This window comes from Mercenaria mercenaria, chromosome 1 (assembly GCF_021730395.1).
Source record: "Mercenaria mercenaria strain notata chromosome 1, MADL_Memer_1, whole genome shotgun sequence".
NCBI classification, from domain to species: domain Eukaryota; kingdom Metazoa; phylum Mollusca; class Bivalvia; order Venerida; family Veneridae; genus Mercenaria; species Mercenaria mercenaria.
The window spans coordinates 69,300,617-69,419,153 of NC_069361.1; the positions used below are offsets into that span (position 1 = coordinate 69,300,617).

The 118,537-nt window shown below is 35.2% G+C and overlaps 3 protein-coding genes across 5 annotated transcripts; 2 read left to right on the forward strand and 1 right to left on the reverse strand.

Moving 5' to 3' along the window:
* The first annotated feature begins 39,415 nt into the window (after nt 1-39,415).
* On the forward strand, nt 39,416-51,180 carry LOC123565775 (organic cation/carnitine transporter 2-like). The gene is made up of 7 exons (XM_053552555.1): nt 39,416-39,436; nt 40,085-40,231; nt 41,450-41,637; nt 44,704-44,753; nt 45,088-45,220; nt 46,308-46,380; nt 51,025-51,180. Exons 1-7 carry the CDS (start codon nt 39,416-39,418, stop codon nt 51,178-51,180), a joined length of 768 nt encoding a protein of 255 aa, XP_053408530.1.
* A 2,789-nt stretch (nt 51,181-53,969) lies between these two features.
* LOC123534847 (repetitive organellar protein-like) lies at nt 53,970-65,115 on the forward strand. The gene is made up of 2 exons (XM_045317293.2): nt 53,970-57,179; nt 60,078-65,115. Exons 1-2 carry the CDS (start codon nt 56,243-56,245, stop codon nt 60,143-60,145), a joined length of 1,005 nt encoding a protein of 334 aa, XP_045173228.2. The 5' UTR covers nt 53,970-56,242; the 3' UTR covers nt 60,146-65,115.
* Nucleotides 65,116-65,440: 325 nt separating this feature from the next.
* On the reverse strand, nt 65,441-115,954 carry LOC123534853 (uncharacterized). Of its 3 annotated transcripts, XM_053550197.1 has the most exons (7): nt 115,796-115,952; nt 108,651-108,721; nt 107,464-107,583; nt 94,268-94,392; nt 79,258-80,179; nt 72,988-74,028; nt 65,441-71,267 (listed from the first exon to the last, which is right to left on the reverse strand). In XM_053550197.1, the coding sequence occupies exons 3-7, from the start codon at nt 107,552-107,554 to the stop codon at nt 70,588-70,590; spliced, it is 2,859 nt and encodes a 952-aa protein (XP_053406172.1). In that variant the 5' UTR covers nt 107,555-107,583; nt 108,651-108,721; nt 115,796-115,952; the 3' UTR covers nt 65,441-70,587. The 3 variants fall into 3 exon arrangements, with proteins under 3 accessions (XP_053406172.1, XP_045173241.2, XP_053406175.1); XM_045317306.2 differs by lacking the exon at nt 108,651-108,721 and having other exon boundaries at nt 115,796-115,954; XM_053550200.1 differs by lacking the exons at nt 94,268-94,392; nt 107,464-107,583; nt 108,651-108,721; nt 115,796-115,952 and adding an exon at nt 86,993-87,190.
* Nucleotides 115,955-118,537: the final 2,583 nt, after the last annotated feature.

Sequence of the window (118,537 nt, forward strand, 5' to 3'; positions counted from 1 at the left end):
ATGAGGTGAAAAGAGATGGCAGGTTATGTGTTTCTATTGCCCTTGTTGTCTATTTGTTAAACTTCTTCCATGTCTATTGTTTACAAATAAATAAATCACAGTGGTATACGGAGGTTTAATTCTTGGAAGGTGGCTATTTTGTCTGGACCTTTGTTCTTGCTTCTACCTCTTTTGATCAAGGTCAATCATTGATATTTTCACATTGTTTCATAACTTAAAGCCATGTTGAAATTTCAGTTAAAAGCAAATTCTAGACTGCGATAAGCGTTATCATAAATAAACATTATTGTAATTAATTATATATAAAGAAAATACATATCTCCTGGGACTGGAGACTTACTCAGCTTCTGCAATTCAACTATGGCGGATATGATGTCAAACGTGACATTATTTGTTTGTTTGAACTGAAATTGGTTGAGATTCACTAGGCGGTGGACTTGTTTTATCCGACCTTAAGTGAATAAACTGAACTCTATGTAAATTTAGAAGTTTTCAGCTTTTTAGGGTATCTGATCTTCCAATGACTACACTATCAAAGGTACGTTAAGAAAGAATATTACACTCTAAGATATTGCTGTGAAGTATTACCATAAAATCTGTGAAAAGATCTCAAGTTTGCAAGCACAGAACGCAAGCAGGCACCATAACAGCAGACATGCTTTGACAGAGCCTGTTCATTATATGTACCCCTGCCACACACTATCTCTGGCTTAAGCGGACTTCTATTACAGAAAAAAAAGAATGTTCTCCATGACTGACTCCAGACGACCAGAAAATATAACCCTTGAGTCCATGTACGGGTAGACTTTTTACAGCCGCCACATGGCACTTAAAGCTTGAGAATAAATATCAAAAACAAATGCATTACAAATGTATATATAAGTTAAGTACGATTCGGATACGTCGCAGATTAGTTAGGCGAGTACTTTGTATATTAGGATAAGAATTGTGTCTGTATGCGACGAACTCGGGGCCTTTTGAAGTTTTGAAAGAAATGATGATACTTCTTTACTAGGATAATTTGCATTCATAACAGAATGGAGAAAAAATTCACAGAAAACACTTATTCGTGTCAGCATCGAAGGATCATCGGCGCCATGACAATACATTATATCTGCACACATAGGAGGAAAGGAACTGTGTCATTAGTGTGTATTCCTTGTACTATTGCACATTCTTTGAAGATAAATGTTTTGGTTGATCAGGGTTGTAGAAATCTTGTATTGAATATCTAACAAAAACCGACATTGCTATTACTGTTACTTCGAAGGTAAACTAACTCAAAGGTTTCCTTGTAAAGATTGACATGTACCGTATTTATATTATTGGGATCAAGAATAGCTACGAAGAAGAAAGCGTGTTGTCCAGAAGTCGAAAAATCCAGAAACGTGTGATTGTTAGGGTAAGAATGTTTTTTATTGAACAGAATCTTTAATGAAATTTGAGCCTTTTGGATTTTTTTAAATAGAAAGATGATAGTCTGTGCTATATTATGAGTTAACTTACATCACAATTGACATGCGCACGATAGATAAAAGACTCATTTTCGCAGAAAAAAAGGCTGACATTACTTTATTGGCGTTTAATAATACAACTGCGTATTTCACATATGAAAGTCTACAATTCTTTTGTCATAATGGCATATTCATAGATTGTAGATAAAGTTCTTTTTGTAATCGGTTATCGGTACTATAGAAATCTTGTGATCCTGTTTTGAATACCTAATGAAAATGGCATTTCTATTTACTTAATTGGATAAATCCGTCTTTCAGATGGCACCGATATTGTTGGATGTTGCTAATGTTTTAACTTTGCCTTTTGTTTATTAATAAAAAAAATCATAATGGAAATCCTGAGACTGGGAGATCTTAACATGAAAACGCGTATATAATAAGAATAGACAGACGGTTTAGCATTCCCCTTTATCTATATAGGGGTAACTTCTTCGGGAAGACGATACCAGTTATTAGTCTTTGTACTTGCATTGCAACTTCCTGTCATGTTTTTACTTCATAAAATCGAAATGTTTTTATATGCGCACATATTTTCCCAAATAAAATGCCTTAGTTTCAATGGTTTATGTCAGTGTGTAATGGCCTTTCGGTTGACGTAAGCGGTGTTACCTGCGTAGCATTTTAAGTCACTCCACCTACTTGACCTGTATATAGACATGTGCTGAGCATTTGGACAATATTTGAAGAGATTATCAATGCCATCAAAATCTTTAGATCTTTAGATTCATAGGTATCTTATCCTGTGACCGTCATATACAGTCGGCGATATATGACCGTTTTGTGTCGATTCACCGTAAAACCCAACTCACTCACCCCGTCGTATACATACAAGCGTGATGATAACAAGTCATCAAACCTTCTGTCTTCTCTAATCTGAAAACTTTTAATATAAATAAACATCACCATGTCATCAAGTGAATATCTACTACTTATACAAGCTTGTTGTCAGGGCATGAAACATTAATGTTATTTCCATTAAGAGATTCGCTCCGTGATTTTTAGGTTGAAACCACAAAGTGGTTGAGACCTATAATTACCGTATTCCAGAGCTTGCAAAAATATCAGACTAACCATTTTCACTGAATGACAGATTAATCCGCTGTAAGGTTTTTGCCCGTTTTTTTCGGACTAATCGACAGATATTCTTATTGATATAAACTGTTTTCTGAACATTGTTCTACAGTCGGTTGATATTTTCATACAGATATAAATACAATAAGGTTAAAGAACGCGTCATTTCGTATTAAAATTACGTTTTTAAGTCTTTTGATCCATCGAGCATGGCTAAGTTGAAAAGCGAAAACAGTTCAAAACGTATAATAAAGATTTCTCTAGTTTAGCCTTAATACATAATGCACTCGTCAGTTATAAAAAGCATATGATCTGAATCATTTTTATTAGTTGTATAGGATATAGATCATCATGCGATTCTTTCTATCTGTCCTGATTCGAATGACAAGGGAGATCACTGTGTAGGAGTAAGCTAAATAATAAACTGCTTTATTTAATTTAAAAATAGATTTGCTGTCTGAATTACTTCCCTTTATTCTTATATTATCCTTATTTTTGTACAGCTTTTATAATGACTGATTCATATTATTTATTATTTAACATTTTATTTTATCGTTATAATATTTTTGTAAGATTTATGTAAAATTGAGTCAAAATATTTGTTTAACATTTCCTTTTTATAAATAATTATAACTGCAGTATATTAATTGCTATTATGGTCCACCTTGCCACGGAAAGCTAGACGTTACAAGTTAAGGAAATGGTCGTGTTACATGTGTGTACGTCTGGTTAACTTACATATTGCGTCGATATTTAATGTTACAACCTATTTTAGTACATACAAGATAAATAATTGACATTCCTTGAAAAATTCACATGAAAGTTGTCATTTTGATAAAGGTTAATAAAACAGAGTAAAAGCTACAGGGTTTTTAAAATAGATTATTAAGCAAAATAGAATCAAAGCAGTACATAATGAGAATTTATAGTCGGTTAAAAATATCATCAGAGCTTATGTTACTTGTAATTGTCTTTCCGACTCAATTAATAAATCTTATCTTAGAATATCAAATGTGGGTGTTTGCCTGATGTGAAGTTTCTCGATGTTGGCCTACATATGTGTCCCCGATAAATGAAACTGTTTGATTTATTTTAAGCAAAATTGAATCAAAGCATAGCTAGCGGGCATTTGCGTCTTCTCCCGACGATTTTCATGTGTATAGGTCTTTTTCTTATCTCAAAACTGCATGGAAGTCGAAACAGCAGGGTCTTGGGGTAGATACAGGTCTAGTTTCTAGCTTGGTGGACCCCACTGACTTCTACTGTTGTTTTATCAGGGTCGGTCGTTTGTACAAACATTTTTAACAAAGTAGCGGAGTTTAAAGACAACAACCCATGAATTAAAGAAGTAGGGTTGCAACATTTTTAATGTTTTGGTGTCACGATTACTTAAGTCGTGACATCAGTACGTTTTATTTCTAGGGTCGGCTAAACAAGAAGTTGATTTTGCAGAAATGTGTAGAATTATACAACTCTTGCTCCAAGAACTGTGAAAGTTGGTGTATTATGTGATATCGTGTTAAATTTTGAAAAATAATTAGAATTTTCTACTCTACTCGATACTTTGAACCTAGCTACATAAAAATACTTTTTAAAGTATGTCTTCTAGCTTATAGACTAAGTTAAGAATAAGATTCTTATTTGTCAAAACATTATTGTATATATCTGAAAACTGTGTTTTTGATTTGTGGAAGTCGACAAAATGTCTCTTCTTAATAAGTAGCCTTATTTTTTGATACATAACGATTTGTCAAGAAAACATTCACACAAACATTATATGTACAAAAGACTGGTGAACATAGAAAGTAGTATTGATTAGGTCAAGAATGTGTCTTATTTGTTGTTGCCTGCTGCCAACTGTAGATTTGTTCTTTTGTTTTCGAAACGCTATAACATACTGTAATCCAAAGACCGACACGCAGAGGTACATTCAAGATGGTATACTTGTGTAGCTTTTGAATTCTGAACCTTTCTAGAACAGTTCTCACTTGTAATATTATGCCAATCCTGCTAGAACAAATCATAATTCTCGTTTAATTTATCTATTAAGCCTCACAATTTAGCAACTGTACCAAACAACAAAACTTGAAACCTAGCAAACAGTCATGGGAGGTGAGCAAATTTAAAATCTTGCCGATCTAATTACTTGGAGAATGATCTTAGAGTTTAACTTTTGATTGAGGTGTTGAATGTTTGGAGTTGAACTTTTCTGTGTGTTGTGCCTGCAGTAAGTGCATTCTGATACTGTACGATGTGCATTGCCTGTAGTCTTCTGATTTTACAATATTATTTTCATATCCATCTAATTACGCTTGATAATTCTTTTGATATACTAATTTATCACCACAATTTAGCAATTCTTTGAAATATGCTTGAACTTAAAATTATAGAAAAAAACTTGACATATAGCAAACATAAATAATATTGGAGTTGAACTATTGGAGATCTGGTTACTTAGAGAATAGCGTTTGATACCCTGGTGAGCAGCAGGACCACTGTGACACTTTTGTTTGTTTTATCTTTCTTGAATGATGAGCGCAATTTGGAAACAAGGGAAGCGCATTTATGTACACAATGAGTTTGTAGTTTCTGTTGAACAAACATTGTTTGGAAACGCAAATATGGTATAGGTAGACAGCAGGAAATACAAACTTTACTTTAACTTTACCAAACAGCTTCGACTAACTTTTTAAAACATCAGCAGACATTCTTTTTACAAACAAGCATAAATAAGCTGATATTTGACATGAAAATAGGTTTTACTAGTCGGGAAAAATCTATTTATATGGACTAATTCGAGTAGACCATGGTGGCATATCCGGCGAATAACTACCTTCATGCCTTAAATACCAGGCCCTGTGAAAGTGAAGGTTACATACACACTTCTTACTAGTTCGGCGGACTTCAATATTTTACGATTTTGACATTTCATATAGTCCGATGTTTTATCGAAGTTTTTATAAATTTCCCGGTAGACCTTTCCGCAAAATATCTCGCGGAAGGTTTTACAAGTTCACGGTGGAAGTGACTAAAATGTCATAGGTAAATACCAACAACAGAAAAAGAAAACCTATTTTACACATCCATTGAACATGCTGTCTTACTGAAATTACCAAAGACCTGTCCTCACTTTGAAAGTGAAATTTACATGCATTCGCTTTTGTATCACAACACGAAACTGTCCAATTTTTTTTTTTTTATAAAAAATGATTTTAGACGCAAAGTATTCTCATGGTCGGATTTTATTAAAAAATGCGACCCGTTACTAAGGTATTGTCTGTGTAGTGTGCATATGATTATAATTGATGGGTGTAACCAGCATTTATTGGTTGTGTTAAATTGAAATTTATTTAATTAAGTTATGAGTTCATACAAAAGCGATTTAAAAATCTAGTCTACATGCATTCGGCGGTGTACAAGTGCGTTAAATAATGGCCGCAGTTTTTTTACTAGTGCGTTGTATTGATCATGATATTTAATTAAATTACGCTAGAATAGTCTGTGCTATGTGTAGGGGAAGTAATTCCTGGCGCAGTTTAAATTATGGTATATCACATGTTTGAGAGTTTTCCTACATTACACTTCAATAAAATAAGGGTAAATGTTTGCTATGTAAATGGCTGTCATTCAATTAAACTTGACAAAGGGACATGTTGAACGTCCAAATATTAAAGGGCGCCCTGTGCAAATTTAGTGTTATTGAACTAACTTCTAGGGCTTTTGAGGGGTGTTTGGGTAGAGGTAGTACCCTTGGCGCCTGGCTGCTGCATCCAAAGCATGGACAGGCGACACCTGTCCTCATCCAAACCCTAACTCTCACGTGCTGGCTCCAAGCGCCACACCCTGGGCAACCGCTTCAGCAGGCGGGCTGAACCACGTGAGGGGGTGGTGTGTACACTGCACCACAGGGCGGAGGAACTGCAAGACAGTCAACGGCCAAGGCGGACGTGTCTCTTAGATAGACTCAACGGCTAAGTGTACGGGCCGAAAGCGATCCGCATCATAACCTGTGGGCTTCGGTTGTCGGCCAGGGTTCGGAGAGGAGATGGGCGCCGCTGAACCTTACTAAGCCCACAGAAAGGATATGAAGACGAGGAAGCAATACGACAAGCCGGATCGGTCGAGGCCCGAATCACCTACGGCCGCGCGACCTACTGACTCACTCCAGGGTGGGTGCGACAAGCGGGCTACTGGAGTGAAGACCAGCATCAAGTTGCCGACAGCAGGAACAATAATTGGAACATGGAATGTTCAAACGTTGTATGCCTGTGGCAAGATCTATGAGCTCACCCATGAACTGAGACGGTACCACTGGGATATAATTGGCCTCTGCGACGTCAGATGGACAGGTTTTGGTGAGACCTCCACAGATGAAGGCCACAGGCTCTGGTTCTCAGGGGACGACAAAAAGCACATACACGGCGTAGCTTTCATAGTCAGAAAAGAGATTGTTAGTAGCATTATCAGCTGCACTCCCATATCCAGCAGGATGATATCTATCCGCATATCTGCCAAACCCCACAACATCACTATAGTTCAGGTGTACGCCCCAACTTCAGACCATGATGATGACGATGTAGAAGAATTCTAGAGTTACTGGAGTCAACCATCAAAACGGTTCCGAAGAAAGATATACTTATGATCCAAGGGGACTGGAATGCAAAAGTAGGCCCAGATGCTTATGAGAATTGGAAGGGGACAGTGGGACTTTTTGGCATCAGAACAACAAACGATAGAGGGCTCAGACTGCTAGAATTTGCCAAGAGTCATAACCTTACTCTTGCCAACACACTGCATCCACACAAACTATCCAGAACTGCCATTTGGCATTCGCCGGATGGAAATACTCACAATCAGATAGACTTCATTCTGGTACCACAGCGCTTCAAATCCAGCGTTAACAAAGCAAAGACAAGAACCTTCCCTGGCGCAGACATTGGCAGTGACCATGACCTAGTCTTGGCCAACTTCAAGCTCAAAATGAAGACAAAGAGGTGCCCAAAGAGTTCACGGATATCCTTTGACCTGGAAAAGCTGAAAGACCCAGAAATTGTGAATGCTTTCCAAGCTCATGTAGGCGGGAAGTTTGCTGTCCTGAACGTACTCGAAACGGACATAGACACCCTGGCCAACTTAACAAAGGAAGTTTTGCTGTCAACAGCCCAGGATGTTCTAGGCAAAAAGAGGAGAAAAAATCGCTCTTGGGTCACAAATGAGGTCCTAGACTTGTGTGATGAAAGGAGAAAACTAAAACTAAAGGGGCTGAAGCATACAAGCGAAGCTGCTAGGAAACAATATCAGATTGTTCATAGCAATGTGAGAAAACAAATGAAAGATGCGAAGCAAATGTGGATAGATGACCAGTGTTCTGCTATCGACAACGCCATGGAGAAAGGAAGCAGCAAAGAGGCTTACAACACTCTCAAGGCCATTACCAAGACCAACAAACCCCGGGCAGTAGTCCTCGATGACAAGGATGGCAATCTGTTGACGGACAGTGAGAAAGTCTTGGCAAGATGGACAGAATACTGTGATGGCCTATACAACTTCCCAATCAACCCAGACACCTCTGTACTGGAGGAGACCCAAGCTCCACAAGAAACAATGGAGAGCCCTCGAGTTCTAAAAGCTGAGGTAGAGGCAGCAGTTAGAAACCTGAAGGCAGGAAAATCACCAGGAGTGGACAATATCCCAGCTGAACTTCTGAAGAATGGCGGTGAGAGCACACTTAAGGCCCTAACTGCTTTATGCCAAATGATCTGGGACCAAAAGAAGTGGCCAGAGGAATGGACACAATCACTTGTTATACCCCTGCTAAAGAAAGGGAACCTCCGACAATGCCAAAATTACAGAACAATTAGCCTGATCAGCCACCCTAGCAAGGTCATGCTAAGAGTCATCCTGAACAGACTGCGACCAGTAGCAGAAGCAATTTTGTCAGAGCAGGGAGAAGTACAGTGGAACAGATCTTCAGCTGCAGAGTGATTATTGAGAAGCACATGCAACACCAACGCGATCTGTTCCACAACTTAATCGACTTCAAGAAAGCCTTCGACAGAGTCTGACACGAAGGTCTGTGGAGCGTACTCAGAGGTTTCAATGTGGATGAAGGACTTGTCCAACTCATCCAGGCCCTCTACGAACACTCCAGCAGCGCCGTCACCATGAGTAGACAGATTGGCGACTTTTTCCGCACTACAGTAGGCGTCAGACAAGGCTGTCTTCTCTCCCCTGTTCTATTTAATATCTTCCTAGAAAGAATAATGCAGATTACCCTCCATGACCATGTCCCCTCAATCTCCATCGGTGGCAGGCCCGTCTGTAATCTAATATTTGCCGACGATATAGATCTCATGGGAGGCAGTACCGGGGAGCTGCAAGAACTGACTGACAAATTGGTCTCCAGTGCCAGTGCATTCGGAATGGAAGTCAGCACAGAGAAGTCGAAGGTCATGGTGAACAGCATGAATAACACCCCTGCCAACATCACAATGAATGGAGAGCCATTAGAAGAAGTGAGCAGCTTCAAGTACCTAGGTTCAACCCTGTCCAGCGATGGCACATGCGCAGCAGAACTCCGCATCCGTCTAGAGACAGCAACTGCAGCCATGGCCAGCCTTAAGAGGATATGGAAGAGCAAGATCAGCTTCCAGACCAAGTACAAGCTCTACAAATCACTTGTCTTGTCCACCCTCTTATATGGTTGTGAGACTTGGGTGCTAATGGCAGAAACAGAAAGAAGAATCCAGGCATTCGAGACAAAGTGCATGAGGAAGCTGCTGCGCATCTCTTACACGGAACGGAAAACGAATGAGTTCGTAAGAGATCAAGTCAAGAACCTTGTTGGTCCTCAAGAACCCCTGCTCAGCACCGTTAAGAGGAGGAAGCTCCAGTGGTTTGGCCACATCACAAGACACGATGGCCTCAGCAAAACAATCCTCCAAGGAACGGTGGAAGGAGGGCGCAGACGCGGAAGGCAACGGAAAAGCTGGTCAGACAACATCAAGGAGTGGACATCACTGAAGATGCCTGACCTCCTTACACATGCAGCAGACAGACCAGCCTGGAGAGAATGTCAGCTTCTTCGGCGACAGACTCCCCCCTACGATGAAGACTTCGTCAAGGGACGAGTGAGTGAGTGAGAGTGAACTAACTTCTTACCAGAACCACATGTTTTTCGAAGGTTTCAACCTTTCTGTGCTTTCAGCGCTTTGATTTAATGTTGCGAGAACGAAAAATAAATCACATGTTTTGTGGTGTTAAGTTTTCAAGACGGGAATTATTCTGCATCATGAAACCTGAGAAATGTAACTTAAAATTCAGATGAACTAGCACTTCAACGAAAGATCAATACCGCTGCAGCTTTTTTATGTTCTATTTTATACAACTGGATATTTGTCCGCTAAGCAAAGCAAGGATATTTTCGTAACTAGTTGTGTGCACTTTGTTGGCATTGTTGCCATAATCTGATATAATAGCGTTTAAAACTATGTTTTCTTTCATAAATACTCCGATGAAGACATTTTAAGTATACATTCTTTATAATTTTTGAAATTTGATCATTACTTTTCCAGATTTGACATCTGTAGTTTCAAGTTAAGTGAAACCTGAATAACCTTTTTTCATTCAAATGCATTCTCCTTATCATTTGTGGAGTTCACAATTCTCTCGGAATAAACTTATATATGTATTAACTTTCTTTTACTGTGCATTTAACACGTGAGCCGCGCCATGAGAAAACCAACATAGTGCGTTTGCGACCAGCATGGATCCAGACCAGCCTGCGCATCCGCGCAGTTTGGTCAGGATCCATGCTGTTCGCTTTCAAAGCCTATTGCAGTTAGAGAAACCGTTAGCGAACAACATGTTTTCTTGACCAGACTGCGCGGATGCGCAGGCTAGTCTGGATCCATGCTGGTCGCAATTGCACTATGTTGGTTTTCTCATGGTGCGGCTCATATGACGATTAACAAGGTTTGCATTCTTCTTCTTGTACAAGTTTCATCTTTTGATGCTTCTCCCTTTTCTGATAGGCAGGGGCCAGGGCATACGTGCTTACGACAAATTGGGGCTACCTTTATGTTAGTTAGATATAATAAATACGCTAGAAATAAAAGAGTGGCCTTTGTAATTAAATGACAGCCCAAAACAAATTCCTTATTGTAATATTTTAACGCCTTGTTTCAGTATCTTATCAAAAGATATCATGATTCGAAGTTTATGCCCATAGCAAAGGATAACTAAAACATAACATGTTTTTAAAAATATTAGAAACATTAGAAACATTAGAAACCGGAATGTTGTATTCGAAACTAACTTAACTACTGATACCTACCCTCAGTGTCCTGCTAAGTTAGTAATGGGAACAGAGGCACAAGATGATGTTTTAAAATAAACGATCCTTTACTATCTATGCTTACATTCATTCGTGTGATAGCATTACTGAGACAGAAGTGCATTCTAGACACTGTAGATCCAGACACTCGGTTACAAATCAAAAGCAGATTTAGAGCTGCTTTTATATCATGGAATGTTTCCATCGAACATTTCACAGTAATTACTGATTTAACAAAGATCGGTGTTGAAATATTCCCATGATGCGCAGGTTGGTCTGGATCCATGCTGGTCGCAAATGCACTACGGTATGTTGGTTTTCTTATGATGCGGCTTATATATGCATTGGTACCACCATATCACATTATTGCTTTTTCATACCTAATTATTCAAAGAAATCACACAAATATGACTAAATACTAGGGCCGATTCTTAAATATTCAAGAATCTGTGTGATATAAATTTTCAACAGCTCTAAAACCAGCCGGTTGCTTGATGCGTTAATTAGTCAGAACACAATTGCATCCCGAAAAGTGCATAATCTTGCATACTTTAAATAATATTATCGTAAGCGGGCGCGTGCAACAATAAATAAAATACTTTATAAAATATACCAGTCATGATTGTTTAGAATATATCATATTCTAATATTTTCTGTTCTTTCAAATTTCAAAGCATTAATTTGTTCCTGTAAAAGTCACAAGTGCGGAAGTTAGAAGTACAGACCAAGGTCAGCCTGCATTATGGAAGCCCAGGAGGGACAATTGATTTCCGTACTTCCCATTTCTGACTTCTAACTTTTGCATTTCTCACTTCTAACTTCTTGACTTCCTAATTCCTACTTATAACTTCCGCACTTCTGATTTCTAACTTCCGCACTTCTGATTTCTAACTTCCACACTTCTGACTTCTAACTTCCGCACTTCTGACTTCTAACAGGGGCCATAATTCTTGTAAATGGCAGGATGAAGTTATGTTTCGTACTGTACAGAGCCAGCTTTTGATGGTGAGCAAGTGGTGCAAGTTTTAAAGCAATAGCTTTGATAGTTTAGGGGAAAAGCTGACCTAAATACAAAACCTATAACCAAAAAATCTGAATTTCTAAGTACAAAAGCGACCATAATTCTTGCAAAAAGCAATGTAGAGTTAGTGTAACTTGCTGTTCAGAATCAGTTTTTAACGGCAAATAACTGCTCCAAGTTTTGAAGCAATTATAGTTTAAAAGTTGACCTAAACACAAAACTTAACCGATGAAAGTAGTATAGGCGCCTCTTTGTGTGTAAACAAACGGGCGCCATCTTGGATGACCTAGTTACTATAATTAGTAACTCATTTGCATATAAGAATTCATAATCAGTGCGCGTATGCGGCGGCCATTTTGAATTCTAATGACGTATTTATGAAAATGCTTAGGAATGTCTTGTATACTTATCTAGGGCGTGTTCGCGCACATCGAGGGTCAGCCCTACAGGTCACAATAGCCTAAATAGTTTTCCCTATATATTCTATATAAAACTGACTTTTTTTCAAAGAGCTAGCAAACATAGCTAGACCCATTTCAGAGAACAAATCCTTTCCTCATTTTAAAGAGTTATGATAAAACTGATTTAAAATGAAGAGAAAAGTAGGGGTCATGTATCTTCTAATAGAGATTTCTCTGGTCACATTACTGTAAACTGACATCAAAATCACACTTCTGTGACCCGGAAGTACTACTCATACTAAAATTGAGCTTGATTTCACCGAATACAACCTGCTCTCCCACGTTTCCTACCAAAATGTCAACAATACATCCACAGTGAAATTTAAACAAAAACTAGTCTCAATTTAGACCTCTGTTAAGCGAAACATTAGTATTCAAATACTTGACAGCCATTACGCGACTAGACCAGATGGCTCACACGTTGGTTACTTTTAGTTTAGTTAGGCTCGGAGATAACACGAAAACAAAGCTATACGCATGCGTTATAAAGAAACTCTAGTATAAAAATCATTCGAAAGAAAATGTATAATATAATTACGTACTGCTGACCAGTCATTAAAGCTATACGAGAATACCTGTTTATAAAATGAAATTAAAAGACAAACTATTACCCACTCAACGGATGTAAACCCGTCGATATCCCACGCTAAAATGAACCAACGCTCTTTATCCGTTTAGAATACAGATTAATACCGTCGTTTCTAAACATAAAATAGCCAATCAGAAGGCAGGGAAACGAACCAATAAAACATCTCCAATAAAGTCGTTTTGACCAATGAAAGCGTCGAAATTTTAACCATCGACGCTCAATATTATTAACGAATGACATCGCGAATTCAGAAAGCGAATCGTATATAAGAGAGTGCACAGCCGTCATCCATTGGAATTCATACGGTGACAGGAAAACTTACCGTTAACACTTTCAACCGCGCAGACGAATTCTGCGGGATCAGGCGTTCTCTTCTGCAAATGACAACGGTAAGTCTGCATACTGATCAGAGAATAAACTATTTTAACAGGCTTAAACCCGTTCTATAACGTACAAATACGATGATTTACATAGCGCGATTTATAGCGCATTAATATAATGATTACAATTTCTTTAATAAACCCGATACGAAATACAATAGAAATAATTAACTAAATTATTCATACGACTTACCAGTCCGGATAAATTCGCCTAATGAATCAAGGGTTGAATAGAAATATCGTTTCACTACCAACAGCCAATCGAATGCAATATTTTGACAAGCGGTAACGTTTTTCCAATACGGGTTGAGACACGTATCGCTTACGTCTACTCCACGCTACACATATATTGATTTTAAACAGCGCCGTTAACGCTTATACATAGAAATGATTATACAAAATGTCATGAATTTACCCGATACGAAAATGAAACAGAAATACCTAATTTAATCGTCATACAACTTACCTCCCCGGGATAAATTCGCCTAATGAATCAAATCTTTAGATGGTTGAATAGAAATATCGTTTCACTACCACAGCCAATCGGAATGCAATAATTTGACAAGCGGTTAACGTTTTTCCAATACAGGTTGAGACACGTATCGCTTTACGTCTACTCCGCGCTATATATTTATCGATTTTAAACAGCGCGTTAACGCTTTATACGTAAGTATAGAACTTATTATAGCAAAATGTCTTTAATAAACCCGATACGAAAATGAAATACAAGCACCTAATTTAATCGTTCATACAACATAAACCGTGATGTGCGCTTTACCTGAGATCCTTTAACCGAATGATATTTACCTGTAGAACGGGAGTATATAACACTTCGCTACCTACAATCAATCAGGAAGCAGAATTTTGACAAGCGATAGCGCGTAGTTTTAACATTTGGCCGCATTATTGAGCGCGTTTTATAATTTCAGTGTATAGCTTTTAAATTTACTAACGGAATTAAAAAGCTAGGTTATTGAGTTTATTTATTTCCTCTAACGGTTTTTAATGTGATAATAGAAAGGAATGTTTACTGTTCTTTAATACATAGATAATAACTATTGACACGGCAGTCAATTAAGCACGATGGCTGTCTTCCCTTTTACCTATCTGTTAAAAAACGTAAAGTACAACATTTCTCTATTATGCTTGGAACGGCTTTAGCATGTTTTTGGTATCAAATGAAAGTTTTGACGAGTACTATTGACAAAATGATTTTTTATCACATATCCAAAATGGCAGCGAATGAATTTACGGGCGCAGTAATAAATAGAGCCAAAGCAACGTTCTGATTAGTTAATATAACTTATAGCATTGCTTTGATTTGCTACGATACGGCGCATTTTGATTGGTCGCACAGGATCACACGCATATAAGTCAAAAGTAAATTTTAACCATGACTGAAGGGGTTACGAGTTACTGTATATACCTACACCACCCTCTCCCTCCTCCTCCTCCTCCACACCTCCTCTCCTCCTCTCCTCCTCCTCCTCCTCCACTCCTCCTCCTCCACTCCTCCTCCTCCTCCACTCCTCCTCCTCCTCCTGCACTCCTCCTCCTCCACTCCTCCTTCACTCCTCCTCCTCATCATCCCCACTCGCCCCTCCTCCTCCACTCCTCCTCCTCTCGTCCTCCTCCTCCCCACCCTCCTCCTCCACTTCCTCCTCCTCCTCCACTTCTTTCTCCTCTGCCCCAAGAAAGCGTAAAATGGCAAACAGAATAAAGCAGTGTCTTTTGATAAAAGATACTTACATCGATTCACAAATGCATCAGTGTCCTGTTTGCCATCGTCTTTCTCTAGGATCGACAACATGCGGAGACATCAACGTTATGTCCACGGAAATGACGAAGACACACTGACAGTTTTTTCACCGCCATTACAAGCAGGGGACATCTAAAGAGAGATCACGTTTCAACATCCATTTTCTATGGTCTTTTCAGGACCAAGTGGTAGGGGAAAAACTGAATGGACAAGAAAACGTTATCATCAAATCTTGTAAGACCTCAGCCTCAGCGTATCATATGGTTTTTGACAATGGCAACCATTGTATGATGAACTTCGGCGTGAAATTCCCGGGGTCGAATTTGTACACGGTATTCCAGACTACCTAAACGATTCCCAATATATAAATGTTAATCGAAGGAACCTGCTGGTCTTTGACGACTTGATGACTGAAGCTAAATGCGATCAAAGAATTGCTGATCTCTTTACCAAGGGCAGTCACCACAGGAACATATCTGTCGTATATCTCATCCAAAATTTGTTCCCTCAAGGAAAAAGCTTGTAGAGATATCGCTTTGAATACGCAGTATCTGGTGCTATTTAATAATCCAAATTGACAGACAACAAGTTGCTACATTGGCCAGAAGAATTTACCCTTCGTCTAGTAACATCTTTATGAAACGGTTTGAACGAGCGACATCAAGACCACACGGTTATTTGGTAATAGACTAAAATCGAGCACCCCAGAACAACACCGTTTACGCGAAAACATTTTCGAGGCGATCAATCCAGAAAAGAGAAAACGAACGAATGATGAATATAAACAAGAAGACTATTTCAATGGAGAAGGAAAACTTATCTGACAAAAATGATGACAAGGATAAAGATGAGGGGGAGGATTATGATGACCATGATGATGATGATGATGATGATGATGATAGTGATGACAAACAGAAAATAGAAATAATGTCACAAGCTTTGTAAAGAAACGATCTTTGATCAAGGGACCTCCAGTAAACGTAGAAAAGTTGAGATTATAGAAGAGCGATCAAGGTGCGGTGCACGGTCGTAACAAGCTTTTATTTATTTATTTTTTTTTTTTATGTTGTTTTTTTTTTTTTTTTTGTTGGATTTATCGTCGCACCGACACATGATAGATCATATGGCGACTTTCCAGCTTCAATGGTGGAGGAAGACCCAAGGCGCCCATCCGTGCATTATTTTATTACCAGTTGGCACCTGGGTAGAACCACCAACCTTCCGCTAGCCAGCTGGATGTCTTCCTCACATAAAGAATTCAACACCCCGAGTAGTTACCATTTTTTCTAACACTGTTGATACTTGTATGCCGTGTTAGAATCGAAATAATAAGTTCCCACGTGTGATTTATCGTAGAATAACCCGAGTTTTCCTTCCTATGCGAAACAATATATCACTCAGGCCTACGGTGGGACCGTTGGAAGCATTTTCAGATGGGGGAGGGGCATATATTTAAAATCAGCTAAAATTGACTCGCTGTCAAAAAATTGCTAAGGTAATTACCATAGTGGGTCAAATTATTGGGTACGCACGTTCACATCATATACTGAAAAAGAGGTCATTTGTTAGCAAAGAAATCTAATAATTCCGATTCTGTAAATTTGAAACAAAACAATCAATCTAGTACTATTTCTTTTATTTTAATAAGCCCTGATTAAAAGCAGTAATTAAACCTGCGAGCAAATTTAAGTTAAGATAATTTCCAGACCATTTCGGATACTATTCAAAAGTCACTTTACGAAAGTCCAATAACTATATGTTGATCATGTATTCATGAAAACTGTGGTAGGACTTTAGTACACTGTTTACACATGTAGAGGCTATATATTATCATTTTCAAATTACCCGGAGCGCGCAGCATCCTCGGTGTCACATGTGGTTCGTGGACAGGTCTTTCACTTGGTCTTTTTACGTGATACATGTACTTGAAGAGTGGCCATTGTCTGCTGTGCACTAGGAGTTGTAGTTCTTCTCATACAAATTATATCGTGGGCAATGTTATAAACATGTTACAGACGCTTCAAACACGACCATCACTTCAAAATTTTCTTGCTTTTCTCAAATCACCGACCTTGTATTTTATTAAATCTTTAAATAACTAATTGACTAAATAATTCTTACAAAAAGTAGGCGTATCTCTAAGTACTTTTGTGGTTGAACACTGTATGAGTCAGAAAACAGTTGTAGAAACTATTTATCTATAAATAGGAAATGGCAGACTTAACGCCCTTGCAAAAGTATTATAAACCCTATTCAATCACAACGTACACTCAAGAAAGGATGATCACAAATAACAGATTTAAGCATACATTACTAGTGTATAATTATCCGTTTTTAAATGGTTAAAAGCCTAATAAATCATTTAAAATCTATAACAAATTATCATCATAATATTTGTGAAGCTATTTCATAGGCAAGTTTGAATTTTTATTTTTGAAAAAAAAAGATGGAGAGAGGGAACGAAAGGGAGGAGAAATGACAGCGGGGTGATTTTTTTTCCGGACCTATTGGGGTTTCTTCCCGCCGATTTGTAAAACTTTTTAATCGACCATCAACTAAGGAGTTGGTAACTATATATTACATCTTAGGCAGTACAATTTACTGAATAAAACTGCTTGGAGTATAAATTGGTCTGTGTAAAAATATAACAATGAAGTAACAACGGTCATTTTAAATAGGACACTAAACTTAACGTCATGTTGCTCGCCAGTGATTGTAAAAATCGCCATTCACCAAATGTTTCAACATGATGGTATTATGTTACTTTGCCATTTCTTGAAGAAAAAAAAACAGGTTGATAATGGTATCGCATTCACTGTCGGAAATTTTTTGAGTTATTCAAAATGTTCCCTGTTGCGTTTCTAATAAAGAAAAGTGATTCATTATAACTGTGTAACACCTAATTCAAGCTTGCTTCTTGCATTATAAAATAATAAGAATCTCTCAAAAGGTTCTGAACGGAATCCGATCACCGAAATAACATATTCAGTCTCGGAACAGAAAAATTGTGACATGTTAGTTTTTTATGTCTATGTATATCTGATGAATTGTTTTCTTGGGGCTGTTGCTTACAGACGTTGCTAATCGGAATGAAATAAACAAGGTAAGAACTCATACTTTAAATTAGTAACTATTGAAAACTTTCTACCCTTTATAATCTGTTTTATGATAGTTAAAATAATGTTTTGTCATAAAATGATTATATCAGATTTTACTCGATTATGAGCCTGAAACGCCATTTACAGGGAGTATATATTTAAAACCGCAGTTTCTAACTTTCATATTGAGTATCTGAATGACTATGAATACAAACTAGCCCTTCTACGTTCACTACAAGATACAACTAAGAAAGAGTTGCCGCTGATATTGGTATATTTACGAAGAATGGGAAATGGTAAAAGCTTATCAGTGTATAAACAGCGTAAAGATTATACCTTATAAAAGTAAGCTTGAATGCAAAAGCGCAAAACAGCAATATTAGAACGGTTTGCCACCAAAGTAACGATAAGGTATATAACAACATTTGTGACTGCGCTACGACATGACCGCATTCTTATTGATGAATCCTTTAACAAATTATCAAAATATTTCAGTAATTGAAGTCCTAGGGGCAAATGCAAATGAACAAATGAATACAAGTCAATGTCAATTCAGAAATGTAACTTTGTAAGTTTCTTATAATTAGAACGGCAAATGTCTAGACGTTTTACATAACTTCCTTGTTAGTTCGACAGGAAGAAGAAAACCTTGCATAGATCAAGGTTAAATTTTGTAAGTTTATTATACAGATGTGACTCACAGTGGAAAAAATAAACAGAACTAATGCAAAAATTGACGGACTCAGGTGTTTACAAATCTAAAGTGGCCTGCCGTCCAGACATGAAACTTCCGATTGCAAATATATTTCGATAGACGCTAACGCAGCAACAGCTCAGAAATATCTTATTGATCTTTTGTTATCACAAAGGAAAGTGAGCACAAAAAATATTTTGCTTAAAGTAAAAATAAAGTAAACAGTGGTGCAATTTTCCGTCCACGACCAATTCTTCAACGGTACGGGCACATCACTGTCATAAGTAACAAACTATATGGACTGTGGCTTGATTTAATCTTTAAATAGGCAAAACTGATTACCGCTTTTGCAATCTACTTATTCTGCAGAAACTTCTTCCCGATTCCCAGACGATTTTATGTCTGCTGGTGCAAATATTTGTCCGTAAAGATACATTTGGATTCAAACAACACAGGGCATTTCATTGGTCTGTACGCAATTTCCTGTAATTGAAAGCCATTGATGTTTGGAGTAATTACATTTCATAACATTTACAGAGTCCCAAAATTGTACTTGTTGAGGATTTGAAGCTTTGTGCAGAAGTATGCTTGTTTAACTTTAAGCTTAGGAATTAGAATTCTGCAATGTAAACAGGATTGACTTTCTGACTCGTTCTTCCCTATGGAATAACATATTTCGCTTGCACCAAAATTCAATTTCTAGTTGTAAAACGTCCTCTTAATTTAAATTCAGGAGAATTTCCAGCTGTGATTAGGTCTTTCTTCCGTGAAAATAACACTCCTGAATTGAAGCAAAGAAACATTAGTCGGAATCAAGGTGAATATAAAATATCACATGGACAATTAATTATTTGTTTCATTTTTCTTTAATGACTTATCATACTTAAAACATTGTTTCCCAGCGCACGGCTGTAGCGGAGACAGCAGTTGACTCACAAATGATCTTATCACAAAAATGAATCTTTGTTCAGCTTTGCTGTTAAAAGACGTTGTATGTGTTAGTAAAACTCACAGCCGTATTGTCTTACTGTATCATGTACTAATCAAAACTGTGTACTCGCTAATCTAGGTTTTGCTTTCATTCTTACTTTGTGCAGTTCTGCCTGGTTGACACTTTCATTTAAAAAAAAATCATTTGTCTGGTGAAAGCACTTCAAAACTTAACAATTAATGCATGTAATTTAAATGTGTTTGAGGTCTCACACAATGGATGAAAATGAGAGCTGGCGGGTTATGTTTCTTTTGTTGCTTGCAAATAAATAAATCACAGTGATATACGGAGGTTTAAGTATTGGAACGTGGCTATTTATTGGACCTTTGTCCTTGCTTCTGCCTCTTTTGATGAAGGTAAATCATCGTTTTTTTTCATATTGTTTCATAACTTAAGGCCATATTAAAACGAAGAAGAAAGCGTGTTGTGGTCGAAAAAGCAAGAAACATTCGATTGTCAGGGTAAGAATATTTGATATGTGACAGGCTCTTTAATGAATTTTGAGCCATTTGGAATTTTTAAATAGAAAGATGAAGGTCTGTGCTATTTTATAAGTTACATATGAAAGTCTACAATTCTTTATCATAATGGCATATTCATAGATTGTACATAAAGTTCTTTTTGTAATCTGTAATCAGTACTATAGAAATCTTGTGATCCTGTTTTGAATACCTAATGAAAAATGACATTTCTATTTACTTAATTGGATAAATCCGTCTTTCAGATGGCACCGATATTGTTGGATATTGCTAATGTTTTAACTTTGCCTTTTGTTTATTAATAAAAAAATTCATAATGGAAATCCTGAGATTGGAAGATTTTAACATGAAAACGCGTATATAACCAGAATAGACAGACGGTTTAGCATTCCCCTTTATCTAGGGGTAACTTCTTCGGGAAGACGACGCCAGTTATTAGTCTTTGCACTAGCATTGCAAGTTCCTGTCATGTTTTTACTTCATAAAATTGAAACATTTTTATATGCGCACATATTTCCCCAAAAAAATGCCGTAGTTTCAATGGTTTATGTCGGTGTGTAATGGCCTTTCGGTTGACGTAAGCGGTGTTACCTGCGTAGCATTTTAAGTCACTCCACCTACTTGACCTGTATATAGACATATGCTGAGCATTTGGACAATATTTTAAAAGATTATCAATGCCATCAAAATCTTTAGATATTTTAGACCCATAGGTATCGTATTCTGAGACTGTCATAAACATACAAGCGTGATGATAACAAGTCATCAAAAATTCTGTCTTCTCTAATCTGAAAGCTTAATATAAACAAACATCACCATGTCATCAAGTGAATATAAAGTCCTGCGAATCAAACTTATTGTCAGGGCATGAAACGTTAATGTTATTTCCATTCAAGAGATTCGTTCCCTTGTGAGGAAGCTGTGATTTTTTAATGTTGCAAGAACGAAAAATAAATCGCATGTTTTGTGGTGTTTAGTTTTCAAGACGGGAATTATTGTGCATCATGAAAGCTAAGAAATGTAACTTAAAAGTCTGATGAACTAGCACTTCAACGAAAAATCAACACCGCTAGACCTTTTTTATGTTATATTTTATACAACTGGAATTTGTGTCAAGGATATTTTCGTAACTAGTTGTGTGCGCTTTGTTGGCATTGTTGTCATAGTCTGATATGATAGCGTTTAAAACTATGCATGGTTTCTTTTATTAATACATCGATCAAGACATTTTAAGTATATGTTCTTTATAATTTTTGCAATATGTTCATTACTTTTCCAGATTTGATATCTGTAGTTTCAAGTAAAGTGAAACCTGAATAACTTCTTTTTTTCATTCAAATGCATGATACTTATCATTTAAGCAGTTGACAATTCTCTCAGAATAAACTTACATATGTATTATCTTTCTTTTATTGTACATTTTACATATGACAATGAACAAAAGTTGCATTCTTCTTCTTGTACAACTTTCATCTTTTGATGATTCTCCCTTTTCTGATAGGCAGGGCATACGTACTATGGGGCTACACTAGAAATGAAAAATGATGTTTTAAAATAAACAGTCCTTTGCTTTCTATACTTACTTTCGTTACTGAAGCAGAAGTGCATTCTAGACACTGCAATTCCAGACACTCGATTACAAATCAAAAGCAGATTTATAGCTGCTTTTATATCATGGAATGTTTCCATTGAACATTTCAAAGTAATTACTGATTTAACGAAGATCGTGTTGAAATCTTCCCATCAGGGATATTGACTAGGGAATAAATAGAAACTGGTGTTCGAGTAAGAACCATAAATGAGAGAACTCTAGGTAATAAATACAGATTTCTCTTTATAATCCTGTTAGATTTCTTTCTTTTGACACTGGTCATATACTTTAACTTTAGACCTGACAGAACTGATATTTCTTCAGTTACGAAATTAGATCATTACAAATAATCGTTATTTTGGTCGTCATGTACATATAACATAATTATATACATACTCAACCAAACATTTGCTAACCTCATTAATTCTTTAATTCGTTTACCTCAGTAAAGCAACATTGAACTGTCACAGTTTAATTATTACAGAATTTTAAACCAATCTTGTCGTCAATGCATGAAATATGCATTGTTATTTGATGACGTCTTTATGAGGGAGATTTAACTATGTTGAGAATACAACAAATGAATTATTTATTTTTGGTGGAGAAAGGATTTTAATATTCGAAGAATGAAGTTTATCTGTGGCATAGAATTAGAGAAATAAAAGCTTAATGAATTATTTTAGCAACGCAATCTTTTGAAAAGCACAGAGCTACATGATTGCGTTTTGTTCTTCCGAGAGGATCTTATAGACAGACCATAGGACTAAGGCATATATCATAAAAATATGTGTTGCAAGTAAATTAATGATAACAATGACTACAAGTTAATGACTGCAGGTTATACAGATTTGCTGTACCAGTTTAAAAGAAGATATTATGGTACAGTCACTGTAATCTGTATGTGTCATATTTTCAAACAATGCAGGTTAATTTCATCAAATATGTAAATATGTTCGGTTTTCCGATTTATTTCTGTTTTGAGGTAAAATACTATTAAACAGCTACGGCGAACATGTTAATTAAGTTTCTATTGGCATTACATAACTTACACAAATTTAGGCTGCGTGCGGCGTGCTAATAAACGCTCGTTATTGTCAATTAAATTCTTTGTTTATTATATACCAAAATGTATTTTGCGGCTATTGGAATACCTATCTCTGTTATTTTGGCTTGGGTCACAGGATTCTGTCCTGTACAACTTTGTTACTATTTACAATACTAGTAAGGTAAACAATAGCCTAATATAGTCGAAAAACGCCAGAAAAGTGATATGTAGAGCTATAGACTTATTTTAAAGAATAAAGAAGGAAGTTCTACCATGCATGTGTTTGCAGAAAATAAAAAATAGAGTTAATCTCAACAGCATTTGGATGTAACTTTGATTTACAAAAGCAATGTAGAGAAGTCAGGAACAGATTTCTAGATTAGGAGCTTCAAATTTCAAGCAATGCACTACCTCCCTACAATCCCTAAAATTACTAAAAGCTTTATTATGTAGTCGTATGGTGATCCATGTGATGATATAAATAAATCAAAATGGAAACTATGGAAGCTATAAATACTGTAGCAAATTTCAATTATTTACAGTTTCAAAACCATTTTCTGTGAAGTTCGATTTTAAGTAGATAAATGAAAGTCACGTGTCTCTGAGCGTATCTTAATTTGTACCAAAAACACGCTTGATGGTGTGAAAATGTCTGGAAAATAGATTAAAACATGTGGAGAGACATACTGCCCTAATTTTTCATTTAACCAATCCTATGATGAAGTAAGATTGGTTAATTCGAAAAGGTAGTTCAAAACAACAGTACAAATGCCAACTTGAAGGCATTTTAAGACACCAATAAAGTAACATCTGTCATTTTTGGAGGGAAATGTTACTGTTGTTGTTGTTGTTGTTGTAGTCGTTGTTAAGAAATTTCAATTGAATCAGGAGTTTACAATTATATTATTAGTATTTAAACCGGTTTTTAAATCAAAGTTGTTTTACTGTGATAAAAAGTCCATATTTCTTTTTCCAATCAACAGATTGAATCCACACAGCGAAGATTTAAAATTGAGAGCACGGCAAATTAATTACGTTTTATAGTGGAATTGAAATTTTGTTTTGTATAATTGATTCCAAATTCAGGAAACTGGTGCAAACTACAATAAAATGGTATCTCCTGAAAGAATATGAATATTTTAAGGAAACAAAAAAACTGTAGAAGGAGCGGTTCCTTGGAAAGTTGCTGAAGATTCTGACAGAACAATGCAGAGGTTTTGCAAACGTAAATGTTGCGACTGATATCATTTTCGAATCCATTATTTTATATAATATACTACAAACTTCGCAAAATGGAAACAAGTGCACAATGTCTGAATTAAAGGGCAACTAGAGCGATCCCATAATAAGAGCAGCGATTTTGTTTAATCAAATTAACGTTGTTTCACTCGTATTTGTGTGTCATGTACAAGAGTCTTACAGTTCTACCAGCATTCTACATAAATTGCTGCGAATAACGTACCACTGTAATAAAAAAGCAAACTGATTTATAGCGAGGTAAGTATTATAAATTAAAAAGAGGCGATGTTAAAACATCATATACATTATAATAGGACACGGTATTATAAATCTTGCCTCACGTTAGTTTACACTTAGATTACCCGGAATATAAGGCTGTTCCTTGCCAACATGAAACGATACTCCAATTTAGTATCGTTTCCGTTGTAACAGGTGTAAAAATATGTAGTTGAATACTATAAAATTTATATTTTTAAAGACATAGAAAGGATTTCAAAAACTGTGCATTGTACTGTTTTCTCTATTACAATATCTTATGGATACATGTGCTTTGACGGTTGTACTCGCGGAAATAGGTTAAAAATAGGAGAGCATAGTAATTACTAAATATTTATATATGTCAATGAATTTATAAAAGTGTTATATGATCTGGAATATAAATATAACATATATCTTAGCTGATTACCAAATATTTCTCATGGCATTTGTTTAGAAACGCTCTGGAATGACCTTCGCTCGTGTGATCTCAAACGCGAATCTATACGTCAACCAAGTAAAGAATTTCTTTTAATTGTGTGGAATTTTACAAATATTAAGTAGCTCTAGCACAATTTTTTTTAAATGCATGGTTTATCAATTCAACTTCGCACACATCAAGTGCAAGTCGTTTCTACAGGTTGTTAAGAAGTTGTTCATCCGAATTTAGAAAGGCTTTTAAAATTATTTGGCTCGGAACCTGTGTTTGTAGGCGGTTGTGATATATGCGAAAAAGTGACGAAGATCGTGAAAGCCAAGGATTGTAAAACGTAAAACTTCTGCAGCAAGATTTACTGCTTGGGTTGGAGTCTCATTTCAAGGCAATACAGATATTCGGATTATCAACGAATTGAAAAGCAAACTCGACATCCTACATTGAATGTAGAAAATGTTGTTTAAAACATTTTTTCACAAATTATAGACCCAGTGTTGCATATCATTGTTCGATGAGTTAGACCTATTATATGATATTCAATCAAGACAGTTCAACAAGTCAATCATCAACATAGACATTGGACATTTTTAAACTATATCTTGCACATAATTAAAATGTACTTGTTATTGGATTTTTGAAGCAAACAGTCAGCAAAATCTTTCCGCAAAAGTTTCTATTTGTAGCGGGCCTTCTTTGCGATGTTTGTTCTGAGTGTGTTTGCTGCTTTACTACCGGAAAGTCTGCCCTTCTTTTTAATCTATATGGAGCTTTCTGAGAAACGAATGCAGAAGTGATCTATAAAACCCTGTCATAGCTTAAATTTGTCTGACGGACAAATGGAATAGGCCTAAACTATACCAAACAACTTTTAACAACAATAAAATGAAATAAAGATAATATATTCATAAAAAGTCCAAATTTAGTTGAACACCTCTCGTACTATATGGAGACAGACATTATTCCTGAGCATAGATGTCTTTTGTGAGTTACTATAATCTTATAGATTAATGGTGTATTATTGTTTTCATTGTTCTCGCGAAGTTTCTTCTAAAAATGACACCAGTCTGAAAATCCATATTAATGTTTTTACTTAATGATACAGGAAATACAATTATAACAATATTTATTTTCAGCAAATATACAGCAAACATACATTTGTACACAAATATTATATACTCTTCTCAAATGCGCTCATTTGATTGGTCGAAATTAGTGCACGCTCGGGTCCGCAAAAAGTGATATTGACCTGCAAATGTGCATTTGAGAAGGGCATATAATATAACAATTATAGACTTATGTTTCGGCCAATATGTGTTTTTTACGGACCTATAAAAATGATATTGACCTCGGACTGCGTCCTGCGTCCTCGGACAATATCATTTTGACAGGTCCGTAAAAACACATATTGACCTCAACGTAAGTCAATAACTGTAATATCAAGGACTGAGTAGAAAGCTAAGCTTATTTAGAAACTCGTTCCTTATAGATAGCAGGGATACCTGGTAACTTAGAAAATAAAGTATATATAAACTATGGAAACATGCAAATAAAACATGCATATCAATAATACATTACCAAAGCTAGACAACTCTTTATCTCATTTAGTTGTTTTGAAACGGTAATGTAGTAACTGCATATATTATATGCTCTTCTCAAATGCTCTCATTTGATTGGTCGAAATGGGTGTACGCGCGGGTCCGCAAAAAGCGATATTGACCTGCAAAAGTGATAATGACTGTTGTGATATCACTTTTTCTTATATGTATGATATATGGGCCAGTCAAATGAATTCATTTTAGAAGGGCATATAATATAACAATTATAGAATTACGTTTCTGTCAATAACTGTATAATATTTAAACGTACTAAGAAACAATAAGTAGTCCTTACATTGGTTTGGTTGTCAAACTACACTTATAACTAAGAGATATTTTAGGGAAGAAAGAAGGGTAGAAAGGAGAGTGTGGTAGAGATAGAGATAGAGAAATACAGAGAATGATCTCGTACTCAAGCTAAATTGGTTTATAGGTACAAATTAAGCCTTTGAAATATGGATGCTAGAATATATCATCGCCTGTCGACCATTCCCTAAGCAGTCACGAGCGATATTGTTTTTATAAAGTATTCTATTGTTACAATATGAGGGGATTGTTTTAAGTTTGTGATGTTTTTGTGATGTTCACTCGTTATCAAAATTTTAGACGAGTCCATGTGAGCAACCATACACAATTGCATGGTCATTGGTTATATGCTTTGTTCACAGTGAAAAGAAGCAAAACAATCATATATATATATATGTACACGGCCTTCGTATATGGTTTTAACCGCCCTGATCAGAAGGAATGTCGTCTGTTTGCTGTACCGACCGTATGCTATTCACAAAGCGTTCTGAGAGTATGGCACTGTAGGCTGAAACTATTTCAGTGGTCAAATGGTCTCAAGTAAGGAATAAACCCAAAATGTCGCTGGTACGTGCATTTGCATTGAAATTGAATTGTATCTAAAATTCTAGGAAACAAGATTTACTTCTTTAAGGAGGTCTTAGAAGATCACATCAACGCAGTATTTTCGGGACAGTGGAAGGGACGCTACTGTGATATGTCTAAGTGATATTTGTGTAGCTATCATTGTTTCCCTTTAATAATTCAAAAAATAAACATAACGTCTATGCTGTGGCAACAACCAATTCCTCGGGATTATGCAGATGCAATGACAGGAAGCAAACATAAATATGTTATTCTACACGTTTACGTCTGACGATAGAACGCGCACATATAAAAAAAATGTCATCACAGCACGTTGTTTCCTTGTAACTCTTGATAGCCTGCCCTGTTTTAACAACCCTTAGTAACTACAATAACAAGTTTTATGTCCGAGTTCTCGTAGTACAACTAATTGTTACGGATTTTCGAGGTGTTTTGAAGAAGGCATATTATTTATAAAAATTGAAAATGAAATAGCCAGTGGCGGCACATGTCAAACAACTTACAAACTTATTTAATTAAGTAGTATACACAACATCTATGTTCAACAGTTAATGTGGTTACTGTAACGTCACGTGGACTCTACGTCGATTCAACTGATGGAACAATTGGCCTAACAATATTTTTATAATAATTGAACGGTTGCTTGCTTGCTTTCTTTATTTGTTTGATACCTTGTTGTTGTTGTTGTTGTTAATTGGCACGAATTTCATGACATTCAACACCATCTCAGTTTCGCCTATCCTGATAAGTGACTACTAACGTCTTAATTGTCGCAAATAACATAGAATCAGTAATGAAGGACGAATGACTTAACATTTAATATCGTCCGCAATTAAACCGCCCGGAGGAGCATTCACTTTGCTCGCCGGGGTTCGAACCCGCGTCATCTTGTTAGTATGTCTGTTACCTTCAATGTATATTCAACTATTTGAACGTGATTCATATTTGTTACAATACTAGGGCATTTGTCACGATCTGTTTTTATGAGCATAACATTCTGATTTTGCTAAAACAATGTACTCAGGTAGGAAACACAATCATGTACTATGACGCATATGCAAGAGATGCTCCAGAATTACATGAAATGTTACTACAAACAAAATTGTGAACTGCACAAAATATGCTACTATAAACTGTCTATTTTTTCCTTGAAAATAAATACAACAACAGAAAGGTCAGTTGAGATTGGACAAGTCAATAAATGTATAATATCATGAATAACTATTTTGTTTGATGGGTTTAACGTCGCACCGGAACAATCATGAGTCTTATTACATACTCGTTTCTTCTCCTCGTTTAGTTACAATGGTACCGAAAACGTCAATATTTTTCCATACACTGACGCCTGAATTTTATATCGGGTGCGTGACGTAATTCAGTGTGTGTTGTTGCACTATTTTTTCTATTTAGTTCAGTATTGTCAATCCTATTCAGGCTATTGAACATATTTATGATATTTACATAATATTTATACGTGCAGTTGCGTATGTAATGAAAAGGTTATATCTTTGCATCGGGAAATATGCACTCGTTCTTCAGCGGAAGAATATTGCGCTCCTAAAGTCGCGCAATATTCCCGCTGAAGAACTCGTGCATATTTCCCGATACAAAGCTGAATTGCCCGTCATTTAGATAATAATTATATAAAAATCAAATGTTTGTGAGGTGAGGGTGATTTGTCAATTTTAGTATGGGTGCTTTGTATGTGTGTGTGGTGTACACCAGATGGGATTTATGTATTATCTCGTCGAAAATCTTTAGTTTTTTTTTAATTTTTAAAAATTCATGAGCGGAAATGAATTGTCTACTTCATCTACTCTTGCTTAAACTTTTCATTTTTAAGTAAGAGTTCTGTCAGGTCATGTTATGAGATGTCCATAAAAACAAGTTTTAAGGACGTATGCTAGAATTTGGTGCGAAAATTTTCCCAATAACAGATTTTCTTCAAACTTTGGATATTGAAGGACAATCATCTAAGAAACAAAAAATGCAATAAAAATCATAGGTCACCGGTATCGAAAAAGAGTTATCTGCCCTTGAAAACGGCATTTCCCCCAAAAATGATGTTTTCAGGGCAGATAACTCCTTTTCGATACCGGTGACCTATGTTTTTTATTGCATATTTTTGTTTCTTAGATGATTGTCCTTCAATATCCAAAGTTTAAAGAAATTCTGTTATTGGGAAAATTTTCGCCCATCTCATATACAGGGAATTCTAGCGTACGCCTTTTAAGTTAATGGATTATATCGGTTTCCAATTTTCCTTTATCCTTTTTTGTCCAAATGAAAGATCATATTGGCTAAAGAATATAAGGATCTTTGCTATCTTTGTTTCGAAATTATCTTTCACTCATGTGTCAACAAGTTTCTCACCAGGCGTGCAGTCTTAATGGTTTAAGCTGGTCAGTTTAGATAGATCGAATACATTGTAGGCATAGGAAATAGAGATCAATATAATTGCACCTTACTAATCCTACCAGGTGTTCTGTATTACAAAAGTGATTCTATTGTGACATTTTGATACAAGCAAAACTGTATTATCTGCACTATGAAATACTTACAAGTATTTCATTTTATTATCGGCTTGTTAAATGTTAATTTTTCACCATAAGAAAGTTGACAAAATCATAGGAACCAGGTTTTGAGGCGTAGATCAAATACATACGAATAAATCCTAAATGTTTTTGTTGTGCAAAAAAGTATCATATTGTGTCTTAAACCGCTTTCATTCTCCACTCATTTGTGTAATTGCAAGGAAAGTAAACTAATAGATATCTCTGCTTATATGTACTAGCCCAAGGCAAGAGTTATCATTCTTTGCGGATCACAACTTTAAATTAAATATTTAAAGTTCAGTAATTGATATTAACAAAACTATCATAAATTTCACATTTGTGAAATCATTTCTGGTTATTTCAAGGACTTGGAAATCAATTTCTAGACTTTACTAAATGTGTTTCTATCATTGAAAAATTTAGGGCCTATCTCTATACATTGTGGTAAAATAGACAACATATCATAAAACAAATACAAATTCAATGTCAACATAATAAATGTGAACAGTCAAGTGCAATTGTAGATGGCATAAAATTATTATAATCAATACCAATGATAACACAACAAGAGAGCATAAGGCTTTCTTATTTCCATTGTTGTTCTTAAAATGAAGGACAGTGTAGACGAAATAAGAGCTTGTATAAATCCCTTTAGCAGATGACACAATCCTTTATGCGAAAGTACAGCAACCGGACACATTACAATTTTGCAACTCCTCTTCAATCTGAAATGTTAACAATTATGTCCTCGGCGAAGGAACAAACAAATTGTCAGCTATATTAAATCCTGCGAAATCTTGATCTTTTCTTGAAACCGGAAACAGTAACCGTCAACAGCTCCCAACCCTCTATATATCAAGTGTCAACCACCAACATGACCACAGGCAGTATACGTACCTCTGTGTTCTTCTTGGGAGTGAACAGTGCACAGTGTATTGACTGCAATACTTACAAGACATAAAAGAGAGTCGATATTACGGCCATATGCAGATGTATTGCTGATTATGCAAAAATTAAAACTCTCGACCGTTTTTCCATAGAAGAAGTCCGTTACAAATCATTTATCCAACCATTTGTAGAATTTGTCGAGGTTTTCTACAATATTTGTTCGAATTCAACCAAAAATAAACAAATTACAGAAAGTACGACTCGTGACGCTTAAAGGGACAAAGCGAATTTCACTGGAGAATCCACAAACCGAAATCAGTTAGCAATGGTTATTTGACATAAAATGTAAACGCACTGTATTCTTTATATTTGGAATGCATGCAAATCAAAGTCATTATAAATTCTCATCTTTATTTCCTCGTGACTCTAGTTTCAATCTAGGAAAGTTTAACTCTGAATATATTCATGATATGATTAAGTAATAATGTGTCGCCCTTTTCAAAAAGAAATTCCCGGTTATGACCAAAAGGCCAGAAAAAAAGAAATTTTCTTTGTTCGTTGGATTTTAATTTTGTGGAATGATACATCAACAAAATCTACGATTATTTTTTCCCTACGAATAGAAATGATTTCACATAATATGATCTGTCGCGTAGCATGCACCATGCACCTTTTTGGTTGTCTACAATAACCCCTAGACTGCAAGAGCTTTGTTGTACTTCAGTCCGTTTAGCTTCCTCTTATACACCAGTTTCCGTACAGTGTTCTAATTAAAAGTTTCCTAAATCACTGTATGGTAAGTACACCAGTAGCCGTGTTTTTGGATCTGTCCAATATGGCCTCTCCCGAGCAAAAATGTCAAAAACATCACGTAATTATTGATGTTTTCTACGATTAAACACATATTTTTACAAAAAGATTTATTATGTATTCAGTTTTCATTCTAAGGTTTAAGTTATTCGATATAAAAAGATCAGATTATAAGATTCTTTCACTGGTTGTAGGTGCAGATGGGAATATCCGGCCTCGAGGGTAACTGTTTTGGCGGTAACGAGGCTCCCTGCCGAGTTTCCGCCTAAACAGTTACCCGAGAGCCGGATATTTCTATCTTCACATATACCCAGTGACAGAATCTTTTTCTTGCATAACGATTCCAAGAAATAATAATAAAAATAAAATCAATCGAACGGCTTTCTTTTTAGAACTATTTCTTATAGCAGTGTATTTAAACAAAGCGCGGGAAACCAACGTCCGTAAACAGGAAAGCCGTCATCACGTTTCAAAACAAATGACAACGTTTAGTTCCGGTTTTGTTTTATCAGTTGCAGCGTAACGTTATGAATTTTTGATAAAATAACGTGATTTGAATCGAGAAATATACTATCAGGAACCAATAGGAACTGTAAGGTATTCCGGTTTTTAAATAAAATATAAATTACTACATAAATCGTCTACATATATGTAATTCGTTATACTTCATTTACAGCACGAGAGTCATCTTACACCCCGGGGTGTAAGATGGATTTTTCCAGCACCGGTTAAAATACCGGAAATCCCCATCTGGTATGCAAGAATATTCCATTTTTAATTACTTAGTGATAAAAGCGTACAGATTATGGGAATCAAGAAGCGAAAACGAAACTTTTAAATGATGTAACCAGAACTCCTGCAATTGTATCATCAGACAAATCAGTTAAAAAGAAAGAAGAAACATTTTCTGACATATCTTGTCATCGGTCTCTAAACTGAAAGTACAGTATTTTTGCGAAAAATACCATAGTAAGTCAATCATATGTATCAAGTGTGTAACGGTTTGGATACAAGTAATTGAAAAGCAGTTAACGGATTGGATTTAGTATATTCACCGGTTTGGATAGCAACTTAATTCACATTCCTGCACGAAAAATCAGTATCAAAGTTAATAAAATCATATACAACCACACCTATCTCCTTCATTCATTTCTGGGATATAAGAGGTAACCTCTTTTATGGATTGCATAAAATCTATGGAAAGAAATAAACTGAAGGTCATAAAACTAAATATCTACGATGTGTATAAACGATTAGAAATTAACATTGTACCTAGAGTAATTATTTTTTGGTACTGGTGCATAAAAAAGTGTTACATTGAATAACAAATTTATTTCATGGAATAGTTTCAGAATGAATCACTATATATCCTGATAGTAGGTTAAATAAGTTCTAAAAACAGCGTAAGAATGTTTGAGTGCCAGGCTAGTTACATATCCAAGTTGTTCGTTTTCGAAAGCCTGGGTTCCATCCACCGTCTCAAGGGTGATTTGATTTGAATTCTTTCACAATAAATGTTCATTTGTTTATCATATTCGTCAATTGCTTGTTTAGAAGAGGAATTAGTAAATGCTTAGAAAATAGGTCCAAAATAAACAAAATCGTTTGTTTGCCTTTTTATCTACCAACTTAAAAGCAACCCCTGCACATTAGCTATTTCACTATTCCAAAAGACTACTTGAAGAATACGAAGAGCTATTGCACGCATCCGTTCGTCGACTTCCGCATACTCTTTGTTAACTATTTGTAAGATGTTACATCAGTAATGACTACTGGGAATTTATTGAAACTAAGTTGTTCAATGTGATGATCTGACATGCAATACACTAGTTCCAAAATTCTAGTTTGCTTTTTTTACAAATGTATGACTCTTTTCCCGATGCACTAAATTGAATTTTGTACTTTTTTTGTACGTACGCAGGTATCTCGATAATCAATAGTTAGGAGGATTTAACATGCAAAGTAAGGTTCTGGGAGTCTGACTTTAACTTCATTGCTTCATTGAGCTAACAAATATTGCTGCAGCTTTGGTATGTAAGCAGGTACCTCACATACCACTTTTAAGAATAAATTGATGCTCCAAACAACCGTTTACTCTAATTATCCGACATGCAATGCACAGGCTTGAAGATTATCCTGCTTTTTCAAAATAAATATATATCGCTATTTTGAATTTACTTAGCAAGTTATGGTTAACTTCATGTATGTAAGCAGGTATCTTAGTGTTATTAAGCATCAGAAGAGGGGAAATTTGTATGACTAAAACATACGTCTTACCGAAATTCTTGGCCCTTTTGTACTTGTTTATGTCACTGATTCATTCGGTTAGCTTTTTTTGTGACATGGCATTTGAATAGTCGACTATTATACTTGATATTTGCCCTTTTTCATCGAAATGTATATAAACAGAAATTAGAACAGAAGTCAGTATATAATTAAACAAGCTATAGTGAATCATTTTCCTTTTAAAAAATTTGAAATGTGAGATTGGGAGACAGGAAACAAAGCTTTTAATGTGACCCTACTATTGAACTAACAATCATGCACAATCAACAATAGTATTCTTGCACTTGCCACCTATCTTACTTAGTAATAGGCCTGTGTGTTTAAATTTCCTATCTGAGAAAAGCAGTGTACGCAACCTGGTTAAATGCAAACCAATTATTGCTTACAAGCGACCTACAAATCTTAGTGATATCTTGGTTCACAGTAGCCTGATGTCTTCGGATGTAAATGGTGGTGTTCTTAAATGTAATAGAACACGGTGTTCTCATTGCGCTAATATCACTGAATCTGCACAGTTTACAAGCTCTCAAACTTTAAAAACTTACGATGTTAAACAAAATCTTAACTGCATGTCTGAAAATGTTATCTATTTAATCACATGCAAAAAGTGTAAGTTACAATATGTGGGACAAACACATCAGAAATGTTCTCAAAGAATGAACAGCCATAAATTTGATATCAGACATTTTCCTGATACTCCTACAAATATTTCTGAACATTTCAATTCTGAAAATCACTCTGTTAGTGATTTTTCTTTCATGCCAATCGACTTGGTAAAAAATGACTGGTTTAGGCTCTTGAAAGAGACTCGTTGGATTCATACATTGAATACAGCCTGACCTCATGGCATGAATGCTAAAATATTATTTTAGTCTTTCATTTTTTCACACAGATTCTTCCTAATGTATTTTTGCATATAAGTTAGTTTTCCTTGCCTGTATTAATATTATTTTTGCTTTGCAATTTTTGCAGGGAATAAGTATCTACTTTTGATCCTATACTATATGTGAATATTACGCCAAAATGGGTAACGTCTTTTGACGTCGTCATTGACGTCGTGCTTTCCTGTGACGTCATACTATTTTGTTATTATACTCTGATGAAGTCCAATGGACGAAACATGTTAGTTTTGAAGTAAAAAGTATATTTCTGGAGTTAGTTCTTCGCTTTATCTATTTCTTTAAATTTCCTACAAAGATTAATGGTGCTGACCATTGCTTTTCGTGGCCATTCCTCTCCCACTGGTGTTTTAGATTGGAAAATTTCACTTCTACGCTTGAGAAAAGAAATTATAAAAAGTGAAACATATCCAATAAGAGAAAAACTCGAAAGCCTACAGCAGTGTATGCATAGATGTGTAAATTATTAAACTCTAATAATATATAGACATACAATAACGTATATGTAACATAGAAGAAAGAAACAAACCAACATCTGGACGTCGCAATGGCACTGTCAATAACAAATAAAATATGTATAAAGATCCTTTGGAAGCAAGGAATGCAACCAAGAAGAATAATAGCAGACTCGATTTGATTGAGTCTGTTCATGAGAGATAATGAAATGTGCAACACCTCTCAAGCCCTCTAGCACCGGCCTAAGCGGAACTCTATTACACATATGTTGAATGGACTCCATGATCACAAAATACCAGAAGGTATAACAACACTGAATCCCCCGCTGGGGTATAAACCTGTTAGTACACGCTGAAAGGTGACAAGGTGTAGCAGTCGTGTGTTAGCCCTGTATAGCAAACACTATATATTAAAACTGTCGCTTAACGTATGTCCGGCAGATTATGGAGCTATGCCTTTCACGAGGATGTCCATTCGGGTCATTGCTGAAGCAAATATTACTTGTGAGGTGTGCGTCAATGTGCAGTGAATTTAAGCAAACTTCAGTATGCATTGGTCATTTGCTCTGAGTTTTAACACATTTTTCTGGTCATCAGCAAGGATATGTGTATACTCATTTCAAAATATCTTGAAAAGTCTGGTTTCAAAATTATTAGCAGTAACATCAGTTTGATTAAATACACTAGAAAAAGTAATATCCATACTGATCAACATATGAGTATTTTGTAAGCATATATATTTAATATAATCTAAACCAAATGGTCTGTCGGGAGACTTATTTGAATATGTACCATTGTAAAATATGAAAACATTACTTAGAAACAAACATTATTTTAAAATTAGCGGAAGGCATCCAAACCGGTGTACACTTGTTATCCAAACCGTTACATTCATGTTTGACGACACTATACGTTTTGAGTCCTTTTGAAGCTTAGGTGCTATGTACATATCACATATATAGTACATCTACATCCATTTAGTCCAAATAGTCTGATTTTATAGATAATAAAATGAAATTTTGGAACATCTGACGCGAAAATCGGAACAGTTTCCATGACTGTATAAGATATATTTATGCTAAATATAATTCCGATCGCCATGTCAGTCCGGCGATTACTTTTTTGGACATGACCAATGTTGCTGAACAGATTTTGGTAACGAAACGTAGCAAGACGTATTAAATATCTTTATTACATGAGTACCTATAAATAGTAACAAATTTGTGTTGAAAATTCTCCCATTATCGCATTGCGTCATGCATTATCACATTATCATAATAAGCCCCGGGGCCATTATCGATAATGGCCCTGGCGTTAGCGCGGGAAATTAACGTCTGTAAACAGAAATGACGTCATGGCGTTTCGTGGAGGTAAAACAGCGAATATTTCCGTTTTATTTTATCATCTTGAGCGTAACATCGTGTATTCTTCGTGAAATATCGTATTTTATCCCTAAATTATGCAATAAGCAAGAAAGTACAACTATCCAGGTATTTGATTTTATACAGTAAATAGACTCTTATACAAATAATATAGAAACTGAAAAGCTGAAATTTATTGTGCCAGAAGATGCAAGTATCTACCCATAAAAATGACACAAAAAAACCATTTCTTACTATATTATAGGTAAACATGTAATAAACAGGTAAATACATGGGAGAGCGGTGCCTTTGAGTGATAATGGCCCTGGAAGAAGATAATAACCCTCGGGCTAAAGCCCTCGGGCTATTATCACCTTGCCAGGGCCATTATCACTCAAAGGCACCGCTCTCCCATTTATTAACCTATACGTAATAACTCACATGACCTTCCGTTGTTTTGGGTTTTTTTTTTTGCTTTGAGCGGCCATATTGGACAAATCCAAACACACGGCTACCGTTGTAGTTACCATACAGTGTAAATACATACAACACATCAACATCACAGAATTACTGCGTTTAAATCAGAAAACTTCAATTTATTTGTACACGACATTGCACTCAACGCAATGCTGTTTACGAACACTTTTCCTTAGACTTGTCAGACCATAGATGTATCGGGGAATATATAAATGTTATGGGAAAGCCATTGATACATGTGATATGTTACGGTAGTATTATCAGCTATTAAAGTTTAACGGATATACAGTTTAACCTTTTTATTCCCTTTTTTTCATTTCTTTTTTGCGTACAGGTTGTTAATTTTACTATTGTTGTTCAATTGAAGTGAAATTTTCCTAACATTGAATCAACAATTTTAGATATTTTCATTTAATTTCTCAGGAATCTACATGACAGTTAATTTTAATTCATAGCCTACAACTGTTGAGGGATATAGATGAAAAAGTTCCCCCAGTGTATTATGCTAAATGTACTCACACGTATTAATATATATTATGGGAAAACATATGTTTCAATTTTTCTAGTTTCAATTTTAATTATTGCAAATGTTGACATTTCCCCAACATATATTTTAACAGATATTCCTGAAATAATGAACAAATGAAGGAAAACTATAATGAAACAAAACGGTTAAAGCACGCATATTTCCACCATAGTTCAAGCTGTTACAGAAAATTTTAATTATCGTACAGCATACGGGCCTATATTATATTTATAATGAAATTGAAAGTATCGTGTATATTATGTAATGTATTACAAAGTTTTTTCTGTCTATCAGTCTTAAACATTAAACACACTATAGAGGATATTTAACAAACAATATCTAGGTATGATTATATAAATACATTCTTATATTTTATCAAAACTATATTTAATCGTAAACTTACATAACTCAAAATGGTCTTATACTTTGTTTTTAAGTTTACTTTTGTGGAGCCTGTTAGACAATTCATATTTTAAAACTGGTATTGTGTCCGAATCTGTGGCTCATTGGTAATTCAAATTACCTCGTATTCCTAACATATTCAATATATCAATTTATTTTCATTTATTTTCGCCCGACTGTGGTGAAGGTTTTAGCTTATTTAAATCACTCTTGGGTTAACTTCGATGAAAAAAAAGCAGTGCTGGTGCCATATGAGAAGGCTTGGTTGTGACATACTTGAGAAGAGTCCACAGGTTTCCTTTTCTTTATTTCATTTTCGTTTAATAAAAATCTATTTCATTATTGCCTACTCAAAGATAACCTTGAAAAAGCAATGATGAAATTTTCTTCTTCCCGAGCTTGCATCTTTACGCGAAAAACTGCACATTTACAGCATTTATACCAAACAAGAAACAAGAACTCGTAATTAGTATCTTAACTTGAACGTTTTTTTCCCAAATGCAAATCAAATCTATAAGAATATCCTTTGGAAGTCAAAAATGCAACTTGTGTTGACTGAGTCCTTTAAATGCAAGAAAATTAAATTTTGCTACAACCCTCCCATATTCCAGAACCGTCTAAAGCTGGCATCTGTTTTACAGTTACAATGAATGGACATAATGTCCTAGATAGTCAAGAAATAATAACAATGAATCTCAGTAGAGATGTCCTCTTGGGATGCGCATTTAGTTACACTATGTATTTGTATTTGTCTTACATACAAAGGCAGTAGCCACTTAGAGCGTCAAAATCTTGACAGATCTTGACCAGATGGACATAGCGGGAGAAAGCACCCCACGCCTTCCCATCTCAACAAAGAATACAGAGAGAGAGAGAGAGAGAGAAATCTTTTAGCATAGATGCACGCGAAGCCTACTTTCCTGGGTAGAACCAGTGCTGGCCTCTTAGTATCACAAATATCTTAGTGTCACAAATCTCGTAGAAACAAATGTGTTTTTTCCTTACATGGAATGTCTTATGTATTTCAGAAATGTCGTCTTACAGTTCACAACTTGAGCATCTGATTGATGAACTTGGCGGTTGTGGCCTCTTGCAGAAACTTCTCTGTGCAATTGTTCACATTTCGAGCACCGTAACTGTCTGGAGCATGCTGGCTATGTCATTTATTGGCTACGACTCTGACTTCACCTGTCACACACTCGACGTTAAGTTAACCACGCTGTCTACATTAAACCTGAGTGAGCTTTCTACTTACCGTCTGTGCTCGGTCGGACAGAGTGCGACATGTAGTTCGTACATATTTCTCAATAGCATGGATACAGTCGTATCAGAGGTATATTTAGTGACAAAATTGTGAATTATCAGTTTGCATTGTAATTTGATTTATTTTTGGTTTGTAGGGTCGTGGAGTACATTTAACATATCTATATAATTTAAGTTCGCTACAGCAGGTGTTGGTGGAAGCGAGAATGTTGCAGATTGTATTATAACATGAGCAGACTGTCAACCCAAATTATCTGTTGTTTTGTTTGACTGTGTTCTATGTTTCGATAGGATTCTTCTAAAATGCTTCATTATTCCTATGCTCTTTTAAGCATTTAGACACGTCTGCGTTGCAACATTTTACTTAAATACTGAACCTTGGAGAGATATTAGTTTATAGCTTACACAGTTCTTTGTAAGATATTATCTAACTGTTATTAGCAATGTGTTTGAAAATAATGAATATACTTGTAGTAGATAGTATATAAACAAGCTTACATTTTTGTAAAATTTGAACAGGCGTTTTATGCTTTGAAAAAAGGTATGTTGGATTTCAACTAAATTCTAATTTCACAATTGCAAAACTAAGTAGTCATTGTATGAATGAGTCTATATAACATGTGTGATTATACATGGAAAGTATATAATACAAATGTCTTACATAATCTTTTTAACACTTACAATGACACTTACTATGTTTTATCTGCTATACTTACAGTGGAACCTTGTATGTGACAGACAATGGATTGTGGCTTTCATTACATCAATTCAGATGGTAGGTGTTCTTCTGGGATCCATCATCGCTGGTCAGATGGCGGACTCGACTGGACGAAAACCAACCATGCTCACAGGATTTACCACTATGGTTGTCTTCAATTTCGTGGGCTATTTTATGCAGTCATGGCAGACATATTGTGTTGTTCGTTTTTTCATTGGCATTGGAGTTGGGATTTGCTTTACAGTACAATTTCCGCTGATGATAGAATTTGTACCGTCGCTATGGCGACCGTTAGTAGTGTGTATCCCTGCGGAACCTCTCATATATATTTTATATGCAATCGTTGCATGGTGGTTACACGATTGGAAAAGAATACATCTGTTAAAGACACTCATTGGCATATTCTTTCTAATGATTCTGTGGTAACTATATGTAGCTAAGCATGTTCAAATTAAATATGTTTTACATGTATAATTTGATTAAAACCTGATTTTACCAGGATGCACTTAAAATGCAGTCATTAGAAAGATGGGATGGTATGCAATACGGATTTGAAAAAAGAAACATAAACATCAAGCAAGTTTCTTTGGTGGAAGTTAGAAGTATACAGGAAAATTGCAATTTAAAAGGCATTTTCGCGTATAGAATTTCTTTTAACAATGAAGATGATAATAAATATGCTCAGAATTACTGTTAACATAAATTCTCAGATGCTGTAAATTAACATATTTTCTATATGTGTAATAAATGTATATGTATTAGGGTGTTTGCCCATTATTAAGGAGATCTCTCAATTTCAATTTGATTTTTTAACATTGGTAGGAATAGCAAGAGTGAACAGTTATATTATTAGATTTAATCTTTAAAATGATAAAGTTAGTCTGCCAGACGTATCAATTAACATTTCAGCTGCAATTCCTTTAAGCACATGAACTTTGTTTCCGTATTCCGGAACAAAGATTTATTTTATGATATCCGGAACATCCACCACTATCCAAAATGTCAGTATACTTAAATCATACATTCCGTCAAGGTCACTTAGGCGCGTGTTTTTTTTTCCAAAGATTTCATATAAATTCATTACTGATACACGTTTCATTTTCATTTTCATTTTAGCGCAATTTTGAAAGTGGCAATAAACCGGATCTTATCTCAACTCACAGGGAAATAAGCAGGCACAAATAGTTTTTGTCACGATCTTATAAACGTTTAATTTGAAAGTATCATCTTTAACTAGTAGGCTATTTAGGTAATGAAATGAGATAGAATTTACGCATTTGTTCATAGGCTGTTCTTTGTACTGATTATGATTTTAACACAGTAACACAGAAATTCAGTTTGAAACATAATGCATAAACAAACTTTCTTTTTATTATTTATTTCAGCCTTGTTCCAGAAAGTTTCAGATGGTTGGTTTCCAAGATGAAGTTTGAACAAGCTGACAGATCTATCGACTTCGTAGCAAATGTTAACAGGGTGCCAAAACCAAATTTAAAGAAACTATTTGATTCAGCGGAAACAGAAATAAATACACCATCAAACACCACTACTGAGTACACTGTCGCCACTTTATTGACATCGACAATTCTCCGAAATATTACGTTGCCTTTGTCAACACTTTGGCAAGTAATATCTAACATTTTACTGGAAACTACAAAAATAGGATTTTCGATAGTCCTATACCTATAAAGAATTCTACGTATCAAACATGTTCGTAAATGAGAAACAATAGCATCGATGTTGTACAAAGTATACATGTAATCCTATCCTTTCAATCCCATCAACGTAAATTTGGTATCAATTATATGTATCAACAGAGACTTTCTATTTGACACTTTAACACGATCTGTCTCAAATTCATCCAAAAAGTAGATGTAAAATCATAATAGGCTGTATAGTCAGTCGGATTAAGAAATCCTTATCAAATAGAAATTTGTAACTAATATCAAGACATGAATATTTAAAAACTGAATTGTTTTTCAAAGCTCCTATGATGCCATATTAATGTTGAAGTTTTTAGATGTCGATTAGAAATAACTTTCCTAACAAAAGCAATCAGATAAAAACATATTCGCACGCATATATAGCTATGTTATCAAAATAATGTTAAACGAAATATTATTTTCAAGGTTTTCTGTTAGCACAGCTTGGTATAGTATGTCCCTTGGAATGGAGAGCATTTCCGTCAACATTTATCTGACCATATTCCTTATCAACCTGGTGGACATACCTGTACATTTAGTAACCGGACCATTATTGAACAGGTAAAATTAAAAATGTGTTAATGTTAGGTTGTTAAAGCTAACCATGGAACAAATTCCTGATATTTAACCTTTTTTTGTCACATTTCACGCATGGCTTACTTGCACTATGTATATCCTTAGGACACCGGGCACATTTATGTGCAATCTCACCAGGCATAGGTATGTTTATAACAACACAGAAAATAACTTCAATCAACCTTTAGCTATTTCCGGAAGTAAAGAAAATGAGAGTAAACAGGCTAAACGTGAAAACAAAACTCGCCTTTGCATTGGTCGATAGTCAGGGGTCACGCGCAGGGGTCAGCCTTTCAAAATGTATGCGCGTGGAGTATGTTTTTGTTTTTCTAACAATTTGAAAATATATGGGTTTTAGCACGACATGTCAGCTTTTCATCTACGAAAACATACTTGAACCCTGAATAAACACAAATCCTACAGGGTCCGTAACGGAGCAAGGGTACAAGATATGTATGGTTTTCCGTATTTGAGATCTATAGACATAGACATTTTAGAAATACTTTCAAAATAAATTTCGTGTAATTAATGTTGATTCTACGGAAGCGTGAAAGAGTCATAAGACGCTAATACGTTTTATTACTTTACAGGTGTGGAACAGATATATAGATTAAAGTCTCATGTCAAGCTTTACTGATTCATTCCAGAATTTAATGGTTGCAGAGGATTTTTAGCTTTCCTTTGTATTTTACAGTTTGAAGTAAAAAGAATCTGTTAGGAATTCAGTCAATGATGTCGTAGCTTTCAAACGTCACTCTTCCGTGGCGGCACAAGAATGTCACCATCTTTGCCTCGAGCTTTGTTTGCCGGCGGTCGCTGATTTCCTTCCCAGTTTGCCTTACGTTAACCGTGGGTGGCCGCTTTCAGTCAAATATTGTAACATAACTAAAAGATCTGATTGTGCAGAGATATACATGAAATTCGATTACACTTGAAAAGAAAATTGTACTTTTAAAATTTACTCATTGCAATTTAATCGTTTCCTAAATATATACGTGTACACTGCTTTTCAGATTCGGTAGAAAGAAATCATGTCTCGTTGCATATTGCCTGTCAAGTATACTCAGTTGTGTTTCTGGTATTTTGCAACATTTTGGTAAGAAATATGAGCCGTGCCATGGGAAAACCAACATAGTGGGTGTGCGACCAGCATGGATCCAGACCAGCCTGCGCATCCGCGCAGTCTGGTCAGGCTCCATGCTGTTCGCTTTTAAAGCCTATTGGAACTGGAGAAACTGTTAGCGAACAGCATGGATCCTGACCAGACTGCGCGGATGCGCAGGCTGGTCTGGATCCATGCTGGTCGCACACCCACTATGTTGGTTTTCCCATGGCACGGCTCATACGTTTTTTTTAATTGACAATTTCCAAAATAAGCAAATAATTTTGTAAGTGGCTGATGTATTTGTTAAGAAATAAATCTATCAAACAAAAACCTGTAAGACAACCTAAGGGGTCCATTGACATTTTTTGTTTTTATTTTATATAAAGTCACCATACTTTCCTGTATTTAGATACAAGAAAAAACAATGAATATAAAGTTCAGATACATCACCTTTATTTGATGAATTTCTAGGATTAACATGTGTTTACAATAACACCCTTCTGAAAAGAACAGCCAGGCTATAAATTTAGTCACGGTATTCCTTGACAATCAGTTTAGCATTTGATGTCCTGAATCTCAGTAATTATAATGCGGCCATCCAATGCTCTAGAGGGAGCGTTAATGGGAGTTATATTGCTTTGGTGTTATTGAAATTATATATTGGTGATTTTCATCAGGAAAATATAACTGATTTTGACTTGCTGTCTTGGTGTAGAGGGTTACTTATTTGTGAATAATTATCAATAATGTTCAAATTGCGGACCTATAAATACAAAGAATGGAAGAATGAGTTGTCTGATTCGTTGGCAGAAAACAATAAGGGAAGTTCATGCTTTGACGAAATTGAAGCCTAAGGTTTTAGTTCTCGTTATACATTTTCTTCGTTTTTCAGAATGGTGAAGTGTTTGATGTGATTCAATTCCTTTATTTATGAAGGATATTGCATAAAAGTTGGCGGTCGTTTTCTTTGAAGGGTATTCTATAAAGATGTATCACCTTTGGGAAAATTTGTGATACTCTTTGCTAGTTTATGGACCTCCGATACCGCACACAAAAGTTTGGCACATTTAAAGTACCGATGAGAGATTTGAATCTGTTTGAAGATAAAAATAGACTTTTACACATTTGTTATCTTAAAAGAAACGTGATGTATAAAATGTTATGAAAGTAGTACCATGGTATAGATCAATCTTTAACACTCATTTGGTATGCTACACAACATATTTATTCTTCAGATATGAGGAGAAAAATCATGTTAAAGCAAATCACCCATCTACTCCTAAGTGTATCCTCAAGTCTGTGTGTTCAGTTTGAATAATAATACCAAAAGTTAGGGTCATGTACAGATGTCGCCTTTTTATCAAACACCATACAACACACGTGTTGACAATTCTTTGCATACGTCGCGAGTACATGCGTAGGGGTTGCTAGAATGCAGTCTGTGTTTTAAAATAAGAGATGTTATCTGGCCATTTGTAAATCTAAATCAAACTTATCAAGATAATAAAGAAAATCCAAAAATGTAATTAGGTATACACAGACATATCTATGAGAACAAATCACGCACTGTGTTTTTGTCAATTAATAAATGCTTGTAAAAAGTTTGTTTTCCATTTCAGATCAGATCCAAGGGTCTTCAATGTCTCTCACAGTTGCCACTTTGGTCATTTCTTTACTGGCAAAAATGTCTGTTTCAACGGCATACCTTGCAATTACTATCTATACTACGGAATTGTATCCCACTGTAGTGAGGTAAGACATTTGTGAGCCATAATTGAAGGGGAATAGTAGGGACATACATGCATGTTTCAAAGGTATATTTGCTACTTTCAAGTACATCAAGTATACAAATATTTTTTAATTCTTACATTTATGCTTACAGTATGTTTTCACTATATATTATATTAAGAATGTTATATACCTTGTCACTATGGCATGTTTTTGTTTTATTTATCGGAACGAAACAATTTTATACAGGTACTAGCTGCCAAATATTTGTAACTGTTTGCCTTTACCCCATTTATTTTACCTCTTTTACTGTACCTTTTATTTAGGTCTAAAGTTAATGATCTTTGTACAGAACTGTTTTATGAAATTAGTAGGAACACACATACATTTATTCGTTTAATTGTATTTCTATCTCTGTCTTATCTGTAGAAGTAAAATAATACATGGCATTGACGTCTGTGTGAAAGCGTACGGACTTGACATTCAGATTACAAAGTGCACAGAAGCGGAGATGTTCTATATTTTGCAAATGTTTCAGTTTCGTAAAAACCCTTCTCTCGCGTGATTCGATGTTAAAGTACCCCTCAGTTTACGATATGAGTATGTTTTTTCTTCATAAGTTATGTCAAAATAGTATGTATATTATGACGTACATATCAATGTACATGGCAAATGATTTGTTAAAAATGAACTAAATCCGCGTACATTCAAGAGGCAAGGTAATAACTGAGCCAGGTAAATGACACGACGATGATGCCACATTAACATTATAATGTTCTGTTGCGCTCCTGTGATCATTCATCCATTACTTGAACATAATTTCAATATTTGCATCAATATTTTATAAACAAAATAATTGTATAAACTTTTTATCATGAATTCTAAACATTTGCTTCTTCACACATTCAAATTTTATAGTATACAAGCGTACCATTTCCTTCCAACGTCGAGGGGGTTTTTTATTACAGGGTTTAGTTGACGACAGTCTTAACAAATGCGACACATGCAGTTATGGTGCTGTAAACACTAACGCATAAACTGACTTCTTGATTAAAACGTTAATAATTAGGTCATATACAATCACTTGTTAATCTGTTGTAATATTTTTCAGGACAATAGGTTATGGTTTTCAGTCAACAGTTGGAAGAATTGGTGCAGTAGCAGCTCCCTTGTTGATTCATCTTGTAAGTTCGTAGTCAAACGTTTCCCCTTTATAATAACTAATACTAAAATGGCTTTAACAAGAAAGTTAAATGGCACTGTTTAATTTTGCTACATATGCTGACTACGTAGGCATGTCCTGCGATATATTGTAGACAAACATTGCATGAATTTGTAACAAAATGCATTGATTCAGTCAAAAGCCTTTTAGACCGAACCATGTCTTTAACACATGAATTTTAATAGAATACATGACTATTTTTTAAAGTGAAAACATTCATTTTATTAATTGATTAAGTAACGATGGCATCTTGTACGCCTGTAGACAAGAACGTTTTACATAATATGATCTTCTATGTTAACATTGAGCTCTACATAATTTTGCTTTTAAAAATTACTTATTACCACTTCTGTTTAATGCAAAACTTTTGTGAATGGCATGTATATTGCAACCATGTCTTTAAGATAACAAACATTATTGAATTACATGCTGCTGTAAATAAACAATCTTGTACGAGAAAGCTAATTGCATCTGTCATACTTGACAGGATAAAAATTTTCCTGGACTGATGTATTTTACCTGTGGGGTTTTGATATTTCTGTCGGCTGGAACTATTGCGCGTCTGAAAGAAACAAAGGATGTGACACTGCCGGACTCCATATGAGATTCATCCAAAGAACCCGAATCCTTCAAGTGATAATTGACACTGATTAAGTGATAGCAGAGATATTTATATCTAAACTATTTGCATAATAATGCAAATCGTCTACGATTCAAAACGTTTGAATGACATGTTTCTCATAATTTCTTTGTACAAAAGTGGTATATCTTTGTATGTATAAGATTGAAATATGAATATTTACGGATATTTTACGGCTATGATTCGTACCAAGTATAACTTTGTCTGAAAAACGAGACAATGCAGAGATCTTTGCCTTCAAGGTAATTATGAAATATGGCATTAATTGTAGATTAACATCCACTTTCATCCAACCTACACCAGTTGAAAAGATCCAAATAACTATTCTGAATATTACATTTATTTGTTTTTGTTGGGTTTAACGTCGCACCGACACAATTATAGGTCATATGGCGACTTTCCAGCTTTGATGGTGGAGGAAGGTCCCAGGTGCCCCTCCATGCATTATTTCATCACGAGCGGGTACCTGGGTAGAACCACCGACCTTCCGCAAGCCAGCTAGATGGCTTCCTCACTTGAAAAATTCAACGCCCCGAGTAAGGCTCGAGCTCGCATCGATGAGGGGGGCAAGTGATTTGATGTCAGCGACCTTAACCACTCGGTCACTGAGGCCCCGAATATTACATACTTTGCTTAAAGAATGATAGGAATGCAGGAATAATTTCGGTTAAAATTGTTGAAATATCCCAATATCTGTCAATATAATGACAATTTAGAAATGTTATAGAAATCAAAATGAATTATGGTTAAAGAAAGAAGACACCTCATAGAAATCAAAAGAAATAATATATAAGATATGTTCATCTTAAAGGGCAACAACTACAAAAATATCTTAAAGACAAATTTAACAAGAAATATCTTTAAAATGATTGTCGGCGAATTGTAATAAGGAAAGAAGTTTATGAATTTTTCATCTAACATTCATCTTTCATCTAACATTTTTCAAATTGCAAAACTAAACACCGCACTTTAACAATTTAAATGGTTCTCTTTTAATTTTTCGCAAAGGTTTCGTAGGGTTGCAATTTTGTTTCGTTTATCCTTAGACGAATAATTACAGCAGTAGTTTGATGAAGATTCATGAAGCGGTTCATGAAAAGAGGTCATTAAACGTGTTTATATGTTTAGCTAAATTGGTCCCTATCCCCATTTGTAACAAAACAGCAAGAGACCTTACGATATTGTTACACATCGAGTTTGATAAAAATCCATTACATTTTAGTGGTTAATGCGAAGAAAGGCACATCTACTTTTAGCTATAGTGTTCCCTAATAGGGCCCAAGTTCCTATATAAATAAATTTGGAAGAGGACCTTATAATGATGCTCCAGACCAAGTATGACAACGATCCACCAAGCTGTTCATGAGACGCTGTATAAAGGCATTTCTAGTTTTAGCTCTAGCAGCCCCTAAAAGGGGTCAAATGTCCCAGCTAAACAAAGTTGGCTGCGGGCCTAATAAAGATGCTACAAATCAAGTTAGATTAGAATACATGAGAAAAAAATCGAATAAAGGATTTTTTTTAATTAATATTTTTATTTATTTCTAAAATAGGCCAACTGATCCCGCTTTAACAAATAGCATATTCGCTATTCATGAATCTTTGGACAATGACGTCACACCTATAAAAAAGTGAAGGTCAAGCAAAACATACAATTGTAATTATTTCAATATTTCTGTTTCATAAGCAAAGTTTGACCGTAGTCATATCACATAGATAAACTGTATGCAGCGTACCTTCATTTCAGTGTAAGGAGATTCAGTCATTATATAGCATATATATAATAAAACAGATTTCAACTGAGTTCAATATTTGCATTCCATACTAAAGAAAAATATTCATATATAATAAATCAATTTAATAATTTATAACAAATAGATCAAAGCAAACAAGTATTCATTTTAATATGCAATCTGAATAAGTTACAAAAGCAAGAAACTTTTTCATATACAGACGACAATTGTAACAAGGAAAATCTTTTAAAAAGCACTTCTCTACACAAAAGACTCTTATCACACCCTTATTCATGTGATACGCAGACCGTATTCAGCTCTTTCTTTAATTTGATATATGTTGGTATTTGAACAGGTTTTTATCATATTTATTAAACTTACTTATCATTTTGAGATATATCAATATTCTTGCTAAATATACTGAGCCAAAGTTAGCTTTAAAACTGTGAACAGCGTCGTTTAGGATAAACGATTTGTCTGCATTTCACTCAGCGTAGCACAATCAACAGAGTGAAAGAAATTGACACTCTCGGCCAGATATTTCCATCCGCACATTCAACTAGTGATGTATTCTTTTCCTTGCATGCTTTATTGTTTGATTAATAGAAGAAATAAAGTAAAACGAATGCTTTACTTTTGAGCTACTTTTTTACTATAGTAACTTATGAGTTTATGCATTCATTCGTAAATGCACATTAGTCATCTTACACCCCGTGTGTAAGACGAGTATTTCTAGCACCGGCAATAACACGGAAATCCTGTCTGGCATGCAAGAATGAAATATCTTTCACGAGTGTACACCAGATGCAATATTTTCACGAGTGGCATAGCCATGAGTTAGAATGTAATATATGGCGCTCACAGGTAAAAGATATTTTGATCTTACATGTAAAACAAACACGTCTTTATATTTTATGTTTTGACTAAATGTACACATCCTATATTATCTTACCTTTGATATTTTTCACTGTGAAAATACCAGATATATTTCACTTTAATATTTCGAAAATTCACTGAAAAACATGTAATCAATCTGACTAAAGTACTTGATCTTCTAAACGAAGATCTGAGAACGACCTATTCACATTCGTCTTCTGTATATTTTGGATTTCCATTATTGCTATTTTTATGTTATCCAATCAGACGACTTGTTCGATTGTCAAAGGATAAGAAAAATATGCGGTTATTCCAGGACTCGAACCCGGGACCCCTCGCTTACAAAGCAAGTGACCTACCAACTGAGCTAACCGGCTATCTGATACATTACGACATAAGAATTGTAAATATCAAAAGTCAGTGCTACATGTAGATTTGCAAGATGTTGTAAGGTAGGCTCTGATTGGCTAGCGAAAGAGCCGTCAGAACGAGGCAATGAATAGGTCGTTTTCAGATCCTATGCGTAGCGTAATATAGGAGATGTACTTTAGTCAGATTGAACATGTAATTAAAGTATATCCAACACAATATATTTTGTAATAAAATGAGGGATCCGTTGAACCTTTTAGGTTTTTATATGAGATATATTGCGTTTAAACTCGGCAAATCAGTATTTATTATCATATTTTGATCTAGACAAGAAATAACCCAATTAAACGGTGCAATATAATTGTAATATAAAGGCTTGTCCTGTCATAGTCAGTTTTTTTAAATGACGTAGTTTATAAATATGTTTAACTACACACTTCTGAGTTTTGACAGCTAAGATGCTGATAGAAATATTAATCCATGTAAAAATGAATTTTAACCTCTCGTAATTCTACCATCATGTACGTATCTTGCACAACGAAGCAAGATTGCCTACCTGATTAAGGTGACCCCTCAAACGTTAATCAACAAACGTGTCACATTTTGAAGGCCCCAAAAATGAATCATATGACATATCAGTAAAGCAATAATCTAAGTCACCGTTCTTACAACTAGCGATTTAAGTGTTTGAAACACCTAAACAAAGGACCATCATGTCCCTGTTATGCTCATCTGGCCTCGACCTTATGTCGCGTCGCTATAGAAATGTATTTTTATTATGCGTTTCAGACTTTTGTGTCGGCGATCACACACCTTCGACATATATATGGGGTCAGTACAATGAATTATGCTATATATGGTCAAATATGGCTTTGGATGGTCAGTAAAAAGTATGAATCCCACATGGTCTCCTATTTACTGGTTCTGATCTTTTCACTGGTGACCTGGTGCTAGTAAATTCAATGTAGAGATCAGGGTTCGTATTCAGGTCCAGGAACTTGAAGGTCTTACATGCTATGGAAAGTCTCCCACCCAACTTATATGCCAAGATTCGTACTTTCATGGAAAAATGGCTTTGCGTGTATTGGTGTTCTATACTAGACATTTAAAAGAGCAGCCAGACTTTCTATTCACAAAGAGTTAGGCTAAGTTAACAGGACATGCTTGTATCTAAAATGTCTCTATCTCTCTGTTCTTGGGGTTTTGTCTCGCTCCGGCTCTGATCGCTCTGTATCTGTATCTGCACTGGTAGAAGGAGAATATGGCACCCGTGATGAGTGGCTGCCTTTGTATGACGATGTGTATATATAGTATATGTAATTCATTTTGAAAAAGGGTGCTATATAAATATAGCATGTCGTATAACATGTCGTACGACTTTTTGCCGTAACAGAAATTGAAGAGGATAGAATTTCAAATGTGTAAATGTACAGGCTATGCGAGCCCCCATCTTACGAGTTTTGGGCGTAACAGAAATTAAAGAGCGTAGCACTTTATGAGGAAGAATCCCAACTGTCTGTGGCGGGATTCGAACCAAGGTCTCTAGTCCAGTGCTCTAACCACTGAGCCAAAGAGTCGACTCCCTGGCGCAGTTGTCAGATTGACTTCAAATGTACAGGCTGTGCGTCAGCGACCTAAACACATGACAATATATATGATATTACAAACGCGCACTTAAAATTATATACTCTGTCTTAAACGTACTACTTCACTTAAGTGCGCGTTTCCTGTGAAAATCTTGCGTGAACACAAGACGGAAAACACTACAAATGTTATAAGCACACTTATGGGAGCAGGGACAGAAATATTGCGTTGATACCAGTGCGAAAAAAAATAAATAGAAATACAATTTTGAGAAATATCAGGGAAGAGTAGAGCAATTGTATTGCAAATGCTATCACTTCAATATGTGATATTTAGTCTGCCGATTCAATTGGATTTTTATGATAAAAACGAGTAAAATTTCGGTTTCATGACACTATATTTTTCGGCAAAACTGTTGTGGCAAACTGTTGCATACCTAGTGAGACATGTCCCGTATTGACTACAAGAAACTTATGTTGAGAAGAAAAATGTCTCATATTTGTTTCCTTTTTTTCGCAAACTTGAGCTGATTGACCGTTTTCATTTTGTGTTACCATCGATACCTCTCAGGTAAGATTAGAGACCCATCATAGAGTTAGAAAAATTGATTCAAACATTCATTCATTTTACACAAGAATTACTCTTCCACGAGAAATCTTAGTTCTATAAACATCGTAAATAACCAGTTGAATATGAATGCCAATAAAATACATCTGCCTGCTTTATTCAGAAAACGTACCCAGTTCACAATTTGAAACTTGCCAAAGTCACTTTATCGCGGAATAGCACAATTAGAAATGGTGTATTCCACTTATAATACGAGGATTATACTGCATATTTTTGGACATCCATCAGTTGTTTAGATACAATTATAATTACCTTTTAAAGTATTATGCCAGTAATGTCATTTTAAATCATACTGTACAATTTTTGTATCATTGTCGTTGTGTATTCTAATTCGTTTGTGACACTGTGTCAAAATTGTTCACTCAGGTAAGCGATCAAGGGCAATTATTTCCCTCTTGTTACATAAGTTACGCTAGAAATGCCATTTTAAATCATGCTTTACATGTCCCCGTCTTTTTTTTTTAAACATAGTTTTTTACCATTTTCTCTTACCAACAAAATATATATTTTCCGAAATAATTATACAGAAGTTTAAATAGCATTGAGCGCATTTAAAAAAAAATCTTGGTACATTTTCATAATTACATTTTTATAATTCATGTGTACAATTTATTCACCTTAAAAGTCAGAAAAAAACTTCTGGATGAAAATGAAAATTGGTATGTAAGAAAAAGCGATATTTTTGTTGTTTTCATATTAAAAAATATGAACTGCAAGTTGTCGAAATACAACTAATAATGTATATGCAAAATGTATCGCTTCTCCACATGCGCAACAGCGGAAATAACTCTAGCAGGAAGTTTCATATCGACATTTTGTTGCCTTTTTGGTCTGAAAATAGATAGCAATATGTCTTAATTTCATTTCTTGGTAATAACTGTTCACTAGGGGTGCCAGAATCACTGTCAAAACGATATTTCCTTTTAATTTATCATTTATTTTGATTTTCTGTATTACATTAATCATTTAAATACAATTATTGTTGTACATAACAGAAATCATAAACTTTGCCGAGAATATTTCTTGTTAAAGTCCTGTTTCCAGACCAAGGTATTACTTATTCCAATACATAAGGCCACCTTAATAATATGAACAGCTACGCCAATGTACAGATCTACGACAAAGTAATGACATAAATACTTTTTTTGTTACAGATGTTCAAGTAGGCAATTAAAGCGCATGATCAACGTTACAATATTTGAACTGTACTTACGGAAATTACTGGCTATCACTATATTGAAAGCTGTTGCGATATTGATACTATTTATTTTACATCCTATTTCTAGTGCTGATCATATTCAGAGAATTGATTAATTTAGAAAATCTAGTTCATGCAGTTTCATCTCTTTAGGCCAGTGAAAAAGGAAAATACTATGAATCGAGAGGCCGATAGTCGGAGTGTGGGCATAACCTATGCTCTCCGTGACGATGATGAAGGAACATAACGTGTCTGAAGAAATTCATCCCTCACCTATTAATTATGTGGGGAAGTGGCTAGTAACGGTGCAGGCCTCAAAGGACACCAGTTAGGTAAAACTACCACCGTTGCATCGCTGTATTTCGTTGAAATACTTATAATAAATAATTTGCTATAAACACTATTTTAACAAAAGTATTTATTGTGACAGTCCTATCCGGTCGTATAGTCAAGATTTGGGTATCATTAATTTCGTTGCTCATCTGGGTATCATTACTTTCGTTGCTCATCTGGGTATCATTACTTTTCTTGCTTATCTGGGTATCATTACTTTTCTTGCTCATCTGGGTATCATTACTTTCGTTGCTCATCTGGGTATCATTACTTTCGTTGCTCATCTGGGTATCATTACTTTTCTTGCTCATCTCTGTATCATTATCCTTATTGCTCCTCTGGATATCATAATTCTTCTTGCTCCTCAGGGTATCGTTACACGCATTGCTGATCTGAGTGGGTACCATTTCCTTCGTTGCTCATCTGAGTATCATTACTCTTGTTGCTCATCTGAGTACCATTACACTTGCTGCTGATCTGGGTGGATGCCATTACCTTCGTTGCCCTCCTGCGTGCCATAACCTTCGTTGTCAATCTTGATACCATTACCTTTTTTGCTGATCTTGGTAACATTACTCTTGTTATTGATCTGGTACGATAACCATTACTCTTATTGCTTACTTGGATACAATTATTTTGTTGCTGATCTGGGTTCGTTTACTCTTGTGTTGCTGATCTGGGTACCATTACTTTTGCGGCTCATCTAATAGAACGTTACTGTTGCATTTACTATGAAACAAAGTAAAAATTAAGTAACAAAGAGGGCTCTTATGACCCTAAGCCGCAAATCTGATATAGCAAATTTGAGAAAGGTCAGTGTAAAAATACTTTTGAACGCGATTGTTCAAACGTCACACTTTAGAAACCCCTGTTACTAGTCAATTCGAAATACGTGAACACATCTGTGACAGACCCATGAAAATTGTTTCTGTCCAAGTAACATGATTACCCACTATGCCATTCATAAGAATCAGTTCTTCGAATTTAGCTACGTTTATATCCCGATGTCCCTAAAGTTCATACAAACGTATCCATTTGATCGTCTACACAAGGATGCCCTCTGACCAGTTTTGTTGAGTAAGTTTAAAGGTTTTCTTTTTTTAAGGCGGAAACATTTAAACACGCTTAAGAGATGTAAATACAGTGACAGTTTGATTTGTATTAAATAACACTTCAAGCTCTCATCTACACGCATTTAGCCGCTAAGTGTTGTTACATACACAGACGAAGTCACTTGTATGAAAATATTCTGAATAGTTGGCACATGCTTTCGGCAATCATGGTTGTTTTAAAAATCAGATCAGTGCTATTATGCGCTATGAGCGTATTTTTGATGTCAGGAAACGCGTTAGAATTTAGTGCTGATGTTGTACATGAAATATTTTCTAGAAGAATGGATGACGTTTTGCTTGAAAATAGACTGCTAAGGATTAAGTTAGAAGAGGCAGTTACCAAGATGGATAATCAGACTGACAGGAAACGAATTTAGAAGGAAGCGTCAAAAAGATAGAAAACCAGGCTAAAAGAGGAACGGGTATTGAAAATGCGATGCAAAATCTGAACAACCTGATGGACAAACTAGAAAATAGTACTTTGAACAATGAAAAAGCTATCTCTGAAGTAAAACTTCTGGCAACTGAAACTAAACAGTTTCGCAAAATATTATCAGCAATTAAACAATCATTGCACAACAAATTCGTCATTTTCAAAAATGAGGTGAAACTGCAAATGTCGGTGATGAATATTGCGGTAAAATCGCATACTATCTGTTTCGAAAAACTTTTGAAACTGACTGAAGAAACTGTAAGTGTTAATCTGAATGATAACTCCAGCGATTTGAACGAGACATTTCTATATTTTAAGCAAGAAATCAACACGTGTGTCAGTGGAAATGAGCGAAACCTACAAATGCTCCAAAATGAAACGGATCAAGAATTGGACCACCACACGGAATCTTTGACTGATTTTGGTTTTTGGTTTTTTTTGGGGGGTTTAACGCCGTTTTTCAACAGTATTTCAGTCATGTAACGGCGGGCAGTTAACCTAACCAGTGTTCCTGGATTCTGTACCAGTACAAACCTGTTCTCCGCAAGTAACTGCCAACTTCCCCACATGAATTATCAGAGGTGGAGGACTAATGATTTCAGACACAATGTCGTTTATCAAATAGTCACGGAGAACATACGCCCCGCCCGAGGATCGAACTCGCGACCCCGCGATCCGTGGACCAACGCTCTTACCTACTGAGCTAAGCGGGCGGGCTCTTTGACTGAAATTAATGGTACAATTATGCAACTGATTACAATATATGATGACAAGTTCAACAGTTTCACTAAGTATGTGAAATGGCAAATGTCAACAATGAATGCTTCTGTAGAATCTCAAATTTCCTCACTTGAAACAATTCTAAAACACACAGAAGAAACTATACGTTTCACACTGAAGGAATACTCCAACGATATGAATGAGACATTTTCATATCTTATCTTGGCAAATGTCAACAATGAATGCTTCTGTAGAATCGCTAATTTCCTCACTTGTAACAATTCTAAAACTCACTGAAGAAACTGTTAGTTTTAACGATATGAATGAGACATTTTTATATCTAAAGCAAGAAATCAGAGCGTGTGTTGATAAAACTGAGCGAAACCTAGAAACGCTCCGAAATGGAACGGATAAAGAACTGGGCCATCACACGAAATCTTTGACTGAAATTAACGGTAAAATTCAGCAACTAAATACAATAAATGATGACAAGTTCAACAGTTTCACAAATTATGTGAAATCGCAAATGTCAACAATGAATGCTTCTGTAGAATGGCAAATTTCCTCACTTGAAACAATTCTAAAACTCGGTGATGAAACTGTTAGTTTTAAACTGAAGGAATACTCCAACGATATGAATGAGATATTTTTATATCTAAAGCAAGAAATCAAAGCGTGTGTTGATAAAACTGAGCGAAACCTAGAAACGCTTCGAAGTGGAACGGATAAAGAATTGGACCATCACACGAAATCTTTGACTGAAATTAACGGTACAATTCAGCAACTAAATACAATAAATGATGACAAGTTCAACAGTTTCACAAATTATGTGAAATCGCAAATGTCAACAATGAATGCTTCTGTAGAATCTCAAATTTCCTCACTTGAAACAATTCTAAAACACACAGAAGAAACTATACGTTTCACACTGAAGGAATACTCCAACGATATGAATGAGACATTTTCATATCTTAAACAAGAAATCAAAACGTTTGTCGATGAAAATGAGCAAAACCTAGAAACGCCTCGAGGTGCAAATGATAAAGAATCGGAAAATCCCATAGAATCTTTGAATGAAGCTAATGGTGCCATTCATAAGCTGAAAACAAGAATTGTAAAAGTTGAAACAAGACAAGGTAAAGACGCTTTGAGTGTATTTTATTTTTATAGGGAATGACGCCGCCAAAAATTTAAGAGTATGTATATTACCAGGACTTGAAAGTGGGTCAGACTCTGTTGTTAACTACATTGATTGTGTTTAAAAGGTATAGGCTTCTGAACATTTTAAACACTGTGCACAAAATACACTTGGGAAATTGACCATCCGTATTTTATTACTTACATTTCATTGACTTTCATTTCAATGGTTAACCTTGCTTAATATTTTTCTTGTTCTTAATAACAAAGTACTGGTATCTAAATGAAAGTTGATGGACATTTATTGTAGCTGTTTGAAAAGCGGACGTTTGTTCCGGTGATGATGTCAAGTAGAGTTTACTTCATATATATTGTTCTTGCAATATTGGGAATAATTCGTGAAAACTCATACATAACTGAAGACAATAAATGATGACACTTTATATAACACAATTTAGGTGTGTATATAAAGAAACATTGAAATTAATCTTAATGGGTTAGTCGAATTGGTGTGGAATGTACAGGGTAGTTTGTACTGCCAAGTGCTTTGTCGTAATTGTTATGATATGTTATGGTGGTGATAAGTTCGTATAAATTCCCTCTACTTATATAATTATTTGTAATGCGAACTTGTAATCTCACGTATGCGAATTTAATTAAACCCCTTAAAGAAAAACAATCTCTATAAACTCATTGTGTCCTTGAGGTCCAGTTAACTTTCAGAGAGAGAAAATACGAGGGGTGATTGAAAAGTTTTGCAACTGCCGTTAAATCTCGAAATCCACGTGCAATAAATGCACCAACCTTGCGTGTATTTGTAATTCAAACATTTATCTATTGATGTGTAAAATTTCACTCATGTGTATTGTACATGTTACGAGAACGAGCGAATTGAAAATCTCTACTCGGTGACACTGTGTTAAAAATGCCTGGATTTAGAAGTAGTAAATGGCTAGAAATTCGGACCTACATTAAAGCAAGGAGTCATTTGGGTTTAAGTGCAAGGGATCTTTTTGCTGAAATTTGTGACATATATGGACACTACGAAGTGTCTTACAGCACTGTTATCAGGTGGATATCCCATTTTAAATCGGGTCGGGAGCAGTTGCAAGATTTACCAAGGAGTGGGCGGCCAAAGTCTGTGACCACCGACAAATACGTCAAAAAAATAAAACAACTTTTAGAGAAAGATGCTAGATTAACTTTGCGAGAACTAGCTCGTCTTACGGGGATATCATCGGAACGAGTTTATTCTGTTCTAAAGGAAAAGCTCAAAGTTACAAAGATTTCTGCTCGTTGGATCCCTCATTTGCTGACACCACAGCAGAAACGGGAGCGCGTTAAAAAAGCCAAGTCACTACTGAAGCTGTACTCAAAATGTAAAGGTAATGCGTTCTCTGAATTGGTAACGGGTGACGAAACATGGGTACATTATTTTGAACCTCGGCGAAAGTGTTCAAATCGTGTTTGGGCAACAAAACATTCAAAGAGACCCGTAATTGCCATGAGAATTGCAACAGTGCGCAAGGTTTTATATTGCGTTTTCTTCAACCGTAAAGGGCCTGTCATCCAAGTTCCTGTGCCTAAAGGAAGAACTGTCAATGCTAAATTCTATAGAAAAGTGGTTTTGACAAAGCTTGATCGTTACTTTCAAAAACGCCGACCAAGAAAGGGTATGCGGAACATTTCACTGCTACATGTCAATGCTTCCAGCCACAAAGCCCAACTTGTGAAGGATTTCCTGGCAGAAAGGAAGGTGCGAGTGTTAGACCATCCTGCTTATTCCCCGGACCTGGCCCCGTGCGATTATTTTTTGTTACCGAGACTGAAATCTGAACTTGCTGGTAGACGCTATGACTCTCGAAACGGCCTAGGGGCAGCAATTTATCAGTGCCTTAAGGGTATACCTATTGAGGACTATCAAAAATGTTTTCAAAATTGGATTAAACGCTTGAAACTTTGTGTGAAGGTAAAAGGATTACTTTGAGGGAATGAAATCCTAAAGTTGTTGATCTGACTGCTAATTAAAGAAATAGAAGGTGGGTTGCAAAACTTTTCAATCACCCCTCGTATAGCTCCTCTGGTCCCAATCAGTTAAAAAAACTAAAATGTCTATACTGGTTTGTGAGACATGACAAGAGAGATTTTAGTATTTATGTAAATTTTGGACCAGTACGAACGTATAGTACAATTTAGGTGTGTACATATAGCAGCATCGAAACCAAACTTATTGTGGGTTAATCAAATTGTTGTGGAATGTGCAGGCTCGTATGAACTGCTAGACGCTTTGCCGTAAAAGGTCTGGTATACTGTGGTGGTGGTTAGTTCGTATAAACTCTCTCTACAAATATATATGTGTGTGGGTGTGTCTGTGTGTTCGTCAGACAGTTTGAATGCCAAATACATTTTGACAAACCTCTGCCATCTCCATAATAGCACGTATTTATTGCAGAGATCTTTACCAGTTATGCCTTACTCGAGATTTGCTGTAAATGACAGGATCAAAATATACTTTATGTCATTAAATAAACAGCGGCATCTCAGCATGTTAATATTATGCACCTGTCAATATTTTGAGCCCGTCCGGGGGGGGGGGGGGCGGGCTGACCCAGGGGAATTTGACATTTCAAAAATTTTGTTGTCTAAATCCCCACCCTAGAGACAACCTTTTTTGTCTAAATCCCACCCTAGAGCCTGGTTGGTACATCAAATGTTTGTCAAATTCCCGCCTGTCGGGAATGGTCTTCTGTCTAAAGTCCCGTGTATGCCCGCCGCTCCCCCGGGCGGGCAAAATATTGACAGGTGCATTAACAAACATATCATACTAACATAGCTTTAATATGTCAACTTATATAAATATATATAATCCTCATAACTGATTATCATTATCTATACAGGAAAAAGAGTGGCTTTCTTTGCAAGACGTGCGGAGAAACGGAGTAATGGAAAATTACGTTTTTCTTAAGTACACCTGAACGAACGATCTGCATATGATGCCCGTTTCCTGGACTTTATTCGTTTACAGCGACTGTCATTGAAATGAGAGACGATGTCAATCATATTGCTTGTGGCATTCGGAAGAATTGTATTGTTTCCGCCTACATGTATTTTATTACTGCTAAAATAAACGGTACACGAGCAACAGACGGAAGTGCATCGGCAACAGGGGCAGCAACAATGAATGCATTAATTTTGGTAAAAGGGGATCGCGTATACGTCTACTGTATCAAGAGCACTGACACCAGCCTTTTCGCCTCTTCATTTAGTGGCTTTCTAGTCAGTGCTGATCCTTAAACTTTAGCCTACTAAATTTCTAAAATGAACTGGTCCATCATTGCATTTTGGGCAGTACCACATATTAATCTTAGAGGTGTTCATGAAAATCTACCGACTGAATAGTGAACAGTGCAGACCAAGCCTGCTTGGATGTGCAGGCTTAACTTGGTCTGCACTGGTCGTAAAGGCAGAATCACTTGCCACCAGCAGACTTAAGACTATCTTAGTATCTAATAAGTATGCCCCTTTCGAAGAAGGAGGGGTATATTGTTTTACTGATGTCAGACGGTCGGTCGGTCGGTCGGTCGGTCCGTCTGTCTGTCTGTCGGTCGGTCGGTCCGCAGACCAATCGGTTTCCGGATGATAACTCAAGAACGCTTGGGCCTAGGATCATGAATGTTGATAGGGAGGTTTGTAATGACCAGCACATGACCCCTATTAATTTTGCAATCGGTAGGTCAAAGGTCAAGGTCACAGGGGCGCAAAACTTGAAAACTGTTTCTGTTCAATAACTCGAAAACCACTTGATTCAGAACCTTCAGACTTGGTAGCATGATTGGACTTACCAAGTGGATGACCCTTTTTGTTTTGGGGTCAGTAGGTCAAAGGTCAAGGTCACAGGGTCCTGAACCTTGAAAATGGTTTCCGCTCAATAACTTGAGAAACACTTTACCAAAAACATTCAAACTTTGTAGCATGATTGGACTTATGAAGTCATAGCGATCACAGGATTGGACAACCAATCATGGGGCATACATGTTTTACAAACATCTCTTGTTTATAAATAGAAATTAATAACTTCATTCGGGGGACTTGTGATTAGTGTGATTATTGTGTGGCTTACACATTCAATCATTCAATCTCAAATTTTCCTCTTACACATTGACTAAGAAAGTATATTGGATATCTTAATCATTATTTGCAGCTATTCCAAATTTTCATTATCAAATGAATTCCTTACAAGATTTTAGCTAAATGTCTTTTATTCTAAACTCTGTGTTTAAAAGTACTTTCACTATAGTATTTTATTCAAAGCATGACGTTCAAAATCATATAATCTTCAATTTAATCTGGATCGCAACGCAGAGAATTCCAGAATTATGTAAATTAATTAAAGGTAAAGATGCAAAACCCGGGAGGCAGACTTTTATTAGAAAAAAATGAAGATCTAATAAAATTTAAAGTAGACACGAAATAAAAATAAGTATATCTGAAAAATTTAGTATGAAACTTCACAAACGTGGCTTTGACTGGGGTTGACATTGTTTCAACTTATTAAATTCCTGGTTTCAAATCATCTAAGAAGTTTCACACTAACATTGATGGATTTTTCAAACGGAATGTGTGAGTTATGTGCGGAATCTAAATTTTCTTTCAATAAAAATACATTCTGTTTGCATAATTATTATGATCCGATGAAGCGTTTTGCGTTACATTGTGAGTTTGCGATAGGAAAACGTGTTGGCCAGTCAGATTTATTGACGATTTCCCGGAATGTTTTACAGGCATGTAACATTGTAATCAGCTTAGAATTAAAATCAGTTCTTTACGTTATTGTCCGTTTAACACTGAAAATTGTGTTATGAAAGAAAGTCGTAGCGCAATAGTCAAAATGACTTGCCGTGCGTCAAGTTAAATGTAAACAAGGAAATTTGTATGTGACAACAATATGTCAAGTTTTACCTGTGGACGCCGAGGTCGTCGCTCAATTCGACGTCAAAAACTGTCTGCGGATGTACGCCTTGAAGAACGCCTTGAAGAAATTACTATCAGTAAAGAATTTAAAATGGATATAGTAGTATTTGCTTTTGTTTTATATATAATTGCTTACCAAATGGAGATGGGTTTATTTACTCAATGAAACATTTTAATGTACTTTGAAGAGTCTTTTGTCTAAATAAGATGTTCAAAACATTCAGATCTTGAAGGCATATGGTGCAAATATTTACGTTATGTTGCATTTGAGTACAGCTATTGGTCTTGCTGAATTAATTAATGTTAGATATAGCTCTGTAATTCAGCATATTTAGCTCTATAAAAGTAAAGATGTAAGCTGTAACGGCTAGTAACAAGAGGGAGTAGGCCCATCGAGAACTCGACATGCGACCGCAACAGAGTATCTTACAAGTAATCCAGGGTAGGAGGGATGGGATATCAATCATTATCTAAGAATTTTAGTGTATTTTTTGAGATTTTTCAAAAATGGGTTGCAGGCGTAAAATAAGTTAATTCATATGATGTTATTGTTTGATTTTGTTGAAATTTTTATATGCTATCAATAATATATTGTTCTATGGGCACACTAAACTTCGAGATATAACGTTCAGTATTTTTAAAATGTTGGCAAAATACAAATGGTGGTTTAGCTGTTTTGTTCAGTACATTTGTAATATTCTAAAGAAATAATGTTTCCTATTAATCATTTCATCGGTATTGCTTTCATTCTTACATTATTTTGTGTAACTTTTTTTTGGTGGGTGTATAGAATTTATTCTATAATTTATTCTTATTCGGTGGTCAAATTGTATATAAACGATACAAAACAACAGAAGGACAATTCATTCAGCTTCGCTGTAGGTGTCATTAGCGCTACCTATAAAGGCTATGGCAGTGCTTCTGTCGTCATTTATGTCGGTCGTGTCATCTGCAAGGTTAATGTTTAAATTGTCCGTTGAATGAACGAGCGATTGCATAGCCTCGGATTTTCCTGAGAATACTTGGAAACGCTGGCGACAAGTGATTTGTCTTAAGATCTAAGATATTCTAAAGATTTTAGAAGCCATTTTCTACAACGATTACCTGACATGTCTAATGTACTTTTTTCAATAACTGGACTAAAAAAGATAATGATATTAACGACTAAATATACGCAAGATTGACCTACTTTATCTGCATATACCCTTTGCATCTGCAGTGGTGCATTCAACAAGCAGTTTAACCCATATTATTATACAAGACCCTAAATTATTGTCGTCAAATTGAGATATGGGGTTTTGTTTTGGGATCCTGCGTCCTTGAAACGCGGCTATTTCTATTGAATCCTTATCCTTCATTTCTATGGATTTTTCACAAGCATGCCGAACTTAATTCCACAATGTCTGAATGTCATATCTTCAAACTCCTGCTAAATGTTAAGGCATATATATTTCGATATACTAAGATTTGTTTGTTTGTTCGTTTGTTTGGGGTTTAACGCCGTTTTACAACAGTATTTCAGTCATGTATCGGCAGGCAGTTAACCTGTATTTCTGGATTATGTGCCAGTACAAACCAGTCCTTCGCCAGTAACTGCCAACTTCCCCACATGTGTTATCAGAGGTGGAGGACGAATGATTTCAGATAAAATGTCGTTTATCAAATCGTCACGGAACATACGCCCTGCCCGGGGATCAAAATCCTAACCGTTCGATTCGTAGACCAACGCTCTCCCTACTAAGCTAAGAAGGCGGGTCACGTCCCGTCAGATTTACATTGATATGTAATGTTGGACTTTTAACCTAATGACTGAAACGGTTGGTTTTGTTTTGTGTTTTCGTTTGGTTAAACGTCACATCGACACAATTATAGGTCATATAGTGACTTTTCAACTTTTCATGGTGGAGGAAGACCCCAGGTGCCCCTCCTTGCATAATTTCATCACGGGCTGTGCACCTGGGTAGAACCGTCGAACTTCCTTAAGCCAGCTGGGTGACTTCCTCACATAAATAGTCTATGCCCCAAGTGAAGTTCGATGTGGGGCAAGTAATTTGAAGTCAGCGACCTTAACCACTCGGCCACAGAGGCCTCCAAATGGTAGGTCATCAACTGAAAACAAAATAATATTTCATGAAAACTTCGTTATATCAAGATAATCTTTTGAAGTATCGCGATAGCTACCTAGCTTTCTCGTGGCAGAAATATGCCACCATATATTGATGCCATATTGTTTTAGGGTTTTCAAGTCTCTGTCGGTGCATATACAACAATAGCTATCAAGAATATATCCTGGACACTGGCATTGCCATTTGCTAATGGGACATGAACGAACAACGGTCATATTTAGTTCATATCAAGTTTAATAAAGATTTATTCAACACTTAAAATTGTTCAAATATTTATAATTATACATTACTGCAACAGTCATAGTATCTCTGTAGCGCAACCAAATTAGATTGAAATAGTGTACATTCCGAAGCTACACACTGTTCTTAAACTTTACTTTTCGTTCAGGTACTCCTCATAAAATTAACTAACGTGTTTGCAAACCAGGACGGTTCCAAACTGAAGGGGAAGAAGATTTTTTTCGGAAATATGTCGATTGATATGACAAAATACAATACATAGCATTAACCAGACTAAAAACCGGGCAAGTCTATATAATGTGCTTACTCTGAATGCATCAATGTCGATTCTATTGGATTTTGACCTGTGTACAATTAAATGTTAATTTTCTGTTTAATTTGCATTTATTTCCTCTTTCTTGGTTGATATTAACATCTGCCCTTGTGGAAATAAGTATATGAGTTTCTGTTTAATCCAATATCATAGGGAATAAAGTATCTATTTCATAGTCACTTCTTAGTTTTCTGAATTTTAATAATTTTGATGTAGTTATGGCGGTAGTTATCATGTTTCTGTTTTTCACTGAGGTCTGGGGCGTTGAATTCTTCATGTGAGGAAGCCATAAAGCTGGCCGTCGGAAGGTCGGTAGTTCTACCCAATTGCCCGTTCGTCATTAAATGATACCTGGAGGGGCACCATCAAAGCTTGAAAGTCACTATACGACCCATAATTGTGTCAGTGCCTCGACAAACCCAACAAAAAAGTAATCACGATGATTTTATAAACAGAGAATATTAAACGAGTGTGTTTTCATATTGAAATTACTAAACTGTGAGTCTATGCCTCCCATTTTGTTATTGTTATTCATTATCAAAGAGTTAAATTAATGGACCAAGAGCATTCGACTAATGTCTTCTATACATGAAATAACGTCAACGTCAAGCAATTGGCATGGCTTTACTTCACTCCGAAGACATCGAACTAGATAAAACACCAATGGATGATAAATATTAAGCCACATGGAATAGTCAAATGATTAAAACAACTTAACAAAATTATTCAACCATTGATATAAATTTATCAATTTTAGATAGTACCGAAGGTATTTGTATATTATGTTACTGTCTATCTGAACTTAATTCATTAAGCAAGTTGGAGAATTGCAGAAAGGAGCTGGATTCGGCCCTGAAGCAACACTGAAATATGCGTATGAACACAAAAAAAGATAAAATTGATTCAACAAATTATGTAATTCCAAATCAAAATGCTTATAATAATTAATGTTGGAACTGCAGTGTTTAACTCATAAAAAATGCAATAAACCGTCATGTTTAAAAGACTTGAGAAAGATATTTAATATGTGCTTGGGTGTCCCTTTAGATATCAGCTAGATGTATAATTCTTTTTTATGATATTGTAGAGTACTTCAGCCAGGAGATCAAGTTGTTTTTTTATAAAATGCGATGCAATATATGGGGCTACTGAATACGGTTGTGTTTAAGCAAAATAAAGAAATAGAAGACGACAACGATATCAGTTGTAAAACTCAAAACGAACGCATTATAACTAATAATGGCATAAGAAATCACAATCCAAAATCAGAAATAACCATAACGCTGACGTGCACCAGCTTTCAAATCGAGACGGTTGCCCTGCTAAATAGCAGACCGTATTCCTAAAAGCTATATAATCACAAGTTTAGAATTTCATTCCTTAATAACATTGATCTGTATCCACCTTTGTGTATATATATATATGTATATTTGTTCACATGTTATTACAAAATGTATGTTTTGTAATCTGTGTTTATCAAATAAAAGATCTGTTCTGTTCTGTTCTGTTCTGTTCCTTAACCTACAATGTATCCTAAAACGATTTCATATATACAGTGTATCTACATTTGTATTCAAAAATGCTAATTTATTTATCCTGAAGAAGCTAATCCGAAAGTTAGGAAAGATTTTTAAAATACATTGAATGAATTCTTTAGGAATGAGTGATATTTACGTTGACAAGTTTAGATAATGGCGCCTTCGCGTCTATCCTACCCAAATTGAGGCTTTTAGCTCTATCTATAAGCTTTTGTTCATTAAGCAGTCTCAACAAATCTGATTCCCCTTAGGAAATTTCTAAGCCAATCAGAGTTGGGTAGGAAGTCTCTTCCTAAAATATGCTAAGAGGATCAACGAAGTAAACTTACAAATAACATGACATTCGACAAAAAATGAGCAATAGTACACAATGAAAATACATCTCTCATGGTAGCAAATCAAGTATTGAAGAATATATTTGGGTAGATAAAATGTACTTGATGAATTCTGACTGAGTTCCAAAAGAAATAAAGGTCCAATACTAACACCCTAACGGGTATTATATGAAAACCTGAGCTTGTAGCTAAGACTTCTTATTTTTTGAAAATTTGGCCCGCTGCATCGGATCTGACCAAGTAGTCATGAATATGTTCAAGAATAACCAACAAATAAACAAAATAAATTGCCAATTTCAAACCGAAAGTATGTTTTCCGACTGCTTACGAACTCGTCGCGCATCTTAAGCTTGTTTTGGAGGAATCCTCCGAAACGAGACTATAATTTATAAATAGATGCAACATATGTTATATGCCCAAACGATAATGTGATTTTTACAAACTTAGCATAGGGAATTCAACATTTTTTGTAGCTCACAAAAACATCATGAAAATCATTCTTATGATACAGGTAATATACAGCTATACTACAAGTTTTCGGGAGGACAATTTAGGCCCTTCCCGGATAAAAGTGTTTTCACAACTTCGTCTGCAAACTTTTTCAGATAATCTCTTTTCAGCATAGTTTTAGGAATATAAATGAATAACTACTGTAGAAACAAAATGTGACTGAAATGTACCTAAATACACTGAATCATGTACATATGGCTACATTAATTCAATAAAATTTTAGACAGTAAACACATTGTCTTCACCTAATATATGTCACTGTCAATTTGAAACTAAAAACTTGTACATCTCATATTTTTCATGCAAATCGTTCATAATTACCATCATGGAAATACAGTTATTTTGTCGCGCGTCTTTAAACGGATATTTGTTTGAATTAATTTTAAAATCATGTGATCACGTGATCCCGAAGAATTTCCGACCGACTACGGAACAGCGATAAACTCAAAAGTAGGACAAAATGACTACCCATGTCGTTATTATACCAGATTTTTATAGCGCCCTTTTCATGATTAACACATTCAAAGGCGCTTTACATAATCAAAGGCAGCCACAAAGGGAGCGGAATTCATCCTCTACTAGTACAGACACAGAGCGATCTGATCAGAGGGACAGAGTGTATACCACTAATACACGCGAAGCCTTTACCTGGGAAGAACCAATACAGGCCTTAGTTAGGTTGGATACACTAAAGATCATCTCAGAAATTTCTGTGCCTGGACCGAAAGTCGAACCCCGGACCTCTGGATTGACGGTCAAGCATGTTAGCACTAGACCATCGGCAAACCCTTAATACACATGATACAGCTGAATGCACAAGTTCAGTTAATAAATCGAGACAATTTAGTTGAAATGCTATACTATGGAAAAAAACAATACAATAAATATAACTTATATATAACGTCATGAATATGGTAGAAAATATGCATGATAGTAGTTTACATTGCTGAATACGTATTCTTCACACAAAACTATTAACACTTTAACATTGAATATAAATTCATTATAACCTTTTAAGAATGCACAAAATATGTGGCACATATTTCCTACATTTTCATATATGTTTCCATTACTGTTGTCCAAAGTGATGTTCTCAGACGTAAAATTGCATACAGAACAGAATAACAAAGGTGCAAATATGTCAATACATAGTATACTGCAATGTGTCTACCATGTGGAGAATAAGAAAATACATGTAATAAATGAAATAAATTACATACTACAAGCATTCGAACATTATGTTGTTGTTGTTTTTTTTAAGGTTGTGGGGGGGGGGGGGGGGGGCGCAAAACAATAAAAGCTTCAACAGCGTATCCTAACTAACTATACTATCAATATTCATTAGCATACAAATTGGGTGATGAAAAAAATTCATCTCCAGTCATTGTGTTTGCAATTAAATAGATAATGGAATTCATTACCCAAACGATTTGAATTACAAAGCTGACGGCGCCTTTATTCTCTGTGAACATTAATAGACCAGCCCTTTTCAATAGGTAACTTATGGTAAGTACATCTAGATTCAAAACGTACAATGATAAAATTAGTTGTAAGTATTCTCAAGAAATATTCAGTTACACATTCCATAGTTTAGATAGTTACTAGAGTTTTCAAAAGCACTAGTCAAACTTTGTACAAACCGATCCTTTAACCGATTTCTAACAAAACTCTAAAACATACAAATAGAAACAACACCTTCATTCAACCAGTTATGAAACAAAACAAGACACATGCATAGTCTATCCAATTTGATTTTATGTTGCGCAGTGTCGAAGGAAGATAATTTATGATATTCTATACAACAGATTACAGTTTTTTGTCTTCTTTATACACACTATTTTACCCCCAAAATTAAAAGTATTCAATTTTGAATTTGTACTGAGAGTGGTAAAGCTCCTCGGAAGGTGCAGAGCTACTTTCACATAGAACATAATTATGGCTACGGTCCAAACTGATTAAGCATGAAGCAGGTATTTTGTTGCATAACTTAAAACCGTAAAATTTTAAATAATAAATGATTTGTTTATATGTACATTGATTTATAGGGTAGGCATGGCACATTTTACGATTACAATACTATCTGTAAACTTTTGTCACATTGAATCATCATCCAATTCGAATAGGTTTACTACCTTTTTACCTGTCGGCGGAGGGATTCAAACAAGGGTATTCTTAAAAATGAAGAAAATTGTTTAGATTCAGTTGATTTGTTTTGTTTGGATTTACATAAGTACGACAGAATAATATTTATTGGTGGGGGTGTGTTAATTCTAATATTTAAAATAACATCAATGTCTCAGTCAATGTGATTTAATAATCAGTACTGAGCTTATCACACATCATCTAACACGAGTCTTGTCATCTATTATATTGTTACGGTCGTCTTCTGTACTTCAAATGAATTACCTTCTTTGAACGGTTTATTTAGAGAAAGGTTGCAAAGTACCTTCTGTTCGGTGGTCGTCTGTGGCTAATACAGGAAGAAAACGAATCAAGTAATTGAGACAAAGGTTCTCAACATTGATAGCCACTTCGAAGTGTAGTGTATGCGGATTTCGAACCCGTTGAAATGTCAGTCATGTTCAGGTCTCCTATATATACGGTTTTGAAACACCCTTTATTGAGAATGTGGATGCCTCGTATTGTGTAGGTTACCGGTATAACTAGCTTAGGCGAAGATGCCATATTCTCAGGGCTATGGAATGTTCATACACTGCACTCTGTTGCGGATTAATGTTCGTAAGAATATAAAGCCGTCTTTCTTTTAAATAATCTACCGTTTACACTATTTTTTTCCGGGCAAATCAGAGCTCTTCATTAAGCATTTTCTGATAATATATGTAAACACTTCAAATCAATATTTCGTTAATGACAAGCTTTCTGATTACCAATTCGAATGTGCTAGTTAGTGTCAGGTTGTTGCACAGATACCTCTAGGTCAAGGACTGAACTCATGTTTAACTTCGGAATTACATGGGCAGTAGACGGTTTGTTCTGATCACATGTACTGAGTCCAGGTTTGCAGACGTCTATTGTCATATATCCATAGAAACTATTCCATTCTTGAAAGTGAATTAGTGTAGCAATAAAGGTCGGTCCCTGTTAAATTCGTTTCATTCTTTACACTATTAAAGATATTCAACAAGTTTCAAATATTATTCAAATTTATTTCCCATATTTATGTCGAGTTGTGATAGACGTGTGCATTCCTAGTTTAGTTAATAGATTCAAATATGATGCATCAATATGAATGCAGCACCTTTTGTTTTTGTTACTGAATATTTTATTTCTTCATCCTGGTTCTTTATCAGACAACGGATCCTCATTTAAAAGACCATTGTAACAGGCTATAATTTTGTGTTCTTATATCATGTTTAACAGGGCGGCTTAGACAGCAACAGTAAATCTAATTTTTGAGAAAGGCCATTGATCATCTCAGTTGTACTGTTTCGAAATGCAGCCATTTCATGTTTCACCTGACCCATTTCAGTTTGTAATGTCTGAACGGCTGATGCCAGTTCTGGGTGTTCCAGTTGTTGCTTCGGAATTGTGTTTTCATTTGAAACGTCAACAGCCATGTCGAAACCTGAATCCTCAAGACTATCTGTTGGTGGCTGCAATTTAAGGTAAAAAGGCGGATGTTCATCTGATGGAGACCTTTTTGTTTGCAACTCAGAAGGAGAGATTAGTTCTGTTAAAATCTCACAAATTGGCGTAATCATTATCCTACCATCTGACATTCCACCTTCTACCATGCCGACAGCCACAAGCTCATTAGACCTGTCTTTTGCAAAAACGAGTGCCCCAGAATCGCCACTTAATGCGAACGGGTTGCCTCCGACAGAGAGAATTTCAACCTGATTGTGGAGAAGGTAACCAAACTCAGAATAGCCACACATGTTGGTCCTCCGAATAATGGAACCATTCATGCGCACAACTCCTCTTGTTACTCCAGTGATGGCACCAAATTTAACCACTTCAGTGCTGATATCATCATCCGACAAATTACGTGTCATCCCCGTATTAAAAATCATTGGCCGATTCTGGTCAAAACCTGCAATAAAATGCATGAAATGCATATTTTATCAATGGATGTTCATTTCTATTCCATTCGTTTTTTGTTGTGATGTATTCTATTTATTTGTTCACATCTGAAGTAGCAGTAGCTAGCAATAGCTAAAGACAGTAAACAGAAAAGTATTATGTGAATATTATACAAAAAATTTACTTTTAATGTATTTACAAATAACCTAGTGTTTTCATCAGCACCTAAAACTAATATCACCGACACTTATGTCTCACCTCTATCAATACTGTTTATCTGAAAAGAGGTGACAGACTGTTCTAAGATCGTAAATCTATGCCAACTTTGACTTATTCAATGGTCATCTAGTGTCATTTCAGCAACCTTGAACATTATCAAATGGCTCTGATGACTTAATGCACACACATTTAATATTTGTTTATTTGAAGTTTGTCGAGATTTTATGAATTTATAAATTTTACATGTAGCTTTTGTGAAGATTGCCTCAATGTAGCCTCTTCATGTTAACAGTGCAAAATTTGACAGTTTTGGACAATATAAGAACCAAAAACGGGCATTAATTTTAGAGATACCACATCAACCTCGTCCATTATTTAAGTGTTCTGAGATTTTGTATATGTATACACTATGTTTAAGTTGATATATGTGGTCTCTCTAACGTGAATGTGTTAAAATGTAACATTATGACACTTTTGACATTAAATGGCCTTATCGGAGCATAAATGCACTTGATCGAGATCTTGTAGCAATATATATTTAGTACTAAAGGAATACGGTCAGTTAAACTGATTTCGGTAGGACGGCGGGTGCTGACAACTTCTCTCCCGTTAGCACGTCTTGCTCAGGCTCACGACGAATTTTTATTACGGACACCTATGCTATTTTTCGAATCCGTTAATTGTACAGTTTCCCTGCCAGTCCCCGATACATGAGAAATTTGAAGTGTTTAAAGCCATTAACAAACAAATTGCAGAGAAACTGAGACAAAACACAACCGACAGTAAGGTACTTTACTTTTGTGAATATGATAACAATAGAAATATATACCACGCATAATTTTGCAGACTGTTGCTTTAAAATACTGTTCAGAAGAAGGAAAGATATATTATGTAAATCTATACTGTCCATGGCACATGGTAGAAAACACCGAACGCCTTTTTATACTTATCTTATACTTATCTTTTTTATTATAATAAATATTTTTGTCTAACAAATTCTTCTTGTAGTCCCTGTGGTGTAGATTTCATTATTTCATATATAAAATGCAATATTTAAATAAGATAAAGAAAACTAAAAGTGAAATAGAACTCTCATAATTATTTTAAAAAAAACAATATGTTATTTTCTATCTGTTTTTCGATACTCTGACATCCTAGACAAGTATGTAAGACATACAATTATACCTTACTGAGAGAAACGATGTTCTATACAAAACAGGAAACGGACAATCGAAATACATCCTGTAAAATGAAAAATAATATTTTTTCAAATGCAACCTGTTCTGCTTGTTCTGAAATAATTTGAACAATGGTCTTTAACATGAAGAAAACAAATCTGCTTGGATGTAATGTACGTCTCCGATATATGATGCTCAACGTATTTTCTGTAATCGTTCTGTTTGTCAAAATACGTAAAAGATATAGCTTTGCTAATGTTCCATTTATAATTCGATAATTGTAAACCAAGATACTGTCATGACTATATAACAAGAATGTTCCATACTACTTACCAGCTTCCCTGTAGTTATCGGCGTCAGGGAAATCGCCAGATCGTGGAAATCTTTTAGTTATTTGGATCAAAGCAGCATCAACTCCACTTTTACCTTCGCCACCTTCTTTGTACACAACGCTGACAAGTCGACCGAAGTGCCTTGATCCGTGACTTACAGGTTGATACACTAAATAATTACAGTCGGTTCCAATGACAGCTTTACCTCCGTTGTTGTCCCGTAGATTTATCATATCATCAGGCTTTGAGACTACATGAGCACATGTGAGACAGCAATTGCCAAATTCGGGATGATGTACAAAGCCTCCTAAAGTACCACCCATAATATCACCTTCCGTGTTAGTCACGTTTGCATGCACCGCACATCCCATCTTTAAATTTTCATGAAATTCGTTCGGACCACCGTTAAATAGAGTAAATCCAGCCTCCCTTACATCAGTCGGGAATCCGTCTATTTCTGATGGGAATGGTTCTTCTTTAATTGGAATCAAACCTTTGATATGAACATATAACACGATGCATGGCTTGTTTGTTACAATTAATTCATGTCTGGCTTGGCCAAACCGTTTTGACTTGAATATGCTTGGGGATATCATACTAATATTGCTGTGATTTTCCATCAGCGTTTTGGCATGAGCTTGTGTAGATAGTTTCAACTTATTCAACAAGGTTTTGTCAAACTTCGTATTTAATTCCTCTGCCAATACTTTCCTACTTTCAGAGCTGTATTCAGAAATGGCTCTCTGGTATATAGAGAAGCCTTCAAAATCGACTTCGATTGATTTACTCCGTGTGCATACAACGAATACCACATCAGTCTCTTCATCCCCTTCCTTTCTATATGCTGACCATACATTTACTATGTCTTTTGATTTCTCCTCTAGGTAGCTGCATATGTTCTGGCAAATCTCTAAAAATATTTCTGTCTTTCCGAATGTCTTGTACGCCTTTGCCACTTCATCCGATTGTGGTAATACACCGAGTTTCAGTAGATGTCGTGCTGCTTTTTCGTTTGAGGTGTCTAGTGCTGTCGTCCAGGTTTCTAAGAGAAAAAAAGCAAGACAAATTGTCTGAATAAGCAATACTATTACTGATATGAATATCATGTATTGTGTTCACAGCAAGACATATGACAAGTACGTACACATCAAAACATTTATTACGAATGTATTGGACAGTAGTGTCATTGTAAAGCATGCCTGACATGCATTGAATAAAGTTATGTATTAAGACAGTTCGTTCTATTTTTAACCGATCATCACAAGAACTACATATATCGGTATCAGTTAAAGACCCATCACGACCTAGTGACCTACTTTTTTCACTCCCGAAAACGTCATGACAACCAGTCTTAAAATACAGGTAATACACAGCTATACTACAACTTTTCAGGTGGACAATCTAGGCCTTTCCTGAATAAATGTGTTTTGACAACTTCATCTGCAAAATTATTCGGCCAATCTCTTTTCAAAATAGTTTCAAAAATATAGGTAAAAAACATATTGCACTGTAAAAACAAAATGTGTTTGAAATATAACTTATTACACTAATTTCTGTAGATATTGCTACAGTAATTGAATAAAATGTAAAGACATTACACACATCGTCTCGGCCTAAAATATGTCACTGTCAATTTGTAACTAGATACTTGTCATTTCTCATTTTCTTCATGCAAAGCATGTATAATTACCATCATTGAAACACAAAAGAGTACAGTTATTTTGTGGTGCCTCTTTAAATGAAATTGAAAGGAAAAGTTGTAGTAAGAGTCAGTGCTTTGTCAATTTGTTTTATTTTTCATTTAACGTCTATCTCATACATAACGTGGTCTTTTTATGAAAATTCTATTTATCAAATAAATCTTATTCTAACACTGTCCGCAGCATATGCTCTTATAAATATAATGGAAAAGAACATGAATATTAATGATTGATTTAGTATAGTTCACCCCTCCGATTGTAACATAGACATTCTACTTTACGGGGTTATCTCCCTTTTATTACAGCTGGGCTCTGTTTTGAAAACTTATCTATGACATACATGTTTCAGAATTTTTCATACTCGGGTATCTTTTGCACATGTAAACTTTTAATAATTACGAAAACAATCATTATTAATTTTGACATAGAACAAAAGACAAACAAAAACACATCCAAACTTATGAAAAGCATGCTTAAAGTATGAGGTAAATAGTGTCATAGTAAGTCCAAAATAAATATACATTGTATTTCATCCTGGTATCCAATTTAAAAATAAATACACAATAAAAGAAATCCCCAGAAAAGTTGTCAGTATTCACAATTTTTTGTAAACGTAAAGCAAGGTCGAACTATTTTTATTTAGTTTAAAACAATACTACAATGCAAGATGAACATTATGGCCTGACACCTTGATTATATATCATAACAAGCTCGTTTATAAAATGTAACAACTGTGTTTAGAATTAAAACATTTTCTCAAGATATATAATAGACGTGCAGACTACTTGATAACGCATTATAAATAATTTATCATAATAAAAGATCATGCAACACTCAGATTTGAGGAGAGTGTAATTTTTTTCACTCTGTTGATCGTACAACGCTGAGTGAAATGTCAGACAAAGCGTTTATAATGACTACGTTTCGCTAAGTATATTTAGCAAGAATATTGATATATCTAAAAAGAAATGATCAGTAAGTTTAATAAATATAATAAAAACCTGTTCAAATATAAACATAATTATTTATACCAATTTTCAGAAAGAGCTGAATACAGTCTGCGTATCACATGAATAAGGGTGTGCTTAGCCAAACGATAAAGTCTTCTGGGTAGAGAAGTGGATGTAATTATTCAACGTAGAATAAACAAACCAAAATTTCACATCTACGAAACCTTTGTAAAAAATAAAAGAGAACCATATAAATTGTGGAGTTTAGTTTTGCTATTTGCAAAATGTCAGATAGATGATAGAATAACACAAATGATACGAAAATGCCATAAACCTCTTATCTTACTACTCTCACTACAATTCGCCGACCATCATTTTTAAAAGATAGTACGCCTAATTCACATTTGACCCGGATGCAGTGCGATAAATTAGTTTGGGGCATCGTGGGTGGCTACGGGCTACGGCGTAAGTGTTCACATTATATACATCGTGCCATTTTTTGTACAGATTTTCGGGGAAAAGCCGGGAGAAATTTGTACGGACGCTGCGCGGAGATTATTCGGAAATCGTGCAATTTCGGCGAAGCTTCCGTACATTCTCCGCAAGCTTCCCACGGAACTCCTATGACGCTCGTGTCGTATCGTCCGGGGTGACCAATCTCAGCAGCAAGGGCTTCATCCACACCAGTCATCAAGGACGGCCAGGGTTTCAATCATGATATGCTCACTTCTCTTGACCTGCCTCAACTGCAACCAGTGTGATACTATCATTTCTCTGATGACACGTATAATGAAAACATGCTGGAGATGGCCAATATATAACCATTTGAAAAATGTTTAGCCAATATTATGGCAGCAGCACGACAATGATGCGGCCGCTGTAGGGTTGTCGCGCGATGATTTCTCAAAATCCGTGCGATTTCACGGGTACTGCACGGGCAACGAATGGCAACTTTGTGGCAGTTGTGCGAGGGTCGTGCAAATGTGCCACAGTCTTCAATCTCCTTACAATTTATTTTGGGCACCCATGTCTACGTAAAATCGTGCGTTGGATGCAAGATCAGCGTACGGTCTCCTAACGATGCCCGTGCGGGGATTGTGCAATGCCACCTGCGACATATCTATGGCCTACGGGCTGACGATTTTTCAAATTTGTATAACTTTTCGCTAAACAAAATCGTAGAGGCTGCGGAGCCCTTGAATCCGTACGAAAATCGCATTACCACCTCTAGCTTCCGCACCGAGGCGCACGGAAAGGAGGATAGGGCAGTCTACGGGCTCAGTCGACGCATCGCATGCCAAATGTGAACTAGACATTACTTGTTTAGATGAAATTATCTGGAGCGCCCGGGGTTATATGTCGTACGCTCAATATAAGATGTCGTGCGATCGAAATAAGATGTCGTGCGTTCCTGATAATTTAATCTAAAAATAAGTTCATGTTCTAAACATACCAATATAAAACAAACATGAGATTTTCATTTTTTGTGATCTAATTAAAACGCCTTCGATATTGAAAGCTTCCTAAACCTATACATTCTCGCATACTCGAGGAAAGGTTCCCTTGATAATCTCGGGATGACGTCGAACGTCTGAGGAATGAGAGTTCAATAGATCCAAATTGAATTCTGTTTCAACAAAATTTAGAAGAAATTCACGAAAACGATGCTATTAATTTATTAAAACGAACAGTATGATTTATTCTTTTAGTCATAAAAAGTATAAGTTCTTCACTTCGATACAATTATCATGTTGATTCTTTATGGCCACTCGAGTGTTATAGTGAAAGGTTCCCAAAATATTCCATGAAAATATGTAAGTATATATCCTTTTTAAAGATGTCTCATTCCTAAAGACAAATTTAATTGCTAAACAATCAAATGAATGAAGTTTGTACATTAGGTACTATCATATGGTTGTGTAGACATGTCTTCAGTTCTGTCTTAATTAAATACTCACTAATTAGTACATTACAGGTTAGCTTTGTGAAACAGTTTCCGCTATAATTTATGACACTCGTAAGTATTATCATAAGTTATGAGTTAGGAAGGACCTGAAAATGTAGCTTCCACATTTTCGTGAAACGTATTCCAGACCTCTAAATCAATACTAACAAAACAGAAAGAAACTATCAAAATATCATAATCAGGACATTATTGGTATATTTAGGCTTTGAAACTTAAGATTTGACAGATTATAGATTATAGAACCACATGAGAATTAGTTGTAATTACTTATTTTTAATTCCGAAATGGAAAAATCACGGGGTATCAAATGTAATCTGCCTTAATTATAGAGCTTTACATAAACAGTCATAAGTACGACATTCTGTGTGGTGTACCGGTCATGATGATAGGAAAGTTGTTATTGCCAATACAATCCGCATTCGACACCCTGCTAAGGTATGTTTATAAAATTGTTTAGAGTTCTGATGTTCATATTTATAATCAAACGTTTACAAACGTTTTACGTATGGTGTGAAGAAGTTGTTTTTTGTCACGATTTTCATGACTCATAACGAAATTAGGTTGTGGGTACTTTTTTGACTTATTAGAATTGAGTTGAGTTTAAAAATACATTCAATTGATAATAGTATTTTAGCATTACTTGATTTTGTTGATTTTTTTAAATATCATTAACAACATATTCTTTTAAGTGTTTGGAATTTCATAAATGTACTCCATTATAAAAGATATTGTAGAATATATCGAGGGGCCGTTAGAAGTTTCGATTAGTAATTATAGGTTTACATACATTCTCAAGATGATAAAACAGATACAAAAACAAAGCGTTTAAGATTTTAACGAATAAGATTTCATCGAACGCATTAGATGCCTCAAACCACATTTGATGAACTAACTTCCATACAGTTGTTTATTAGAAGAATTCTTATAATATATAACACATGTACATATGTACATTTATGTTTTCGCGACAACTGTTTGCAATGGAGCAAAACCATTCGTATGAGAGCCATCCAAATATCCTTAAAAACTTCCATCAACTGATTCATGAGAATAAGTCGTTCAATTAATGACTATCTAATATATAATGATTTCTTTTAGGTAGATTGTAACTTACATTTATCACTCTCGATACCGCATGTCTAAAGGTATCTATCACAATGAAAGATGCAGTTTTACCAGACAAGGGAGTCACTGGTTTAATTTTCTCATGTATTCGTATATCAAGGCCAGGGAGCGAATCAATGACTTTCCGTGCCCAAAGCGGTCGCTCTATTATTAATTTACAGAAGTAGTATTACGCTCGATAGAATCTGAGAGATAAGGGTGATCTTCCTTTTAATGACCCAAGAGAAGAAGTCATTTTATGTTTTTCTGTTTTCGTATTTTTGACCGCAGTATGCAAAGGAGCGAAAACACGAATATGTCTGAGATTAGTTTTTGTGGGGATGTTAAATTTTAGTTTCTAACAAGAAGTTTTTATAAATGTTAGTTTTTGCTTATTGGAAGTCATTCGATTCCTCTGAAATCATTTGAACAAATAAGAGAGAAGTCATCATTACAATGATGACACAGACACGGATTGGTTCGTGGGAGGAAGTCGATTAAAGATGTAGAACGACCAACAACAGACGATGTAGTATCGAACTATGACAAACCTGATTTTTCGCTGTAAAATTCATCGACTCCAGTTGCAATGTCCAATTTTTCCGGATTATGCGATTGCACCTGCCCATGTTTGCAATTCTCTTCCGCAGTATTATCGTACGATTGTTCTTCACCATACTGAATGTCCTTTTTCAGAGATGTGCAAAGGGATTGTTCTTCGTCTTGAATATTCAAAGAACAACTTGAAAATTTGATTCTGTCAGAACTATTTAAATTATTTAGATCTGATTCTGATTCAACTTTACACTTTAGACTAACACCAGAACTGTTAACGTTATCGTCATTTCTGTTCAGGATTTTCGGTGAAGTTTCTTCTCTAAGATTTTCATATATTGTGATATATGAACCTGTAGATGAAATTAACTCTCTTCTGCACTCTGTATTTGCATCAAAATTATTGTCAGTATAACTTAATGTTGTTTCACCTAATATTTCAACAGTGTAAGCATCTTTTTGTCTTGCTAATCCATTATGTAATGTACATTCTCTAACATTAGATTTTGAACTATCATCATGGCTTAATTTTCCGTGACCTGAGTAAAGTTCAGCAATGATATTAGCACGATTTCGTCTTAATATTTCCTTCGACCGCTTTAGAAACTCTGGTTTACGGTCGAGACATGCAGCAACGTAAGCATGCTTTCGCCTTAGTATTTCTCTCGACCGCTTTAGAAACTCTGGTTTACGGTCGAGACATGCAACAGTTTGAGCACGATGTTGTCTTAGTTTTTCCTTTGACCGCTCAAGAAACGCTGGTTTACGATCGATACATGCAATAGTTTGAGCACGATTCCGTCTTAATATTTCCTTTGATCTCTTAAGAAACTCTGGTTTACGGTTGAGACATGATTGTACTGAAACAAGTCTGTCGGTTCCATTATCACCTCTTTCATTGTTGCTTAATGCGTTGAACTGAAATTAAATTAAATTAAAAGAAATCACAGCAATGATGACACATATTATCTAACTTTGGGGTGCGATACTACCACAGTATGCGAGTGTGCTTACTGAAAAGTAGGTAACGCATTTTCTAAACTGCCTTGCAGGTTCGGTTGTGGTAACTTCAATTTTAATTGAAAGCCGGTGTAACGTTGTAAACTGATCCCAATAGAATAATGACAGATGATTTATAAAGAATAATGACCCCTTTTCTATAAAATACTGACACCCCTTGCAAAATAATGACCCCTACGTAACATATTACTTAAATTCTCTATATCAATTCAAGTCACTGTCGTGATTCTATTGGTTATATTTGTTTTTGTTGTTGTTGTTTCTGCTGCTTGTTGGACTGAGACTATCGGTGTAGATAATATCGACTGATTTAATGTCAAATTACCTCCCTTTGTTTCAAATTGAAATGGGTGTATCTCAGTAACCAATAAAGATAATTATTTGAAATGCCATTAATTAATGCCATCAGATGGACTCGGACAGTAAGGGTAGATAACTTTTGACTGAATTTGTGACAAATTACCTCCCTTCATTTTCGTTGACTCCTTATTCAGCGGCTCGGGTTTGATTCCCTGGCGGGGAATCTGGAAAATGTGAAAACAATGTTTCCCACTCAACTAGAGGAGTACTGGTAAGCAGCCCAGCCTTACTGGATTGAAAACCAGGCATCCTCGCCGCCTGAAAACTAGCCAATGTTTTGGCTATCTAAAAGAAGGCGTTAAACTGAGTAGGAATAATATGAATATGAACAAATCTATGAAAAATAAATAGTGGCCTTACAGTGATTTTTTTTTCACAAACAGCAATTACATTAAGATTTTGTAACGTTGTAACTTGTGTTACGTCAAATGACATTTAGGCTACTTCAATGATGCACTCGATGCAAATATTTGCTTCTATCGCATTTTGTGAAATATTTCATGGAAAGACCCTCTTTTTTATTTCATAAACTTGTTTGGAATTTCCTAGCAAAAAGACTGCGTAAGTCGTTAGTAAATTGAATCGTTTTCCGTGGACCAAATCGTCGTATTGTGCTACAATAAGATCAAAAGAATCGTGCATTTTTAAAAACATTTAACACCCACCATAGCGACATTTTATGAAATTTCCGATTGACAACACTGACTTGTATCATTCTGTTTCCCTTGTCAAGAGCATCCGCAGGTTGTTTTTGAAATTAGTCCAACGAAATAGATAAGCCATTTTAACTCCAGATACTTCAAGTTTTCATTAATTGTACGAAACAGCCCTTTGCTAAACAAAAAAGGAAGATAAAAGATCTGAATCGTACAAAATGAAGGAGAGGTGGTCTTGTATATGAATACCAAATATCAGGGCAATACGATATCTTTACTTTTCGACCATTATTACGTCGATCGACGTCAAAGAAGTCTGGCAAGCCACCTTAATTCACTTTATTCTTCGAATTGCGGTGGCATAGCAACGCATCTTAAAACCAGCTTTCCCGGTTGAGGCCGAATTACACATCCTCTTTTAAAAATTTAAATACTTACCACTTTTGTGAGCATCAGTGGCGCAATGGTAGCGAGCTTGCTTATTAAAGCGGATAGGTCTCACCAAAGGGATATTGTTTCGCCATATCAAACCTTTGCCAATAGAAACAGATGACCTAATGGAAGGGGGATACATAAAGGAATCATTTTGCAACTTTCAATGTACACGGTAAAACATACTTAGAACATAGATCAATAAACTCCTGCTTTAAAGGTGCATGACCATTTTGTTGCAGACATGTTTAAGATCTAAATGTTACCTATAAACGTTTCATGCTTCAAGTATTTCAACAGGCTTAAGTTTTATTTTTCCAAGATTCGGTGAGATAGTACCTTTGACAGCCTCGTAACTTTGAAACATCGTATTATATGCAAGGTATAATATATAAAGAAAAAGGTAACAAAGGGCCATAACTCCCGAACAGGTGGAGCAAATCCTGCACAACTAGGCATAATACTATGACCGTTGGGGTAGAGGGGTCATTTTTTATATAACATAATGACCGGGGGTCATTATTCTATACAGAATAATGAAAGGGGGTCTTTTTTCTATGGGGGTCAATTTACAACGTTATAAAGGCATTTCTTATCAGGAAAAATGTTTCAACTTTTTACATGCAGTTTTGTTTAGTTGCTAACGGATAACTAAACTCTAGCAATGACTTCGGTATAGTATCTGAAGTTTTAAAGCCGACTTTAACTTATATTACTTTGACAAAAGCTTAGCCTGTCAGTTAACTAACTTTCATCCTTTGTATTGACAGTCTTTCTATATGTTTTGATTTCTCAAGTTATAGCCCGGTAGGTTAGTACAATAAAGCTAAGCATAATTTCAACAGTTCAAGATAGTTTGTATCAAAACTATTATAGTTTTACTACTTCAAATTCGAAACCTATGCGAAAGTCTTAAATGTGGACAGCAGATAGTAAACTTGAAAATTATGTAATGCGTTGATATCAGTGTTCGAAAAATCATGAAAAATACCATTTTAAGAAATGTCAGAGGAGATAAGAATGATTGCATTACACATACATTTAACTTTATCGAATGGTATATTCAGTTTTTTTTTAGTTTTTTTGTTGTTGTTGTTTTTTTTTTTTTTTTTTTTTTGTTTTTTTTTTTTATTTTATTTTAGTGTTCGATAAACACGAGTAAATTATATCGGTTTTGGCAAACTAAATTCTAAGGCAAAAATGGCACAGATTGTACATCTGGCCCCATGTTCGGTCTCAGCTGAGTTTGAGAACTAAATTCTATTTTCTATTTGTATCCATATTGAATGTTTAAAATCAAACATTAAATGTATGACTATTTTCAATAGACTATTGATGCGCAGTCTCAGCTGGAATTTAATCTTGAAATTCTAGTAAAAGTTGCTGTTAGAATTGAAGTTCAAACTTGGCTTATAGTATAAGACATGACGAGAACAACGATGGAGAGAAGTGTATCATCGCAAAATTGAGCCGAATATAAACGAATGGATGGATTTCCGTTTCAGTTTTTACTGACTTTCGGTAAGAGTTGAGACCCGACTGTCTTTAAGAAGCTTGGAAATTCGATCCATGCATTTATTTATTTTACACAACAATTATTTGTTAGTGGGAATCGTTATTTCTATAAATTCATAAATGATAAAAGAGTATAAATGCCTATAAAATACATTTAAAGTTGTTTTTTTTTTAGAAAACTTATCTGGGCTGGCACTTGTCACTAAAACTCATCTGGTATGCTCTTTCTAAGATCTTAACAAAACCATACTAAACTAGATATACAAAATCGAAAACCAATACTGACAATATTTTCCAACCCACAAAATAAATTACAAAGGTTGATTTCTACGATTTTGTGTTTTCGTGCCTTCGCTTCCAGATGCAAAGACAATTATGAAATTATGTTTTTCTGTCGAAGACAAGGGACGAAACATTTAAACTGTATGCTGTTGTCGTTATGTATTTGTAGTGTCCTCATGCCTTCTTCCCAATCAGATGAAGACACAAAAAAGACAAATCGACAACTTGTCATCCTTTTGCGTCTCGTCCCGAACAACGAAGACACAACACATCGGCATTTTGCCTTTCTGTATACATGCTCAAAACAATTACAGAGACGTCGTTTTACAAAGAGTATCCCACCCATCTCCCTCGTGCTTCTAATTCTTTTCAAGTGTTTGTATTGTCGGGTGTGCATATCGGCCTGACTATTTTGCATGACAAAACTCGTACCACATTTAACTGCATGTGTACCAGAAGCAAAGACATTAGGACGCGAAAGAACGAAAACCTTTGTTGTGTCTCCGTATGTTCGGAGCAAAAACATGAAAAAATGAGTTACAAAACTCTTTCCCAGTGAGCCCACCCGCTTAGCTCAGTAGGTAAGAGCGTCGGTCTACGGATCACGGGGTCTCTGATTCATGTGGGGAAGTTGGCAGTTACTTGAGGAGAACAGGTTTGTACTGGTTCAGAATCCAGGAACACTGGTTAGGTTAACTGCCCGCCGTTACATGACCGAAATACTGTTGAAAAACGGCGTTAAACCCAAAACAACAAACACTTTCCCAGTGACCCTGGTAATATATAAACGTGAACTAAACGTTTCGTTGCAGAAATATATCTTCAAGATTCCTGGAAGTAGTTCCATCGCGTGTCAGATAATCCGGATTTAAATTGTTACATTGATAAAATTTAAAACTTTTAAATTATTGAGGGTAAATAAACCTTACGATAATCTCTAGTATAATATAGCACCAACTTCAGTATGTGTACATAGTAATAATCATTCTTTCATTAGGTATCCAAGCAACTAAAGAATGATCATCCAATACTATTGGTTAGCGTATTATAAATATATTATGCTTAGAAAACACGGTGGGGAAATCACGTGACTAAATCGGATAACGTGCACGCAAAAGTGCTAAAAATAGGCCCGCTTCAGGTATGTTTTTTCACTATAACTGTTTTGATCCGCAATTGTTTTAAACGAGATAACGTGCATAAACCCCGCAATAAAAAGCTCTTTCAGCGGATATATGTAACTTGATGAAACCCCCTCCCGTTTTTACGTAATCCTTGCCCAACCGATTCGAAAGATGCAAAATATTTTGGTAACGAACACGTCTGTTCACAAGTTACGCATCTAGGACATATTCTGCAGAGAACGTTGCGTGCACGTTATCCGATTTAGTCACGTGGTTTCCCCACCGTGGAAAAACAGATGTATACATGCAATTAAATAATTATATATTGATCAATATGAATCATTAATTTATTATTTTTGTATTTTGTCAGTTTGATGTTACTATTGAGACTTTTCAAGAAATTGGTGAAATTTGTATACAAATATCCTTCGGATCTTCTGAAAAAAAATCCGTTGAAACTGAAAATATTTTGATACGTTCAAAGATTATGAGTCCAGAATTAGTTTTATACAAACTGTTGCTCTCTTCACACATAATATTTGCTTTACATTGAGTTTAAATGTATTCATTATCGGGAGTATACACCGTAACTTAAAATTGTCAGAATAATTTGTATATCTGATAACACATAAGCACAGATCGTGCTTGACTCTTTTTTCATGCTATCATTGCTATAATTATTGTTGAATTGCTCAAAATAATAAACGTTTTGGGTTAATAACAGTGTTAGTTGGATCCAAGCATCACACATTCATTCAATAGTTAAAGGGAACCAGCTATTTGTTAAAGCAAGTACCCGTTATAAAATACTATGTACTAATTTGGACCAATCAAATTATTAAAAAGAAAACGTTTGAAGTTTATAGGCTAAAGAGGAGTTACAGAATTTCAACAAGGTTTCGAGCTATTGGGCCAGCGCATAGGAGTTTTACCTTAAGAGTAGTTGAATGCTATAGACGATAGCAACTATAGGCTGAGCATCGGAAAGCTGAGGCAGAGACATAGGTTTTGGTGATCTACTGTGAAAGTAGGAGAGTTCCAACTTATACAGGAGGATCAGCGTAATTTGCAAAGTACAGCCACGGCATTAGGGTTATACCTATATGGTAGTTGAATGCTACAAGTGAAAACATATAGGCGCTGAACATCGAGGTGTCAGGGTAATCTTACTGAGTTGCAGCTTCAATTAAGAGGACATAGGCTGAGCATTTATACGAAAGGACTCATATGTTGTTGTTCAAAGACATAGTCTGAAGGGAACTTCGACACTAAGACCATTTCAGTATAGTATCTCCAGCCTATAGGAGTTTAAGCTGTTGAGTTTTAGTTGAAGGTTGATAGTTGAAACATTGAATGATTTTTGCCTGATCCCTGAAGTTATCTAGCTCATAATTGAAATCATTTATAAATCATTGGTACACGAATCATTTAGGCAAGGCAGCTAGAGGAAAAAGATATACATTATTGCTTATCTAACATTTGATTCTCTGATACGAGATAGTTGGTGCTCAACCGCTATACGTTTTAACAAAGGGTATTCTACATCGTTTGTCAGTTAGTCTAAGACTTAGTCACATTAGCGACTGGACCCATTCATTGTTTAAGATACTAAAGGCATGGGCACTTCCCTGTGTCATATAACACGTTTTCTCACAGAAATCTCCTTTTATGGATATAATCGGGTTTATGATTTCGTGGCAAATATGTACGAGTTTTTTGCTAGTAGTAAAAAGTTGCCATTCGTGGTTTGATTTAGTCAGACCGTTCAGTTGTGAAATTTTCGAAAATATTTAAATTCTATAAAATCAAAACATTGTCCATAATTAATAATTATATTACACCATTTCACAAGGCTCACGGTATTTAATTCTAATTTCAGATTTACAGTTTGGCACGTGCATAAAAGGAAGTTTAGCCAATGTGAAATATATCATGGACTCTATTTTCAGCATATAAAAAAATTGGTTTTCACACATAATTATACATGTATACTGTGTGAGGTTGGCAGAATAGCAGAATAACTCCAGCAGACTGGCAGAATAGCAGAATAACTGCAGCAAAATGACAGAATAGCAGAATAACTTCAGCAGAATGGCAGAATAACAGAAAAGCAGAATGACTCCAGCAGAATGGCAGAATAGCAGAAAAGCAGAATAATTCCAGCAAAAAAGCAGAACAACAGAATAACTCTAGCAGAATGGCAGAATAGCAGAATTACTCTGAAACTGAATCTTGAACTGAATAATTTGATTAAACGCCTATTTCTATACAAAGAGATATTCAATGGCGGTGAACGTAATAATAATAATAACGACAATAATGATATTAACAATCATAACAACCTTATCTAAACAAAAAGTCATGACTGCAACCTTCCCCTCCGACATATACTGGAGTCTGTAATTTATACCGGCGCTCCAACTCTGCATTGAGTCACAGCTGTTTCTAATCCCGTACCGTACCCATACCGTACATTCGTATTCGTAAACTATAGGTTTTGTTCGGAGAAAGGCGGAAACTTTCATCGTTCTATAATATAAAAATGCTTCAGAAACACATTAAAATCCGCTTATTAAGAAATCTGCCGTTTGATAATATGATATATCTCCAAGTCATTTGCTCAAACACTGAAAGAGTATTTCGTACCAACCTGCGTTGTATAAATGCCCGTTACACCCCACCTCGTTGTAATTTGATTTAAGAGAAATCTAATACGGTGACCTATCAATTTTCTTTTTGTTTTAGATTAGGTAGACATATCCAAAGGTATGTGCAGAGTTTGATAAAATTCAATTATGTGAAACTCGATAAAATAGCAGAAGTACCAACTTAAAATTGAAAAAAAAAATATGCAAGAAAAGACCCTTGGGTCTGCTGAACAAGTATTCCTTTCTTTACAAAATAATTTTCTTTTGATTTCTCTGAGCATGTTTCAAATAGATATATTGTTTTCCGTTATAAAAATGCTTAGATATCAAATTTATGCTGATTATTGTACTTTACTGAAATATATTTTAGGATTATAGAAATTTTGAAAAATGTTAAAAATAGCACCATATCTAGGGGCAAATTAGATTGAAACAAAGCTGATGACCTAGTATTTTCATTTCATTTTTCAATACATCATAACATGATCTTTTAATACAAAACATTTCATCAGAATCTATTAAAAAAAACTACGAAACTGTAGCGAACATCCTTAAATTTGTAAACATACGCCAACCAAACAAATGATGAAAGATCGGGACTTTTTCAAAGATATGTTTTATTTCCGGTAATTTTCTGATATTCTGTTAAGCAACCGAATTGTATGCACAGCAATTAAGAAGAAATTATGCAATATACTTTTAGTTTAAAATTTGGACCTATCTTTTTCCAGCCCAACAACAGACATGTATGTGTCACAAATCCGGCTTGTCCTCGAAATCAGTGCCAAAGGTTACTAGAACATAAATACAATAAATAAACAATCGCTTACTATGTTCCTGTAAGTCCCATATCGGGATCATCGACAATCACAGTTTGATCTTTTCCACGAACATATAAAAATGTACTTTTATTCCTTTATTTACATTTCAAGCATGATGTTTCATATATACGTTCAAGAACGTAAATTTCGTGCTTTCCGACCCTCATGGTGTGTAAACTTTTGTAATTGAAAGTATGGTGTATTCGACAAACCATTTGTAATGTCTGGCGGTAAATATCATTGACTGTATCATTTATGTTATCGAAATTTAATTGATATATAAGTTTAATACATGTACTTGCAAAAGAAAAATGTAGACATAATTGTTCACTTCACAGGAATGAAATTTCATAATGGTAAATATTTCAAACATTACTTCTATAGATGTCTCCGTGACCGGATGGCCAAGGTCGCTGACTTCGAATTCCTTGCCACTGACGTGGGATCGAAACCTCACTTTAGGTCTCTGTCTCTGTCTAGGTACTCAACTGAGCCCGAAAAAAATGTTTGGAGGGAAACCTGGAGGTTTTCCCCACCAACAAAACCTGGAAAAATTTAATTGTTTCGTTTCGATGTTACTCTAAACCCAAGAAAATTAAATAGATAAACATTATTCCCGTTCTTGTTTGTTTGTTTGTTTGTTTGTTTGTTTTTATTTATTTTTATATAAATGAATATGCAAAAGGGTATATTTGTTTCTTTCAGTGTAACGTCAAAATAATATTATAATATTAAAATTATAAATAAACAGTGAACGCCACATGCATGATATTTTCACGAGGGGTTTATGCTTTGATGTTACATTAAAACAAACATATCCCTACTGTATAAAGGTATAAGTCTCATTTATTATAGTATCGCCCTTATTAAAACGGTCAGCCAAATTGGCTTATGAGACACCTTTATTTTGTTTACCAACTACCTTCCAACTCCTACCACTATGCCATGCGCTATGCGTATAGAAGTCTGTAACCATTCATTTAACTAGCTTGCGGCTGACGAACCAGTCTTTTCGGAATGAGTCCTATGACCCCAGTGCAAAATCATCCATGCTAAATAATACGTAGGATATGTTTGCTTTCTCACTTCTAACATTTCCGAAACGATCTATTTGATTTTTATCATAGAGTTCTAGTTTATTTTGCACCTTTTATTAAAGCAAACACTTAAACTTTGAAGTTAAATAGGTTGTAGCATTCTGTGGGTCCAGCGTATTTTTATTACCGTGATATTCCTTCTGTTGTCAGTCATTATCTACAAAAATGTATTGTAAAAATATTTTTTAACCAAAGTGGAAAATATCAGGTACTTGAAAATGCAGCTTTCTAAAAGGCTAGTTAGAATTCTTGACAAACAGAATTCTTGATGTCATTTGTCAGAGATAGGCTACGCTTGTAAATAAATAATATTATTACAAGACAAATAATGCTATTTCTTTTGGTGCACTTTGCGGACTTATGATAAAGTTAAATACAATGTATATAATATTAATCTTAGCAGTACACTCCCTGTAAATGCGCGCGACGTAAGCGCTTAGGCCCTTCTCACACACCATACCTCTAGTTCGGACTTCTTTAATGTGTAAAGGCATGTGCACAAAACTTCGAAATTCCCCAGAAGTAATGTCATGAACCCCACCCACCTAATTCATAATTTCAAAATAACATAAGCCTTAAGTACATTGAACGCAATCCTTGCTTTCACAGGCAACCAATGTAGGTCGTACAATGCCTGTTTAGAACTGTCAAATTTCTTTCGGTTATGGACAAGTTTTGTGCACATGCTTTGAATACGTTGCATCATACGCGCCTTACCGTTAGCTACACCATACAGTATGGCATTGCAGTAATCCAGAATCAGTAATCTAGTTATGAAATAACTAGGGACAAAAACTAAAATTTCAGTGGCTGATTTTGTCAAATATTTACGGATGTTCTTAATTCGTAGGTAATTCAACCTGGCTGTACGACATTTACGATTTACATGATCTTTAAAGTTCAGTGTTTCGTCAAGAAATAAACCGAGATATCTAATTATGCTTCCACGTTTGATATCCTCACTCGCAATGTTAATCGCATTTGTGAAATATTTGTTCAGTTCAGGTCTGCTACCAGACATGATAAATTCAGTTTTTTGAAGTGTTCAGTTTCAGTTTGTTTCTATTCATCCAGTCATTGATTATAACTGCGCACTGTTCAAGGACTCCGATCGCTTGTGATTCTACGGAAACAGATGTGGGACGAAAGCTTTTATTTGTTATACGATCATCAGCAAAACCGTAGACTGATATGGACTTTTTGAATAACATAAAAAAGAGTTCCAGCATAGGTGAGACACAACCACGAACAAAGACAACTGCATAAGGGCAACTGCATTCAAGATGGCGGTCTGATGGATATACATTAGTGATATTAATCTTACAAGTATGAGGCCTAAAGTAGGCGTCTACCCATTAAAGAATTGTTTCATAGACACCATACTGTGCTTTTAGAACATCTATAAGAATGTCGTGGTCGACAGCAGAATAGCTGGATAACTGTAGCAGAAGAGCAGAAATCTCCAGCAGAATAGCAGAATAACTTCAACAGAAGAGTAGAAAAACTCAAGCTGAATAGCGCAATAGTAAAATATGTCCAGCAAAAAAGCAGAACAACTCCACCAGAATAGCAGAATAGCTCCAGATGGATAGCAGAATAGCACAATAACTCCAGCAGAATGGCAAAATAGCAGAATAACTCCAGCAGAATGGCAAAATAGCAGAATAGCAGAATGGCAGAATAGCAGAATAGCAGCATAACTCTGGCAGAATAGCAGAATAACTCCATAAGAATAGCAGAATAACTCAGTAGAATGACAGAATAGCAGAATAGCAGAATAACTTCAGCAGAATGGCAGAATAGCAGAATAGCATAATAACTCTGCCAGCATAGCAGAATAACACCAGCAGAATAACAGAAAAGCAGAATTACTCCAGCAGAATGGCAGAATAGCAGACCAGCAGAATAACTCCAGCAGAATGGCAGAATAGCAGAATAACTCAAGCAGAACAGCGGAATAGCATACAATCAGAATAACTCCAGCAGAATGCCAAAAGAGCAGAATAACTGCAGATAAATGGCAAAATAGCAGAAAAACTCAAGCAGAATGGCAGAATAGCAGGATAATTTTAGCAGAATGGCAGAATAACTCCAGCAGAATAGCAGAATAAGTTTAAATGAATAGCAGAATAAGTCCAACAGAGTGGCAGAATATCTCCAGCAAAATAGCAGAACAACTCCAGCAGAATGGCAGAATAACTCTAGCAGATAACAGAATAACTTAAGCAGAATGGCAGAATAACACAAGCTAAAAAGCAGAATAACCCCTACAGAATAACAGAATAACTGCAACAGAATGGCAGAAAATTACTCCAGCAGAATGGCAGAATAGCTCCAGCAGAATAAAATAGCAAAATAACTCCTTCAGAAGAGCAGAATAACTCTAGCAAAATAACTCCAGCAGAATGGCAGAAAATTACTCCAGCAGAATAGCAATTTATAGTTATGTCGGTGTGATGTTAAACCATACGTACCATTTCTATGCCAAGTCTGATTGTCCTGCTTTGTGGAGTTTTTGTTGTATTTAAAAAGGTATGTCAAAATCCTACCTTTGTGCCTTGCCGTCTTTACCGTACCAAATTCGTATTGTCCATAAACATTTGTTTCACAGTCATATGCTTTTCATTCATTTATACATGTTTATTCAAATCAGATACCGTTTACAGAAAGTGTAAAATTAAGATTGGCAATTGAGTTTAAAATTGTATTTCGTAAGCGGTTCAAGGAAAATGTCACTTAACATATTGCTATTCGTAAGAAGATGTCGTTTAAAGGTATTTCTAGTTTTAGCTCTAATGACACATAAAAGGGGTAAGTTCCCCTATCTAAATAATGTGGGAAAAGACCTTATAATGACAAAGTATGATGAAGATTAAAAATGGACCAAGTGTCCGAATTTGATCAAAATTCTTTAAAAAAAATGTTTACAAGTTTATATTTGTTTACCTCTTGTGTCCCGCAATGGAGCTGATTGTCCCGGTTTATATAAAATTTAAAGAGAAATTAAAAAATAAAGCTATAAATCAAGTTTAATGATGATCCATAAAGCGGTTCAAGAGAATATGTTGTATAGATATTTTTTTATCATTTTTAGTTCTTTTTATTTCTAGTTGTCCCAGAAAAGGACAAAGTGCTCCCATTTGAACATATTGGGAGAGGGCCTTACAGTAATGTTACAGTTTGTTGAAGACTTATCAAGTGGTTCATGGGAAGATGTCACATAATGGTTTTCCTAGTTTTAGCTCTAACGGAATCTTGAATGAGCCTCTAAAATTGTACAAACTTGAGATATGATCCTAAAATGATGCCACAGACTAAGTCTGATGCAAATTCACTATGCCATTTATGAGACGAATCGTGTAAATTTGTTTTTATTTTTTAGTTCTTGAGGCCCCTGAAAGGTGCCAAGCTCCTCCATTTGAACAGAGTGGTGAGAAAACCTTATGCTACTGCTACTGATCAAGTTTAATAAAGATCTATAAAGAACTAATAATAATGCAACAGACCAAGTATGATGAAGATCAACCAAGCAGTTCAGAAGAAGAAGTTGTTTAAAGGTTGTCTACTTTTAGCTCCAGCGGCCTCAAAGGACAACTCCCATTTGAACAAAATTCAAAGATTCAAAGCAGGCCTTAAAGAAACGCTACCGGGCAACTTTGCTTTGATGAGATCCATCAAGTTGTTTATAAGAAGAAAAGGTTTTAAGGTTTTTCCTTGTTTTACTCTAACGGCCCCTAAAAGGGTCAGATGGCCAACAAAATTAGAAGAGGACCTTAAAATGATGCTACAGGCCAAGTGTGATGAAAATCCATCAAGTATACCATGATATAAAGCTCTAGCGACTTTTTAACAGAACAGTCCTATTTGAAGATATTTTGGAGAAGGCTGTACAATGACGCTACAGACAAAGTTTCATGAAGATCCAACAAGTGGTTAATGAGAGCAGCCCTTAGATAGCGCATAGTACCCCCATTTATTAAAGTTAAGAGAAGAAGAATTTATAATGATACAAAAGACTAAGTTTGATAAAAAAAATCATTTAACGGTTCATGGGAATATTTGTGAAAATGTTGTTTTTTTTCTGTTTTAAGCTCTAGTGGCCCATAAAAAATGACAGAGTGCCTCGATTTGAACAAAACTGAGAGGAAACATTTGAGTGATGTTACAGACCAATACTTAATAAGATCCTTCTAGCGGTTCATAAGCAAAAGTTATTTAAAGACTTTTTCTAGCGGCTCCTAAAATTGGCCAAGTGCTACCATGTGAACAAAACTGAAAGAGCATTGTACATTGATGCTACAGACCAAATTTGATAAGATCCGTCAAACGGTGCATTATAAGAAGTTGTCCAAAGATGTTTTTCTACTTTTAGCTCCTTAAAGAGACCAGGTGCTCACTGAACAACATTTTGGGAAGACTTTACAATGATGGATGCTACTGGCCAAGTTTGATAAAAATCAAGCAATCCATGAATAGAAGTCGTCTAAATGTTGTTTATTTTTAGTTTTAGTTTAAAATTTGAAGACGGCATCACAATGATAAAAAAGATCAAGTTGAAGACCAATCAAGCGGTGCATTAGAAGAGAAATATTACAGTGTTTTACCCTATTTGAAAAATATGGGAAAGGAACTTCCAACCTTACGTCATTTTTGCTTACAGGTTTAAGACCTATGATGATCAAAACCATGTAATATAATGTTTAAAATGAATATGAAAATAATGTCATCATCAGAATTTTACAATTTTATGCTAGAAGGACCATGTTGGAGATTCTATAAGGTTAGCATTTAATTCGTTTTTTGTTTGAACTATTTATAGAACTAAGTCATGAAAATTAGTGAAAAAATTCCGGACAAAGGTATATATTTTACATGTGAGATACAGACTTGTTTTCGTCGGTTTTTTATTTATCCGCATTTTCTACGGATTATTAATAGGTATATCTAACAAAAATAGGTTAAGAATAGTATGTCTGCAATTGTAAATTATTACTTCAATAGAACAGTTTTAAACTAAAATGACCGTTATCCCCCTGAATAAGCACACTTACCTCTTTTGTCTGTAACGATTTCGAATTTGAACTGGAAGTTTCTTTGATGAAACTGATTCCTTCAGAAACCGGGTTATTTTCTGGGATGTCTACGTCGCATTTCGCAGTTGAAGAAACAGGTACATCTGATAAACAAATATAACATCTATTATACCTATGTAACAAAAATAAAGAAAAGGAAACAACTTTAGTTGACAAATTCTTTGGATTATAATGTAAGAATATATCAAAGAAATATCATATATTCACGTTATATAATTCTAATCTATTTCTAAAACTTAGATCTATATGTTAGAATGTTAGTATCATACAAAATAAATAACGCAATCGAATTACTTGCATTTATATAATATTTTCACTGTGTGGTTAATAAATTCACTACTCATTGAATACTCATGCGCGCATGCTACACACGCACTCCCGCAGGTGTTTTATAATTTTAGTATATGATTTTTAGAGGTTTAAATGAGGTAACCGTTTAGGATCCATAACCATAATATAGGATATAGGATAGTATTGAGGCTTTAGCTGGTTCTGAATTTTTGTTATGCCATGACATGAAGTCGGCTTTTGGCAGATATAAATTAATAAGAATGAAAGACGTTGAACTAAATTTTCGTTTCCGGGATGGAAACGGGCAATGGAAAAGGTTAGCGATCTTCCGCGACACTTACTACACTTTTGAAGATGGTTTTGCAGGCATGATATGGAAAACAAATACAATATATCTCGATGATATAATTTGCCATCAAAAAACTTTCCCAGTAGTTGCAAAACTTAGAGCAGGTTTTTCAGAAATTGAAAGAAGCATATGTCAGGATACGATTTATATGACCTAGGGAAGTGCCTACGCCTTTAGTTTAAACATATTTATTCCCAAAATAGAGTTACATACATTGATGTATATGTCATACTGTAGGTATAGGAAATAGAGATCAATATAATTGCACCTTTACTAATCCTACCAGGTGTTCTGTACTACAAAAGTGGATCTATTGTGACATTTTGATACAAGCAAAACTGTATTATCTGCACTATTATTTACCTACTGGTACTTCGTTTTATTATTGGCTTGTTAAAAGTTAATTTTTTACCATATGTAAGTTGACAGAATCATAGGAACCATGTCTTGAGGGGTAAATCAAACACAAATGAATAAATCCTTAATAATTTTGTTGTGCAAAAAAGTATGATATTGTGTCTTAAACAGTTTTCATTTTCCACTCAATTGTGTAATTGCAAGGGAAGTAAACTAATAGATCTCTACTTATAAGTACTAGCCCAAGGCAAGAGTTGTCATTCTTTGTGGATCACAACTTTAAATTAAAAATTAAAACTTCTGTTATTGATATTAACAAAACTATCATAAACTTCACATTTGTGAAATCATTTTTGGTTATTTCAAGGACTTGGAAATTAATTTCTAGACTTTATTTAATGTAATTCTATCATTTAAAAATTTTAGGGCCTATCTCTACATACTGTGAAGAAAGCAAAGCAGGAAAGGATAAGAATGAAAGAAAAGTCTTATAGAATTATTCCCCTTTGCGGACAAAATATAACTGTATGAGCATATCGAGCTAAGATTTATAACGGGGCTAGAAATAGTCTTAAAATATGAAAGAAAAAATATAAATCATTAATAATCAACAATGTAAAAAAAGAGGAAAGAGAAAAATGTATGGTGAATAAAAGTATTTACATAAATGTTGAAGTGAATTTTGAATGATGGAACATATCAAACGTAGAAAGAAAAAGGGAAGAAATGGGAATGTCTCAGGGTTGCTAAAAGAGTCTCTTACTTTCGTAAAATGTTTGTCTGTACATGAGTAAATATAGTCATGTTATCCTGATCAGTGAGGTCTGGGTTTGAATGATCCGCTTTTAAGTTTGTCTGAAAGTTTGATGAAGTATTGTGATTTAGCTTCACGAATGAGCAAAACAGTTTGATTTCGTACTTGTCGAAATTTTTGCCAGTGTTGGAGAGAGTTTGTTCTCTTAGCCTTTCTGTAAATACGTTTACGCTTTCGTATGTTCTTCCTTATATTATTATTCATCGAAGGGACGTCTGAGGGTCTAAATAGAACAGTATCCAAGTCGATTACCAAATTCCGTAGATTATAAAGAAGATCGTTTCGACAACGATTAAAAATTCTGCATTCAAAAAAGAAGTGGAAATTAGTTTCAATCTGTCCACACTGGCACAATGGTGTGGGGGAAATATTTTTTAGATAAAGATGTTGATTCAGTGCACTGCATTTTGTTCGCAGTCGTGTATGGAGCACCTGGAGTTTCCTGTTTCCGGTGTAATAATAGGCTGGAGTGCGCTGTTTGTTTTTATTTAGGTTACTTTTAAATGATGAAAGTGTTTCAGAATTACGGATATCTGGTTTCAATAAGTTCCAATCACGCACAACAGAGGGCAAAAAAGAATTGAAATATAATGTTGTTCTTGCAGGTACACCATGTATATTTTCAGAGTTTCTTATGTTGAAGCGAGTATCACCAGAGGCAGGAACTAGAGAGGATAAATATGCTGGGGTCGGATTAGATTCCATTTTGAAAAACATGATAAGTCGATTTTTGTAACGTCTGTCGGAAAGTGACTCCCAGGGTACTTCTCTCTTTAGGTTTTCCAATGAAACAAGTTTGATAGCTCCGGAGACAATGCGAGCATATTCATTTTGAATTTTGTCGGGCTGATCCATTTCATAATTTGTACAATTACCCCAAAACTACGTCTGCGTATTCGAGTATTGGCCTTATGAAAGAGATAAATATGGTTTCAAGAGAGCGACGGTCAAGTGAGAACTTCAATTTCCGCATTATTTATACCCTCTTCCGTGCTTTTTCTACAATGTAGTTGATATGAGAATGCCAGCAACAATCATTTGACAGGAATACACCAAGATGTTAATATTCAAGTACATTGGGAATAATCTGGTTAAACAGTCGAAGAGGAGGATGTAGTTGAAAATTTCGTTTTCTTGAAATTAAAAGGGCTTCTGATTTGGAGGGATTGAATGTAACAATCCATTTTTCTGCCCAAGATGAAATTGTTTGAATATCAGATTGGAGCAGATTTGCCGCAATGTCCGGTTGCTGAACTATAATATATAGACTCGTATCATAAATATGTTTACGCTTTCGTATGTTCTTCCTTATATCATTATTCATCCAAGGGACGTCTGTGGGTCTAATTGTGACTTTTTTATTAGGAATATTATGTTTTGAAATGACTGTGATTTGACTGGTTATATTGGAAGCATATATATTGATATCTGGATCGATACATTTCAGTTCCAGTTGATATTGTTGATTTCCGCCCTTAGGCTGTCATAATCTCCTCGATCATATTCCCATACCAGTCTGTCAAACCATTTTTATTTCAGTTTACTATTTGAGAAGTCCAAAAATTGGAATGTGGTACCGTTGATCTTGTTCAAGGAAGTGTTCCCTAACACCAGAAAGAATAATGTTATTTCTGTTGACACGAAAATGAGATCTAATATGGATGTTGAGTGTTCTGTGAAATGAGTTGGTTCTTCGATAAGCTGTTCTAGATTAAATTGTTGTGTAATGGAAAGAATGTGTCTATGTGGATTTGGATATAAAGCATTGTAGTTGAAATCTCCAGTGATTATTATGCCCGAGATATATGTGTCAATTGCAAGACCAATAGAATCTACAATTGGGTTATTGTATATGTTATCAGAACTAGAAGGTCGATAGAAGACTCCAAATACTATATGTTTATTATTACAAAGAACTAATTTCACCCATAGACATTCAAAATGATTGACCTCAAGGTCTGATCTGCGCAAGTAATGTATATTCTCTTTAACATACAAAATAACTCCTCCATGAGAATCACCAATGCGGTCTTTTCGTTCGGGTTTATGATAAGAGTGCAGCACTAAGTCTTCAGAAGTAAATGAGCGATTTAACCATGTCTCAGAAAAGGCCAAAATATCAAATTCTGAAAGTTCTGCGTACAAAATATCAAGTTTGTGTTGTATACTCTGAACGTTTAAATGAACGAAGGAAAGATGGTTTGATACCGCTTCTGCATACTGTGATGTGTTTGTCTGAGATGATATAGAAGAAGAAGTTGATTCTGGACCTGGATTCTTATGAACGTCTCCAGCAGTAAGTAAGAGGCATGCAAGCCATAATGTGAATGTGACAATAAATAAAGAACTCAAAAGACGCATAATGAACAATCGATTATCATGTAGTCGGTCCATATTCTGCAGCATAATTCCCCGAGGATAGTTTATATCATTACAGATAAGAGTATTCTCTAAAAAAGAATTGTGCAGTGACTACACGTAGTCCGGACAACTATAAATAACCACGATTAGAAGAAAGTGTGATAAAACTGGCAGGAAACCGTGGTATCGATACTCGTACGTGACGGCATGATTTCGTGGTCATGTGATTTAAAGGGTGGTTAGTATGAATTCAAAAAAAGCCGTCATAGGAATATGGATGAAATCAGGATAACTCTTATAGCTTACAACCCCGAATGAGACATAAAAAATAAGAAAGCATGGGACAAGAGTTATGTACTTATGGCAAATAAGAAAAAGTATACAGAAAAGAAGAAACATATTTAGAAAAAAGGTGTTATCACTGAGGGAAAACTCTAGTATTGAAAGTGGGCCATTGTTATTTGTCTATTGCGTAAAAAGGTAGGGACAGGTTTATTCACATTCTTAATATTTGTCTAATGAGAGAAAGGTAAGGACAGTTTTGTTCACGTACTTAATTATTTGGTGGCAACGTTATTGTATAAACAGATGCAATTCTGACTGCACTACACTTAGTCTGAGAAAAGTTCTATGGACTTGTCACTGAACAGATTATAAAAAACATATATACAAATAAAGTTTCACACAAATCATGAAAGTGAACATATTTATATCCACATACGCAGTCTTTCGAAAATGCTGGTTCGATTGAAGAAAGATGGAAACTATCAATCAACTGTACATTTGCTCTTATATCAGCTAGTTAATGGAAACATATAGTTTAGCACTTGTCAAATTTACTGATGATATCAAAAAAGTGTGTACCCCAGTTTGGTGTATAAATGAACTGAGTTTACTCAAACTATACAAGAAACAGCGCAAATAACTTGTCAAAAAAGAATGAAAAGAAAATATAAGTTCGCACAGTTAGATATTAGTTATTCCGTTTTTAATTTCATATTATTTTAAATGGTTAAAATTTCATTTATAATTTTGACTTAATTTACTCGTAGAACGGGTGATAACAATGCCATTAAAATGTATGTACCTTCTTATATACATTAATTTACTCATCAAGACCGGATGTGGATTAAACAGAAAAACAAAGTCAATACATGCAATATCTAACTTGGTAGTTTAACAAAGTTTAGGGGCCAACTAAACTAAACCAGACAGTCTTTCTTAAATGTACATTAGGTCTACATAAATAAGTTGTTAAGTTTCGTACATGTATACAGTTTTAATTTGAATTATAAAGCGACACTAGAATTACGCTGGAAAAAAATAACTGGGTATCACTAAATCGTGCATATGCAGTTTTGTAAAACAAGTTCTATAACACGCAAATGTGAAATAAATGACACAAAACAACTAAATGTAAATATGAAACAGTTGATCAGTTCAGTGTAAATACTCTGACCTCTGGGTATTTTCATTTTGGTTTGCACGCGCTAAAATAGTACCACGTGCTAAAAATAGCACAGTAAATAAATCACAAATCTATATGTTTCAAACTAACAATTTTCAGTTAGCTCAAACTCCTATAGGCTGGAGACTCTATACTTGACTGGCCTTTTTGTTGAAGTTCCCGTCAGACAATGTCTTTGAATCAACAACATACGAGTCCTATCGCATGGGTGCTCGGCCTTTGTCCTCTTAATTGAAGTTACAACTCTATATTAATACCCTGACTCCTGAAATGCTCAGCGCCTATATACTATTCTTGATATATCCCCGATGGCTTGGCTGTACTTCGCCAATAATGCTGAACCGTGTATAAGCTGGAACTCTCCTACTATCTCAGTAGCTTATTAAACTCTGGGTCTCTGTCTCAGCTTTCCGATGCTCAGCCTATATTTGCTATTGTCTAAAGCATTCAATTACCTTTAAGGTAAAACTCCTATGCGCTGGCCCTATAGCTCGAAACCTTATTGAAATTCTGCAACTCTTCTTTAGTCTGTGAACTTCCAAAGTCTTCTTCTTAATAATTTATCCGCCCTGACAGGGTAGTTGCAATAACCTCCTTATCAAAGTACTGGGATAAATTATTAGTTGAATCCTCGATGTCTCTTCGTTAACCGCTGGATACCGAATGCCCTCTCTGTCGTCCATTTACCTATTTATACCTCAGCGGACGTGCTATTTTTAGAACATGTTTCTAATTGGTCCATATTTTAAACATAGCGTTTTACAACGAGTACTTGCTCTATCAAATATCTGGTTCCATTTAACTTTTGTATATGACATAATGTGTGATGCTGAGCTCCAGCTATCCACATAATGAACCCAAATCAGCCACAAATGACCCAAATTCTATTATTTACAGCAATTCAACAATAATTATAGCAATGATAGCATGGAAAGGGAGTCAAGCACTATCTGAGCTTAATGTGTTACGTTATCAATATATCAAACATACAAATTATTCTGACAGCATAATTATGTAAAGCTTAATCCTAAAAGTTGTGTGTTGTTTCAAATAGAAGTTACATTTTTGAGTCATACTATGAATGAAAATAGTGTGGGTACTGGTCGATAGAATACGCAGTGTTTTGGAATTGGCAAACTCTGAAAACAATAAAGAAACTTTCTTTGCCAGCTATTATAGAAAGTTATGTAAATCATTTTGTTGCTTCAGCTAAGTCTATACATGAGCTTGCGGAGAATGGTAGAAAATTTGTTTTAAATCATGACTGTGAATCATTCTTTACTGAAATTAAAGAGGCTTGGACTCAAGCACTTATATAAGTTTTTCCTACACAAAAAGAACACTTCACATTAGACTGCATCGTTAGTTGGTCAAGGGGCGGTACTTTCACAGATTCAAAATGGTAAAGAGAAATTGATCGGCTATTTTAGTTAATGTTTCACGAAACAGAAGGAAGATAGTGTCACACGTAGAGAGTTATTGACAGAAGTGAATGGTATGAAAAGTTTGATCACTACATGGATATGGTCGACAGATCATTCTCATTCTAATCTGAAATATTTACTTAATATCAAAAGGTCAGCTATCGAGTTGGATAACGTTTTTATCAACTGACTTACACTATTGTTCATCGGTCTGATATACTAAATTTCAATTGTTGACACTGTTTAGACGTCCTTGTATAGATAACAATTGTAAAAACTGTGAGAAAGTAGAGTTAAAAATGTTGACATGGTGACTGAAAAGACAATGTCAGACAACATTGTTTACAAAATGATGATATGTATGTGACAATATTAGTTCGGTCATTTATTTTACAGATTCAGTGCTAAAAGTTTATTCAATAGGCTGCTTATTTTTGATGTCAATGATTGTGGAATTGTTGTAGTTGCGTTTGCCATTGACGTTTTCTCTTCGTGGTTGCTTCATAGGGTTCTATGTGTATTTTGTATGACATTGTATAGATTTTGAGATTAGTCACAGAACACACAAACTTGAACACTGTTTAGTTCGGTTAACTATACAATTAATATCACAACGAATGCCAGACAGAAATTTCCTTCATCTGACTGTTGTATTCAATTTTTAAGTTAAACGTTACTTATTTCCAAAAGAAAGATAAACCAATATTAGATGAATTCTTTTCTTAGTAAGGAATCTATTATTTTAGTTGGTAACATAAGTAAAGTGGATATTTATAGTGATTTGTTGGAAATAACAATAATAAGTGTTTGTCTTCTGCTCACTACAATCGTGCTAATCTAAAGCTGATCATGGAAATGATAAGCAGTGGAGTACAACCCAATTGGTCTGAAGCATCCAAGCCAAGTGTAACTGGACGCGAATTGATTCGATGGTGTTGAGAAACAAATGCTTTCTATCGAAAATGTGAGCGTGATGACGATAGCTCATTTAAATTATTGGCAATTATTCTACAGTCTCTTAGAACAGTATTTTTTGAATAATTAGTTAAGTACTGCACATTTAATTGTAACAACGTTACCGAAGAAAGTAAGAAACAGATATTTACGGTATGGTATGAGAAAAATGGGCATCACTGGCGTTAAACTTGTGGTGTTATGGCAGCGCAATATTATCACCGAAAGAACGAGTGCATATATCCACATACAAAGTTGATAACCTTTATATTACAAAACCAATATCAAATAATTAATTTATGTCTAAATTATTGTTCTGTAACGAAAGACAGGGAAAAAAACGAACAGAAGTTCTCCGAAAATGTAATAAACAAATCAAACTGACGTGCATTAATATTTTCCGCGAAAACGACGCCAACTTGTTGTTGCAACGTGCGCGTAGACGCCATGGACGTCGCGCGATTCTTTCCATTAAAACGTTAAGAAAACATTCCACGTCCGATATGAAAACGTTCCACGTCAATATGGAAAAATATTGCATGATCGCGGTCCATTGAAACTCAATGCAAAATAAATTTAGGTATGTAATAATTAATGATATTTCTAAAACTTACAAAATGATAACTATAAGTTATCCATCATTTACTTGTATTTCTCATATCTTGGTTTTCTACCACTTAATGGATATCACAATCTTGACAGTCTTTTGAAATGTCATGTGTTTAAATCCAAAGATCTTATTTATTTTCAACGCTAAATATTTTATGAAATGAGCACCGAGAAGGCATCATCTTAAATTGTAACCATACATGTATTTCATTGTATGCATATGTGAATGGATGTATACATAGTTAATATATATGAAAATAAAATGCCAAAGTAAAACCTGATTATGGACAACAATGATGAAACCACCAATTTTGAAAACAACATAGGTAAGAAACTGATAGTTTTGTAACTAACTGATATATTTAATCAAAAATTAAACATAGAATGTATAATAAATGTTTCAGATGAATTTGTCTTTGGTTGACAAAAGAAACGAAAAACTTTTAAATTGATACTTTACACTTTAAACAGATCAATAATGCCATAATATTGATAACAATGACTTCAGTTCCTTTCCACGGTTGTTCTGTTGTCATTGGGTGAGGGTCACACCAACACAATTATTGGTCATATGGTGGAGGAAGACCCAAGGTGCACATTCGGGCATTATATCCTCACGGGCGGACACCTGGGTAGAACCACCGAATTTCCATCATCAGTATGATCAGCTGAATGGCTACCTCTCATGAAGTATTCTACGCCCTTAACGAGGCTCGAATACACATCAGTGAGAGGCAAGTGATTCAAAGTCAGCGACCTTTACTGCTCGGTCCCTGGCTCTTCTTACATAATTTACCAAATACAGTGGTAAAATCGCTGTCAAGAAAACAATCTCACTGCTTCACAAATATGTAACTATACTATTTTGTATTTAATAACCTTTTTGTCGCAACGGCACAAATACATGTAAAATAGCGACTTTTCAGCTTTGATGGTGGGGTAAAGTCCCGGGTGCCCACCGTGCATTATTTCATCACGGGCAGGAATCTGAGTAGAACTACCGACCTTCCGTTAGCTAGCTGCATGGCTTCCTCGCATGAAAAATTCAACGTCCCGATTGTAGCTTGAACCCACATCAGTGAGGAGCAAGTGATTCGAAGTAAGCGACCTTAACCACTCGGCCACGGAGACCCCATTTCATACCTTGTTAATAGAATAAACCTAGACTATTTTCTTATACGATACAATAAAGCAAGATTATTGAAATGATAACGTAAAATGTGTAAAGTATGATACTTACAAAAACCACCTTCAAATAACTGTTATCATATTTCAATCACCAGTTAATTGATCACAGTTTATTTTGTAATGTAATTTAGTTTATGTGATATATTGTTTTCTTAGGTGTTGGTTTTAGCTTTTGTTCAAATTCGCTATATACACCTACTGCTTTAAAACCAGTTTTGGGGACTATAAGACTGCGCTTTTCCATGTCATCCGTCATTTCGTTATTCCTTCAATCCGTCCGTCCGTCCTGAATTTCGTGCCCGATCCATTACACTGTCATTTACCAAAGGATTTTAAAATTCCTTGCTCATCTGTCCCCCAAAATGAGACAATGTGTCATTTGCAAAAGCCGGATCCCAAGCTCAAAGGTCAATGTAACACTTGGAAATCAAATGTGCAAAGGGTTTTTTGCCTGTCTGGTCTGTAGCTCGACAATCAGTTAAGGGTCTTTAATATAATACTGCACAAACTTACCCCATAATAAGACGATGTGTCATGCATAACTTTCAGGCCATAGCTTGAAATTCAAGGTCACATCTTGCAGTCAAATGTAAACATGGCATGAATTAGAGTTTTGTGTCCGGTCCAGAACTTTGTCATCCACCAAGTATTACAATACCATTTGGCGTATTGTTTCCCAAAATCAGTCGACGTGTCATGAGCAACACATAGAACCCCAACTCGAAGGTCAAAGTCACAGTAGGAGATCAAAGGTCAATATTAAACTTTGTCATGCAAAAACTGATTTAAATATTATTTGGTATAAATATTCCTCTGGATAAGGCTTGTCATGCGCAAAACCCGGAGCCCTGGTTAAAAGGTCAAGGTCATACTTGAAGGTCAAATGTGAACATTTTTTCAAATACAGTCTGTAACTCGACAATCTATTAAGGGAATTTGATATTACTTGGCACAAATGTACCACATAATAAAATGACGTGTCATGCGAAACACCCAGAACTCTATCTAAAATGTCAATGTCATATTTGGAGACGAAGTTCAAAAAGGTTTCTTTCCTGTCCCGTCCATATTTCTGCAAGTCATTAAGGATTTTTTACATTATTTGGGACAAACATTTCCCATAGACAACATGTCTAACGCAATACCCTTATCCATAACTCAAAGGTCAAGGAAACAGTTGGAGGCCGAAGGTTAATAGGTATTTTTATATCTGTTTCATAACTCTGTCATTCATTAAGGGAATTTAATATGACCTGACACAAATATTCCCCATAATGAGACAATGCGTCATGCGCAATACCCAGACCCCTAGCTAACGTCAACGTCGACATTGATCTTTTCTTGTCCAACAAAATACTTGTATATAAGCTTATGTATCATATGGGTCCAATTAAAAATGTTTGGCGCACTTTCTTTAGAGTCACTTCCGTTAAAATGACGATTTTTTACATTTTTTCAATTTTTCGCACCAATTTCAAAATGAAATATTATCAAAATTGAAATTGAACACTTTTAATTTATAAGCAATCAACAACTGTAGATTTTATGCATGCACATTTTAATCCAAACGTTGTCTTATAACAGTTTGTATATGTAGTACAACATTGTTTATACATCATATATCAGAACATTATGTTATACTTATAATACTGCAGCAGAGAAAAGTAGTTGCCTTCCAATAGGGGACTTTGTATTGCATGTAATACTTCATTCATTTGTTTTCATTAAAACATTTTCATTAATATTTTTGAATAAGCAAACTAGTTTATCACTAATAAAAGGCCAGTGTATCAGCTCCAATATTTATTGTTTTGTCGCTAACATTGACCAGAATTTAATAGAATATCAACTGTATGGTTGTCGTTTCGAAAATTTTAAAGGTTTCTATGGAAACAGTGAAATCATATATGATTCAAGAGGGTTATTTTCAGGCGAACATGTTTTTTATTTCCACCCAGTTTGTCCTGCCAAACAATAAGGTATCTATGGAAAATTGTCTAGTGGGTTCCAGGTATGCCTTACTGATATGTGATTGCCATTTGTGGTACGAGTAAGTAATCGAATCTTATTCCCCTGAGCGGTTCTGTCAGTTTAGGAAATAGGTCAAAGTTACTCATATCGGGTGAATATGCTGGATGTGGCAAAACGTCCCAACCGTATGACGTCAAAAATGGGCCGTAAAAAGTCGCCCCGACTTCATCTCAGTGTTGTTATATTTTCTGGTCCTTCGGGATCATTGATTTCAACTCATTTAGATTTGAAGATTGAATACTGCTTAAGCCGGTGCTAGGGGGCGTGGGCAGTGTTGCATTTTCCATTACTGCTCATGAACAGACTCAATCAAACCGAGTCTGCAATTTTCACTGTTTGCATTGTTCTCGGTGCTACCGAGGGATCTACTTTTCAGATTATATTCACACTCTCCGCTTTGTGACACGAGGCGTTGTCCTGAAGAATCAGTGGCATAGCTCTGAAAAGCTCTGGACGCTTTTTCCGGATGGCTGGTCGCAGATGTTTCATCGAAATGTCCTGTAACACTCCTGGTGAACTGTCTGGCCCATTGGAACCCGGTATGCTTTTAAAACCCCTTGAGTATCGTATGCGAATATCATCGTCATCTTCAAATTTCCCTTTCCGTCTGAATTTTATGGGTCTTGGAGAGGCTGTGTTATGCCATTCTGATGACTGTCGTTTTAATTCTGGTTCATAACTTCTAATTCATGTTTCATCTATCGCCAAAATCCGATTTATGAACTGTTCACTTTCATTTTCATATTTTTGTAAAGCTGTTTGGCGACGTCTACTCTTATCTGTTTCTGCTCAGAGGTTTGCGCATGGGCTACCCATCTTGCCGCGACATGTCTCATATTCAGCTTTGTCGTCAAAACCGTGTGAACTGGACCGTGGCTTATTGCAATTTCTCATGCTATTTCCTCACCTGTAAATTGCTGTCCATTTCTAATATCACCTTCACTTTATCTACATTCTTTTCATTAGTGATTTCCATCGGCCGTCCACGACTCGGCATCTTGTCAACTTCCATTCTGCCTTCTTTAAATGAAGCAACCCATCTAAAAACTGCTGTCCGTGAAAGTGCTTGCTCCCCACATACATTTGCAAAGTCTGAAAAGTTTCAGTGCTTGAGCTTCTTTTATAGAATTCAATTTTATTGTAAGCACGTTGTTCTTCAGCTATGAAGCTAGCCATGGTGCTATGACTGGCGTTATTTAAAATAACGTCAGAGTGACAAAATGACGTCCCCATGTTCAGGGAAAATTGCAGAATGATCCTATATTTAGACCCTCGTAGATACTTAGAAATATTGGAATGAATATATACCTTTAGTTAGTCTCGGATGTTGCTCATCCGTACACGAGTCCACATCTGTATCCCCTTGTGAACGGACAGGTAGAGATGTATTACTTCCCATAGACCCGATCTACGACATTCCTAATGAGACTGAAAAGGATAAATACACAATTATCAAATATTTCTCCAAACAATTAGAAACAGGTCATTAATTGGCTAGAACAAAGTAAATCTGAACAGCCAAAATATGTAAAATAAGTACAGTGTAAGATTGCAGTCGAAATTACATGTACAAGGTTTTGTTAGTTTGTTTTGGGTTTAACGCCGTTTTTCAACAGTATTTCAGTCATGTAACGGCGGGCAGTTTACTTAACCAGTGTTCCTGGATTCTGTACCAGTACAAACCTGTTCTCCGCAAGTAACTGCCAACTTCCTCACATGAATCAGAGGGAGGACTAATGATTTCAGACACAATTTCGTTTATCAAATAGTCACGGAGAACATATGCCCAGCCCGAGGATCGAACTCACGATCCCGCGATCCGTAGACCGACGCTCTACCTACTGAGTTAAGCGGGCGGGTTATATGTACAAGGTCCGGTTTGGTCTTGTTATTAAATCAGAAAGACATGATTAAATCCAAACATTACAAAGGTTAATGAATTAATACATTTTTTGTAAATATGCTTATATATTTACGTTATATAGAACTATTATGCCATGCTTATTAACAGAATAAAATGATTTAGTTGCAATTTATAGAGTATAAAGTTAGAAAGTAAACACCTATTTTTTCTCATCAGATACTGAAAAACAATCAGTAAGAATAAAATTAGACACAATTACGTTTGTGTTTATTGTAGCAAATGCCGGAAAATCTTTAGGATGAATGATAATGCATCTTTTTAGTACCAGGACAGGAGCAAAGTGAAAGATGCTGAAGGGGATTAAGAATGATTAATGCGAAAGACGGAAGAAAATTATTGTACCGATATTATAAATGGACAAGATGAGAAAAAGAAAAGAGCAAGATCATAGGTTATAAGGAGGACAAGGAAACAAGTAAGAAGAGAAACGGAAAGCAGCAGTTTGAAGAATAGCAGTGAATGTGCACGATATAAACATTGGGAAACGATGGAAATAAGAAAGTGAGACGTGATGATGAAACATAGTTATGAGGTAATATTACAAATTTAGTAATAGAAAATTGATATTTACTGGAAAACTGATCTTTATTACATCTTTTCAACGTCAAGAAACTGGAGATGAGTCTTGGTCTAACGGGAGGACTAATTTCTGTTAAATGCATTTAGTGAATTTCATGTGTTATAATCATCTGAAAGTGCTAAGTTTGTATAATGACTGGACAACTTGTATATTGTACGTCATACTTACCGTTGTATATTTGTATATACTACCCAAGCTCACGAATTGAGGACGAACTGGGACGGCGTTGGGAAGGGTAGTGCTACGATTATGTTTTTACCTGTCCTGACATGAAATCAAAATAATTTTGCTATCAGCCTTAAAAATACGTATTTATATAAAAATCCATTGTGTCTCCCTGTAATATGCAAATTGACCTTTCCATCCGTACTCTTGTTTAATATTGTAGTTTTTAATAAATATAGGTAATAGTTTATCCGGCTTCGTACGACTGTTTTCTTTCAACAAAAGCATCTATAAAACGTATGCGTGCCGAAAAGTAAGAGTTTGTTTGCTGGATTATTGATTGATGAAATTAAGATCTTTCACTTTAGTTGGGAAACAGTATATACAAAGGAAACGATATAAAATGTATATAATTTCCGGATGAACATTTTGGATTTGGTACAGAGACGATTTTGGACACAGTAGAGATGCTAATCAAATTACAACTTTAAGGACACGTCACGGCTCAGATATTTTAGCATTATTACAATACACAACTGGTTCCAATACATGTGCTCATTAGATTAATCATTAGATAAATCCTCAATATCTATGTGAAAATAAGGTATGTGATTTGTATGATTGCGACTTCGTGAGTAGCTCTTATCAGTAACAAATGACCGAAACGATAGGAATTCTTACGTGATTTGGATAGACAAAACGACAGTTAGGTTATAGTATATTTTTATTGTTTTAATTTATTATGAGTTGTAAGCTACAATATAGAAGAGCCATTTTAAGAAAATCAAAGTAAGAAATAACAGCAACTTTTTAATTTAGTCATGAGTCATCATACACCTGTCAAAATTTGTCACTAGTTTTCACGAGCTGTCTTTTATTTCCGTTCTGCATATGCATCGTTTTTGTAGGTACCTTGGTAGGACATTGTAGTGTGTAACTTGCTTTACATTCCACATCAATAATTGTGTTTGAAATTGCTTTATGAGCTGACTGAAGTAACATAAGAATTTCTGTCGTTTTAGTTTATTGTTTGTAATAAAGGTACCAAACCTCGATATCAAGATACAAGAATTGTTCCTTTCTGAGGGGAAAGGGAAACTGTTTAGTTGAATGTTAACATAATTAGTTTTGGAAAGAACTGAATATTCTTTGTTGATGTTGGGGGTTTTCTTGTCATTCACCGAAAATTCAAAACGTGATAGCACCCTGAGTTGATATGATCAGTGATCCATGACAAGAACAATCATGCTATGTTTCTATAACTTATAATTTTAAGACATTACATTGAAATGAAACAGAACTGATGCGAATGGTAAATCTGACATAATCTGGTTTAATATGACATTTATTTTTATTGCAGGTAACTCTGTATGTGCATTAGGTGTGCCCCGCCGATACTTTTACGTGTTGAGCTGATATTTGTAAAGTTTCTAACCAAAATGTATTGGTGCATTTTCATTTCATCCGCCATATATAAGCAATTTGTATTAAAGAATGAAAAAGAAAAAACAAACAGTTCTTGAATGTAACTGTAAAATAGATCAGTCTGTATTCTTTCAACGGACTTTTTTTAATTCTAATTGTCGATATATAACACAATTTACATTATGACTGCAAGATATCTAACCAATTCTCACGCGTTGTTGTGAGATTGTGGATATTGCTACAATGTTTATCTCACCCTCGCTCCTGACAGTATGTGAGATCACAAGTCTAATGTTCTGCTGGCCACTGTGGAACTTTAAAGACTGTATGAGACAACTCTATGTCAGTGAAATTAATAGAATTTGAAAGAACTTTTCAAGTTTGCATGCACATTTATAGTAAGCCACGACAATACAGTTAATAAGAAACATCTTTACCAGTAGAGAACACCTGTACAAATTCATTTTTATAGACAAATTCCGGTTATCAGGTGAAACGTTCGGTTCCTTGGAAATCAAGATACGAGTTTCAGCTGTAGTGGAAAATTAAAATGCAAAGCTATAGATAAGATAATTTCTTTAAAATTGCCCAAAACCATTAAATCGTTAAGCTGTTGAGTCTGACACAGGGCCGCATTGCTATAACATCTTTTCAATAATGCACATGTTTTATATATTATAAAGAAAATTACCGACATCAATGTGAAAGCGGACAAAGGTAATACTTTTTATAAAATGAACTATTTGTCTCACATGTGAATAATCAAACAGTTATTTAAGATAAGATTAATAATTCTTATACATTCTTCTCTCATCTGTCCAAAATTGTAGCGTTTCAAATAAATGCGTACACCGCAGCTTAGTGGGTAAGGGGTCATCCTCGAGAACGGGAGGCCGAAGGTCGGAATTCATCTGTGAATTATTTCGTTTTTATCAGTTGGTGAAATGCCAACTTGTGAAATAATGATTTCTTCCTGCTGCCTGGCTTTAAAGGATATATTCTAGGCAATTGTGTCCCATAAATGAAAATGGCTGGGGCTTTACTATAATTAACAAACACCACATATATACGGTATAGGTAATTCTTTATATAACGTACGCAATGCATTATAAAAGTTTTTTTGTTCAGTTTTCTTTGTTTCTGCAGGATTGGAAGAGTCCAGGAATGACAAAAAACACACTCACATTTCGGATACTTTTATTTTTATAAATGACAACACGATCAGAAAAAGGACTACAGTAGGAAGATACAATAATGTAAAGAGTACAATATTCGGCATTTTGGAACATGTTCTTCAGGACAAACGAGTTTGTAAAATCGTGGTGAAAATGAAAGTTAGATATTGGTAAAAATGCAAGAAGAATGTAAATTTTCTGCATTATTTCAAAGGCGTTAAACGCTTTACTACTTTCTGCATAATGTTTTTTTGTTATTTATATGAATATATTGCAAAACTCTTATGTCAATAACTTTGTACCACTAACTTCCAAAACACACTTTGAATGGATTTTTGAGAGAAATTATTTGTTTCCTAAAATATGTTGGGTAGTCTGTTTAACGTTAATTGTTGTCTGTGTTTAAAAATGTAGTTTGCAAGGTCCGTTTTAGCATTTTCAATAAGGTAAATGTAAACGTATTTACATTTTCTTGCAAGCATTTTGGCACGACACATGTCTTCTATATAACATAACGAGTCGATATTTGAAAAAAGAGATATTTTACAGTTATGCAAATGACCTATATATGTATATACCGTTTCCATGCCTTAAAATGCTCGAATGTTAGAAGTTTAATTGTTTATATGGTTTAAAATGATAATAATGTGTATTATGTAAAACTACAACAAGAGTATCATAGCTTGTCTTTTGTTGTATCATATTGTATTAAAATCTAGATACCAAACTAGTTTGAATAACAATAGGCTATTTGTTAGTGTGAACCCAGTCACTAATCATATCGGAATGTTTTTATTATAACTTGCATGCGAAACAGTTGACAGTACAGTTAATGGTTGTGACACAGTTGTTATTACAATTAATGTATCATTTGGTTGTGAAACAGTTGATAGTACATTTGAATGAAAATAATTCATTTAAAGTAAACAATTGATAGATTGAATATGTCTTCGTGTCCCTGGCTGCCGCGAAGAATTTGAGTCCTCATGTTTTGGCGGTGGATGTGTTCTGTCTCCATTTGGCAACCAACCAGGAACAATTAATTAATTTGAAATACGCTTTACAAAAGAACTTTATACGCAATACTAAAAGTTCACAATCCACCGCTCATACTCGGGGCGATCGTTTTAAAGCGTTAGTGTTTCATATTATTTAGTCAAAGGGTCAACGCGCATTTCTCGGGATAATAGCAATTCAAAGCTTTGGTGGTTTTAATTTTCTAATCGCGACTTTTGTGCGAGTTGAAGGTGCCAATGACACGGCAACTTGCTCGGTGCCTGTAAATGTTGTAAAATAAAATAAAAAGTCAGGATAAAAAGTCAGGCTGAAAGACAGCTATACCCCGCGTCGCTGTTATGGATAGTGAGTTAATGGCATTGAGTGGAAGCATATCTTTGTTAAGTATATTTTATTGTCCATGTGTGAGGAAATCAGTGAATTTGAAACTACTTCAAAGGGTTTATGAGATACAGAGGGAGCACGAAATGGAAGGCTCAAACCTTTGATCTTACGTTGTGGTCTTGACTACACGGCTGACACACATGTTCCACAAATTGCCTTTATAAGGTGGTCATTTGACTTAAGTATCGTGAAAATCCTTCGAGGGGTTTAGGAGATACAGAGAAGACAGGTAGTAGAAGGCTCAAACCCTTGACTTTGAGTTGTGACCTTGTGACCGTGACCTTGAGCCGACATACCGTAACTGACTCACGAGTTCTGCACATCGTCTTGAAGACGATTTGACCCAAGATTCATGAAAAACCTTCTAGGGGTTAAGGAGATATTGAGCGGACACAAAATGTTACAGACAGACTAAATGAAGGGCGGAAGACGGAAGGACGGACGGAGACCATTCCTATAACCCCTACAACTCGTGGCAGGGAATTAGAACAGAGGACTATGTAGATATGAGTAGGAATGGCGATCGGAATGGTGTAGATGTAATGCTGGCAGGGATGACATGTGTATAGACCACACGGACGTATGAGATACGTAGAGGAAATATCAAGAAACACAAGAATTTAAGATTTAAAAAATTAACATATTTCAATTGCTTCTGGACGGATGGGAACAGTGAGGAGAATATCTTTATATAGAAGGGCTGTGGGTACTCCAAGAGTATAATTGAAATTCTGCAAGACAAATACGACATTTTTAGCAATTCTCGATATAAATTCATAACCAATGCTAAAAAGTACACAGTATAAATCTGAATAATTGGAGTAAAGGTAAGAGTGGGGGCTCGTTGGCCACGAGAAATTAAAATGTTTAAGCATCCGAATAAAAGAATCCGATCAAAACAGATTTAACTGTCAACACTGCTAGCCGAAATAACTGAAGTACACATATGGATAGTGTTCGGGGTTGTCCTTGTCCTAAAATTATACAAGGCCAAAAGCTGCATCTACCTTTTCAGATAAAAAAAAGATCTTCAGACAAATAAGATTGAAAGATATGCAGTACTAGATTTGCTAACTGTATTACAGGTAAGGGTGTGGCAAGATTGTCTGGTCTTTCCCCGAGAAATGGAAAATTCTTCGTTATAAATTGTGCTTTTAAGCCATTTTAGACAAAAAATTATGTGCAAACTATTCGTTGACTATCACCATACAACAAACACAACTCGCCAGTGAAACAAATCAGTTTAGGTATCATTTTCAAGGTAAAATGTATAATTTGAGCATGTCTTGATACAAACGCATTCTACAATAGGCAAAGAAATATATACTATAAATGCGCAAGTACAGAGAAGAGTAAAATAAATGACTTTGGAAATAAACTAGACATAAAGAAAGTTATTTGCTTATGTTATCCCGATCCTACATTGCTAAAACACCCTTCACTAAAACTTTGGTACCAGTTTTGTAGCAAACCTTTCAAAGTAAGCAAAATTAGCGTTTTTACGGGGATCAAATGCAAATTGACACTTTATTTTTGTCAATGCAATTCCCTATGTTTTCTATTTATTAACTATTACACTAATAATTCTAGTTTCTGGCATATGTAACCTTGACGTTCCTGATGTCCTATCCAGATGTAGACCTACCTACCCTGTCTACAATTTTTGGAGATTTTACCCTAAGCAAACAATTTATTTTTTTGGCTTAGTTTTATCAGTTTAATCTGGACTAAAGTTATCGCACAGTATTAAGGCGTTATGAAATGTAAACAAACAAAACAAATTTCATAAAAAGAAGACAATACACTACGTTTGCGATACTGTCAGTGATTCCTCGTTGGCCGAGCAGTAACGGTATTAGTCTGATACCTTTCTGTCGGGATTTCGATTCCCAGACCTGTAAAATTTCGTTTTTAAAACAGTTTATTTCTACATTTAATTTATTTTTCTTCAGTCGATTCAACGAAGACAGCACGAGTTGGTTAAACCTGTGTAACTTATATATATGTCACTATTATCACGTAATTATGCTTAAATACACTCCGCTTTTAATATCATCTATTTTTAAGCTTCCTGTAAAATTTGTATGGGTTGGTTATATAGATTTTATAACAATCCTACACTTCACATTAATAGAATAATAAATACCCGGTCATAATTTCAGTACTGACTGATTTAAAGCTGCCACCGATTTTATACGAAAATAAAGAAAACAATGAATTAGAAACCAGAAAAAAAACTTACACAAAGCATGTGATGCAAAATAAAAAAAAATTCTGAACGTATACAAGGTTCAAACCGTCAAAACTATCCCTACAAAATGATTACATATCTATCTACTGAACCTACTGCGCCATCAAGCCAACAAATTAATTGACAGTGACGTCATTTTGTCAACTAGCTATAAATAAATATGGCATATCCCAACAGATGTATACTTACAAGTTAAAATATAGGAAAAGTTTCTTCTAGGGCACATTTTATAAATATATAATAATCATTTTGTAAAATTTTGGTTGCAATGTCTATTTCAAATGTTGATCATCAGTGTGTGAAACCCCCCAGAATTGGACGAAAGGATAAGACCAGTCTACCTTATTGAGATATACTCATTTTTTCTGTTTTACAATATAATGATGACATAATTATACCTCGCCTATCACCAGTTTCGAACTAGCATCGCCTGCGTAACAAGCAGCCAATACATCCACTAGGCCATACCTTACTTGAAATATCTCAATTTAAAATCCGTTGGGGATATAGAATCTACCATGCTTATTGATAGTTTGTTGACAAAATGATGTCACTGTCAAAGCTTCTTGGTGGATTATATATGTGATTTTGTAGATACAAACAGATACATTTGTAGATGAGAATGTATATACAAGTGCAATTTGATAAGAAAAAATATCCACCGAAGCAGCTATATACCTGGGTGTGTCTCGGAGATCATATTTCATGAAGATACTTACCTAAACAAATATTCCATCAAACTGGCATCGAGTAACTCAGCTAATCTGAAAATGATTGTATTCATCCATGCTAAACTTATAAGTCCAGAATTTACATACTGAATCTTGGAAAATGTGCCGTCCACTGGACCATTTCAGTACATATTTGTACGATTGTGCAATATTTATGATTATGGAAAACCAAGTTTAAATTTAAGTACAGGCAATACATATCACACATCAAGGACGGTTTGCAAGGAGGCGACCCACGCCCCTACAACCCCCTCCCCCACATCACAGCCTGAGACCCGGGGATCAATCTTTAATGCCTAAAACCAAAATGGTACTGATTTTAGCAAAATTGTTTGCTAGCTTCGAACAGTTTATTAGTAGAAATTATAATTACTATAGATGGGATGGATCGGAAACAAGTCAAATTGAAATAGCTATCAACAGTTAATATACACGTATAAAAAAACGTTTTATGGAGCACCCACAATGACATTCGACATTTTCATTCTCATTTTTTTTTTTTTTCGTAAAAGCGAAATTTTATATATTTCGAAAGTACAAAATATTATTTCATAAAATTGTTTTACGAAATATATTTCGTTTCCATGAAGTTCGAAATATTATTTCTTTCTCTTTTCTTTTACGAAATAATTTTTCGTGTTTTCGAAATGATATGTTGTCATAGAAATATAATATTTGAATAAAAGTACTTAAACGAAATGATATTTCGAATTTACGAATTATATCTTTTCATCTGTACAAAACAGAAAAAGAATGTAATATCTGAAGCAAAAGTGCCGGGGCTCTGTAACTCTTCATGCTCAAACCAGGTAAAATATACGTTAGATTGTACGTATAGTTGACACATCTATAATCTCCCCACCCCACATCCCCACCAAAAGCTAGCTGCCGCCCCTGCTACCACTTTTGGCTATATTTATACGATCACGCCACAAGAAAATCGATACGCCTGGCATGTAATGAATGTACTCCATATACCTAGCCCTATATTGTTTGACTGATATCACCTTTTCGGTATCATACAACGCTTGTCCTCATGGGCTTCGTATTCAAATGGAATGGTATCTAGGATTAAACAATTAAACAAAAAGCGAGTTAATAACGGCTTTCTCTGTGAAAAATAAACTGTAAAATAAATAAGATAAACAATTTTTAAACATATAATACACTCAGTGCAATGCGTACTTTGTTATCATATATCTTTATCATCTATATTTAAGTACCCGTTTAAAAAGGTCCAAGGCGAAGCTGAAAATATATTTGTTGTTGGTCCTCGCGAAACATTCTTCATACTGTAAGGGGACACTTTTGAAGCAAAACGATTACTATAAACGGCGATTCTATATACTCATATTATAACACATAATAAAATAGGTATATGCAAACGTAAATTTCTTAACACAACTGGACTCGACTCTTGACTGTATTTTTATTCACTAAAATGTCGCTGTAGTGGTTTACTTTCGCACCAGAATTTCTTGTCCCTATTTTGTAAATGTTGTTAGTCAGCATGGCAATGATAATAATAATGTACTTCCACTTTAGCCGAACATCATCAATGTCATTGTCAGTACCATTGTCAGACACGAAAATTAATAAAATGAATGTAAACGTGGCACCACTTACATATGAAATGTTGTTTCATATTAAGCAGGAACTATCTTTACAAAGACAATTAACGGTGCCTAGCCATTTAAGAACTTTCCATAAAACACGAATACCTAGTGTACTCATCCATGTTAAGTTAAGAAAAACTGCCATAATAAGGAGTTACGTTTAGCACTATAAAGGTGTCAGGAATTTGTCTTATTATAGTGTCACCCCTACTTAAAGGGCGAGCCAGGTTGGCTTATGAGACACCTATATACATTGAACAGCATTACTCTCGATTCTTATATTTTAGTGACAGGCACCAGGCAGGTAGGCAATCGGTAACCATTGTAACTAGCTGGTGACTCAGCAACCGGTCTCTCTTCAGTAACAGGACCCGCCTCTGACCTTCGACCTCCCGATTGCAGGGCAGGTGCCTTATCCATTAGACCACCGCGGCTCGGTCAATATATGTGGGCTTCCCTTATTTTGAGGCTATATTTTAAAACCAGTTGTAAACAATTAGCGAACTGTCCCGACGAAACGGTCGCTGGACAGTAAAGATTTTTATATTTAAACAAATTTAATATATTAAGCAACATTTCAAAAGACAAATCAGCTTTATATCTTATTCCACAAGCATTTAACTATTGGTTTAGATAAGTGTATTTGAGAGAGAGATATATGGTCAAGATAAAAGTTAAGATTTAGTAATACATGTACCTGCATGTTCCAGTTTAGTTTGAATACCTTTGTGCCATACTTTATCAAAGGCTTAACTTACGTCGAAAAAAAGGTGTAGTTAGAAAGTTTTAATACCTGACGCTAAAACACCTTTTTAGTTGTATTTAAAAGAGAAATAGGACGATAGCGACTTGAAAGTGATGCATCGCCTTTCTTGTAAATAGCAGTTACATTGGCCTCTTTTCGAATAGATGGCAGTGTACAAGTTTGCATTGAATTATTCACAAAGTGGGAAAGAGAGTTCATGAGAAATTCCATTTAGGAGCTTGTTACTGATATCATCTGGTCCAGCTGCCTTGTCAACTTGTAATGATTTGAAGACATGTTCGATTTCGACTGAGTGTAGTATTAGATCAGATAGAAAGGACAAGGAGCTGGGAGGACCAAGCTTAGGAG

What these genes read in the sequence shown, in the direction of transcription:
- LOC123565775 (XM_053552555.1), top strand. Translation starts at nt 39,416, where the DNA reads ATGGATACAGTCGTATCAGAG. An exon ending in CCATCAAACACCACTACTGA is followed by an intron (nt 41,638 to 44,703) that starts GTACACTGTCGC and finishes TTTATTCTTCAG; the next exon opens with ATATGAGGAGAAAAATCATG. An exon ending in CTCCCTTGTTGATTCATCTT is followed by an intron (nt 46,381 to 51,024) that starts GTAAGTTCGTAG and finishes GTTCGTATTCAG; the next exon opens with GTCCAGGAACTTGAAGGTCT.
- LOC123534853 (XM_045317306.2), bottom strand. Translation starts at nt 107,554, where the DNA reads ATGGGAAGTAATACATCTCTACCTGTCCGTTCACAAGGGGATACAGAT. An exon ending in ACATCCGAGACTAACTAAAG is followed by an intron (nt 94,393 to 107,463) that starts GTATATATTCAT and finishes TTTGTTTATCAG; the next exon opens with ATGTACCTGTTTCTTCAACT. An exon ending in AATCGTTACAGACAAAAGAG is followed by an intron (nt 80,180 to 94,267) that starts GTAAGTGTGCTT and finishes ATTTAATTTCAG; the next exon opens with TTCAACGCATTAAGCAACAA.
- LOC123534847 (XM_045317293.2), top strand. Translation starts at nt 56,243, where the DNA reads ATGAGACATTTTCATATCTTATCTTGGCAAATGTCAACAATGAATGCT. An exon ending in AAAAGTTGAAACAAGACAAG is followed by an intron (nt 57,180 to 60,077) that starts GTAAAGACGCTT and finishes TTATCTATACAG; the next exon opens with GAAAAAGAGTGGCTTTCTTT.